The sequence below is a fragment of the Mesoplodon mirus genome (genome assembly GCF_964341445.2).
Source record: "Mesoplodon mirus genome assembly, chromosome: 11".
Classification (NCBI taxonomy): domain Eukaryota; kingdom Metazoa; phylum Chordata; class Mammalia; order Artiodactyla; family Ziphiidae; genus Mesoplodon; species Mesoplodon mirus.
The window spans coordinates 13,248,090-13,392,268 of NC_138987.1; positions in this window are offsets into that span (position 1 = coordinate 13,248,090).

The window sequence follows — 144,179 nt, forward strand, 5'->3', positions numbered from 1 at the left end:
TTTGAAGCTCTGCTATAGGGTACATGCAGAATCAATTTATTAAATCAATTTATCTTCCTTATGGTTTGATCCCTTCATCTTTCTGAAATGTTCCTCCCTAGGTCTAGTGATGCTTTTTGTCTAAAAGTTTGGAGGTGAGCAATAACATTTGGGTTGGATTTTTAATGATGTAAAGGCAATTAAAAATGTGCTCTCAAGAAGGGATTGGGTTGCAAAACTAGGATCACTGTATGAAGCCAGAGACTGGTTTAGGATTCTACCATTTTGGATGGAGGCCTGAAGCTATGGCCTATAAACAAATGTGAGCTTGGACAAGTAAGAAGTAACAGACAGAGTCTCAGGACCAAGAAATGTGCCAAGCCATCTCCCATGCTCTGATTTGATTTGCTTAAAAACTGTGACTCTTGAACTAACAACTGTCACTATAACCTGGTTCTTGAATAGGAAGCTAGTCCAGTTATGTCAACTGCAAAACTGTTTAATAGAAAAACTGCACAGAAGGAGAAAGAGAAAGAGAGAGGAGAGAGAGAGAGAGAGAGAGAGAGAGAAAGAGAGAGAGAGAGAGAGAGAGAGGGAGAGAGTGAGAAACAGAGAAAGAGAATGAGAGAGAGAGAGAAGAATCAGTTAAAAGAAGTATGAAATATAGAATTCAATAGCACATGAAGAGATACAATACCTCAAAAAACAGCTAACGACAAGGACTTCCCTGGTGGTCCAGTGGCTAAGACTCCACCCTCCCAATGCAGGGGGCCCATGTTCAATCCCTGGTCAGGGAATTAGATCCTACATGCCACAACTAAAGACCCCACATACTGCAACTAAAGATCCTGCATGCCACAACTAAAGATCCCACATGCTGCAAGGAAGATCCCGTGTGCTACAACTAAAATAAATAAATAAATAAATACTAAAAAAATATAGCTAACAACAACAAAATCAGAAACAAATTCTCTCCAGATCCACTTAATTTATAAAGCATTTGAACAAATACTAATTTTAAATTAGCATGTTTTTTCTATGTTCAAAAATTTAAATGAAGGTATAACTTACATTTAACAATATGAACTAAAAATAGAAGTAAAACGGGCTTCCCTGGTGGCGCAGTGTTTGAGATTCTGCCTGCCGATGCAGGGGACACAGGTTCATGCCCCAGTACGGGAAGATCCCACAGGCTGCTGAGAGGCTGGGCCTGTGAGCCATGGCCGCTGAGCCTGCACGTCTGGAGCCTGTGCTCCACAGCGGGAGAGGCCACAACAGTGAGAGGCCCGCATACAGCAAAAAGAAAAAAAAAAAAAAAAGAAGAAGTAAAACAAGCAAAAATTTGAGTGTGGTAAAGCCAATTAAAATGTTAAATATAGAGAATAATTTTTTTTAAGATGCAATATATGATATACACCCATAAGTAGACCTAGGCAGGGAGAGAATTCATGAATTGGAAGTTAATATTGAGATAGCATTAAAATGTTGCATAGAGGTGCAAAAACAACAACAAATAAACAATACTAAACATGAAAGGTAGATAAGGCATGTGGAGGTTGAGAGGATATTTTATGATAAAATTACTTTTTATATGTTTTTCCCTATTCCCTATTTTTTTGTGTGTGCTTCTTGTCACTTAGCTACCTTAGCTTCTAGGAAACTAAGATATCACATGGATGAAAAGTCATCTTTCTGTGTTTCTGTTAGAATCAAATATCACCCAAATTCATGTTATTTGTGCTACAGAAACATCTCTGAAAAAAACTACAAATGTGGCCAAAATTGTTGAAAAGTAAGTAAAGCTTACTTACATGCATTGATCACACCATTTTAGACTCTATCTTTCCACTACTAAACTATCTCAATCCTTAGGAACTTTAGTCAGACCTCCTGTGTTCCACCAATGTGGAACCACAACAAAGCCATCATTTTCTTGGCAAAACTGTGAACATTTCCAAGCTGTATTCCTTCCCCATATGAAACGTACTCCATAACCTCAGTAGTGTGATTTGTATTAGATCATGATTAGTTTGACAACCTAGACTATTTTAAGGAGTTAGCAAAGAATAGTTGATAAGGTTTTACCTTTCCCTGTAGTTATTAGGTATCACATATTTTTACTGGCTCCTAAGTGGTTACATTTTTGTTTGTCTACATGCCATATAAGTAAGTCTTTTGAAAGTATGGTTCCTTCTTCATCTAGCATACTGCTTTTTTCTTTTAAATTATGTATATACACACACACAGATAAAATCAAGCACTTACCTTGCTCTGCTTCTTCCAAGGTCTTAATAAGTAAAGAATCTTGTCATACATTTCAAAACTTAGTTCTATAATCACTTAGTAGCATTAAGGGTCTCAGTTTAAAGCAATATTCCTGAGATAAGGGACTTAGTGAAATCTTACTACTTATTGAGAGAGTGAAGAAGGCAATTTCAGGCAAAGTCAAACATCTGATAGTAAACCTCATTAGCCCCGTATCAACTCATCTCTGAAAACCGAAGTGCCATGCTGTTAGCAATAAACTGAGATTCTAATGTCTTTGCAGACTCCAAGTTATGATACGTAAATCTAAGTATAGATAATTAAATGTACATATACTTAACCTGAATTACTGCACAGACATGCTGTTCTACCTCCTGCCTCCCACCAAACCTTGTCAGTTGTTGGTAAAATACTAACATGGCCCTAGAGAAGAAGGAGAAACAAAGGCAGTTAGAACATTACGGCCCCTGCAGTGCTTAATCCATAAAGCAGGAAACACAAACTGGTGAATTGAATCGATGACATGGTTACACTAAACTACAGAAAAAGGCCCCTCAGGGGACCAGCAGGAAGTAAACTGGGTTCTGTTTTGAGATGATGGTTCATTTACATTATTGTAATTATTTAAATAATTAATTTTACAATGAAAGAAGCTTATAAAAGCCAAAGCCCCACTGAGCTGCAAATCCAAAATTCTCTCATGGTAAATCAAAGCTGTTTATTCCCCTCACCAGTATATCAGTAAATCTATTTAAGAAAAAAAAAATTTATGGGACAAGACTTAAATCACATATGACTTAGTTGGTACTTTATTATTAAAATGTTTTAGTCTTACAGTATTGTAGGGGCTGCGTTTGTAGAATTTTCTTCTAACCCAAAGCAAGTAGATGAATTTCTTTTAGCCAGAAAAACATGGAATGTTCATTCACATCATGCTTAGGCAACCAAGGGCCCTATGGGAAATGTCAGGAAGATATGCAACATCAGGACGTCGAAGACTAAAGAAGCAAGAAGTGGCCAGAATGCAGTGAATCGGGTCAGTAAGGCAGCTGCTAGTCTACAATGACAGAGTAAAGATTAGGCTGAGTCAGAGCATATTAAATAAAGCCTGTGGGTTAAACACCTCAAGGTCAGTTTAGACAGATAACTCTAGAGTCTCATAAGGTTCTCAAAAGCAGAAGGTCAACAAAGGCTGAGAATGTTGGAGAAGAAAACTATATAATCAAACGCACAGAAGGAGGATCAATGTGACTTCTTTGGCAGTGCTCCATTTATTTTTTCTTGCACTGTCAGAATTAAAAAATTAGTAATACTGGGCTTGAGCAGTTAAATGAGAGTTATAAGGAAAAAGTCTGAAAATTAAATAAACACATCACACAATTATTTTCCTCATCTCTGTTATATCTACACTTCACGGATACATCCTTCCCTCCAATTCTTTGAAGACGTTAATACTGATACCAATATCTCTCTCCAAGAAACTCAGCATCTGCCCTGCCCTCAGTTCTGTGCATGTGGTCTTTGTAACATAGACTCACAGTTCTTTTTCATTGTCTAGTCTATGGATCTTCACGTCTGTTCCACTTCAGCCACTCACCCCCAATACCACACCCTGAATTTTCTCATTTCCTTAACAGCTCTATCTCTTAAGTCTTAAACATAAGGTATTATGCTTTCAAGCTAGAACTGCCTATCCTTCACCTAACTTCAAAGCCCCACCACTATTCTTTAATCTCTTTAAGATTTGCAGATACTTATTTCTGTTTGCTCTAAATCTTTTCAGGTCCTGCTCTTCCTCACTCCCATCTGCGGTTAGTCTTTGGAAGCAGGATACCTAGTGGTTAACAAGACAGCACATAGGTCAAGAATTCTTGAATTTAAACTCTAACTTCTTTACTTTTTAGATATGTGAAATTTGGGGAAGAGTCTTAATATTATTAAGACTCTACTTCCTTTCTAACAGATGGTTATAAAACATTACTGCATAAAGCTGAAATAAATATTAAAGGTTTTACATATTAAGGACTCAGCATATGCCTTTAACACTGTAAACACATAGTATATTTCACCTGGTATTAGTATTTGTCTTTACCCATGTTTTATCACTTCAGTTATTCTAATATATTATACAAGTTGGATGTTTAATTTTTATTAACACTTTGTCTTTTCATCTCTATTCACTAACCATGGACAAGTTTCTTCAAATATATAATTTCATTATCACATGCTAATGACACCCTTGTCTATCTTTAGTCCAAATTGTCCTCTTTTGGATCCAGAACATGTATCACACATTGTACTGGTATGATATGCATGTTACACCAAATTCCAGCCTCAACATATCTAAATATGAATGCATTATCACCTCCTCTTCATCCTGGTGTTCTCCAGTGGTTTCCCCAACCACAGTGAATGTGAAAAACAATGATCCAACCACCAAGAAGAAAAGTGGGACCAAGTTTGAATATTCATTCTTCTTAAATATCTACCTATAATTACTTATTTAGTTCTATGTATCTTCATTGTATATAACCTTTAAAATATTTCTTCTCTCAGTCATCATTGTCTTAGTGTAATCTCTTCTTTTTCTCATGTGGATTGCTGCAATAGCCTTTTAATGGTTCTCCTTGACTTTAGAATTTCTTCCCTCTAAATAAAACAAAAAACATCTTTACTGCTTCCAGAATACTCTTCATAAAAGTGAAATCTGGAAACAGAACTCCTTTTCTAAAATTCTTTCAGTGGTTCACTGTAGTCTTCAAGAAAAGAAAATGTTCCCTAGCATATATATGCAGGTTTTCTTCTCTGTTTAGCATCGTGGAGTCAAACTGCCAGCACTTAAATTCATGCTCAAATCCACTTCTTAACTCTGTGGTCTCAGATGAGCTACTTTACCTATCTAATATGTAATAATCTAGTAATGTAACTCTCACTTTTCTATATAACTCTATCTTTAATTGGGCTTTAAATTCTTGAATTCTAACACATATTTTCATATACATTTAATGCAGTATCTAGTACTTTGGTGGCACACAAATGTTGAATGGGATGACTAATATGTGCTAATTGCTTTACAATTATCACTCATTAGATTCTCTCCCCAAGTCTTTTTGGTAGACACTGCAATTTCCTCTTAAACATGAGGGATACTCAAGATAGAAAGGTTAACATCTTTCTCAATGTCACATGTCCAGTGAGTAGAATAATCATGATTCAAATTCAGATCTATCAGTCTCCATTTTTCTACTGTTTTTTCTACTTCTACTTTGGTATCTATTAGAGGAAAAGTAGCTGGCACCGTTATGGATGCCTCCATTCCTATTATTAATTAAAATCCTTACCTGTCATGTTGGATAAAAGAGTATACAGCTGAATTTAATTTTCAACTGGGTAAGCACATGAGAATTTCATGCCACTAGATCAGTGCTCTTCTAAGTACCACTTATGAACAACTTTGATTTGACCCCCCCCCAAGGGTGATTTAAAATACAAATCCCCAAACCACAACCTAGATCTCCACGTTAAAGATTACTAGGAATATTACTCAAGAGGATGCTAATGATCACAAAGAGAGCCACTGGCCAAAAATGATGACTAACTATGCAAGATGCAATCACTAATTGTCCAGTTGCTAAATGTGATGGTCATAAGAGTAGAGAATATGGTCTTGCTGGATACTTTTCCTCAAACTTATGCCTAGAAAAAAGATCAAGAAAATAACTTCAATAGTCACTCTGTGGAATCCACCTAAACTGGGAAAGAGAAAGAAAGGAATCAAATTTCTATTTATTATTGCTGGGACTATGTAACATATATTGCCAAAACTCACTGGTATCACATTTCTCTCTACTTCCAGGCAAATGAGAGAATTGTACCTTCCCACATGTGAAGAAAGACATGGCTACATGACTTGCTCTGAGCAATTAAATATGAGTAGAATTTATGTTTGACACGTTTGTGTGGAATAATTTGTTCAATTTCCATTTCCTCTTCCCTGACTCCATGTGTAGATGTAGATGTATACAATGAGCCATCACATGGATAACCACCCTTCTGGAGAGATGGATAGGCTTACACTGAATATCAGAGAAGTAAGAATCAACCTCTGAGATTTGTTTTATGTTTTTGTTTTGTTGTTGTTCTTATAATATAAACTGTGTCAGTATGCTACTGATATAGGATGTTTGTATTATGTTTATTAAGGGAATTTCCTAAAATAATAATAACTCTAACAATTAAAAATATTCAAATTAATTACAACTAAAGGAGACATAGTTGGTCAGCTGATTCACTTCAAGGAGGAGGTCCAGTTGCCTTGAGGGGAAAGTCATTCCTCTCTGCAGCACTTCTTACCACCATAAACATGTTAATTATTTTCCTATTATCTATCTTCCCTGATTACACTTAAAGCTACAGGAGAGCAGTCATTGTTTGGTTCATTGCTATGTCTGTACCTAGAATAGGACCTAAGAAGGAGTGGGTATTCATTATATGCTTGTTGACTAAATGGACATAGTCCCTCCTACACTGAAAATAAAATGAAAATAGAAAAACTTCAGAGAACATTTTTATATAATTTATCATTGATCATTACATTCAGACTTGATAAAGAGGCAGGTAAAATATGTAGAGTGAGAGATTAGAGGTGAGTTGAGGAACCATATGTCACAAAATAGATGAAGAAAGAAAAGAATAGTAGATTTAAGAATAGAAGACTGTGGTTAAAAAAGAGATGTTCAGGGGCTTCCCAGGTGGCACAGTGGTTGAGAGTCCACCTGCCGATGCAGGGGGACATGGGTTCATGCCCCGGTCCAGGAAGATCCCACGTGCCGCGGAGCGGCTGGGCCTGTGAGCCATGGCTGCTGAGCCTGAGCGTCCAGAGCCTGTGCTCCACAATGGGAGAGGCCACAACAGTGAGAGGCCCGCGTACCACAAAAAAAAAAAAGAGAGAGATGTTCAGAGATCTGAACATCTTAGCTCTTAGCAGTAGATAAGCTTTTTGTATGGAAATGTTATTTAAAAGTCTATAGGTTTGTAAAATACAGTGAAAGAAGAGACAATTCAAGTATATGAAGTAAAGGAACTAAGAAATGTAATTGTCATCAGTGTAGAGGTAGAAGATGAAAGACTGGGAAGCAGTTATTCATTTCATTGAAGTCTGGATAAATGTTTCTGCATCTTCACAAATAATGGAAAAGTGGATTGACAGTGTAAGCAAATTTTTAAAAGGCAAGGTTTTTAAATGATGGTGGCAGAAAAATGATAGACAAATGACTATAGGAAATAAGATAAATTCTAATCCTCTTCTTTTAGAATGGAAGATGGAATACTTTCTCTTGCTGATTTCAAGGGAAGTTTTATGTTTAGAGTGAAGTAAAATTTCAGTAGGGATATAAGAAAATAAGAATGATTTTAAAAGAAGTGATCAGACCCTGGAGATATTTCAACTATGACTTAGTGATTGACTAGTTGGAAGTAGGATTGATATTAAACTAGAGGAAGGAGGCCATTAGTTTACTTAGGATTTAGCTTAGGTAGCTGCACTGGTGGTGGAGACATTTACTAAGATCCAGAAAAGAGGAAGCATTAGTAGATTAGGGGAAGTATGGGTGTTTGCATCATACTGCATTTCACACTCTGTGCTTCATATTTCATTTCAAGAAATAACAATAAGCAGTTGCATAAATAAGACAGGATCTTGGGAGAGAAAATCAGAGTAGAAATATATATTTGAATATCATTAATATAGAACTGGTAACTGAAGCCACTGGAATTGGTATTCTCTGCCAAAGAAAATGGATAAAGAGAAAAGAGATCAGAAGACAATATTTATGAGAACATAGGCACCCAGGGGATGGGGAATGAATAAGAAGTCCACAAAAGAGACTGAGGAAAAAAGACTAGAAATCAAATAAGAGAGAATTTAAAGAAAGAAAGAGTGGTCAGCAAATCAGCAGTGTCAAAAGATGCAGAAAGTGAAAGGAAGATAGGTATGAAAATGTTTTCATTCTTTTTAGTCACAAGGAGGCCACTGTGGTGAGTGAATAGAAGCAGAACACAGATTTCATGAAGTATAGCAATGTGAGGGGAAAAAGGTGAAAACCACATATTTAGGTAAGTTAGTCATAAAGAGGAAGAGAAAGATAGGAAGTGATGTCAGGTGGAAGGAGGATATTTTGTGATGGGATATGTTCATGACTGTTAAAGACTGCAAGAAAACAACAGACAAGAAAATATAGCTAATACATGAAAGTAAGGATATATTTAATAGACATAGGAACAGGGGTAACATCCAAGGCACAGGTGGAGCTGTTGGCCTTGCACTTGAGAAAAGAAATCTACTCGTGGTGACAAAATGTTAGGAAAAAAGAATGGAGGGGCTGTAACTTGAGGAAATGTTTACTGAGGGCACTCATTCCACTAAGTAGGTGAAATCTTTGCTGAGTATGAAGGGAAAGATAAGCTGTTACCAGACTGGATAGAAAAAGTTTACAACAGTTTCTGGTGAAAAAGAACTCACTAAAAAATTAAAATAATCTCACAGTAGACACTTAAGAAAACCACCGAGGGTAGAGACAGGTAGAAACATGTAGAGACATAGCATCAGTCTGGGTGAATACATAAATTCCTTCAAGACAACATGTAGATGTAGGAGCAGAGAAAATAGCTGATAGTTGTTAAGCACCTTCACCACAAGTAGAAAACAAGGCAAAGAAATGGGGCCAAGAAAACGTAAGGTATCAGCAACAGTGCAATTAAACATTGGGCTCTAAGCTGCAAAGCAAAGGACTTAAGTACAAGAAGGGGGTGATGAATGTGAAGAATGAAAGCTATCAAGGGAGTCAAAGTTTAATCAAGTTGACTGGACAGAAACTGAGAAATTATATAGTAAGACAGCAAATTTTTTTCAGCCTAAAATTTAATCAGCATTCTTGAACAAGATATAGTTGTGGGGTTGAGGATACGGGTAATAATTTGATGGGGTACTTGTCCCAGCCCCATAGACTTGACCCCTGTTGATAGTGGGACTTTTCTTTATCTCAACTTGATGTCAGAAGTATTGATTTTGTGGCAAACCTATTATATACCTGACACTAATAGGTAGCTGAAAATTACTGTAATTCTATTTAGCATTATACAGGCTCTCCTTATCAAGCTGCTTCCTGGGATCCAAAGTACTGATGACAACCTAAAATTCTTTAGGCATTGTCAAACTCATAGAAAAATATTTTGTATTCTTACAGTATTTCCACTTTGGCAGTATTCCCGATCCCTACATCTGCTTTTATTCTAGCAAAGTCTATTTCCAACTGGGAGTGTCAGAGATCTGACACATGATGCTCTTGCTATGTCAGGAAAATAGAAAGGAATTGTCTTATTTATAAAAGAAATATGTTGCCATAGCTATAGGTATAAGAAAAGCACACGCCACTTATACTATGAATCACAGATTAGAATTAGTTGATGATCCTTAGTTCTTGTACTGCACTCAGCCTAAATGAAACTTGGAAAGAAATGGGGAAAGAAGTAAAATACTTTATCTTAAAAAAAGATACATGAACTCTCTTTAAAAAACTAGTGACCATTAGGAGGTGGCCAAGAAGGCAGAATAGGAAGACTCTGAGGTCACCTCCTCCCACAGGGACAACAAAATCACAACTATTTACAGAGCAACTATTAATGAGAAAGACCTGAAGACTAGCAGAAAAGATCTTCTACAAACTAAAGATATAGAGAAGAAATCACAATGAGATGTTTAGGAAGGGTGGAGACACAATATAGTTAAGACTTATAACCCCAGGTGGGAGTATGTGAGTGGGACCCACAAATGGGAAGATAATTACAATTGCAGAGGTTCTCCCCAAGGAGTGAAGGGTCCAAGCCCACATAAGTCTCCCCAGCCCAGGGGTCCTGAACTGGGAAGAGGAGCCCCCAGAACATTTGGCTTTGAAGGTCAGTGGGGCTTACATTCGGGAGAGCCAAAAGGCTGTAGGAAATAGAGATTCCACTCTTAAAGGGTGCACACAAAATCTCACATGCTTTGAGACCAGAACAGAAGGAGTAATTTGCAAGGAGGCTGGGTTAGACCCACCTGCTGACTTTGGAAAGCCTCCAGAAGAGGTAACTGGAACTAACCCTGGGGATACGGATGCTGGTGGCAGGCATTTTTAGGAGCTTGTTCTAACACAGGACATCAATGCTGGCAAGTACCATTTTGGAATCCTCCCTGCACCTTATTAGCACTGGGACTGGCCCTGATCACCAGTCTCTAGGCACCAGTACTGGGATGCCTCAGGCCAACCCACCTAGCTAGTTGGGGGGAAACAGCCCTACCCACCAGTAGGCCAGCTGCCTTAGGACCCCTTGAGTCCCCAGCTGCCCAGGGACACAGTATCACTCACCAGAAGTTTAAGGCCTGTCCCCACTAACTAGCAGGCCAACACCAACTCCAGAATCCTCAGGGCCCTACAGCCAGAGACCCTCAGACCTGGCTCCACTAATCAGTGGGAAAGCACTAGTCCCAGGATGAGCCTCACTCACCAATGGGTGGGAACAAGCCCCTGGAACCCCTGGATACTGGCCCCACCCACCAGCAGGCTGACAGCAACACCAGGACTCCCAGGGCCGAGCAGCCAGAGAACCCAGGACCCAGCTCTACCCACCAGTTAGTCAGCACTAGCCCCAGAACCCCCTGGGCTCTGGCTTCATTCACTAGAGGACCATTTCCAGATCTGGGACACCCAAAATCTCACAGCTAGTCATGTTAGGAACCAGCCCTGCCCACCAACAGGCTAACACTAGATCCAGGAACCCAGCCCCACAACGAGCCACTCTGGGACCCAGATGCACCTACAGTAGCCAGCAGCCTCTGCACAAGGCAGGGTCTGGCAACAAATCAGACTGGGGATGAGCCTACCAGACTGCCTACAAACCACAGCTGCCACAACAGAAGGGCTCACATAGCCCACACAGGGGGCACCCCAAGAAAATATAGCCTTGGTGACAAGAGGGGAGTGTACTCCTGGGATGCAAAGGATGTCTCCTACATAAGGCAACTTCTTCAAGATCAAGAAACATAACTAACCTACCAAATACATACAGATAAAAACAGTGAATTAGGCAAAATGAGGTTACAGAGGAATATGTTCCAAATGAAGGAACAACAAGAAAAAAAAAAAACCAGAAGAAAAACTAAGTGAAGTGGATATAAGCAATCTATCCAATAGATGGTTCATGGTAATGACCAGAAAGATGTTCAAAGAACTCAGGAGAAGAATGGAAAAACACAGGGAGAAGTTTAACAAAGAGTTAGAAAATATAAAGAAGAACTGAAGCTGAAGAATACAGTAACTGAAATAAAAACTACACTAGAAGGAATCAACAGTAGATTAGATGACACAGAGGAAGGGATCAGAGAACTGAAAGACAGAGTAGCAGAAATCACTCAAGGTGAACAGAAAAAAGAATAAAAATAAATGAGTACAATTGAAGGGACCTCTGGAACAACATCATACATACTAATACTTGCATTACAGAGCTCCCAAAAAGAGAAGAGAGAGAAAGGGGCATATAACTTATCTGAAGACATAATAGCTAAAAACTTCTCTAATCTGGAAAAGGAAACAGATATCCAGGTCCAGGAAGCACAGAGAGTTTCAACAGGATCAACCCAAAGAGAATCATACAAAGACACATGTTATATATAAACTTTATGGTAACCACAAACTAAAAATCTACAATATATATAATAGATATGCAAACAAGAAAGAAAGTAATCCAAACATAACACTAAAGATAGTCCTCAAATTACATGGAAAGAGAGCAAAAGAAGAAGAAAGGATCAAAAAAGAACTATAAAAACAGCCCCCAAATTTTAAAAATGACAATAAGTACATACACATCATAATTACTTTAAATGTAAATGGACTAAATATTCCAATCAAAGGACATAAAATGGCTGAATGGATTAAAAAAAACAAGATCCATATATATGCTGGCTATAAGAGTCTCATTTCAGATGTGAAGACACACACAGACTGAAAGTAAGGGGATGGAAAAAGGTATTCCATGCAAATCGAATTTAAAAGAAAGCCATGGTAGCAGTACTTACATCAGCCAATATAGACTTTAAAACAAAGACTATAACAAGAGACAAAGAAGGACATTAAATAATGATCAAGGGACCAAGAAAAAAATGTGATAATTATAAATATATATGCACCTAATATAGGAGCACCTAAATACAAGCAAATAATAACAGGCATAAAGGGAGAAACTGACAGTAACACAATAATAGTAGGGGACTTTAACACCTCACTGACAATAGACAGGTCATCCAGACAGAAAATCAATAAGGAAACATTGGCCTTAAATTACTTAGATCAGATGAACTTAGTATATAGAGAATATTCCATCCCAAAGCAGCAGAATACACACTTTTCAAGTGCACATGGAACATTGCCCAGGATAGATTACGTGCTAGGCTACAAAACAAATCTCAGTAAATTTAAGAGGACTGAAATAATATCAAGCATCCTTTCCTACCACAACACTATGATTAGAAATCAACTCTGAGGAAAAAACTGCAAAAAATACAAAAACATGGAGGCTAAACAATGTGCTACAAAACAACCAATGGATCACAGAAAAAATCAAAGAAAAAGAATTTTTTAAATACCGGGAGACATTAAAAACAAAGACACAATGATCTAAAATTTATGAGATGCAGCAAAATCACTTCTAAGAGGGAAGCTTATAGCAATACAAGCCTACCTCAGAAAATAACAAAAATCTCAAACTAACAACCTATTCTCACACCAAAATGAACTAGAAAAAGAGCAAATAAATCCAAGATTTACTAGAAGGAAGTAAAAACTAAAGATCAAAGAAGAAATAAATGAAATAGAGACTAAAAAAATAGACAATATCAATGAAACTAAGACTGGGTTCTTTGAGAAGATAAACAAAGTTAATAAACAATTAGCCAGATCCAACAAGTAAAACAGGAGAGGGCCCAAATCAATAAAATCAGAAATGCAAAAGGAGAAGTTACAAATGACACCACAGAAATAAAAAGAATCATAAAATATTACTACAAATAATTATATGCCAATAAAACAGATAAATTAGAAGAAATGGACAAATTCCTAGAAATGTACAATCTCTCCTAAAATTGAAACAGGAAGAAATAGAAAATATAACAGACCAATTACCACTAATAAAACTGTATCAGTAATTAAAAAAACCGAACAAAACAAAAAACCTCCCAACAAACACAAGTCCATGACCAGATGGCTTTACAAGTGAATCCTACCAACATTTAGAGAAGAGTTAACACCTATCCTTCTCAAACTAGTCCAAAAAATTACAGAGGAGGAAATGTTTCCAAACTTATTCTACAAGGCCAGAATCACCCTGATACTACAACCAGAAAAAATATCACAAAAAAAGAAAATTGCAGGCCAATATCACTGATGAATATAGATGCAAAAATCTTCAATAAAATATTAGCAAACTGAATTCAACAATACATTAAAAGGATCATACACCATGATCAAGTGATATTTATCCCAGGGATGCAAGAATGTTTCAGTATTCTCAAATCACTAAATGTGATACAACAACTTGAAGAATAAAAATCACATGATCATCTCAACAGATGCAGAAAATCTTTTGATAAAATTCAACATCTATTTATGATAAAAGCTCTCAAAAAAGTAGGTATAGAGGAAACATATTTTCAGATCATAATGGCCATATATGACAAGCCCACAGCTAACATCATACTCAGTGATGAAAAGCTGAAAGCATTTCTTCTAAGATGAGGAACAATTCTGTAAGTCCAAAAATAATTCTACTTTTCTAAATGTTTTACAGATTTTAACTATCTGTGGTCCTAAAAATAGCCTAATAATAAAAAAAGTAATAATTTTCTGTTACTCTCTATAGTCAAACTTCAATCATTTTCCATGAGACGGAAATGTAGAGTGGACTTTACTTATACGCCTGACTTTGTTGCTTATACATTGTCCATCTTATATGTTTTATAAATTTATTTGCTTGAAAGTTTTTCTTACATGTAAACTGTAATTTATATATGCCTGCCAAGTTTTCCACAGAGGTATTACATGTATCAAATGAGAAAGTGTACATTAAGAAATTTTCTAATAAAGTGTACTAATATTATTTTTATAGATTTGTATATATATATTGCATATATTTAGGCATAAGATGACATTTGACTTTGTGCACATTTTTTCCCAGATCTCAGTGAAATTCCTGGTGTAAAAGGCTATAATTCCAGTGTCAGAACTGTTGAGAAATTTTTGCTGGGTCTACTGCAGATGGGAAGGCCCTGATGGGTTATCTGCAACCATACAACCTGAGAAAGTACAGAACCTATGATAGTACAACCCACTAATTCCTATAATTTTGGAGGAAAAAAAAGACTGCAGGCAACATGAAGGTGTTGGGCAGAGAGGGAACAACTAATCGACCAGTTTTATGGCTAAAGGATTAGTAGAATTGGAAACAGTGGTAAAAGAGGGTTTAGGGACGATCTTGTGATTATATCCAGAACATCCATAGTGTAGAAGGGGCTTAATTCAGGAAGAGTGTAGGGCAGTGTCAACTCATGGTAAGACTGAGCAAAAAGGAAATGGTATCCAGAAAGCTGGCCATTAATTAAAAGGCTTTATCAAACCTATAGAAAACATGATGCAGAAATTAAATTACTTGAGGGACTTCCTGGGCAGTCCAGTGGTTAAGACTTCGCCTTCCAATGCAGGGGTGCGGTTCAATCCCTTGTTGGGGAGCTAAGATCCCACAGGCCTCACGGCCAAAAAAACAAACCAAAACATAAAACAGAAGCAATATTTTAACAAATTCAATAAAGACTTAAAAAAAAAAGAAATTAAGTTACTTGATAAGGTGTAACTCAACTTCATGGATCTAGTTCCAATCACTTTTTTCCCAAAGTTTTTTATTACTTAAATAATAAAGTGATTTTTTACACTAGCTTGCCATTTAATTAAAATCTGAGAAGAAGATAGTGAAGGAAATAATTTGAACAATAAATGAAACCATAGGAAGTCCGCCTTTCTTGTTTATTTGCTAAAAGAGGTCACAGAGGAACTCTCTTCATTCAAGGCTGAATGAAATGTATTAAACTTGCTAGCCAAAATCCAAAACCAAGCAATAACGGTGACAACAACTACCATCACAACAAAAGCATGAGACATAAAATTAGGGCTAGTTTAGTTCTTAAGATTCAGTAATAGCATAGTTTTTCAAAGTATAAAAAAATCTATAAATAAAAATTTAAATAATAGATATTAAATCAATAAGGATTTTTGTTTCTAGCCAAGACAAAATTATGTGTATTGGAATTATCTTCCCACTAGACAAAACGAAATAATAGAAAAATATATATGAAGATGTGATTTTTACACTGTTGGACATCAGGCAATAAAGGACAATAAAACCTGAGAAATGGGAAACAATAAGGTGAGTGCTATAATTGGCCTAGCTTACTGCCTTGAGTAAGTTTCCAGGCCCAGATGGCTTCATTAATAAATTCCACCAAAATTTTAAGGAAGAAATAATACTGATTTTCATAAAGTCTTCCAGAAAACTGAAGAGGAATGAATACTCCCCAGTTAATTCTGAGACCACCATTCCTCTGATTCCAACACCAAAGACAATGAAAGGGGGGAAAATACAGAAAATTGTCCCTCAAGAACATGGATATAAAATTCTAAATAAAATTTTAGCAAATAGAACTCAACAGTATATAAAAAGGATAAAACATCATGATTAATTGGGGCATGTCCCATGAATGCAAGATTGTTTTCACATTTGAAAATTAATCTAATTCACCATATTAATAAGTCAAGAAAGGAAAACTATATTATCATACTAATGCAGAAACATTTGGCAAAATCCAACATCCTCTCCTGAAAAAAAAAAAAACTATCTGGAAATTAAGAAAGAAGGAAATTTTCTCAACTTTATAAAAAGGTGTCAACAAAAAATCTACAGCTAGCATCACAGTTAATGGTGAAACACTGATTTTTTTTCCTGTAATATCAGGGACAAGACAGGATACCTGCCTTAACCACTTCTGCTTAACAGTGTACTTGCAGTTCTACATAATTAAATAAGGCAAGAAAAAGAAATTAAAAGCATCCAGATTGAAAAGAAGAAAGTAAAACTATTTGTTTGTTTTGCAGATGTGATCAGGTCATCTATGTAGAAATTCAGAGGCAGTCTACAATAGAGCTACCAGGACCAATCAGTGAGTTTAGTAAGGTCACAGGATACAAGTTAATATACAAAATCAATTGTATTCACTAAATTACATAAACTGAAAACAATAAAAAATCAAAATTAAAAATTATTATTTAAATAGTATCAATAAATATGAAATGCTTAAGCATATATCTGACAGAAGGTTTAAAGATCTATATGCTAAAATCAGAAAAAATGGTAATAGAAATTAAAGATAAGCTAAATAAGTGAGATGTTCCATGTTCATGTGTAGAAAGACACAATACTGCTAAGATGTCAATCCTCTCCAAATTGATTTGTAAATTCAACACATTCTTTTTTTTATTCAACACATTCTTGATTAAAATCCTAGCAGAATTTTAGTAGAAATTGATAAGATGACTTTAAAATGTATATGCAATGCAAAGGATCTAGACTAGGTAAGCCAACTTTGAAAAAGAACTAAGTTGGTGATTTAACACTACCTGACTTCAACTTATTATAATGCTAGTTATTAAGATGATATAGGATTAGCATAAAGATAGAGAAATAGAACAATGGATCAAATTAGAGAATCCAGAAGCAGACCCACATATACATGAGCAACTGATTTTTTTATAGACGTACTGGGGTAATTCAGTGTTTTTTTTGCCAACAAATGATAAAAGAAAAAGTGGATATACATATTTCTCCCCCAAAATGCAAAATTTAAAAAGGCTAACATAAAACTGAACTTATACTTAAAAGTAAAAACTATAACTATGAAACTGTTAAAAGAAAACAAAAGAGAAAAATCTTTGTAACTTGGGTTTGGCAAAAATTTCTTAGATAAGACAATACAAAAGAAAAAAACTGATATGTTGTAGTCTGTCAAAATTAAAAATGTCTGTTTAAAAGAATAGAGACTAGCCACAAGCTGGGTGAAAAATATTTGTAAAATGTACCTGACAAAGCACTTGGACCCATATATAAAGAACTCTCAAAAATTAAAAAAGGAAAGACAAAAAACTTAATAAAAATGGACAAAATATTTCTTTTATAATTTTTTAAAAATTTATTTTCCTTATTTTTTTGGCTGCATCGGGTCTTAGTTGCAGCACATGGGATCTTTGTTGAGGTATGTGGGATCTTTAGTTATGGTGCACAGTCTCTTTCTTGTGGTGCTGGGGCTTCTCTCTAGTTGTGGCGTGTGGGTTTTCTCTCTCTAACTGTGGTGCACAGGCTCCAGGGTACCTGGGCTCTGTAGTTGTGGTGCACGGGCTCCAGAGTGCACAGGCTCTGTAGTTTGCGGCATGTGGGCTCTCTCGTTGAGGTGGATGAGCTCAATAGTTGTGGCACACGGGCTTAGTTGCCCGGCAGCATGTGGCATCTTTCTTAGTTCCCCAACCAGGGGTCAAACCTGCGTCCCCTGCATTAGAAGGTGGATTCTCTACCACTGGAACACCAGGGAAGTCCCTGGACAAAAGATTTGATAAGACACTTCATCAAAGAAGATAGATGGATGGCAAATTAGCATATGAAAATATACTTTACATCATTCATAGTCATTATTAATCTTACATCACTGTGTGAAATAATACGGTTAGATTATCCAGAACATCATTAAGTAGAACAAATTCAGTGGAAAGAGAGGCTTAGAACCATAGGTGATTGGGAATTCCCAGAAATCATGAGGAGGATTTTGGATTTTCAGAAAGTAAAGAAAGTCGGGATTTGAAACAATCTTATCCAATTTTTTCTACATCTTAAAGTCAGGGAAATCTACCTTTGAACTAGATTACACATATATAGGCATAGGAAAAAATGTGTAAGAATGATTAGCTGTAATAAAGTCTATGAGATAGGATTATGATTGATTTGTATTACCTTTTTGTACTCCGCTGTATATTCTATATTTATCACCATAAAATCACACCATTTTTATAATTTAAAATGCTTTTAAAATATGCCTAAAGATAGAAATATACTCCAAATGGAAAAAAAAAGGCATATCAAATTATCTGCTAATTATCATTAGCATTTTGGAGACTAAAGCTGGTGATTCTATACTCTTAAAATATGTATGAACACACATTAAAACCTGAGGGCAATTTTATTTTCTACCTTGTCGGGAGACATAAAGTAACATTATCCAAACAATTCCACAAATTACTTTTCATTTTATTAACAATAAGAGCCTTTGAGATTGGTAGAATGACAAAGCAAAGGTGAAGGGCACAGTCAATCTCAGCAGACACTCATAAAGAGTACATTGCAAGCAGTTAAGAGTACTGTTTAAATCAGTATAGTTCATCTCCTTGGAATCAAAGGACACATTGAGAATACAAGGGTAGGTGTTCTGTTTTGTTTTTTTTTTAAAGGCACATTCTGGATCATTTTAATTTATTTATTTATTTTTGCTGTGTTGGGTCTTCGGTTCTGTGCGAGGGCTTTCTCTAGTTGTGGCAAGCGGGGGCCACTCTTCATCGCGGTGCGCAGGCCTCTCACTATCGCGGCCTCTCTTGTTGTGGAGCACAGGCTCCAGATGCGCAGGCTCAGTAACTGTGGCTCACGGGCCTAGTTGCTCCATGGCATGTGGGATGCTCCCAGACCAGGGCTCGAACCTGTGTCCCCTGCATTGGCAGGCAGATTCTCAACCACTGCGCCACCAGGGAAGCCCAAGGGTAGGTGTTCTTAAAGCAAGTCAGCGGTAGTACACATGGAAGGAATGAAGAGTGAATGGGCAATCAGCTAGTAGGCAATAGTTGATGATGAAAGTCTGAGTAGAAAATAGTATTAGGTCTATTTTTAAAAAATCAAATTTTGCATGAATTTTTTAAATGTGGTCTTTACAACACAAAGAACAAGTTCATTAAAAAACTTAATATGAGTTTTTCTTTGATTTGGTTACTCTGGTATCTTTAAAAGAGTTCACCAAGATAAATAATGTATAAATCTTGGTTATCAATCCACAATAAAGGTCATCAACACAAGCCTGCAGACTTCTTTTATACAGAGGATCATCCAAGACTTCTTTGATGAAACATTACAGCTCAGTCACAAAAGATGAGTAGGCAGGTCCAGCTTCATGGGTATGTGACCTGTACACATTACACTGAATTCAGCAGGGCTCACATCTGCACGCCTGGTTTAATTCTCTGCTGTAGCTCTCTTGAAATTCTTGATATTTTTTTGCACAGGAAGATATTTTTATACCTGAAAATTATCTAGCCCATCCTGAGAGTCACAGTAACTAAATAAAGCTGAGAAGGTAAAGAGGAATGGAATTCCAGATAGAAAACAAAATATGCAAAGATCATAAAGTGCTATATCATGTGGCTTCATTAAAAAAATTAAAATAGGGCTTCCCTGGTGGCGCAGTGGTTGAGAGTCCGCCTGCTGATGCAGGGGACACGGGTTCGTGCCCCGGTCCAGGAAGATCCCACATGCCGCGGAGCAGCTGGGCCCGTGAGCCATGGCCGCTGAGCCTGCGCGTCCGGATAGGCCACAACAGTGAGAGGCCCGCGTACCGCAAAAAAAAAAAAAAAAAAAAAAAAAAAAATTAAAATAACCTTGTATTCTTAGAGAGCAAAAGGTAAAATTGTACTTGACAAGGCTAGTGTAATGAAGGAAAAGTCCGATTTATTAAGCGCCTTTTAGGTCAAGTCAGATTTTGTTTCAGTTCAAGTCTTCTAGAAAGAAGATGCCAAGACAGAATTAGAGGTGCAAGAGAGGTACTACAGAAAATGCCTGTAAAACTTTAGAGTAGTCAGGAAGAGCCTTCAGACCCTAATGCAGAACTGACTGTTGGGGAAAAGGAGTACTTTGTAGGAAGAGTGAAAGATTGCAGTGCAGCTCTAATATCGTCTTATCTAGGCTGAAGGAGCCCCAGGGCAGGGATTGCCCATTAGAGAAGTCCTGTATTGGGTAAGAATGGTCCAACTCTAGTACCCTCATTATGCTTAGTCATCAGTCAGCAGCAGCTTGAGGAGACAGTCACCTTGGTAGGATCCCTGGGGCAAATTCTGGCAGATGAATGCAGTCAGCTAATGCCAATCATCACAGCAGGTTCTCTTTTGAAAAGAGATATCAATACAGTTTCAGAGGTTTTGATAATTTCTATCCCATATGGGGGTTGTTCTATAATCAAGTAAGTCTTTCCAGTTAAATACTCAGGTACTGGCAAATTGACCAATTGGTGGATCCAGTCTAAGCTGAATTTTAGCTAGAAATCCATTTATTTCCTGGCCACCATACGTTCTCAGTCTAGCAGGAGGCTACGATGATGCTCTATATCTCTATGTATCAACGTCAGCTAAGACCCTGGACCTAATTGTTTCTAAATGTTGGAATATTCCTCTTTCCCAGTGTTCAGTTAACTAAGTAAATTGCCATAGGTTCTAATGAGGGAATCTCTGTAGTATGTCCTTGCTGTGGTGCTATGGGGTGCTTATTATAAACCAAGGCATCTCTTTTGTCAGTGGTATATGGACCTTAAAATTGCATCAGGTATGGAGACTGATGAGGGAATTGTGACTTTAGGTTGGGGCAACTGTCCTCAACCTATTGCTTCCACATTCTTGACTTTTTCTGATTGTAGATGTTAAACAGAATCCTGGGCGACTGCCCTTTTATTTGTCCCTAGAGATGCCATGTTCCATTGACCTTTCCATAATCACCTGTGGGTCAAGATCTCTTGGCAAGTCATTGCAAAAACTGTGTATCCCTACCTCCTGGTGGTTAAGCACTGCCACTTGACATCTACTGCTGTCAGGTCTCATTATCCCTGTTCTGCCATTTAATAAGTCAAGTTCTAGTTTTGAGACTGCTTCTCCTACTGACATACTTAGCCTGCATATGAGAACAACCACTGAACTTAGTGATGCTAGTAACACTCTCACCAACATATTTTTGGTGGCCTTGAGGTAAAGGCTGTGTCCTCTGGGTCTTCTTGTAGAACATAATCCCATGGTGTCTCTAGTAGCCTCATGTAATATAACTATTTCAACTTGCTCATATTCTTAAACCATTTTATGCTTTCCTCTACTGTCTGACCTTGAAACCCAGGCATCTTACCTTTACTCAGTGTTAGTCTCCACTTTCTCTATTCTTCTATGAGCTAGCCTAGCCCCAAATTTTCTCTATCCTGTGGGGTACTTGCCAGGATATTATAGCCTACGTCCCAAATAAATGCCCCCCAAGTCAGTTAATTCTTGCTCATACAATCTTATAATATTCCAGTTTACCTAAAAATTCAGTGATATCTTTAATACCTTAGCTCTCTTTACTGATACCTGTTTTCTCCTCTGTTGGTTGTACTGGATAGAGTCTAAGTCTTTATCTCTCCTTTGCTCTCTTTTCTCTTATCACTGTTTGGGAGGAAGAAATTTTCCTCTACCCATCTAGCTTTTTCTGGATGGCCTAAGAATTAAATTGACATGAGACAGATTAACAGGAGAAAATCGAACAAAAGATTAACAACATACATACACGAGAGAGACCCAGAAAAACTAAGTAACTTGCCAAAATGGCTGAAGCCCTCACCTTAAATTCCATCCTCAGCTAAAAACAGAAGAGGTTGTTGAGGGTGGGGAGTGACAGTTATGGAGATTATCAGGAAAATATAGCAAACAAGGTCATTATACAGATTTAAGTCATTGCCTTCTCCATCGAAACAAGTTTCTTGAGGTCTGATAATTCTCTTTCTGGTACAGAAGGAAGACACACATACAAATGGAAATTTCCCTTATAAATGTAAATGTTTTTTACAAAAGGGTAATTCCTACTTGGTTTTCAGAGTTTTTTCCCCATGTCTGCTGTTTCTTAAAAAAAAAAAAAAAAAAAAAAAAAAAATCAGCCTTAAAAAAGAAGTATGCCAAAGAGACATATTTTGGGGTGGCAAATTCTGCTCCCCTACATTGCTCTTATTTATTCTGTCATTGATTTATTAAAAACAATAAATCACAATCTTTAAGAGTACAGAAATTGCTGGCCTGATCTATCAGCTAAAAGCCATCCTCTGCCCCTTTAGATTTACTAGGTAGAAATCAGACCCATTCCAACCACTATGTGAAACTAAGCAGGAACATTTGGGGCCCTCCCAGGTACAAACCCTTCTTGTGTTCCCATTTCTTGTTTTTAGAAAAAGGCTTCAGCCTCCTAGACCTTCCCTGAGTACCAAAGGGCAGATTCTAACAGTTATTAATCAGGGAAGTAAGGGAATGCAGAAACAAAGGAGGAGCAATCAAGAAACAATAGTGCAGCTATTAAAGCAGGATCCTGGTTCCTCCTCAAGGGATATATATATAAATAACAATATCTTTGAGTTCTTCTGCAGGAACTAAGGAGGAACTAAGGCCCTATCAGGTGGGAGACAGTAACTTCAGGCTGAGCACAAGGTTCCTGGAACAGGGCCCTGCTACCTTACCACCAACCAATCAGAAGAAAGTCACCCACCCTGCAGCCTTCACCCCAAATTTTGCCTATTAAAAACTTCTCCCTGAAAACCACTGGGGAGTTTGGGGGTTTTGGGCATGAGCCACCCATTCTCCTTGTTTCGCCCTGCAATAAAACTTTCTCTGCTCCAAACTCCAACATTTTAGTTTGTTTGGCCTCACTGTGCATTGGGCACAGGGACACATATTAGTAGCCTTTTTCTGTTCTTATATATTGCTTCGAGATAAGGAAGCAAGGAATTTACCTTTCTCTTTTGGATGGGGACAGGGAGTAGAAATCACAGCAATGTGGCAACTCTCTTTAAATAAATCTTCCTCTTCAAATCCTCTCTAATCTTCAACTCCAGACCTTTTCATAATATCTATGTGTTTGAGGGCTTTTAAGAGTCATCTAAGCTCTTCACTAACACTTGATTTTCAAATGTTACTACTTGGTTAGAACCTCACTTCAGGTTATCATATGGATGATATCTTTGTGTTTTGAGATACTTCAAATTTAACATCCAGTTACAATTACATAGAGTGATTTTAGCACTTTGAGTTAAGTGACAGACTGCAGTGAACGTGAGGTGAAAAATGGAGAAAGTAAGAGTAACATATTTTGTCAAGAGTTCTATTTCTCAAAGGGGGTGGATAGAAGAGTATCTGGAGGTGTGGTGGAGTTATTCCAGGGAGATTGATTTATTTTGCTTTATTTTAAAAAGGTAAATAATTCAAGCATGTTAAAAGGTTTTGAAAAGGAGCAAATAAAAAAGGAAGAGATTGATGTTAAAAAGAGAGAAGATAATGGATAGTCCATAGTCCTTGCAAATGTAGAGGAACACTAATTGAAGGATGAACTTTAGAAATAAAAATATAAGGAGAAAAAAAGGAAGAAGACAGATCTTGTATAGGTAAAGCAAGTAGGCAGGATAGGTGATTGTTCCTCTTTGATTTCTTCACCCTTCTCTCTGTAAAGTAGAAGTTGAGAGCATCTCAAGTGAGTGAGAAATAATTTTGAGGAGAGGTTGAAATATGCCTACCCCCTAGAGTTTGGGAATACATATGAACTACTTGATGCATTCTTCTCTTGGCGGGGGGTGGGGTGGGCAATGAATACTGGGGAAGGGCACAGTCTTTAAAAGAATGACATAGCCCAAGGACACGACATAAACTGATTAGAACCAACTAGGTCCAAGATGGCAGACCAGTCGACTTCCACTAGACCTTGAGCCTCAGTATATGCTCATTGTAACACATCAGCATGGTAAATGACACACTCACAGACACCATGACAGTTCCAAGGCCAACCATAAAAGGTCAAAAAGTGGGTGGTGGCCCAATTCCTGGAAATCCCCACCCCTTCCCCAAAATAGTTGGAATAATCCTCTCACTCATTAGCCTATGAAATTAACCACCCCTATAAAAGATGACAACCCCATACCCTGGCACCTCTCTCGCCTTCCAAGATGGTCTACACTCTGTGGAGTGTTTCTCTCTAAATAAATCCACTTCTTACCTATCACTGTTTCTCTCACTGAATTCTTCCTGTGACGAGACATCAAGAACCTGAGCTTCGTTAAGTCCTGAGACCAGGTGTGTGATCTCAATTAAAAGATTGTGGGTTCAAGTCCCAATCTGAGGTGCATAGTTTCAATACAAGCAAATGTGAATCCCTGAAAATGTGTCAGGAGTCAAGGAAAGATTTTAGGGAAGGAAAGGAATACAGTGTATTGAATGAACTTAGCAGAAACGGCAGCCTATAATTTTCTGAACTGGGCAAATTCAGTGCCAAATTTAGGGCCTATGGGAGCCCAATCCACTGTTTTCTGACCCTTCCTGCATCAGCTGGGACATGGGCCAGCCCGAGAACCTGGAAAATTCCACAGCTGCATGACCCAATGTCTACCAGAATCTTGCCCTGTAAATGAGCCAAGGAGGGAGAGGATAGGAGAACAATTTACCCCAGAGAGCATCTGCTGGATCAGAGGGAAAAACTGACTTTGAAAATCTGAGATAAAAGATTAGCTGATATATTTGCACATAAATAGTTTTGAACATGTGCTGCCACCAGACCCTCACACCAAGGATTTTAAGGAGGTATTTATAATTATTAAACCAGATCCTAAAGAGCAGGTTCAAGTATGGATACTTTTCCCATGAATACATTTAAACTCTTTGTATATGTTGTGGAATAAATTGTGTCCCTTCAAAAAAATATGTTGAAGTCCTAACCCCTGGTACCTATGAATATAACCTTATTTGGAAATAGGGCCTTGTAGATGTGATCAAGTTAAAATGAGGTCATACTGAATTAGAGTGGGCTTCTAATACAATGACCAATGGGTATCCTTATGAAAATTAGGTTCCAACCCTCTCATAGGAACTGGGAGATAGAGGGCATGGTCTTCCTTGATCAGTACAGGGGTGGTCCTTGAGAAAAATACTCCTGGGTTGTAAAACTGACAGGAAGCTTTTTAAAAGATTTGCATATCAAAGAAGCAGAGAAAGAAATTACAGTTACAAGTTCCCAAAAGTGAATGCTCTAAGAAAAAGGAAGTTATGGGCCTAAAGGCAGGTCAGCTTCCGGAAACAACTTCCCTTCCACACCTTGTTTTTAGACCTCTAGCCTCCCAAACTGCAAGCCAATACATTTCTGTTGTTTTAAGCCACCTATTTTGTGGAAACTTGTTACAGCAGCCTTAGTAATTTAATGGAGTAAATAATGCTCTGCAAATGAAGACACCTCTGGGATGGTGGTGATGGTGTATTGTCACTCTAAGTTCCAAGAAGAAACACAAAATCTGAGCAATATTAACATCCTCCCAAGAAAAAGCAGAGTTATGAAGGGGTAAAATGAGACACTATTTCAGGGATTAAAATCATCTCTAAATTTAAATATGCTGAATAGTTACATATGAATTCTGTTAAAACTTTAAGCATCCCTCTTCCTTAGAATGCTCGTGTGTCAATCCTTCCCTACAAGGCATGAGGAAATTAAGTCTTATGTAGCTCTTTCCCAAGATATTACTTAACAAATATTTGCTGAATGAACGAAGCATTAAGACAGCCAATCACCAAAATCCAAGGCTACCCTTTCTTCATCTTCCAAAACTCAAACATCTAATCAGTAGCTAAGGTTTGCTGCTTTTACTTTCTATGTATCAATAAATTCCAATCTGCCTTCTCCATCTGCTTGCCCATAGTTTTAATTCAGAGACCATTCATCTTGCTTCCACACTATTTGTACAATGTTCTTGGCTCTAGTTTTTATTCCTCCAATTCATTCATTACAGTGCTTCCAGTTATTCATCCAAAGTAAAAGTAAGATTACTTTATTCGCTTGATTAATACATATCACCCTTCCTCCCTATCAGCTATAGTGTGAATCCAGAAGCTCATCTCTTATACAGGGAAGTCTCAGCGCCTTTTCAATTCTATCCCCCTTACCTGGATTGCCCACCTTCACTTTCTCTACCCAATGAACACATATTTATTACCCAAAAGTCAAAGTTTAAACATCATTTTCTCTTTGAAGCTTGCCTGACATCACCTCATTAATATGTCTTTTGCATGTATCTATCATATCCTTATCTTGCCATATTTTAATTATTTTGTCAAAAGATTGTCTCCCCTACTTAGGTGACGTCTTACTTAACTTTGTATAACTCCCACCTCCTCAGGCCCTAGCCTGAAGCAGCTGTTTAAATGGATGCTGGTATAATAATTAGCAAATTAACTTATTTAATTCATTAAAAATGCAAACAGATCTACTGAGATTAATAATAGATAATACAATATTTAAAATGAAGAACTAGAGGTCTATGACAAAGTGATTCCAGATCATGGAGTGGTATGAAATATTTTAAGTAAACCTGATGTGTATTTACCAGGCTATAAAAGATCTTAGCATTGTATTTATAAATAAGGATATAGCATAATTTTAAACAATAAGTTATCCAGGGAGATATCATATAGTACTCAAAAACCAATTCTCATCAACTGTATTTTATTTTTATTTTTTGGCCACACCACACAGCATGTGGGATCTTCGTTCCCCACCCAGGGATTGAGCTCACAACCCCTGCACTGGAAGCGCAGAGTCCTACACACCAGGCTGCTAGGGAAGTCCCCTCTCATTAACTTCAGACTCTAGCATCTCTCTCTCTCTGTTATTTTCAGCTACCTAGAAGTCAATGTATTCTTTGCATTCTTAAATACACAGCTACCTTTTATACTGTTTAAGAAGCCCCAAATGTTTCTAATGATAACTATGTTAATTTTCCATCAAAATTTTCCTGTTTAAGTTAAATATATAAAGAAAAAATAAAATAAAGATAAAATTTAATAAAATAAAGTTGGATATATTAAGATTTTTTAACATGTTGACAATACAAAATCCCTGGAGAATAAAATTTAGCAAGAATTATTATTATTTTTTTTTAATCACTATGCAGGGATTTATATACTGCCTAGAAGACAATGGCCACTTTGGGCTTCTCCAACAATGCAAGTCTTTTTAGCCACACATGTAAAATACCACAAAATTCACTATGATGTAAGACTAAAGCTAATCTCACTTGAAAAAACTCAAAGTGTAAAATAATTGCACTAGTATGATTTGACAGGTATAACATAAACTACTTAGGACAATAATTTAAGTACCTGTGATAGTTATCATTCACTAACTACAATTAATTAGCTTGACAATTATAAATTATTTCCATCCTTACATTAAAATTAGTCTTCTGAATAAGAATCACATACATTCATCATTCTTTGGATTAGACTGAATTATCTTATCTTTCTTGTAGCATAATAGAGAGAGTGTTGACTACAACATCAGACAAACTTGGATGACTCCTGCCTGCATCATGTAAAAGCAGTGTACCTTGAGGTCACGTTGCTTACATTTTTTGAGGTTCAGAGATTTTCTGATATGTACTATCAAAAGAAATTTTGTATCTGATTTTAAAAAATGCCATTATTTAACATGTAAACTCCATCCCCTCCAAAATAATGCTAAATGTTGATTGCTTAAAGAACCACCATTGTGCACTAAAATATGTGGATAAATTACATAAAATTAAATATGTAATTCTAGTACACAAATATTGTGTACCATTATATATATATGGGATATGTGGGACCATGCTTGTGTGAATGTGGATGTATATGAATATGCATGCATGTGTATATGTGTACCAAAATCCAGAGTGAGAAAATATACTTAGCATCAAAAATAATAACATTCCTCTAGTTGGGAAAAATATTTTAGTGTTGCTTAAATTTACTGTCAGCTGAATGATGTTCTCCTAATGGATGATGTTTTTCTTTTATTTTTTTATTCTTTAATTTACTTCAACTAAACAACTGGTCTTATCCCATGGTAGCAGAAGACTACTCTGATACATTTTCCTGTCCCTGTTCCACAGAGAAGGCCATTCTTCCAGACATTCTAAGATGTAAGGAGACAATACATAAAACAAAGGCCTGCATGGCTTCTCTTTGCATTTGACTAACTGAGATGCAATGGAAGGCAATTAAAATTATTGGTTGTGCAGAACGTTAACCTGTCTTTCACCACTGAGAACGATGTTGGCTGTGGGTTTGTTACATATGGCCTTTATCATGTTGAGGTAAGTTCCCTCTATGCCTACTTTCGGGAGGATTTTTATCATAAATGGGTGTTGAATTTTGTCAAAAGATTTTTCTGCATCTATTGAGATGATCATATGGTTTTTCTCCTTCAATTTTTTAATATTGTGTATCACGTTGATTGATTTGTGTATATTGAAGAATCCTTGCATTCCTGGGATAAACCATACTTGATCATGGTGTATGACCCTTTTAATGTGCTGTTGGATTCGGTTTGCTAGTATTTTGTTGAGGATTTTTGCATGTATATTCATCAGTGATATTGGCTTGTAGTTTTCTTTTTTTGTGACAGCTTTGTCTGGTTTTGGTATCAGGGTGATGGTGGCCTCATAGAAGGAGTTTGGGAGTGTTCCTCCCTCTGGTATATTTTGGAAGAGCTTGAGGAGGATAGGCATCAGCTCTTCTCTCAATATTTGATAGAATTCGCCTGCGAAGACATCTGGTCCTGGGCTTTTGTTTGTTGGAAGATTTTTCATCACACTCTCAATTGCAGTGCTTGTGATTGGTCTGCTCATATCTTCTATTTTTTCCTGGTTCAGCCTCGGAAGGTTGTGCTTTTCTAATAATTGGTCCATTTCTTCCAGGTTGTCCAATTTGTTGGCATATAGTTGCTTGCAGTAATCTTTCATGATCCTTTGCATTTCTGCAGGGTCAGTAGTTACTTCTTCTTTTTCATTTCTAATTCTGTTGATTTGAGTCATCTTCCTCTTTTTCTTGATGAGTCTGGCTAGTGGTTTATCAATTTTGTTTATCTTCTCAAAGTTCCAGCTTTTACTTTTATTGATCTTTGTTATTGTTTCCTTCATTTCTTTTTCATTTATTGCTGATCTGATCTCTATGATTTCTTTCCTTCTGCTAACTTTGGGTTTTTGTTCTTTCTCTAATTGCTTTGGGTGTAAGGTTAGGTTGTTTATATGAGATTTTTCTTGTTTCTTGAGGTAGGATTGTATTGCTATAAACTTTCCTCTCAATGGTGAAAGCTGAAACTATATCCACTAAAATCAGGAACAAGACAAGGTTGCCCACTCACACCACTATTATTCAACATAGTTTTGGAAGTTTTAGGCACAGCAATCACAGAAGAAAAGAAATAAAAGGTATCCAAATCAGAAAAGAAGAAGTAAAAATGTCACTGTTTGCAGATGACATGATACTATATGTAGAGAATACTAAAGATGCTACCAGAAAACTACTAGAGCTAATCAGTGAATTTGGTAAAGTAGCAGGATTCAAAATTAATGCACAGAAATCTCTTGTATTCTTATACACTAGTGATGAAGAATCTGAAAGAGAAATTAAGGAAAGATTCCCATTTGCCATTGCAAAAAAAAAGAAGAAAATACCTTGGAATAAACCCACTTAAGGAGACAAAAGACCTGTATGCAGAAAACTATAAGACATTGATGAAAGAAATTAAAGATGATACAACAGATGGAGAGATATACCATGTTCTTGGATTGGAAGAATCAACATTGGGAAAATGAATATACTACCCAAAGCTATCTACAGATTCAATGCAATCCCTATCAAACTGCCAATGGCATTTTTCACAGAACTAAAACAATAAATTTCACAATTTGTATGGAAACACAAAAGACCCCGAATAGCCAAAGCAACCTTGAGAAAGAAAAACAGAGCTGGAGGAATCAGGCTCCCTGACTTCAAACTATACCACAAAACAACAGTAATCAAGACAGCATGGTACTGTCACAAAAACAGAAATATAGATCAATGGAACAGGACAGACAGCCCAGAGATAAACCCACACACATATGGTCACCTTATATTTGATAAAGCAGGCAAGCATATACAATGGAGAAAAGACAGCCTCTTTCAATAAGTGGTGCTGGAAAACTGGACAGCTACATGTAAAAGAATGAATTTAGAACACTCCCTAACACCATACACAAAAATAAACTCAAAATGGATTAAAGACCTAAATATAAGGCCAGATACTATAAAACTCTTAGAGGAAAACACAGGCAGGACTCTATGACATAAATCACAGCAAGATCCTTTTTGACCCACCTCCTAGAGAAATGGAAATAAAAACAAAAGTAAACAAATGGGACCTAATGAAACTTAAAAGCTTTTGCACAGCAAAGGAAACCATAAACAAGACAAAAAGAGAATGCTCAGAATGGGAGAAAATATTTGCAAATGAAGCAACTGACAAAGGATTAATCTCCAAATTATGCAATCAGCTCATGAAGCTCAATATCAAAAAAACAAACAACCCAATCCAAAAATGGGCAGAAGACTTAAATAGACATTTCTCCAAGGAAGGTATATACAGATTGCCAACAAACACATGAAAGGATGCTCAATATCAGTAATCATTAGAGAAATGCAAATTAAAACTATAATGAGCTATCACTTCACACTGGTCAGAATGGCCATCATCAAAAAATCTACAAACAATAAATGCTGGAGAGGGTGTGGAAAAAGGGAACCCTCTGGCACTGTTGTTGGGAATGTAAATTTATGCAGCCAGTATGCAGAACAGTATGGAAGTTCCTTAAAAAACTAAAAATAGAATTACCATATGACCAGCAATCCCACTACTGGGGATATACCCTGAGCAAACCATAATTCAAAAAGAGTCATGAACCACAATATTCACTGCAGCACTATTTACAATAGGCAGGACATGGAAGCAACCTAAGTGTCCATCAACAGATGAATGGAGAAAGAATATGTGGCACATATATACAGTGGAATATTACTCAGCCATAAAAGAAATGATATTGAGTTATTTATAGTGAGGTGGATGGACCTACACTCTGTCATACAGAGTGAAGTAAGTCAGAAAGAGAAAAACAAATACCGCATGCTAACACATATATATGGAATCTAAAAAAAAAAGAAAGGTTCTGAAGAACCTAGGGGGAGGACAGGAATAAGACACAGACGTGGAGAATGGACTTAAGGACACGGGAATGGGGAAGGGTAGGCTGGGACGAAGTAAGAGAGTGGCACTGACATATATACACTACCAAATGTAAAATAGATAGCTAGCGGGAAGCAGGCACATAGCACAGGGAGATGAGCTCAGTGCTTGTGACCACCTAGAGGGGTGGAATAGGTAGGGTGGGAGGGACACACAAGAGGGAGGGGATATGGGGATATATGTATATGTATAGTTGATTCAGTTTGTTATACAGCAGAAACACAATATTGTAAAGCAATTGTATTCCAATAAAGATGTTAAATTAAAAAAAAAGAACGTTAACCTGCTTTCTCTATGAGTTTTGAAATTAAATTTGTTCTGAACTATTTCTGAGGTTAAAGAGGAAAAATACTGTCTGCAGGATGTATAGTGTCCTTGTGAATAGCTTTATGGATGACTGTGATATATTGAGGTCATATACTGTGTCTAATGTTGGCCATTATGCTTTTGGGAAATTTTTTGTAAGTATAATCTAATTATCCTGTAATAGAGATACAGAGAAGTGAAAATAGAAGGATAATTATTCAATAAACATGGCTGACATGAGCTAGCATTGCTGAATGCTTATTAAAATATATTCAACTTTAATAAAAACACAGTAGAGGAACACTGTTTTACTCTTTCATGATTGCCACACTTTTTTAAAAAAAGAGTTCAGATGTTAATTTCTCTTGGAGACTTTCTCTCAAGCCAAGTTAGTCTCTGTTTTCTTTCTGTGTTCCCATGCCATTTTGCATAGTACTTTCCTCCATTCTAGTCCAACCTTCTCCCTGCATGCCTCCAAACTCCAGTCTTCAAAGTCAGGGATTCAATATAATTTTTCTTAGTATATTTAGCACCTCATAAAGGACCAGACATTTAATTCTCAGCTGGAGCTCAAAAATGTTAAATGAATAAATGAATGAAGGACTACATAAGCCCATAAAGTATGTGCGGTCCAAGAATGAAAAAGGGTCATAGCTAAAAGTGACAGAAACCTATCTCACGTTAGCCTAAGAAGAAAGAAATATATTGGTTCATATAACTGGGATGTTCAAGGACAAAGCAGAATTTACTTAAAGCATAGCAAGTAAATGAGAAATTACTTTCTTAAAACTCTGGATGAAAAATCCTGGTCAGAACTCCAATAATCAGCTTAGTCTTCCTCTGATTAACATATTCTGGATGATTTACCTATTTCTATAGCCACCCAGGGTTGGGGAAGGCTAAACCTCATTTAAAATGTATGTAATGGGTTTCTCACAGGAGAAAAAGTGTCTCTAAAAAAAAGAAGGAAGCAGTTGCTAAGCAGTCCAAAACATCAGATATCCACTTCGTGAAAATCATCTAGAAGAGTACATTATTGGAAGCACTTGGATAAGCAAAGAAATACCCAAACAAGAAATCACCTAAACCAGCTCTTCTTTGTCTCCAAAACATGAATCTCCCTAAGCTATCAAGGACATTCTTTTATCCATTCATGCTTTCATTTGTTCATTCATTTAGCAACAATTTATTGAGAACGTATTATGTATCATACACTGTGCCGAAGTGCTAGCGTAGTTGGGGTGGGGGGTGGGGGAGAGGGAGACAAATAAATAATGATTACCAGGAGATCATAAGTACCATTGACTTTTATGGAATATCCTATTAGACAATTAGCCTAAATTAGTTTCATGACAAAGTAATGACTAATTCATTTAACTGATACATGATTATGTTATATCAATACTGATTTTTTTATGACTATACTTTAATGTCTAATCATACTAAGACACAGAGTAAACTGAGCACAAACCAATACGTTTGCTTGATTTACTCTATGAACATTCTGGAAAATATTTTATTAACATTTTGAGGATGTCTGTGATATTTCTGTTTCTGCTTTAGTTCATTATAATGGTAGAAGGTAACTTTTTAAATTATTTGGAGTTTTATCTAGCTTAAAATGGGCACCCAATGTAGATTTCTTATCATCAGTTATTCTGTTCTTCCTTTATTCTCTAAATTAGAATTCAGTGTTAGATAACTGCATAGTGACTCATTATTGGTATTCAATTGAAATCACATCGTGAATGATTTAAGAAAATGAAACTGAATAATTTACATATATTTAAAGAAGTAGAAGATTTCTACACTGTATAAGGCAATACAACAAACAAAATTGAAAAGAAAAAATAGTTGCATACAAAAGAATCTAAATTTTCAAAGGGTACAAGAAATACAGCTTTACTTTTCTATACAAAGGATTATTTTTAAATAATTTAAGAGTATGTATTTATTTTATTAAATAATTAATTTTAGAGCTTTTCCTCTCACTCTTATTATTATCTAGTCAAAGTTAATTGCTCTCATAAGATATGCCAGTGAAGCTGGTGATTGGCTCTATCTGTATTTTCATTTTCCTCTTTTTTATTGTCTCTGGACCAGCTCTGATATATGGTTCTAATTTGTTTCTCACAATTGAAGGACCACAGGGCCTTTGCATACCTCAAATATATGTAGCTTTTCTCTTCTTCAACATTATTTTTACTTTCCTGTGTGTTATCATTAGAGCTATTATGAAAGCTTGTTTGTTTATATAAATTATTTTTTCCCATTTAAGAAAAAACATTTATGAAAAATATATAAACAAATTAAATTTGGAATGAGAAAGATAATGCTAAAATTTTATAAGAATGCATCTGTTATTTAAAATTTGGCACTCCACAGATACTCAAAGAGCAATGACCAGAGTAGACCTACAGTGAAAATAATTACAGATAATCATAATTTAAAATTTCAGGGTTGTCCAAAGATCTAAGATTATCAGGTTCACAAAAGCACTTTAAATTTGTTGAAGAAAAAATTGCTGACTCCCTGAATTGATTATTAAACCAATAAAAACTGGTCATTGTCTGGAACATTGCTGTCCTATAGAAATATGACATGAACCCGTATTTAATTTTAAGTTTTCTAGTACCACATCAGAAAAGTAAAAGATATAGATAAAATTAAATGTAGTAACACATTTTATTTTATCCAAGATATCCCAAATAGTATTTGATCACTTAACTGATATTAAAAATATTTATAATATATTTTACTTTTTAAAAAAACTGTCATTAAAATATAATATACATATATATTTACTCGTACAGCACATCTTGATTTAGAACAATCACATTTCAAGTGCCCAATAGCTATACGTGGTTAATACCTACAGTAATGGACAGCTCAGTTGTAGAACATTACGTAACATGAGAGAAACTCAAGGTCTCAAATGAAGATACAACTAAAGATGAAAAATCAAGAAATTATCATTCTCTAGCGATAGATCTAGTTCAAATGCATTTTGCAAGCCATCAGGCATATGCTCACTGACTTAGATGTTTACAAAGTAAATGGTAAGCTGTAGGAACACAATTAGTTGGCTGAATAAAAAAGTATATTTTAGACATATTCTATATGTGCTAATCAAGTTGTATTTGAGGATCACCTGCATCAGAATCACTAGGATATTTCCTTATAAATGCTGAATTCTTTTTTTTATTTATTTTTTTGTCACATTATGCAACTTATGGGATCTTAGTTCTCTGACTAGGGATCGAATCTGTGCCCCCTGCATTGGAAGCATGGAGCCCTAACCACTGGAAAACCAGGGAATTCCCATAAATGCTGAATTCTTGGCTAACACCTGAGAATTTTTTTTATTTTCAGAATCTCTGGAATTGGAGCCTAAAAACCTACATATATAACTTGTTTTTAATATAATCTTTATGTATGTTAATATCTGAAATATATGACTATATGTTATATGCGATAGAACTTAGTAATATCCTAAAAACCAATAAGCAAGATTGCTTCATTTATCCAAACAAATCATAAATCATATGGGACACAATTATGTACATAAAGCATTGCCATGTCTCAAATATCCTATGAAATTCTAAGGGAGGAAGACCCAGATTCATTTATTCGGCAGACTTCAGTTAGTTATTCATTCTGGAACAAATCTAAGAAAGATTAATGAATTATTAATCTAAGAAATAAAAATAAGAATTAAAAAATAGAAAATAAGCATTACAGAATAAGAATAAATAAAAAGCAGAAATAAAGAATATTAATAAATCTAAGAAAAATTTAATATGCAAGTTCAATGCGTTATGATCTTCAGGTTTGGGGGATATATAGGGTTTTTTTTCTTCCTTTTTTTAGTAAAATAAAATAGATATTAAATAAGTAATTACATAAATATTTACTACAATGCAAAAATAATGCAGGCTAACCAGAGAGAGAAAAATGAGGGAGGCAAAGTGCATTGTAGATAAGGTGATCAAAGAAGTTCTTCCTGAAAAGAAAGATCTGAATGAGATGAATGAGAAAAATCAAATAAAATCTGGAGTATGAGCATGCCAGGCAGAGGAAATAGGATTTTCAAAGGCTCTGGGCTGGGAAGAAGCTTGTCATATTCAAGGAAAGGAATAATGTCCGTGGGCCTCTAGTAGATGGAGTAAGTAGGAGCTAATATAGAAGAAATAGCCAAGAGCCAGATCATTTTGAGTGTCGCAGTCATGTAAGAATTTGGGATTTTATTCTCTATGTGATAAAAAGCACATATAAAATTTAGCATAGGAATGAGACATAATATAATTTATGTTGTTAAAAACTACTCAGACTACTCTGAGGATAACAATAAGAGGGCAAAGTAGAAGCAAAGAGTTTGGTTAGAAGAATATTACAGGTGTTCAGGCAACATATTGTAAGACTTGGACTAGGTCATAGGGAGATCATAGGCAAGGGAGGTTATAAAAAGTGGCCTAAGTTTGATTACATTTTGAGAACTCATAAGACTAGCTGATAAAATCCTATGTCAACTGTGAGAGAAAAAAGAAGAAAGTTTGACTCCAAGCTGTCTGCCTAGGTTTTGGAGAAGTGGATGTTTGATTTTTATACTAAGTAATTGTTATTAGCAGCTTAAAACAAGACCCATTTATTATCTTACAGATTCTGTGGATAAGAGTCTGAGTACTGGTTAGCCTGATCCTTTGCTCAGAGCCTCACGAGGCTGATATTAAGATGTCACCCAGGGGAGCAGTACCATCTGAGGTTTGGAGTCCCATTCTAAGCTCATTAGTTCTTGGCTGAATTCAGTTTCTTGTGGTTGTCAGAGTAAGATTCCAGTTTTTTGCTGGTGGCTGGCCAGGTACTGCTTTCAGCTTATAGGCCACCCTTGGGTCTTTGCCATGTGGCCCTCTCTGCAACATAGTATTTTGTCCCTTCAAGGCCAGCAGGAAGATCCTGGATGCTGTTTCTTGTCTCTTTTAATAGTTGACCTGATTGGATGAGGCCTGCTTAGGATAATATTCCTTCTGATTAGCTCAAACTCAACTGATTAAGAGACTTTCATTACATCTGTAAAATCTTGTTTGCGACAAATTGAAACATAATCACAAGAGTGGTATCCCATAATATTCACAGATCCTCAAGTGGAACAGATTTTTCAAGGAGATACACACAGACACACACTAGGAGGTGAGAATCTTGACAGTCATCTTAGAATTCTGCGTACTACAGTAGATAACTTTGGGCAAAGCATTTTTATAAGAATAAGTTTGAGCTCTTTTTAGGTTTCATTGAATTTCATATACATATTAGATATCTAAGTGTAAAATAAGCAGTTGAATAAAGCATATGTATTTGGAGCTCAGGGAGAGATTGTAGGTAGAGATGCAGTATCAGTAATCCTATGGATATAAACAGACTGGGTGAGATCATCTAGAGAGTGCATGTTGATAGTGAACAAAAGACTGAGGGCTGAGCCCTGAGTTAATCAAATGTTTAGAAGTTGGACTGAAAGGAGGGACCAATAAATAAGACTAAAAGATAATAGGCAATGGAAAAAAAAGGAAAACAAGGAGAGTCCGGTGTCTGGAAGGAAACTTAGAAAATAGTTCTAATAAATTGTTCATTATATGCAATGTAGCTAAGAAATTAAGACGTGGACCGATAATTGATTATTACATTTAGCAATGTAAATATCAGTGTTGCACCTGACATGAAAAGATTCAGTGGTGTGATGAGGATGAAAGTACAAAAGATACAAGTTTGGGGAGAATGAGAATTGAGGAATACCAATGAAGATTGGGATTACAGTCAACTTTTTAAAAAGGGTTTTACCATAAGGGGTAAAAGGAAATGTGATCATAGCTAGAGAGAAATATGGGGGTAAAAAAGGTTTTATTTTTAAGATGGGAATTGATTGATGCTAATAAAATGATACAGAAGAGAAGGGAAATTGCATGATACTGTAGAGAGGAAAACAATTCTAGAAGCAAAGTTCTTGTGCTGACAAGGAAAACAACAACAATTACCACCACCACAACAAAACAAAATGATAGATTCCAGTGCAGAAGTAAAAGGCTTGCCCTTAGAAGTCCACATAGCTTATCTGTAGTGAGGAAAAAATCAAAGGCTATGGATAGAGATGCAGGTAGATTAGTAGATTTGATGATGGGAATAGGAATTAGCTCCCTTGATTGTTTCTATTTCTCAGGGAAATAAGAACATGAGGATGGTTAGGAGAAGGCATATAAAAGGTTCAAGTAAAGAAAATGTAAACTATTTCTTTGTGAGTGGGAGAGTGAATTGATCAGCTAAACCACAAAGAACCCAATTGAGACTTGGGACACCGATAAGAATGTTTGTATTTTCCTTTTCCTAACCAAGTCCAACTATTCATGTAATATCTTATTAGACTCTTTGTGAAAAAATAAAATTCTATTTTGTTAACACAAGGAAATGTTATAAGAATTAGTGTTACTTTATCTAAGACAGAGTGGATACAGATAAGGGAAGATGTTAAAGTGAAGTTTTTGGGGGGGAGGGTGCGCATACCAATATAAATTTCAGGATTTTCAGAATGCAGGATATGCAAGTGAAATTTTTAATAATTTGAAAATTTAAAAATTCTTTGAACTCTCATCCAAATAAAGAATAGAAAAAGGAGTCAGTATAGGGAAGGAAGAAAGATTTTAGAAATGAGATTTTTTTTCAGAAGAATGCCTTTGGGTAAAGTTGTTAGTCTCACCACTTCCATCACCTCCATGGTAAAAATATGGAGTACCTGCCTTTTCACCTCAGGCATAGTAGGATTGGGCTTCAAGTGGTCTATTCTGGTCTTAATCTGTTCTCCTTTCAACTCAGGAAAAACAGTAGATTGGAATTTCAGCTCTGGCTAAAGACTCTGGAAGGCAGCAGAGATGGGATTGCAAGTTACTTTGGAAATACACTAAAGGTAAGCTACTGTTACTTTGGAGTCAGCATTCACTTCCAGAGATTCTTGGGGCAAGGAATGCATGACTATTCTCATGGACAAGATGGGAGACGGCAAGATGGTCATCTTAGACCATGCTCAATAGGACCAAACTAGCAAAAAAGGAATCTGGAGGTTTACCTCTGCTCTGGTAGTTCTTGTAGAGGGAAATGAAATGGATTGACAATGTTGAGGGTTTATGAGAAGCCAATAAAAGTGCTCCTAAAGAGATAGTGTCAATTTTAAACATTTGCCAGACCCAGGGAGGGTAAGCACAATTTATGAAAGTGCTAATTCAATTAAGAAAATTCTCAGATCTCTTACTCCTGGTCCCTTCCTAAGTCCCAACCAAGGAGAGAACAAAAGAATGAATTAACCAGTTTGTTAAGTAAATAATAGGAAATGAGAGAAGGACCAAGCCCATATCCTCCTGTCTGAATTGACCTATCAGTACTGTAGAAGTAACACATTGTTAAACTGAGCTTGGAAATTTTATTATTATTGGGGATGGTTTATTGTGATTCCTGAATTGAGCTGATACTGTGAACTAAAGCAAACACAGTTCTGTATAGACATTCTAACTCCTTAAACTGAACTGAAAATTCATGGAGCCAGCCCACATCTGTATTCAAGATCTAAGAAGAACCCTGAAGGGACAGTGCAAGACAAAACCAAAGTTGTCTTTTGATTATATCCCATAAATTGATCTAACACTTAAAAAGGAAGTAATTTTAATAAAAGCAATTTTGGTAAAATTAATCTACTTATGGGTAGAAGTAAAAACTGAAGGAGAATGAAGATGAGTGAGAAACTGACAGAGCCAGTATAGTTTAAAAAAAAAAAAAAAGAGTAGCGATAGTAGCAGAAGTGAGATGAAAAGATAGGAAGTGAAGTAATGATCATAGAGTGGGTTAACTTGAAATCAAGATTTTGGAGATGGTACATTACTGGCAGTGATAAAGTCTAGGACATGACACTGGTGGGACAGCTAAGATGGAGCAGAAGAAATGATCATGGGAGTGAGCATGCTGAGAAACCAGGAGACCAGGCTGCTGAACTGATCATCTATATAAGTTAACAAAGACTGATGATGTGAGTAGTGTTGCAGAGAGAGAACTTGATCCAGGTGTCAAAATCCTCAATGAATGAGGGACAGTGAGCAGAGTTAGAAGGATGACAGTAACAAAGAAAGGTAGATGGTAATATCATATGATCAGCTGTTTTTGAAAAGTTATTCTAAATTGAATTCTTTAATTTTAATTTTATTTTAGAATCAATACAATAAATCCTGTATTCATTTCATAGGACTGCCATAACAAAGTACCACAAACTGCGTCACTTAAAACAACAGAAATTTATTTTCCCACAGCTCTGGAGGCTAGAAATCTAAAATCAAGATGTTTTGGCAAGACCATCCTCCTTCTGAAGCCTCCAGGGGAGGATCCTTCCTTACTTCTCCCACCTTTTGGTAGATCTAGGAATTCCTTCCCTTTTGGCAGCATAACTCCAGTCTCTGCCTCCATATTCACATGGCCATCTTTTCTGTGTGGCTCTGCTCAAATTTTCATCTTTTTGTAAGAACATCAGTCATATTGGATTAAGGGCCCATCTACTGACCTCATCTTAACTTGATTACCTCTGCAAAGACCCTATTTCCAAATAAGGTCACATTCACAGGTACAGAGATTAGGGCTTGAAAATATCTTTGGATGGAATACGATCCAACCCATAACAAATACCAAACCCTCATACACATTTTTTAAAAAAAAATCAGCACCCAAGGTAAACCATATGCATGGTGGGTTATACCTTCAAGTATGCTGAATGTAATGGCAGAGAATGTGTCTGTTTTGTTTCCCAGATCATTTCATTAGAAAACAGTAATAAGAGTTTATTTGTTCAGTTTTGTTTTCTTTGATTTGTGAGAAATCTCTACATCCTCAAGTCAGAATACTATGAAAGCCCATTGTTATTTATGAGAAAATATGAATTACTTTCCAATATATAGGAGAGAGTGTTTCAGAAAAAATGCCTAGTTTCATTTTTCCTCCTCTTTTTGTATAAATAAATTTAGTAAAATAGTATTAAAAAAAAGAAAAAATACAATAAAAGGAAGCCAGTGTTTGTCACTTCGAAAGAAAATTACAAACACAAGACCTTGGTAATGTTTTAGAAAATATTTGGAAGTTACAATTTAATAAAAGAGCTATAAATATGTCAAACTATAAGTATCCCATATGATAATATTTCATAAGACAATGAAAGCAAACCTGTCTTCATTTCATCATACTAAATATGCAATTAAATTCTGCTTAAGTAGTAGGTGTAAAACCTGCTTAGTTTTTGTATGTGGCATATTATACCTTTGCAGTAGCAATTATTGGATTTTAAATGGAGAATCAAAGTTATTAGCATATAAATAGAGATAAGCATGCTGTCATAAAGTCTAAACTTACACCAGTAGTAGATAAGCAGGGCTAAAACTATGCATTCTATTTACAAATATAATTTGAACTTAGAAACCTGAAAATAACCCTATCTTCTGGCTTTTGGTGATATGATCCAAGATTTGATACTCTGTCATTCTGTACTGACATTTAGACCACTGGATTCCAATACCTGCAATGACAAAGCTATTTTGCCTTGTTCTTTCAATTTGAGATATGATCATTCTGCTGAACTTTACATTTGTGATTCAAGTTAAAACCTTTCATCTACTCTTATTATATAAAAAAAGCTTGATGGCTTAATGGATAGAAGTTCTGACCTTTTCAAGTCCATATTCTAAGCACTAACCTCTAGTGAAGAATAATCCACACCTCAAATACACAGTTCTGTTCAGTCAGCTTGGTAGTTAGAGAAATTCCAGGGAATAGACTGGACCTAAGTTTTCCAGATCTCCTCCTGTGCACTTTTATTCCTCAGACTGAAAGGGGATCAACTAAAATATTAAAACCATACAAACTTTCGTTAAGTAGAAAAACTCCACTGTTGGAAAAGAATTGTTCCTCATAGCAATGCAGTCTTTATTTATAGCTATTCAAAATAATAACTCCCATTGCAATTTTAATAATAAGATAAAATAAATTTTAAGTAACTTACTACATAAACTAGCATTTTTAGTTGTAATGATATATCAATATTACAGTTAAGAGTTATACCATTTAAACCAAAACTATTAAGAATTCCCTTTTCCTCACCCACTTTGGCCTCTTCCTATGGCCAATTCTTCTATATTAAACTATCCAAAACTCTAAAATATCCAAAACTCTAAGATCAAAATCTGTATATTTGAGATAATCTTAAACCAAAGCTACTCAAATATCTCACTTCTTAGTTGTAGAAATAGCACCTGGATGGCGCATAGACTGCTGAACTCATTACATCTAAACAAAACCCACTATTTCTCTGACTCTCCTATTCCCTCTATTTCATATGCCAATTTGTTCAGAAACAAAGCCAGGAATTTGATATTTATTTTCATCTCATCCCTTTATATGTTCATCTGACAGGGGAGCAAACCCTTTCTATTTTTCTTTAATTAAAACTTAATTTTACAGAGCAGTTTTAGGCTCACAGCAAAACTGAGGGTAAGATAAAGATTCCCCATGTATTCTCTGCCCCTAAACTATGTTATCTTGTAGGAGTTTTATAGTTTTGCATTTTACATTTAGATCTGTGATCCATTTTGAATTATTTTTTGTGCACGGTGTTTAAGGTCTGTATCTAGATTTTTTTGTTTTTTGTAGATGTGTATTTGTTCTAGCACTATTTATTAAGAAGACTACCTTTGCACCATTGTATTGTCTTTGCTCCTTTGTCAAAGATCAGTTGACTATCTTTATGGGGATCTATTTCTGCCCTCTCTATTCTGTTCCATCGATCTGTTTGTCTCTTATTTTACCAATACCATACTGTCTTGATATATGGTAGTTTATAGTAAATCTTGAAGTTGGGTAGTGTCAGCCTTGCAACTTTGTCTCCTTCAACATTTTGTTGGCTATTCTGGGTCTTTTGCTTCTTTATATAAACTTTAGAATCAGCTTGTCGATATCTACAAACTAACTCGCCGGGAATTTGATGGCTCTTCTCTGTGTGTCATTAGTTCATCTTCTGGCTGGGAAGGGAGGATATCAGCATCACTCTCAGGACACTGCCACATCTCACACCACCCTTACTGCCTTCTTCTTTGGACAAATGACCCTCGTATCTACTGTAGTGCAAGAACGAGGATAGGAATAGGATAAGACCTAGTCTCACCACTTCCAGTGCAATTTCTCAACCAATCACCCACATGCTGGCACCTATCTGCTTCAAGTTTCCATCCCTGATTCTGGGTCACCACAAAATCACTCCAGTCTTTGGTGGCAATTCCTCTTCTATGATCTTCTCTTCCTTATGTTAATCTTTCTTTCATGGAAGGGTTCCCCCAGACATTTTGCCCCTGATGTCACTTTTTGGAGGCTAAGTTTCAGTGTATTATTCTTTTCTCCTTGTTTTCTTCCTTCTTTCTCCTTCTTTATTTTTATTGTCTTTTCTATCATTTCTAGTTATTTAGGAAGTTAAGAGAAATCCGTTCATGTGCATGGTTTGCCAATTTGAGTCAAACTTTCCAACACTTTCTTTTGTTATTAAACAAAAACGAAAGAAAACTTTTCTTGTGGCTAAATTCCAGACGCACAAATTTGCGTTGAAAGGAAAATTAGACTACAAATTGTGTAACAAACTGTTCCCAGGACCTTCAAGTTTCACTCTCTAATAACCTAATGTGGTAACTCATGCACAGAGAGTTGGAAATACAATTTTTCGTTCCCAAACTATTGATATTCTCACTATTCAGTTTTTCATCTAACGTTCTACTGCTGGCAATTCTCAGTCGCATTCAAACCTCCTTTCCTTTCTGTTGCTGGTCTTGTTTCTGTGCCTCTCATTACCCAGTTAAGGAAAACAGCTTCATTTCACTCCCCTTCATTATTTCCCAAACAACACAATCACAAGACAATTTTGTGTAAAAGATCATTACTGAAAATGTGGAAATAATAGAGGGTATTATGCCATATCTAGCAGAGCTAAAAACCAAATACTAAATGTTATAACTCACTATATTTACAAATCATCTCTTTCTGCATAGAGTACTGCTTACTGGTTCGATTGCTTCTGTGTGCCTTTCTCACTCCATGACCCCACCCTCCCAACTTGCCTGACAGCCTATTACTAAGGTCCCTTTCTTAAATTAACTACTCACTTTTAACATTTAAAAGCAAATCCCTACTGTAAGTCATTTGTGGACAAAGGCAGTAAGCTTTCATTACTGGAGATAATTTAAATATTTAAATGGCTAATAATTTCTGGTTTTTCATGGTGCTGGCTCAGCTGCATTTTTTACCTTGTTCCTTAAGATTTATTAATTATAAAAGGGTACCTCTATGAAAAAACTCTTGTTTCTTCTTGACTTCTGGCTCTGACCCTGTTTTTTGTTTTTAGTTTAGTTTTTTTTTTTTTTAAGTCCTGATGAATTTGTTACAATATTGCTTCTGTTTTTATGTTTTGATTTTTAGGCCCCAGACATGTGGGATCTTAGTTCCCTGACCAGGGATTGAACCTTCACTCCCTGCATGGAAGAGGAAGTCTTAACCACTGGACCACCAGGGAAGTCCCTGACCGTGCTTTTTTGGAAGAGTGCTGTTGACTTGATATAAGGCATAGAGGTCAGACATGGGGAAAATAGCTGTGAATGAGTAATCTTGAGGTAAAGGCAAAATCTAAGAGAGAAACTGAGCCTCCTAAAAGTAAACACCTTACTCTGAAAGAGGATACAAAAACAAAATCTCAAGAAATAGCAAGAGGTATTGTAGAAGAGCAAAAATACATCGACAAGGTGGAAAGTTATCTCTGTAAGAAAGAAAAGTTTGAAAACAAAAGGTCAAAGATGCACAGAAGCTGGAGGCAGGTCTATTTTCAGAGGTTTGTTTCATGTCAAAGGCTAAAGGAAAAAAATAAATTCTCATACACATGAATACACTTAAATTTATATGTCCATATACAACTATATACAAAGTGTATATATTCAAGAAGTCAGGGGAGACCCTCAAGATGGTGGAGGAGTGAGACATGGAGATGGCCTCGCTCCCCACAAGTACATCAGAAATACGTCTACATGTGGAACAACTCCTACAGAACATATGCTGAACGCTGGCAGAAGACCTCAGACTTCCCCAAAGGCAAGAAACTCCCCACGCACCTAGGTACGGCAAAAGAAAAAAGAAAAAACAGAGACAAAAGAATAGGGGTGGAACCTGCACCTCTGGGAGGGAGCTGTGAAGGAGGAAAGGTTTCCACACACTAGGAAGCCCCTTCACTGGCAGAGACGGGGGGTGGTGGGGAGGAAGCTTTGGAGCCACGGGAAGAGTACAGTAACAGGGGTGCAGAGGGCAAAGCAGAGAGAATCCCACACAGAGGATCGGTGACAACCAGCACTCACCAGCCAGAGAGGCTTGTCTGCTCCCCCACTGGCCAGGAGGGGTGGGAGCTGGGAGCTGAGGCTCTGGCTTCGTAGGAGGTCAGATCCCAGGGAGAAGACTGGGGTTGGCTGAGTGAACACAGCCTGAAGGGGGCTAGTGCGCCACAGCAGCCAGGAGGGAGTCCAGGAAAAAGTGTGGACCTGCCTAAGAGGCAAGAGAACATTGTTTCCTGGTGCGCGAGGGGAGGGGAATAAGAATGCCACTTAAAGGAGCTCCAGAGACGGGCGCGAGCTGCGACTATCTGCGCGGACCCCAGAGACGGGCATGAAACACTAAGGCTGCTACTGCAGCACCAAGAAACCTGTGTGCAAGCACAGGTCACTATCCACACCTCCTCTCCCAGAAGCCTGTGCAGCCTGCCACTGCCAGGGTCCCATGATCCAGGGACAACTTCCCCCGGAGAACACACGGCATGCCTCAGGCTGTTGCAAGGTCATGCTGGGCTCTGCTGCGCAGTCTCACCCCGCAGTCCATACCCCTCCCTCCCCCCCGGGCTGAGTGAGCCAGAGCCCCCGAATCAGCTGCTCCTTTAACCCCACCTTCTCTGAGTGAAGAACAGATGCCCTCAGGCGACCTACACGCAGGGGCGGGGTAGCAAATCCAAAGCTGAAGCCCAGGAGTTGTGCGAAAAAAGAAGGGAAAGGAAAATTTCTCCCAGCAGCCTCAGGAGCAGCGGATTAAATCTCCATAATCAACTTGATGTACCCTGCACCTGTGGAATACCTGAATAGAAAATGAATCAGCCAAAAATTGAGGCAGTGGACTTTGGGATCAATGATATATATATTTTTTTCCTTTTTCGCTTTTTGTGAGTGTGTATGGGTATGCTTCTTTGTGTGATTTTATCTGTATAGATTTGCTTTTATCATTTGTCCTAGGGTTCTGTCTGTCCGTTTTTTTCTTTTTCTTTTTTTCTTTTTGTATAGTTTTTAGAGCTTGTTATCATTGATGGATTTGTTTTTTTGGTTTCGTTGCTCTCTTCTTTTTTTATTTTTAATAATTATTTTTTATTTAATAACTTTATTTTATTTTATTTTATTTTTCTCTTTCTTTCTCACTTTTCTACTGAGCCGTGTGGCTGACAGGATCTTGATGCTTGGGCCTGATGTCAGGCCTGTGCCTCTGAGGTGGGAGAGCCAAGATCAGTACACTGGTCCACCAGAGACCTCCCAGATCCTTGCAATATTAAACGGCAAAAGCTCTCCCACAGACCTCTGTCTCAATGCTAAGACCCAGCTCCACTCAACAACCAGAAAGCTACAGTCCAGGACACCCCATGTCAAACAACTGGCAAGACATGAACACAACCCCACCCATTAGCAGAAAGCCTGCCTAAAATCATAATAAGGTCACAGACACCCCCAAACACACCACCGAACGCAGTCCTGCCCACCAGAAAGACAAGATCCAGCCTCACCCTCTGGAACACAGGCACCAGTCCCCTCCACCAGGAAGCCAACATAACTCACTGAACCAACATTAGCCACTGGGGGCAGACACCAAAAACAATGGGAACTGTGAACCTGCAGCCTATGAAAAGGAGACAACAAACACAGTAAGTTAAGCAAACTGAGAAGACAGAGAAACACACAGCAGCTGAAGGAGCAAGGTAAAAAATCACCAGACCAAACAAATGAAGAGGAAATAGGCAGTCTACTTGAAAAAGAATTCAGAGTAATGATAGTAAAGATGATCCAAAATCATGGAAATAGAATGGAGAAAACAGAAGAAATGTTTAACAAGGACCTAGAAGAACTAAACAGAAAATAAACAGTGATAAACAACACAATAAGTGAAATTAAAAATTCTCTAGAAGGATCAATAGCAGAATAACTGAGGCAGAAAAAAGGATAAGCGAGCTGGAAAATGAAATAGTGGATATAACTACCACAGAGCAGAATAAAGAAAAAGAATGAAAAGAATTGAGGATAGTCTCAGAGATCTCTGGGACAACATTAAACACACCAACATTTGAATTATAGGGTTCCCAGAAGAAGAAGAGAGAAAGAAAGGGACTGAGAAAATATTTGAAGAGATTATAGTTGAAAACATCCCTAATATGGGAAACGAAATAGTTAAGCAAGTCCAGGAAACGCACAGAGTCCGATACAGGATAAATACAAAGAGAAACAAGTCAGGACACATATTAATCAAACTATCAAAAATTAAATACAAGGAAAAAATATTAAAAGCAGTGAGGGAAAAACAACAAATAACAAACAAAGGAATCCACATAAGGCTAAGAGCGGATCTTTCAGCAGAAACTCTGCAAGCCAGAAGGGAGTGGCAGGACATATATAAAGGGATGAAAGGGAAAAACCAACAATCAAGATTACTCTACCCTGCAAGGACCTCATTCAGATTGGACAGAGAAATTAAAACCTTTACAAATAGGCAAAACCTAAGAGAATTCAGCACCACAAAACCAGCTTTACATCAAATGCTAAAGGAACTTCTCTAGGCGGGAAACACAAGAGAAGGAAATGAACTACAATAACAAACCCAAAACAATTAAAAAACTGGTAATAGGAACATACATATTGATAACTACCTTAAATGTAAATGGATTAAATGCTCCAACCAAAAGACATAGACTGGCTGAATGCATACAAAAACAAGACCCGTATATACGCTGTCTACAAGAAACCCACTTCAGGCCTACGGACACATACAGGCTGAAAGTGAGGCGATGGAAAAAGTTATTCCATGCAAATGGAAATCAAAAGAAAGCTGCAGTAGCAATTCGCATATCAGACAAAATGGACTTTAAACTAAAGACTATTACAAGAGACAAAGAAGGACACTACATAGTGATAAAGGGATCAATCCAAGAAGAAGATAAAACAATTGTAAGTATTTATGCACCCAACATAGGAGCACATTAATACATAAGGCAAATGCTAACAGCCATAAAAGGGGAAATCGACAGTAACAAAATAATACTAGGGGAATTTAACACCCAACTTCCACCAATGGACAGATCATCCAAAATGAAAATAAATAAGGAAACACAAGCTTTAAATGATGCATTCAACAAGATGAACTTAAATGATATTTAAAGCACATTCCATTCAAAACCAACAGAATACACTTTCTTCTCTAGAGCGCATGGAACATTCTCAGGATAGATCATATCTTGGGTCACAAATCAAGCCTTGGTAAATTTGAGAAAATTGAAGTGGTATCAAGTATCTTTTCCAACTACAATGCTACGAGACGAGATATCAATTACAGGGAAAAAACTGAACAAAATAAAAATACATGGATGCTAAACAATACACTACTTAGTAACCAAGATCACTGAAGAAATCAAAGAGGAAATCAAAAAATACCTAGAAACAAATGACAATGAAAACACAATAACCAAAACCTATGGAATGCAGCAAAAGCAGTTATAAGAGGGAAGTTTATAGCAATACAATCCTACGTCCATAAACAAGAAACATCTCAAATACAACCTAACCTTACACCTAAAGTGAGTAGAGAGAGAACAAAAAAACCCCAAAGTTAGCAGAAGGAAAGAAATCATAAAGATCAGATCAGAAATAAATGAAGACATGAAGGAAACAATAGCAGAGATCAATAAAACTTAAAGCTGGTTCTTTGAGAAGATAAACAAAATTGATAAACCATTAGCCAGATTCATCAAGAAAAAAAGGGAGAAGACTCAAATCAATAGAATTAGAAATGAAAAAGGAGAAGTAACAACTGACACTGCAGAAATACAAAGGATCATGAGAGATTACTACAAGCAACTCTATGCCAATAAAATGGACAACCTGGAAGAAATGGACAAAGTCTTCAAAAAGCACAACATTCCAAGATTGGACAAGGAAGAAATAGAAAATATAAACAGACCAATCACAAGCATGGAAAATGAGACTGTGATTAAAAATGTTCCAACAAACAAAAGCCCAGGACCAGATGGCTTCACAGGCGAATTCTAACAAACATTTAGAGAAGAGCTAACACCCATCCTTCTCAAACTCTTCCGAAATACTGCACAGGGAAGAACACTCCCAAACTCATTCTATGAGGCCACTATCACCCTGATACCAAAACCAGACAAAGATGTTACAAAAAAAGAAGATTAAAGATCAGTATCACTGATGAACATAAATGCAAAAATTCTCAACAAAATACTAGCAAACAGAATCCAACAGCACATTAAAAGGATCATACACCATGATCAAGTGGGGTTTATCCCAGGAATGCAAGGATTCTTCAATATATGCAAATCAATCAATGTGATAAACCATTTTACCAAATTGAAGGATAAAAAACATATTATAATCTCAACAGATGCAGAAAAAGTTTTTGACAAAATTCCATACCCATTTATGATAAAACCCCACAGATAGTAGGCATAGAGGGAACTTACCTCAACATAATAAAGGTCAAGTATGGCAAACCTATAGCCAACATCATTCTCAATGGTGAAAAACTGAAACCATTTCCTCTAAGATCAGGAACAAGACAAGTATGCCCACTCACACCACTACTATTCAACATAGTTTAGAAGTTTCAGCCACAGCAATCAGAGAAGAAATAAAAGGAATCCAAATCAGAAAAGAAAAAGTAAAGCTGTCACTGTTTCCAGATGACATGATACTATACATAGAAAATCCTAAAGATGCTACCAGAAAATTACTAGAACTAATCAGTGAATCTGGTAAAGTAGCAGGATACAAAATTAATGCATAGAAATCTCTTGCATTCCTATACACTAATGATGAAAAATCTGAAACAGAAGTTAAGGAAACACTCCCATTGACCATTGCAACAAACAGAAGAAATACCTAGGAATAAACCTACCTTAGGAGACAAAAACCCTGCAAGCAGAAACTATAAGACTCTGATGAAAGAAATTAAAGATGATACAAACAGATGAGAGATATACCATGTTCTTGGATTGGAAGAATCAAAAATATGAAAATCACCATACTACCCAAATCAATCTACAAATTCAGTGCAATCCTTATCTAACTTCCACTCGCATTTTTCACAGAACTAGAAGAAAAAAATTCACAATTTGTATGGAAATACAAAAGACCCCTAATAGCCAAAGCAATCTTGAAAAAGAAAATGGATCTGGAAGAATCAGGCTCCCTGACTTCAGACTATACTACAAAGCTACAGTAATCAAGACAGTATGGTAATGGCACAGAGAAAGAAATATAAATCAATGCAACAGGATAGAAAGCCGAGAGATAAACCCACACACATATGGTCACCTTATTTTTGATAAAGGAGGCAAGAATATATAATGGAGAAAAGACAGCCTCTTCAATAAGTGGTGTTGGGAAAACAGGACAGCAGCATGTAAAAGAATGAAATTAGAACACTTCCTAATGCACAAAAATAGACCTAGGAATAAACCTACCTAAGGAGACAAAAGACCTGTATGCAGAAAACTATAAGACACTTATGAAAGCAATTAAAGGTGATACAAACTGATGGAGAGATATACCATGTTCTTGGATTGGAAGAATCAACATTGTGAAAATGACTATACTACCCAAAGCAATCTACAGATTCAATGCAATCCCTATCAAATTACCAATGGTATTTTTCACAGAACTAGAGCAAAAAATTTCACAATTTGTATGGAAACACAAAAGACCCCAAATAGCCAAAGCAATATTGAGAAAGAAAAATGGAGCTGGAGGAATCAGGGTCCCTGACTTCAGACTATATTACAAAACTATAGTAATCAAGACAGTATAGTACTGGCACAAAAACAGAAATATAGATTAATGGAACAGGATAGAAAGCCCAGAGATAAACTCACACACATATGTTCACCTTATTTTTGATAAAGAAGGCAAGAATATACAATGGAGAAAAGACAGTCTCTTCACTAAGTGGTGCTGGGAAAACTGGACAGCTACATGTAAAAGAATGAAATTAGAATACTCCCCCTAACACCATACACAAAAGTAATCTCAAAATCGATTAAAGGCCTAAATGTAAGCCCAGACACTATCAAACTCTTAGAGGAAAACACAGGCAGAAAGCTCTATTATATAAATCACAGCAAGATCCTTTTTGACCCACCTCCTAGAGAAATGGAAATAAAAACAAAAATAAACAAATGGGACTTAATGAAACTTAAAACTTTTGCACAGCAAAGGAAACCATATACAAGATGAAAAGACAACTCTCAGAATGGGAGAAAATATTTGCAAATGAAACAACTGACAAAGGATTAATCTCCAAAATTTACAACCAGTTCATGCAGCTCAATATCAAAAAAACCAAACAACCCAATCCAAAAATGGGCAGAAGACCTAAATAGACATTTCTCCAAGGAAGATATACAGATTGCCAACAAACACATGAAAGAATGCTCAACATCATTAATCATTAGAGAAATGCAAATCAAAACTACAATGAGATAGCATCTCACACCGGTCAGAAGGGCCATCATCAAAAAATCTAGAAACAATAAATGCTGGAGAGGGTGTGGAGAAAAGGGAACCCTCTTGCACTGCTGGTGGGAATGTAAACTGATACAGCCACTATGGAGGTTCTTTAAAAACGTAAAAATAGAACTAGCATACTACCCAGCAACCCCACTAATGGGCATATACCCTGAGAAAACCATAATTCAAAAAGTAGCATGTACCACAATGTTCACTGCATCTCTGTTTACAATAGCCAAGACATGGAAGCCACCTAAGTGTCCATCAACAGATGAATGTATAAAGAAGATTTGGCACATATATACAATGGAATATTACTCAGCCATAAAAAGAAATGAAATGGAGTTATTTGTACTGAGCTGGTGGACCTAGAGTCTGTGTACAGAGTGAAGTAACTCAGAAAGAGAAAATCAAATACTGTATGCTAACACATATACATGGAATCTAAAAAATGGTTATGAAGAACCTAAGGGCAGGACATGAATAATGATGCAGATGTAGAGAATGGACTTGAGGTCACAGGGTGGGGGAAGGGTAAGCTGGGACAAAGTGAGAGAGTGGCATGGACTAATATATACTACCAAATAGAAAACAGCTAGTGGGAAGCAGCCACATAGCACAGGGAGATCAGCTCGGTGCTTTTTGACCAACTAGAGGGCTGGGATAGGGAGGATGGGAGGGAGCTGCAAGAGGGAGGAGATCTGGGGATATATGTATATGTATAGCTGATTCACTTTGTTATAAAGCAAAAATTAACACATCACTGTAAAGCAATTATACACCAATAAAGATGTTTAAAAAAAACCCAATAAAATAACATAATTTTTTAATATAGGGAATATATGTATGGAATTGCCAGCTTCCCCTTAGAAAGGTCATTAAGAGTAAATCCTAACAAAGAAATAAATAAATAAGTAGAATGCATGTACAAAAAAAAAAAGATGTCAGAAAGGGGTAAAAATGACAAACTATAATCTTCCAGTTTCCTAGATTTCTTTCTGCTGAGAGATTCTCTTCAGGTATCTGTGTATTAATAATGCCCTCATTTCTCATATTTGTCTAATATTAAAAACTGATTATTAATGATACTAATGCTTATAAAATCTAGTGTTTTTGAAACTATGTTAATATTAATGTATAACTGCTATTTTCAAAAAGGCACAGAATAAATTCATGTCTTTAGGTTACATACTGCACTCTGTTCTGAGAGGAAGTGGTTATTTTCACTTTTAATACATAGTTTTCTAAGATGTTATTGGTCACTCCTTTTCCTAGCCGTAAAAAATTCCCTAAATTTTCATCTCATGTTACCACTTTAAAATTAATATTTCCACTTAAGTTAGAGTGTATTTACCAAGAAATTTGTGTCCAAACACTTCACAACTCTATTGTTTAGAGCTTTAACATGTTTTTAAAATTGTATGTATTTAAGGTGTACAACATGATGATTTGATATACATATACATAGTGAAATGATTGCTATATTAAAGCTAATTACCACATCTCTTCACACAGTTACCCTTTTTTTGTGATGAAACCACCTGAAATCTACTCTTTTAGCAAAGTTCCAGTACTCAATACATAGTAATATTAACTATTGTCATCATGCTGTACATCAGCTCTCTAGACTTATTCCTCCAACATAATGGCAACTTTCTACCTTTTGATCAAAATCTCCCCATACATTGTTTAGAACTTTTAAGAAAAGTTTTACATTCAGAGGGTCAATTCTGTGCTTTGGTTTCCCACTTAGATTTGTATATTAATACCAAAGAACTAATATATTTGAAGATTTAGAAAGGCAGAACAAAATCAGAAATGTGTTCTTATTCTATTTACCCCAGAAATGAAGAGGAAGTAGGGAATTAGTTGAGATATGTTTCTCAAGAAAGCGGTAGGAATGGCTTATTTCAGGAGAGAGAGTATTTTTGCTCTGCCTGGCGGATAGAAACTAGTATCTAGTCAAATCTCCTAAAAGTAAAATATCAGCAACCTAAAAATAATTTTGAAGTACAGCTCTGTGACAGAAATCATGCCATTAAATTATACAGAATTATTTCTAAAGATGAATTGCAGGAAGTGAGACTTTCCATTAGGTTACCATTTCAACATAAGACCCAGTGCCTCCCATTTGGGAGAGGCAGATTAGAAAGCCCAGTACTGTGCATGGCTCGTGGTCTATGGAATACAGGGTTGGGGGCCGGGGGCTTGGAAGGGTCTCCATTTGCCAGACAATCAGTGGCCAAACAGCCTCTGCCTGTTGAGAATTCTGACTTATTCACACCATAGTCCTGGATCTGTTTCTATTCATCAACTTGGTCCTTGAGATAGAAAGCTCTTTTGTCATCACACCTGGATGGCTTTGGCCAGTCCCTCCATTTCCACATCTATTGTTCAAATCAGTCTTCTTCCTCTTACCTTTGTTGTTATTGTCATTTGGATATCAGTGGGATATTGGGATTTTTTTTTTTTCTTTTCGGTACATGGGCCTCTCCCTGTTGTGGCCTCTCCCATTGTGGAGCACAGGCTCCAGACGCGCAGGCTCAGCGGCCATGGCTCACGGACCTAGATGCTCCGCGGCATGTGGAATCTTCCCGGACCGGGGCACAAACCCGTGTCCCCTGCATCGGCAGGCGGACTCTTAACCACTGTGCCACCAGGGAAGCCCGGATATTGGGATTTTTATGAACCATTGACTAAATATAGTTACTTTAAACTCATTCAAATATATAGGTAAATAAAAACTAATACAAGGTGTTTTCCAAATTTACAGAAATCATTAAAAATTGAAAAAATATAAGGTTGCAGAACTTGAGCAATTCTTCAGCTTTACTTTTCTACTCTAAGATTATTGGTTCTGAGTAGACCGACTATGGAAGTATCCATTTCATCACTGCATATGTGATATATCTGTGTAATTCCTCATTCACCTCTATTCTCTCTGCTTTTGAATAACAAAGCAAGTCTAAGAAAACCCCTGGTTCCACTATAGGCAGCCATTTCAGTTATAACAGACAAGGTATAAGGTTTTACAACTCAGAATGAGCTCCTTACACATTTGAAATGTCCTTTGTGTCTCTCTCTTATATGTGCAGCCATAGCATTTTTTTCTCTCACTCTCTCTGGTGTACTATGACTCAGTCTATACTGCTCAGAGTGGGTCTTACATTAACTTTGGGTGGGGAAGAGTTGTGGGGAAGAGTTTAGTTCTTGTTTAGTTTCACTGAAATTGGCACTGGATTTCTGTTTCTCCCTTCCCTGTGGATTATTTATAATCACCAAGCGGGGAGTCTGATTTCATTATTTAAAAAATACCCCTTTTATTTAAGTTTGAAGTGAAAGTGACTTCACTCTTGGGATGAAGAACTTTATCTCACTTTATAGTACAACTGTATTTTCTACTTTTCTGAGTGTCTATTATTGAGATATGGAAGAAACTAATTCTTTCTTGTTTTGTGTGAGCCCCAAAGCCCATCCAGGATCTCTACTAAGCTGATTATTCACCCTTTTAAAAAAGATCTTATGACTTTATGGACAAAATATTACTTTTGATGACACTTGATATAAGCAGAGTAATGGGAGGTTTCAACTAACCCCAAACTCCCGAAGTATTCATTCTTCATTCATAAAAAGAACTTATTGGTTTGGGTCAGGTTCTATATCAGAGGATTAGGATATAGCAGTAAATATAAAAATAAAATTAAGTGTAACAATCTCTGCCTTCAGAAATTGTAAATTCTAGTGAGAAGACACAGAACTAAATAAGACAAATAAATACCTAGTATGTCTAATGGTGGTAAATATTAAGGAAATAAATAGGGCAAGGGGACAGGGAGAGTTGGGGGAGTGTTGAAGTTATAAAGTAGTTAAGAAAGGCCTTACAGAGAAGGAAACCTTTAAGGAAATACTTGAAGGAAGTGAGGGAAGAAACCATGTGGCTGCCTGAGGGGAAAGCATCCCAGACAGGGAAAGAACTTTCATGGCACAGGCTTAAACGGGGAGCGTTATGGGGTGTTTCAGGTAACAGTAAGGAGGCTGTGTGGATGCAGTGGAGTGACTCAGGGGGAAAGTAGTAGGAAATATGGTTAGAGGGGGAGTGGAAGGTAAGATCATTACGGCCTGGTCGGCCACTGGGAGGATGTTGGTTTCACTCTGAGTCAGATACAAAGTGACTGGGAGATTTCGAGCAGACGAGGGACACAGTGTACAGACGTATCTCATTCTATTGCACTTTGCAGATATTGCAATTTTTACAAGTTGAAGGTTTGTGGCAACCCTGCATCGAGCAAGTCTATCAGTGCCATTTTTCCAACAGCATTTGCATACTTGGTGTCTCTGTGTCGCATTTTTGGTAATTCTCACAATATTGCAAACTTTTTCACTATTATTATCTTTGTTATGGTGATCTGTGGTCGGTGCTCTTTGATGTTACTACTATGACTCTATGAAGGCTCAGATAATGGTTAGCATTTTTTAGCAATGAATTATTTTTAAATTAATGTTTGTACATTTTTTAGACATAATGCTCTTCCACACTAATAGATTATAGTGTAAACATAACTTTTATATGCACTGGGAAATCAAAAAAATTGTGTGATTTGATTTATTACAGTATTGGTTTTATTGTGGTGGTCTGGAACCAAACCTGCAATATCTGTGAGGTATGTCTGTGTACTAACTGATTGTAACTTGGACATAATTGGCAGCTAGAGCTGCAGGTTCTACTGAGAGATCAGGTATGTAGTAAGTGATGACTCCAGATTATCAAGGTTCTAATAGCCCCGAAGATCGCACAATGGTCCCTTCCTGTAGTTGATGATTCTGAGTTCAGAGTTCCTTTAGGACCTCACTAAGGAAAGCCACTACCCTCCTCTGCAATAGCTTTCTCGTGAATGTTTGGGGGTTTCCATTTCACTTGTCCAATTTCGCAGTCAGTTATATTTATTCTACTTGCTTTCTTCCTGAAATTCCATACAAATGTCTGCTGCACTCATAACTCTCTTTCTTGTTTTCAGTATATATATATATATATATATATATATATATATATATATATATATATATCTTTTTCCTTAATTTTAACTTAATTTTCTGTAATTTCAATAAGAATTAAGGGGAGAGGAGATAAACAGATGTGCTCAGTAAGCCATGTTTCCTTTTTCCCTTTGTTAAAAAAAAATCAATGTTGAAAACAAAGGGTAAAAAGTCATCTATGTGTAGTATCTGTATCAGGACTTGGATTCATCTGCCAGTAGCAGAGCCTGACAATAGCAATAGTTTAAATAAGAAGGTGGTTTATTTTTCTCTCATGTAAACAAAGTGTAGGGTTTTTTTGTTTTGTTTTGTTTTTGCGGTACGTGGGCCTCTCATTGTTGTGGCCTCTCCTGTTGCGGAGCACAGGCTCCGGGCGCGCAGGCCCAGTGGCCATGGCTCACCGGCCCAGCCGCTCCGCGGCATGTGGGATCCTCCCGGACCGGGGCATGAACCCGTGTCCCCTGCATCGGCAGGCGGACTCAACCACTGTGCCACCAGGGAAGTCCAGTGTAAGGGTTTTAATCCAGAGTTGGTATAGCTAACCCATGATCAACAGGGTCCAGGCTTTTTTTGAACTTTGTCATTTTTAGTAAGTGATGTTCATTGTAATTGTTACCTCATTGTCCAGACATAAAGCTGACATTCCAGGCAGAAGACAGGAGCAAGGGGTACAGGTACTAAGAGGCTTATGCTAGCTGACTGCCCCTCTTTTAAGAGCCACTGACATTAAATTCATATTCTTCTGTTAAATAATAATGGGATGGTAGGTATTAGTTAGGCAGCTATCTCTGCAAGCATCAGTCCATAGGCTCTAGTCTTCATTGATAGGGAATTCCTACCACATACTTTACAAGAAGCACTGAGATCTCCTGAAGTTTCACATAAAAAAAAATGGGGGGTAATTCCCTGGTGGTCCCGTGGTTAGGACTCAGCTGCACTAGCCCAGGTTCAATCCCTGGTCAGGGAACTAAGATCTTGCAAGATGTGGGGCGTGGCCAAAAAAAATATTGCCTATAAATCAGACAAAATTTGGCACAGAAAATATATCATGGTGATTAGGAATAAGAGCTCTGGGACCAGATACCTGAATTGGAATTCAAGTTCTAACTTCTACCATAGTTCAATGAGACTGCGGTGGAGTTATTTAACTTCAATGTGCCTCTGTTTTCTCATATATCCAATAGGTATAATACTAATGTTATCTATCTCATATATGAGAATTACAAAATAAATCATGTAAAGCTCTCAGAATGGTTCCTGGAACTCACAATCACTTAACAAGTGCTACATAATTATTATTATTTAAATGTATATGTTTGCTTCTGATTTTTATAGTTTTGAGGAAAATTTAAGAGCTCTTTTGAAATGCATGCAATCACAGCTGATGTGAAACTTAACTTGAAAACATGTTTACTTCTCTTCAAAGAAATAAAATATTCAAAACCTAGATACAAACACTGCACAAAAATGAAAAATAGAACCCTCTTATCTCTGAACAGCAAAGAACCTTGATGGTTAAGGCATGACAATATTTCCTATATAAATTAGAGTTCAGAAGAACACACCATACCTCTGTGAAAATCCTCTCTATGAGGCAAAGTCTGACATGAAAAGTATCGTTTTAGAGTTTCACTATTCCTCCAGTAAAATCATTTAATAACATTTTTGCTCATAGCTATCCAGTGAAGAAAACACTATTTATCTAGATAAAGTATTCTTCATCCTCTATCAGAAAAATGAGTTTACGTGGAAATAGGTGAAGACATTTGTTTTCCCAAGGGAATTATTCATATACATATATAAAATTGTGTAGCATCTTGTTTGTTATGCATTTTCCACTTTTTCTATTTCTGACATTTATATTTGCATCTCCATGTTGTTTCACTCTGCTTTCCTTAGTTTTTATTCCCACTCTCTCTCTTCCTCATTATCTCTCATTCTCATTATCTCTCTCTGTGTGTAATTATTAAGATTTTAAATATTTAGTGTTTCTTGGCTGATGTACTATTGGCCTTCTGTTGCTGATAATTCTTTGGTGTGCAGGTTGTCTTGTGCATTTTAGGGTATTTAGGAACATCCTAAACAAAATCACTTAGTTACTACTGCATATAAAATTGAAGAGAAAAAAAGTCAACATATAATATATAAATAGTAAAAGAGCTTTACAGTTTGAATAGAGAAATGTTTAACCTTTTGGATAATCTTTTGGATAATCTACTTGAGTTTAAAATTAAGCAGAAACTCTGAAGTGAGACACATGTATCTATATTAAGATAGAGTGTTTTGGCAAATATACACAGCGCCTAAATTATTTTCTTCTGAAACACGTGTACATCCAATCCATTTTGTCTTTCCTAGGCATAATAGGTAAGGTACATTCTAAGTTAAAAGAAGAAAGGGGAGGAAGAAGGGAAGCATGAGGAAGAGGGTGAGGAAGAAAAGAGGAAAATCCAGATTATAAGATTTTCATAATTTAGTTTCCTTAGTTTCTTTCCTTAGGCAAGATGACTGTGTATATAATGGCCTGAATAAATATGTCACTTTTTTTTCTTTTTTCTGTCATTTTTTTCCTTAAGTACCATTATTTTATTTTGCTTAGTGTCTGATTTACAGAGAAATCAGTCAACTCTGGCCTGCTATGTTACATAAAGAATTTGGGAGAGTCTTATATGGTGTTATTTGACAAAAGATATGCTACAATTTCTCCACAAGTGATTATGCTTTTTGATTCTCAAACTCTTTCAAAATACTGCGGAGGCAGGAACACTCCCAAATTCATTTTACAAGGCCAGCATCAATCTGATACCAAAACCAGACAAAGATATCACACAAAAAGAAAATTACAGACCAATATCACAGATGAACATAGATGCAAAAATCCTCAACAAAGTACTAGCAAACAGAATCCAACAGCACATTAAAAGGATCATACACCATGATCAAGTCAGGTTTATTCCAGGAATACAAGGATACTTCAATATACACAAATCAATCAAGGTGATACACCATATTTACAAGCTGAAGGAGAAAAACCATATGATCATCTCAATAGATGAAGAAAAAGCTTTCAAAAAAATTCAACACCCTTTTATGATAAAAACTCTCCAGAAAGTAGGCATAGAGGGACTTACCTCAACATAATAAAGGCCATATATGACAAACCCAAAGCCAACATCATTCTGAATGGTGAAAAACAGAAGCCATTTCCTCTAAAATCAGGAACAAGACAAGGATGCTCACTCTCACCACTATTATTCAACATAGTTTTGGAAGTTTCAGCCACAGCAATCAGAGAAGAAAAAGAAATAAAAGGAATCCAAATCAGAAAAGAAGAATTAAAACTGTCACTGTTTGCAGATGGCATGATACTATACATAGACAATCCTAAAGATGCTACCAGAAAACTACTAGAGCTAATCAATGACTTTAGTAAAGAAGCAGGATACAAAATTAATGCATAGAAATCTCTTGCATTCCTACACACTAATGATGAAGAATTTGAAAGAGAAATTAAGGAAACACTCCCATTTACCATTGCAACAAAAAGAAGAAATACCTAGGAATAAACCAACCTAAGGAGACAAAAGACCTGTATGCAGAAAACTATAAGACACTGATTAAAGAAATTAAAGATGATACAAACAGGGCCTCCCTGGTGGCGCAGTGGTTGAGAGTCCGCCTGCCGATGCAGGGGATACGGGTTCGTGCCCCGGTCTGGGAGGATCCCATGTGCCGCGGAGCGGCTGGGCCCGTGAGCCACGGCCGCTGAGCCTGCGCATCCGGAGCCTGTGCTCCGCAACGGGAGAGGCCACAACAGTGAGAGGCCCGCATACCGCAAAAGGAAAAAAAAAAAAAAAAAAAAAAAAGATGATACAAACAGATGAAGAGATATACTATGTTCATGGATTGGAAGAATCAACATTGTGAAAATGACCACACTACCCAAAGCAATCTACATATTCAATGCAATCCCTATTTAACTACCAATGGCATTTTTCACAAAACTAGAACAAAAAATTTCACAATTTTTTATGGAAACACAAAAGACCCCAAATAGCAAAAAAAAATCTTGAGAAAGAAAAACAGAGCTGGAGGAATCAGACTCCGTGACTTCAGATTATATTACAAAGCTACAGTAATCAACACAGTATGGTACTGACACAAAAACAGAAATATAGATCAATGGAACAGGATAGAAAGTCTAGAGATAAACCCATGCACATATGGTCACCATATTTTTGATAAAGGAGGCAAGAATATACAATGGAGAAAAGACAGCCTCTTCAATAAGTGGTGCTGAGAAAACCGGACGGCTACATGTAAAAGAATGAAATTAGAACACTTCCTAACACCATACACAAAAATAAACTCAAAATGGATTAAAGACCTAAGTATAAGGCCAGACACTAAAAAATTCTTAGAGGAAAACACAGGAAAAACACTCTAAGACATAAATCATAGCAAGATCCTTTTTGACCCCCCTCTAGAGAAATGGAAATAAAAATAAAAATAAACAAATGGGACCTAATGAAATTTAAAAGCTTTGGCACAGCAAAGGAAACCATAAACAAGATGAAAAGACAGAGAAGATATTTGCACACAAAGCAACTGACAAAGGATTAATCTCCAGAATTTACAAGCAGCTCATGCAGCCCAATATCAAAAAAACAAACAACCCAATCCAAAAAATGGGCAGAAGACCTAAATAGACATTTCTCCAAAGAAGATATACAGTTTGCCAATAAACACATGAAAGGATGCTCAACATCACTAATCATTAGAGAAATGCAAATCAAAGCTACATTGAGGTATCACCTTACACCAGTCAGAATGGCCATCATCAAAAAATCTACAAACAATAAATGCTGGAGAGGGTATGGAGAAAAGGGAACCCTCTGGCACTGTTGGTGGGAATGTAAATCGATACAGTCACTATGGAGAACAGTACGGAGGTTCCTTAAAAATCTAAAACTAGAACTACCATATGACCCAGCAACCCCACTACTGGGCATATACCCTGAGTAAACCATAATTCAAAAAGAGTCATGTACCACCATGTTCAGTGCAGTTCTATTTACAATGGCCAGGATATGGAAGCAACCTAAGTGCCCATCGACAGATGAATGGATAAAGAAGATGTGGCACATATGTACAATGGGCTATTACTCAACCATAAAAGGAAACGAAATTGAGTTATTTGTAGTTAAGTGGATGGACAAAGAGTCTGTCATACAGAGTGAAGTAAGTCAGAAAGACCAAAACAAATTCCATACGCTAACAAATATATATGGAATCTAAAAAAAAAAAAAAAAAAGGTTTCTCCATAAACATCTAAAAAAAAAAACAACCTTTGGGCAGGACAGGAATAAAGACTCAGATGTAGAGAATGGACTTGAGGACACGGGGAGGGGGAAGGGTAAGCTGGGATAAAGTGAGAGAGTGGCATGGACATATATACACTACCAAATGTAAAATCGATAGCTAGTGGGAAGCAGCTGCATTGCCCAGGGAGATCAGCTTGGTGCTCTGTGACCACCTAGAGGGGTGGGATAGGGAGGGTGGGAGTGAGATGCAAGAGGGAAGGGATATGGGGATATATGTATACGTATAGCTGATTCACTTTGTTAGAAGAAACTAACACAACATTGTAAAGCAATTATACTCCAGTAAAGACGTTGAAAGAAAAAACTGTAAAGAGCAGAGGTTCTCACGAAGTAGATTTAAATTCACTGTGAAAAAATGTGGAAATAATTGCTTGTAACTTTTAATATGTATTACCATGAAATATGAAAAAGAAATAGTTCACATTTAATTATTCTTAGATCTAAAGAGACATGAAAGAATTTAGTCTGATTGCCACAAAAGGTGACTATTGCATTTGGATAATAAGGCTGTAGATTTCAGACAATAATACTAGAGGTTTACAAATCTCAAAGAGGACATGTAATTAATTCAACACTATATCAGTCACAAAAGTCACAAGAGTTCTCCATGATGCCTATAAGGTTATTTTTTCAATCATTCAATGTTTTTGGTAGAGCAAATTATAACAATGTCTCTGAGGGACAGCTACTTTTTCTCAAACATACACAAAGGTTAAATTCTTATCCTAAACTTTTCTTCTGAATAAAATGGGACAATGAGAATATTAATATACTCTAAATGACAATATTTTAGGATAGATTTTCATATATTTTTATTTTAAATGCTGGGATATAATCATAGGATTTAGATGTAATTTATAAAATATAGGCATATATGCTCTGGTACACTGAGACAAATTGTAGTTTCAGATTGACACTATTTGTATGATTTTTATTAAGTCCTATACTGAAAAATGAGAAGGCAGGTAGTTAAATTAATTGATTTGGTAGATCCCTACTGGTTCTAAAATTGTATTATTTTAAGTAATTTTTTTATACAAAGCTTAAAGAGTATTGAAGGTCAATAAATCATTCACTTCTGAGGACTGATAAATGTATATTTTCTGAATATCTTCCTTCATTTATTTTCCTAAAATTAGTCTAAACCTCAGTGAATGATTCATTAATTCCATGCAGCACAGTTTTTCAGAAATTTCCATCAAAATGAAAACAGATACACTCTCTCCTGATTCCAGCAGAAAATTACAGCTCTCTTCCTCCATAAACATCTACCAATCCCAGTAGGTCTGAGACAACCCATTTTGTAAAGTAAAAATAGAAAATAAGTGACCTGCAAGGATCGATATTTTTAGAGCAAACATAATATTTTCCTAGGCCATTATTATACTTTATAATATTGTGAAAACTATCATTATTACATGTAAATTATCATGAATTGAGCTTTATCATGTGCAGTGGCCAAAAGTACATCATTACATTTAATATTATCAAGTGCCCTATGTGAGTAGGTACCATTATTACCCAAATATTAGAGATGAAAATCACACAGTAGTTAGGTTGCAAAGCTGGGATTTAAATTTACTTGTCTGATTCCAAAGCCAGAACTCTAAGCCATTACATATTTTTAAAACTATTTATTTTTAAATAATTTTAGATTCTTACAAGAGTTTCACAGGGTACCGAGTATTCCTGTACACCCTTCACCCAGATTCTTCTAATGTTAACACTTATATAATCATGATACAATTATTAAGATAAGAAATTAACATTGATATAGTACTATTAACTAAACCAGAGGTAAGTAAACATTTTCTGTAAATAGATACTTAGTCATTATTTTAGGCTTGTGGACCCTATGGTCTTTTCCCCAAGTCATCAACTCTGCAGTTATATTGTGAAAGCAGCCTTTATGGAAACATTACATAAAGAAATGGGTATGGCTGTACTCCACTAAAACTTGAAAAGCAAGCAACTCGACTGATCTGGCCCATGGGCTGTAGATATCAGATTCCTAAACTATAGATTTTACTCAGATTTCACCAGCCTTGCTACCAGTGTCCTTTTTCTGTTCCAGGATCCAATCCAGGATGGCACATTGCATTTAGAGGTCATATGTCTTTAGTCTTTTTCCATTTGTAACATTTTTGCACTCCCCTTTTCTTTCATAACCTTGACACTTCTGAAAATTAATGGCCAGGATTTTGAAAATGTCCCTCAATTTTGTTGTCTGATGTTTTCTCATGATTAGATTGGGGCTGTGGATTTGGGGGAAGAATATCACAAGTGTGATTTTGCCCTTCTCCTTGCATCATATTATATCTTTTTTAAAGAAAATTTAAGCCATTAGTTTTTAGAATTCCCTAAATCCTGGCATTTCTGATTTCCAATTACTCTAATTCAACTTCTAGCATTATGGAGATCATGAAAAACCCTGGGGATTGTGATACAAATATTACTATTTATGCTTTATTGTCAACTGTAAAATAATATTCAAGAGCTACCAATATTATTAGCACTTAGACTGGGAACATAGTGAATTATTAGAGCTGTAGTATACTACTAATATAATTTAATATACTATTGATACATTTGTCATTTGTCAAAATTTAACAATAGCCACCAAAAATATACTGATGGAAAAATAACAGTTCTCAGTAACTTGTTAATTATAAGTCAATTAGTTTAAATATGTTAGAAAAAGAACCAAGATATCTAAACTTATAGATAGAACAAGATATCTAAACCATATGATTTACCAAAATTTTCTTCTCATTAGTCTAAAGACTTTGATATCTCCAGTGAGTTAATCCAAAATTTTTGTTTATCTAGCAAGATCATCTCCATCTTAATTAGACATGTGAAAGTAGAAATGTATGTTCTTAGTGAATCCCAAAACTAACTTTAAAAATGCATTTCTTCAATAATATTTTATGTAACGATGTTAGCTTATTTTTTCATTCTGGGTACCTACTGAATGACAAGACATTCAAAACTTTTATAATTTATGTCTAAAATCTTCTCATCTGAAAATTACAAATATTTATTGTTTTTTATGAGTGTCTTCTCATATTTTATAATCAGATATGGTAGTTTTTGCATTAGTGTCATCAAAAATATAAGTAAAATCTTATGGCCTAAAGTTTTCACTCATTATTTCAGATACACGTTAACATATGTTAATTTGCTGATCATATTTTTGTTGACCCATATGTTTTTATTCTTTCTGGACAAAGTTATCTGAAGTCCAACAAGTCTAAAACTAATCACATTATATTGAACCTTATATGAGTGTGGTCTTTTGTGTTCCATAAGTAAATGGGGTCCATTTGCCCATCCTCATAAACTAAAAATTTTCTGAATAAACTTGACTATTTCATTTAACATAATAACCATTTTCCTTCCAAGTCCAGTCAATTCTGCATCAGAAATTTCTCATAAATATGACTTCAACTCTTAGTCCTCATAGCCATATCTGAGTCCTATACTTTATTATTTTCTTTTTGACCTTAACCCATTATCCTGACAACACTTTCTTCTACCTAGAGTCTATTCTCCACAATGTTAGCATACTTCTCTTTCTGACAGATATATCTGATCATGTCACTCTGCAGATTAAAAAACTCTTGTACTCTTTACCTAAGATGAAGGATAAATCCCAAACTTCTAGGCATGGCATATAAACCCAATGTGCTTGCAATCTCACTCCTTATATTCAGAACCCATCACGAACCACCCTCACCTCCTGAACTTGCTCCAGAGTAAATCTGAATTTAATATATTCTCGTTGTTGCTCTTCTCTCTTCTATGTCTAGTTCATTCTTTAGATATATTGTCCTAGTATACATTTCCTAATATTGTGCTTAAGATGTTTTCTAATATTTCAATGCAATTTTTCTATTTTAAATAGTAGTGTATACTATTTAAACTTTAGTTCATATGGAAAACATATACATGTATGATAGTATCTTTAAGAATGGAAATATATAATATGTGTGATTGATTTTAAGAGAGTTTTGTTGCCTCTTTCATATATGTCTCAGGAAATGTATTGAGAAGAATACTATTTTTCTTTATAGATGGTCAATATCTCAAAGATGGAAAGTTTTTACAAGATTTAAAACTTAATCTAAAATCAGTTCATTCAATACTTGGTAAGAATAGCACTTTGGCAACATGTTCAATTTCTTCTACAGCTACTGGTCTAGTCTGATCATGTTTTCCATATGATATTGTTTTACATATTTTTGAAGAAAATCTTTCAACTTCATTAAAATTCCAAATTATTATTATGTAACAGCATAGCATTTTCTAATATTGTGCAAGTTTTGTTTTACACATTTTCTTTTATCATTTTTGTATTAACTTGTATATGTACTGTAGTCATCTTGTATTTATTTTCTATTGCTATGCATCAAAATGCCACAAATTTTGCAGCATAAAGCCATATTGATTTGTTAAGTCAGTTTCTGTAGGTCAGAAGTTTAGCATGGTATGACTAGGTTCTCTGCTAAGAATATCACAAGGCTGTTTTCAAGATGTTGGATAGGCTGAGTTCTCTGAAGTCTCTGGGGAAAAATTCATTTCCAAGCTCATTTCTTGTCGTTAGGAAGTTTCAGTTCCTTGCACCTATAGTGACTGAATCCCCCTTTCCCTTGCTGGTTATAACCTAGGGGTCACTCTCAGCTTCTAAAGTCTGCCTAGACCCTTGTCACATGGCCTCTCCATTTTCAAGCCAACAGTGGCTCATTGAATCCTTCTCACGCATTGAATCTCTGACTTTCTCCGTTGTGACCAGCCAGAAAAAGCTCTCTGCTTTTAAAGGACTCATGTAATTAGGTCAAACCCACCTGGATAATTTCCCTGTGTCGACGTCAACTGTGACATATATTATAACCTAGTTACAGGAATAAACTTTGTCGTATTCACTGTGCCTTGGACTATGCATGGTGTGTGCAACAGGGGTGGGAAACCTTAGAAGCCATCTTAGAATTCTGCCTACCACAATATCCATAATTGCTTTTAAACTAAACATATTCTTATGTATTCCAGGTAAATGGAGTTCCAATTCATCCATATATCCACACTGGATACTTTAGATTTGTCCAATCCCTACACCACACCTATCCTTACATACAAGAAGAATGTTTTAGCAAATAACTGAAATGAAATTCTTTCTCACAAGCATCTCTGGAGAATAATCTTTACTGTTTATCCCCACTGACAGAGTGCTGGTTCAGACCTTATCAACTCTGATCAGATTGCACCTACTTCTCCCTATTTATACCACCAGCCTCTTCTTATTTTAAACCATTTTCAGTCTGTAATTAAATTCAGCTTGTTAAAAACCGAATCTGATACCTTTATTTCTGTAATTAAGAATATATTTCGATTCTCTTCCTGCTTTATAATAAATTTCAAACTCCTTGACATATCAGTATAAATCTGTGAGGGCAAAAGGCAGTGTGAAAGAACTGTCTGGTTTATAACATGTATTTGATAAATATTTGTTTGCTGAATTATGGGGAAAATGTTAAGCTTAAAAATCATCTTATTTCATTTCCTCAGCTTCAACTTCTGCCACTTTACCTCACTCTGTGTTCCAATGACATTAAATATCTCACCTTTCACAGAACAAACAGCCGTTTCACACTTTTTTTTTTTTTTGGCTTGACACATGCTCTTAGTTATCACAGTAAAACCTTTTCTCACATTCTCTGCCTCCTCATTTTGCAAGATCCATCCCAAATGTTTCCTCCAGTATGAACTCTTCTATAATACCCCAATATTTTAGTTTCCTTCCCTTTCTATTACATCAATGATGTTGTGAAGTTATAAGTGATATAATCACGTTAAAGAAAGTCCTGTAATGTGACCATGTGCTTGGTGTGTGGTAGGACTATGATCCATTTTTGAAAAAGATGGTGGGCTGCAAATACTCCCTTTCCTATAGCAAATCAGGAAAATTTCACATTAAAAAATAAATGCAATTGCAGTCTTGACTCATAACGAATTTAACTTTTGGACTCACTGAACAGTAACAAGTAGGTGATATCTACTTAAAGGAATAAATTGAAATTGCAGCCCAGTATATGCATAGAGGAGTACTACTGCAGAAGAGTAGGAGCAGCACCAACAGTGGTCTACACGAGGGAGGAGTGGGGGCTGGAAATGAGAAAGGGCCGGGAAGAGTAAGTGGGCTCTGCAGTAGCTGGTGTGTTTTAACTTCCAAATCAAGGTCAGTTAGCAGTAACAGCAGAATCAACTTTCCAGCAAGAATAGTGAAGTTAGGATATACTAGGAATTGCTGACATCTGGGAATATCAAGGGGCACAAATTCAAGAAAAAAAGAACAAAAAACACTTAATCAAATTCCAACACAAAGAATTCATTTCTTATGAGTGTCAGATTTATCAGTATGAATTGTTATTCACAGTCCCAGATTTTCTCATGTAAATGAAATAACACTCTTCGAAAATCCACTCATCTTTCAAAATTTTCTTTCATTTATTTGAGATATTAAAATTATAGAAAAATATTTTAAATGAACAAAAACAAACAAAATACAGGTATGGGACAAAAAATAGATACATATATATTGACATACTAGACACAGTCTGGTCTTAATGGTCATATCTTAATGGCTGGAACCTGTGGATATTACCTTATATGTCAAAAAAAAGAAAAAAAAAAAGGACCTTGCAGATGTAATTAAAGATTTTTGAGAAGAGATTACTCTAGACTTTCTGGTTGGGCCCTAAATGCAGTTACATATATACTTATGAGACACAGAGGAATATTTAATACATGCACAGAAGAAGGTTATATGAAGAAGCAGAGAGAGACTTGAAGATGCTGTCTTTGATGATTGGAGTAATGTGGCCAGAATTCAAGGAAAACTGGCAGCCACTAGAATTTGGAAGAGGTGAGGCTGGATTCTTCCCTAGAGCCTTTGGAGAGAATGTGTCCCTGCTGACATATTGGCCCCAGCCCAGTGATAAAAATTTTGGACGTCTGGCCTTCGGAACTTTGAGTGAATTAATTTCTGTTGTTTTAAGATACCAAGTCTGTAATCATTAGTTACAGCAGCTACAGAACACTGATACACACAGAATGATGAAACAGACAAATTCGGTAAGTCAGGAAAAAAAATAGCTTTATATGTTTTAAAATAGCTAAATGAGATTGGTAGTGGTGCTGAAGAAATTTCAGTTTTCTAACAATCTAGTCTAAACACAATCAAGGCTTTCCAATTATGATTACTTCATTTTTCACTTTAGCTAATTCTCAAATAACCAGAATAACTGAGTCAGGGGGAATAAACAGATGCACAGGCGAAGGCAGAGAGTTTTGAAAGATGAAAACAAGCAATTCAAAAATTAGAATGAAAAACAAAACTGTATGAAGTAAATTATTGAAGTGTAATGTAAAATTGCATCCAGTATTTACGAATATATTTCCATTCTAAAGGCATCATCCAAAAGTATTAATATGTATGGAATAATAATTTTATTACTCAAAAATTACTTAAATAAATCTGGCTAAAATATGAGAATCCCCACATAGTAGCTCAGGAAACATTTTTAAAAACACATCATGCCACTCACCTGTTTAAAATCTTCAAATAGACCTTGACATAAAGCAAACCTTCTTCCTATGCTTCCTAAGGAAGCAAGGCCTTAGATAGGCCGCATCTTGCTTATCTATTCAATCTCCTCTCCGTACTCTCTTCTCACTTTTACTCCTCCAGCATCCCGTGATCCAACTCTGTCAGTCTGCACTTTGTTCTTGTACAAACCAAGGTCTTTCTGCTCTCAGTGCCTTTGCATATCTTGTTCCCGCTGCCTGGCAATCATTCCCCCAGATCTTTTCATGGTTGTTTATTTCTAGCATTCAGGAATCTATCCAATCTATCCCATCAAAGTCTAGTTAATAACTTTTATTTTCTTCATATCACCATCTAAAATGATTTTTTTCATTTATTAAATAGTTTATTTTTCTGTTTCAACTAGAACTTTGAGCATGAATTTTGGCTTATTCAAAACTGCATAACACTTAGAGTTGTGCCTGACAGGAGACAAGCTTTGAAATATTATTTGAGTGAATAAACATCTGAAGAGAGGATAGTATGCTTTCCCCTTTGACTTTTTAATTAATCCCGTTTATTGTCTTTAAGTCTTCTTGATCGTGCACTGAAGCCAGTCCTTTTTTCTCAAAACAATATTCTTAATTCTTTTTTCTTTCAATATACCATGAAATACAATCACTGTTCATTTTCCAAACCCAGGTTATTACTAATCTAGGCTAAATTATTGTCAGTTAAGAATTTAAAGACACAAATTCTTAATATCAATTTACTCAAATTCATTTCTCTTTCTACTGAGAGTAACTTGCCTGGCTCAGCAAGGTAAGGTATTGAAAAAAAAATTCAAAATTGAAATATTTTAGGGAAATGTCTTTGAGTATAGATCCTTAGATCTTAGTCACAGAGTTCAAGACCTTGATATCCAGTACCTCTTCTGGAGAGGAGACTTTCCATCATTCAAACTAGTCATTTCTTCAGTTATTTATTGGTGTCAACTACATGCTTGGATCTTAGAACACAGAAGTGGATAAAAACAAAGTGCTTGCCTTCTAGAGCTTACATTCTATGGGTGAAGACAGCCAATTACCAAATAAATGAGTAACTATGTATTGATTAGATGGCGATGAGTGTAGTAGAGGGAAAAAAATCTAAGTGGCAAGGGGAGTAATAAGCTCAGTGGCTGTGAGTATGCTATTCAGTATCAGATATTGAGAGAAATACCCGCCCTCATGGTGAGCAGGGTCCTGGAAGAACTAAGGATGTAATCCATCCTTATATGTGAAGAAAGAACATTCTAGACAGAAGGAATAGACAGTGAAAAATCCCTGAGTGAAGTGAGAGGGTGTCTGGTATGTTCAAGAAATAGTAAGAAGGTGAACATGGAAGAGCAATGTGAGTAAAAGAGAGAGTGGTAGCAGATAAGTCTGAAAGGCCAAAGAGTGCAGGGGGTAGGTCCTGAAGGGCCTTCTAGACCATTTAAAAAATTTAAACTTTAAACCTGAATCAAATGGCCAGCTAAGGGAGGGTTTGAACAGAGCAGTAATATGATCTGAAATAGTTCAAATGAGTCATCCTGGCTGTCATGTTGAGAATGTATTTCTCCCACATTTCAACTAAGAAAAATTCTAAAGATTAAGAATTTTCTAATTGCAGCCAAAAAACCATAAGTGGCTAGATAAATATTTGATTGCTAAAGAGGAGAACATCTCCTGATAAAATAAACTGTGGTACCTAATTCTTAAGTTGAACCACTGGAAATGTCCAATATTCAAGAGTTCTTGATTTGCAAAAAGAAGCAATTTCATATGTTTAATCTAGTAATTATTCCATAATACTGAAAAAAAAGATGTTTTTAGGTATGTATTTTTTTGGTAATTTTATGTTTTTCCCAAATATTCTGCCAATTATTCTTCTTCACCATGGTTAACCTCCAAACCCAGGTATCTGTGCCTATATAAGTATGTTGAGTTACATAGTTAACTCCGTTAATAACTTTTCTGAATTTAAGTGATTGTTCTTATTTTGCTTACTCTTTGGGCCTATGATGGTTACATTACTAAATTTTGTTGAGAAATATAAGAATTTAAGTGTAGAATGCAATTTACAATTGGGTACGGCTTTACCCAATTTTGTGGGGTAATATTCTCCCTACATAAAGAGATGAAACGAACAGAAATAATTCCATGAAAACTTCTATTTCTAGGATCTGGTTAGTTTACTCTGAACTTTTAGATGTATGCCTTCATTAGCACTTGTAAAATGTGGTAAATACACCTTTCTCTCATACTTCAATGGTTAGTCAGAAAAAAAATAAATGATTGGGTAAAAATTACTAAAATAACTTGGGGGATATCAAAATCATGGTCATGCAGCTTGACCCTTTCAAAAGAAAATGGCATGTGAGGAAACTTTTCATAAACATTCAAAAGTGTATTCATATGTCTTTTCTCTAATTTTTATTTTCCCATGATTAAAATCTACTGTGAAATAACTTATGAAGAACAGTGACACATTAGCACATAATAAGTAATATGGACAGAATTATAGAAAAGAATTATAACCTAGCTTCAACTTAGTAGGAGAAATACACTCCAAAATTATATGTTCCCTCAAGAGAGCTTGGTTAAAGTGTAGCTTATGCTCTTAAATTATCAACTGTACTTGAAAGAACAATTTCCAAAGGAGAATTTTACTCTCCTTTGTGTTAAAATTGCATAGCATGTACTAAGATAGCTGCACACAAGAAAGACAAAGAGATCCTGCAATATTAACTATGGGCTAGCAATATATAATCCTAAAATATAATATCCTGGGTCACACATATCAACAAAATGACTATTAATGGCAAAATGCCACTGGGATTTTTTTGCCTCTGATCTAAGCTTTATTTATTTATTTATTTTTAATCAGATTAATTTAGTTCCCTGACAAGTTGTTTCACGAGGTGTGCACCCAAACTAATTAAGCCTGTTTTCTTAGGAACTTATGACTTATGGTTGATTGACTTTGCAACTGAATTACATACTAATGCTCTTGCTTTATAACCCCTGATATTTTTGTCTTTACAATGTTCCTTTTACCAGATAATATCTTTAGGAATGTGTTCACAGAAACTATTGTTACTCTAGAATACAGATTTAAAATAGCCTCAGTGTTGCAACGGTGCTCATATTATAGCAATGGACATGCTCCACATGTAAGAGAAGCCCTATCAGAGCAATGGTACGATACATACCAGCCACAGCCATCATTAGACGTTCAGTTATACAAAAGCAGGTACTATAGGTGCATATAACCGAGTCACAGAGTAATAAGTACAGTGAAATGAATGCGTAAGTGGTAATACAAACATTTCTGGACCCAATACTGTGGTTTGAAAGTAGTTGTGATAATTGAGAGGGGCAAAATACCTTGTGTTTCCAGCTATGGAAAATACTGTAAATGTTTTATGCAATATCATTTTGAACCTCCATATGCAAAAGCTATCGAAAGCTGTTATCCTATGCCAAGAATTTAATAATGAAAATGACCTGATTTTAAAAGCATATGATTAGGCTTTTCCTTTCCATTTACATTGTAAAAGGGAACTAAATCTAAGATCTTCTGAAACATTACATTTTAAATTATATCATGCATATCAGTTCACTCTAGAAGCCTTTTGCTTATTAAAATTTGGTTGTGTCCTCTCCTGTGGAATTTGCACCACCAATTATAAACTCTACAGAGCAGCAGTCCCCAACCTTTCTGGCACCAGGGACTGGTTTCATGGAAGACAGTTTTTCCACGGATCGGGGAGGGGGATGCTTCAGGCAGTAATGTGAGCAATGGGGAGCGATGGGGGGCAGCAGATGAAGCTTCACTTGCTCTCCCGCCACTCACCTCCTGCTGTGTGGCCCGGTTCCTAACAGTCCGGTCCGCGGCCCGGGGGTTGGGGACCCCAGCTATGGAGAGTAGGTGGGTTGTAGCTATGTAGTTCTTCTATGTACACTATTTATTTGGTCTAGCTAATTGAATAAGTGTTTGTTTCAAGACTAGCTCTCTATGGCCTAGGCCCGCTCTCTCCTTTATTTTCAGCACTGAAGAGTTCTTATTTCCACATTTCACCATCACTCCTGTACCCAGTATCCATCTAAAATATCACTATCATTCTCACCTAAGTGAAAGAAAAATAAGGTCTGTTATCTGTCTACACACATTAGTCCAAGGAAAAGTTCCCTGCTCTCAGTTACAAAAACCCTAACCTGGTAATCAAGTTTCTGAGTTCAGCTCAAAGATGTGTAGCCTAACACGTGTTTTTGAATCTTTAAACTTTGTGGGACAGAGAAAAAGAATAATTTAGCCGTCTGGAAAGTATATGTCCAAGGTCTTTCAGATAAGCAGGAAACAAACTCTTGACTGAAAAAAAATTTTGCAAAATGCAAAATTGCTTTCATTTTTTCTTATTGCAATTTAAAGATTTGATAGATATTTGTGTACCTGTTAAGAAACAGAATAGCAGAGTGTGTGAGCTTACTTTCAGTGAAGGGTAAACAGATTGAAGGCTCTTGTTTGTTTAGCTTCTAGATAAAAAAAACAAGACAGTATCCATCAGGAAGCCTAGCCTTACTACCATCAACAGTCCTGTAGTATAAACACACATCCGTTCAGTAAGAGGCCACATGAGTGCACACACAACACACTCAGCTAATCAGAACTATCAGCTATTCCATTAACTGTTTGCTTTTTCTTAAAAATTGTGGTAAAATATTCATAACATACCATTTACCATTTTAACCAGTTTTAAGTGTAACCATTTACTTTTATAGGCTTTTTTCCTATATGAACCAGATCACTGGGGGCTTATAATTTTCAAACTATATGTCTCACAAATAGCAAAGTAATCATATAAGTTCTCTGAACTGAATGACAGGCTTGTTCTCCTCTCTGACTTATGCCAGAAAGTTGCATGCAGAAATGCACTGAATGGTCAAAGCAAAGTCACACAATCATGATCTTAACCAGCACAAAAATTCATTAATGAGTAGAAGAGGATACAAGAAAACAGGAGGCACAGATGAAGCATCAAAGCATTGGTTGCTTGAAGGGATCTAAACCATCAAACACAGCCTAAAACACAAAAGTCCCCTTTTCTGCCTTGAGACATGTCTGTCTTCTCAAAGTAACAGATGAGATCTAATGATGTGTCCAGTATGACTTAAGAGACAAGAAAGCTTCTCAGATTTGGGCTTCTTGTTTACACTTTATTATTCATTCAGATTAAGAGCCTACAGGACTAACTTTTATTCTTCAACCAACTGCATTCCACAGGTCCATAACTCCACATGTGTTTATAATAAGCAATCAAGACAGACCAGATATATCCTGTTAAAAACATTCTCAGATAGTGACTTCCTTGGTTAACTCTATGTTAGAAAATGGCAACACAGTGTTGATGAGGTCTATCAAAAAGTTGCCTCTCACATCCCTGAGAAGTAGAGAGCAGGTCACAGAGATAAAAGGTATTTTCATATGTTTAAGAATTGATCTGATACCACTCACCCCCTAAATTGGAGATTACTGTAAAATATAAAAGTGCTAGCGTAACTAAGAAAGCTACAAAGCATTTCTTAAAACTACCATTTAGCTATTTGCTTCACATAGCTCTATGTAGATAAGACGAAAAAATCCTATTGATTGAAAATGTCACAATTATTCAAAAGTTGAAATGAGAAATGAAAAAGAGATCCAAGTAATTATGATTCACATGAAAAACTGAAATAAACTCATCCCAATTTCAGTGAATCCTAAGTGTGAAAATCACCTGGGTTGCTGGTAAAAATTTCAGTCTCTGATACATACTGGAAATTATATTTTACCAGCCGTCTTAGATAACTCCAATGCAGGTAGTATCCAAGCACATTTTGAGAAACACATTAAATGATCCAGATGCATCAGTTCATGGATATTGATGGCCACATATGAGCATGGCTCTTCGCTATAGAAATTACGAAGTGTAGTTTCCTAGTACTTAAATTACTACATTAAAAGTACTTGGGAAAATCTTAAAGATGAACATGATGGTTGCAGCAAATATTACGTTTATGTTTAATGTATTCTGTATGAATTATACAAAGGCCCATTTTTTTAAAACTGGCAATCCAGCTGTAGATGCTCTTTTTAACCATCATACTCAATTAAGCCTAACACTTAATGCTCAAACACTTTGAAACAATAGAAGATAATTACTGTGAAAAAATAATGACTGTGAGGAAAATCAGGCAGATGTTTTAACTACTTGAAGAGTGTTTGTGTGTGTGTGTGCAGTAATTATCTTTGCTTTATTAAAACTGTTCAAATTATGTCAGTTGCTACTATTAAGCAGTAAATTTGTATACTTATGCTTGCAATGTGTAGAGATCAAATATGGGAATCACTTTTAAGTCCTAAGGAAGAAAGAATGATGCTATATCATGATCCAGCTTTTTCTCTTTATTTTGAAGACATGGCATCTATGTCAGTTAGGCAAATAAATAATAATTCTACTCTAGGCTATTGTTTTCTGTGTGGGCCAGAATCACGTATCATACCCTTAATATGTATCATACCTTTTATATATATATATATATGTAATTTTATATCATAATGTATCATATATAAAAAATATATGTGTGTGTATATATATGTGTGTGTGTATATATATATATACACACACATATGTATACACACACACACACACACACACACACAGATCCCTGACTTATTATGGTTTAAGATTTTCTGACTTTAAGATGGTGCAAAAGCAGTATGCATTTAGTAGGAACAATACCTTGAATTTTGATCTTTTCTCACATTACCAATACACAGAACAATACTCTCTCCTGATTCTGGGCAGCAGCAGCAAGCTACATCTCCCAGTCAGCCATGTGATCATGAGGGTAAATAACCAATATACTTATTATCATCCTGTACCCATACAAACATTCTGTTTTTCACTTTCAGTAAGATATTCAATGAATTAAATGTGATATTTAACACTTTATTATAAAATAGGCTTTCTGTTAGATGACTTTGTCCAACTATAGGCTAAGTGTTCTAAGCATCTTTAGAGTGAGCTGTTGTTCAGTAGATTAGGTGTATTAAATGCGTTTTCGACTTATAATATTTTCAATTTATGATGGGTTTATTGGGACATAACCCTATCATAAGGTGATGAAGAACTATCTATCTATCTATTTATCTATCTATCTATCTATTGAGAGAGAATATAGATCCCAATAGGCAGCAGTGTCACAGTAGATGGGAGGTGATTTATTTCTTATATTTTGATTTGTAGTTACCTTCCTTTAATCACTTTATTAGAGGATGGAGGACATAAGAATCCTGGGAACAATGTGTTTGCAGGAGTGTATTTTTTTCTTGAGCAGCTCTTGGTCAAAGATGTTTTATATTATTGACACATAAAATTATCTACAGAGAAACTATGTAGCACAGGAGAAGATCCATTTAATTCCTTCAGAGCTATGCTAGCTGATGACTTGCTGGATATAAGGAAAAAAAGGAGCTAGTTCTCAGTTATCTCCTCTCCAGTTTTAGACTGAGAGCAAGACTCTACATCCACCAAGGGAACGGGGAAGAGGGAAATGTTTTCCAGACATCCCATATGCTGGTCATATAAAGAGGAATACAATAACTTTTCATTTAAAATCATGTCTAACTAATGATCTATAAATCAACCTCTTTTAATTTCCCACTAAAATATAGATGAAGATTTCAAAAGAAAACACACACACACACACACACACCCCAAATATAAGACTGAGAGACACCCAGACAATTGTCACATCCCAAGAGAAAATTCCGCTAATTGCAACATCCATGAAACTGAAATCAGAGTATCAGTTACATCACATTCCTTGTAACATAAAAGAGAAACTGAGAGCTCCTAGTAGATGTCTTTCCCCTTTACAATATTTTGTTCCTGGATAGAGTTCTAGGGTCTGTGCCAAAGAAAAAACTGGGCAGCTAACCTTCTGTGGTACAGATACAGCTTTTCAGGGGGCCAAAATATGCATATAAGAGTACAAGTCATTCTGTCTTTTATTCTGAGAATTTAATCCATGAAAAACAGCATATTAGAAGGCAAATGGAATTGGAGGTATCACATTGCAATATTAGTTGTACTGTTTCAACAAGTAAATGCCTTTATTGTAAAAAGCCACACTATCTTCACTCTCATCTCCTCCTTCCCAGAAAAATGTGTTCATGTGAATACAGAGAGGAGGAATGTGAGGCCTGAAAAAGAAAATGATGTAGTATCCCCCAAAGCAGAAAATATGAAGTAAATATTGATAAAATTGACTAAATAAAAATAAAAACACCAGTATATCAAAATTCTACCACTGTAAGAAAGTTTGAAGACAAACAGCAAACTTGGGAAAGCATATGCTACATTAATGGAAGGCAAATGTCAGTGTCCTCACTGCCTACAGAGTCATTACAGCGGAAACAAACAAAGGATGAACATTGCAGAAGTTAAACAAAGAACCTGAACCTAAAAGTTACGACAGAAATAAATGTGGCTGATAGACCTAGAGAATATCATACTAAGTGAAGTCAGACAGAGGAAGACAAATATTATATCATATCACTTGGAACCTAAAAAATAATACAAATGAATTTGTTGACAAACCAGAAACAGACTTACAGACACAGAAAAAAACCTTATGAATGGGGAGGGGGAAGGGTAAGCTGTGACAAAGTGAAAGAGCGGCATGGACATATATACACTACCAAACGTAAGGTAGATAGCTAGTGGGAAGCAGCCGCATAGCACAGGGAGATCAGCTTGGTGCCTTGTGACCGCCTGGAGGGGTGGGATATGGAGGGTGGGAGGGAGACGCAAATGGGAGGGGATATGGAAACATATGTATATGTATAACTGATTAAATTTGTTATAAAGCAAAAAAAAAAAAAAAAAAAAAAAAAAACTGGATAAAAAAAAAAAACCTTATGGTTACCAAAGGGGAAAGGGGGAGGGGTAGAAAAATTTGGAGTATGGGATTAACATACATAGCACTATATATAAAATAGATAAACAACAAGGATTTGTGTATAGCCCAGGGAACTATATTCAATATCTTGTAATAACCTATAATGGAAAAGAAGCTGAAGAAAGTATATATATATATATATATATATAAAACTGAATCATTTTGCTGTACAACTGAAACTAACACAATATTGTAAATCAAGTATACTTTAATTTAAAAAAAGAAGAAATAAAGGTAGTTAAAAGCTAACAATAATGCAATTTCATCAGTTTAAACAAATTAAATACCTTCAAGTAAAAACAAGATTCCACAGTTTATCTAATAAATTAGTTTTTAAAAAAGGAAGGAAGAGGAAGAGAGATAAAGAGAGAGAAATATTTTGTAAATGTAATGCTAAACCTCATCAAGAATTCTGTATAATCAATTCTTTATATGCTGCACATAAAGGTGTAAATTTATATAACCTAGCTGGTTAACAATTTAGAAATCAAGAGTTCTATAAATATTTATACTTTTTGACTAAGTAATCCTACTTATTAGAATCTGTACTAGAAAGTAATATCAAATAAGGAAAAAAACAGGTATATACTAACTTATTGAAACATTATTTATAAAAAGATAACTTAAAAACTACTTTAATATTGAAGGATGGAAGGGTCATTCAGTAAATTATAATACATTAATATAATGCATTATTATGCATCTGGTTTTTAAATAAAATAATAAAACACAGGTTATAGGACAATGTATAACAATATGTTACTAACTATGCAGAAAGAAATCCCAGAGGAAACAAAATGAGAATGAAATAAGAATGAAATACACAAAAAGGCCAACAGTGGTCATCTCTGCATCTCCATAACTACCACAGAAGTTCTGAACTATAGTTCTGTGGTGAACACTAGACATTTGCTTCCCAAGGGATTCTGACGCAGGCAGTCCATATTTTGGAACCCTGGCCTAAAGAATAAAATCCATATCCCAATAAAATCTAAACTTGTGTTATATAAAAGGCACTTCATGACTTAGTTTCTTCCCACTTCCAGTTTCATCCACCCCTTTCCACCTACTCCCAAATCATGGAAAGTGTCATTCTTTAAATAATTATTTATTTAAGGGTGGACAAAGGTGAATACGGGAACAGAATCTCTGCGGGAGGGACCTAAAACTACATTTTTAAACATGCCTCGTGATTTTGATGAATCAAGATGGCCTTAATGTTCCCCTTAACTTGACTGCACATTAGACAGATTTATTCTTTACTATAGGTCAATGACCTCCCTTTACTTAGAAAATTTACTTTAGAAAGCTTGCAATTAAAAATTCTTTCTCTGCCCCTTTGAAATGTATGTAAATCTTCCAGCCTCTTGCCAGTATTACAACCCAGGACATACTTTTCTCAAAAATTCAGAAACCACCTCTGAAATGGAAACATCAAAAGGGAAAGCAACCCTACCTCCCAGTCTCTGAGGGAAGGAAGGAAGCTTCACTGGGTGACAATTGGCAAACCCAGATGGCCGTATCACAGAGACAAATATTTGTAAACTCAGGACTAACTCCATGTGCTAGAGTTTCATTTATCAACCTTACCCTTAATGTTTTCCAGTACTTTTTCACTAGCTCACTTCAGCACTTAAGTATCTTTCCGCTTTTTGTTTCAGCGCAGTTGCAGTTCAATCGCTCCCCTATTGCAATAATCTGAATAAAGACTTTCTTGCCTGCTTAACTTTGCCCAGTGCAATTTTTGCTTTAACAGTACTAAAACTGGAGGCTTCCATGATGGTCCTTATACTCTGCCCTCTGCCTAGAGGGTTTTCTTCTCCAGCCATACTGCTCACCTTGATAAGCTGGCCAATACCTAATGATTTAGCTTCACTCTCAACTCCACAGAAAGTTTTCTTTAACCATCCCTAATCCCTTCCATTCTTCTCTCTCCAATCCCTGACAAATGATATTGTCTATAATTTACTGTGTTATAACAAAAAGAACATAAGTTTTGGAATCCTAAGTGATCATACCAATTTTACTGCATGCCAGCTTTGTGATCTCAAGCACTGAACTTAACATTGCAGAACATGGGTTTTCTCAGGCTTAACATAGAAATGACAATATCTTTTTCTCAGGGTATATTCATTGGATTAAAAAATATATTTTTTAAGTGCCTGTAGCATAAACCCATGTTTTGTTTTGGAGTTGTTGTGTTTTTATTAAGACTTTATGGTTTTAAAGCTGTTCTTGGTCCACAATAAAATTAAGGGGAAGGTGCAGAGATTTCCCATATACTCCTGCCCCTACACATGCAGAGCTTCCTCACCATCAATAGCCAGGACCAGAGTGGTACATTTGTTACAACTGATGAACCTACATGGACACATCATAATCACCCAAAGTTCATAGTTTACCTTGGGTTTTACTCTTGGTGTTGTACATTCTATGGGTTTGCACAAACATATAATGACATGTATCTACTATCATATTATCATACTGGTATTGTCACCACCCTAAAAATCCTGTGTTCCACATATTCATCGGCCCCCACCCCACCCACTCCCCACCCAACCCATGACAACCAGTGATTTTTTACCATAGCTCTGCCTTTTCCAGAATGTTCTATAATTGAAATCATATGGTATTTAGCTTTTTCAGATTGGCTTCTTTTACTTAGTAATAAACATTTCAGTTTCCTCCACCTCTTTTCATGGCTATTTGACAGCATTTTTGTTTGTTGGATATATGCATAGTTTATTTGAGAGGTGGTGTCTGTTCTGAATAGCTTTTCTCTTCTTCTGATGCAGTATCTCCCTTTCCTTTTTGGAGCTGCTTTTTCTCCCCCAATTAGGACTGTCAATCACTAGATCCTGCCTATCTTAATAGTAGGCATGTGACATACACGAAGAGACAAGAGCTTGCTCCAGAATGTAAATCAACAGATTAAATACATTCTTGCTTTGAAAAAGAAAATGACAGCTGATCTAAAGAATATGCTCAGTGACATAGGTGATGTTCTTCCTGGCAGAAGCCGTGTAACTACTTGTAGGCTAGTAACAACAGTTGATGGACCTCAGCTGGTTCATGGACAGACTAACACTAACTTTCCCCAGTTTAGGGATTGGCGAGTACATGACCCAAGTTGTCCCCAAAGTACTCATTTCACAGCAGATATCACCACATAAAATAGGAGAGAGAGTTTACAGGGGATTTCTTTCTCCATTTGAGACTGTGTAGTGTATAAATAATAAATCAGAAGCTGCAAAGGTAACATTAAAATGAGGAAAGGTCCCTGACTGTAAGAGAAAGTCAGGAATATAGGTTTCTTAAATAATGGTGTATCAGGCAGTGTTTTCTTCAGAAACAGAATCAATAGGATGTGTGTATATAGATTTATAAGAAGAGATTTATTATAATTGGCTCATGTGATTATGGAGGCTGAGAAGTCCCAAGACCTGTATTTGGCAAGCTGGAGACCCGGGAGAGTTGGAGACAGTTCCAGTCAGAGGCTGAAGGCCTGAGAACCAGGAGAGCCAGAGGTGTAAGTTCTACTCTAAAAATCAACAAACTTGAGAACCGAGAAGAGATGATGTTTCAGGTAGAGTTGGAAGTCAGGAAGAGATATTCAGGTAGGAGTGAGTCCCCCCTCACTCAGTCTTTTTGCTCTTGTCAGGCCTTCTACTGATGGGATGAGGACCACTTTTATTAGGGAGGGTGATCTGCTTTACTCAGTCTACTGATTCAAATGTGAATCTCGTCCAGAAACACCCTCATGGACACACCCTGAATAATGTTTGACCAAATGGAGGGGGAAGAGTAAACTGGGATGGAGTGAGAGAGTAGCACTGACATATACACGCTACCAAATGTAAAACAGATCGCTAGTGGGAAGCAGCTGTATAGCACAGGGAAATCAGCTTGCTGGTTTGTGGCCACCTGGATGGGTGGGATAGGGAGGGTGGAGGGACATGCAAGAGGGACGGGATATGGGTATATATGTACACATATAGCTGATTGACTCTGTTATACAGCAGAAACTAACACTATATTGTAAAGCAATTATACTCCAATAACGATGGCAAAAAACAAAAGAATGAATAGGAAATATAAAATACAGAAAATGTGTTTATTCCCACTGGAATAAAAACCAGATAAAAGAAAGTAATAAAAGTCATCCAGGTAAGCATGGAATAAAAAATATTTTCCCCTAATCACATCTGCTTAATTCCAATGGAAGGGCAATAAATCCATCTCATTAAGTCCCAACATGAAACTGGCCTGATGAGAGAATATTTAGTCAGTTCATTACCCTGACTTTGCACATTTTCTCTATAAAAGCAGATTTCAAGATTCCAAATGACTTTCAGATTACTGAGTCTACCACCAGCTGTTGCAATACAACACAAGTTTTTGGCTATGAAACATATTTTTGTGTGCTTCGATATTTATACTTTGGCACATCTTTTTAACAGGTGCTAGGCTGCAAAGATAGGCTAAGCATTAGGAGCCTAGAGAAAAGATTTCTGAGAAAAACTAACTTCTTTCTTCGAAATGTACTTGCCTCTTGGCACCTATGACTTTTTAGCTATAGCTTGATAAATCTACACTCGAATCTTCGGTTGCTACAGCAGTTGGTCCTGAGAGGCTGCCTGGTTTCAGTTTTCCTACAGTGGAATGGAGCATGAAGACTATCCTCAAGTTATTTATGCAAAACAGCATTGGTTCTACCAACTCTAATCCTAAAGCTAACTGAAAGCTTTATTTAAAAAATCACATAAAATAATTTATGGGCTATTTGTTCTAAATAAAATAGTTTCAAAAGAATTTATGATAGAATATTGAAAATAATAATTTGGGTGAATTAAGTATTTTTTGTGAAATGAGAAAAATTTTGAAAGAACGTGTTGAGGTAGAAACTTCCTGCATAGATTTTTCTACTGCCTCTCATGCAAATGCTGGCTTTGTAGACTTTATTTTTTGAACTTTTGAGTTTTCATAGCTCAAGGTCACCCTCCATTTAAAAACTCCAGAAAGAGCTAAAGGAAGCCTCACAAAGACACCTGGCTTATTCAGAGACCTGAGTTATTTCAAAGTGTATTTCTAAATGGAATCACTGTATTCATATATAAGGGACAGTCATATTTGGCCATAAAAGCTAGATTTTATACTATAAAAATTTTTCTTCTTAAAATAATATTTATAACATGTTTTGAAGCACAGTTGAATCAAGAACAATATATATTTCATTTATAGTTTTCTCTTAAAATGATTCATTAAATGCTAATAAAGGTAAATATTTTATTGAGAAAAAAACGACTACTGAATCGTTACCTTGCTTCAAGATTATCAATACTTATTTATTTATTTATTTATTTATTTATTTTTATTTTTTAATTTTTTTTGCGGTACGCGGGCCTCTCACTGTTGTGGCCTCTCCCGTTGTGGAGCACAGGCTCCGGACGCGCAGGCTCAGCGGCCATGGCTCACGGGCCCACCCGCTCCACGGCATGTGGGATCCTCCCGGACCGGGGCACGAACCCGTGTCCCCTGCATCGGCAGGCGGACTCTCAACCACTGCGCCACCAGGGAAGCCCTATCAATACATTTTTATTAACTTTACTATAAATAAAATTCCTGCAAATAGAAAACACAATTTTCCTGACAGCCCCTTACCTAGCCCCTCACCCCCTTCTCTGGCCAAGCCTTCCTTTATATCCTACGTTCAAGCATTTTCTCCACAAATTTGCTCATTCTGCTTTCTGTGCCTGAAATCGTCTAAACACCATTCCTCCACCTTAATGATTTCAGCCCATTCGTTATGTATCACTTGGATATACTTTTTTTCTGGGTGGTCTCCCTGAAGATACGCTCTGCCCACTCTACCCTCACCTCACTATGTTAGCTGTAATTACCTCGTTACTCTTTGTTTTCTCATAATAATTCCTGAATTCCTTGGAGACAGAAGCTACATCTAGTTCTACTTTGAATTCCTAGCACCTGTCTTTGTGACTGAACAAGGATCAATTCATTCATTGTTTGCTGAATAAATGTATAAATGAAGTGTATACACTGCTCCCGACCCCTGTTATATCAGGGTTGACTGTGTGAGGGGCAATAAATCCTTATGTTGCCTATGTTCTGCTCATACAAACTGCTGTCTCAGGTGCTCTTGAAAAAAGATAATTTGGAAGCTTCTGACATAATAATAAGGTTATCAATAAATGCATGGATGCCTTCTGCATTTAGGTCTATGTTTAAAGAAGTGAATTCATCTGCATAAAGTGCATATTTTTTATGGCGTGAAAAATAACTAAGAACTTAGGAGTTGGGGGCAAGTGGGGAATACAGATAAAAGAGAAGATGGGAGGGTTGAGAGAAGGGAAAGACCAGGCCGACTTGCATCAGGTTAGAGCTTATGGGTAAAAGTGTCTCAAAATTCATGTTGATGGATTAACCAAATGTTGTTTAAGGATGGCAATGTCTGCTTTTAATTCTAACATGTTAGCATTGCTGTGAAGTAAACTTCTTCATTAATCTGAAATCTTAGGTTAAGACCATCATGAAATACAAATGTCTTCTGAAGGTTTTTGTTTTATGTTGCTTTTGTGTACACAAGGGAAATAGGGCTGAGTTTCAAGTTAAGGCAGAGAAAAGAGACAGAAACAGCCTCAGGAGATGAGACACAAGGGATTTTCAGCAGCATCAGAAACTTGGAAGCCAAATGTGCCATGAAATTTTAAGCCCCAGAGAATTCACTAAAACCTGGGTAAGGTCATTGGACAGGGATGTGGTTTAGGATGCTACAATTTAATTGTGTGCATGTGCATGTGCGGGTGTGTGTGTGCCTGTGTGTCTGTGTCTGTGTGAAAGAAAAGGGCAACTTTAGCTGACTTTCAAGATTCACATAACTTAGCTTCATGCAATTATATTAAATCATTAAATTAATGTCAAGAACTATATATAATTTACCCTGTCGTATTATATTCTCAAAGATATCAAAATATTAGTAATATTAGTACCAAAGATACTTAGCTATAAAATAGTAATTAGAAAAATACCCCAAACTTTTGTTAAATATTATAAATATGAAGTTTTGGCTTAAGAAATAATTGGAAAATCTAAGAGCAGACTGATTTTTTTCTTTTCTTTTTAAAAAGAAAAAAATTTATTCTAGTACCTGAAGTTTAAAAGAGTAATAAAGAATATTCTTACTTGTACCATCATTTTTATAGTAAATTGCACCAATATTATTGCTTCTCCAACATTATCTAACAACCTTTAAAATGTGTTAATGGGGCTTCCCTGGTGGCGCAGCGGTTGAGAGTCCGCCTGCCGATGCAGGGGACACAGGTTCGTGCCCTGGTCCGGGAAGATCCCACATGCCGCGGAGTGGCTGGGCCCGTGCGCCATGGCCGCTGAGCCTGCGCGTCTGGAGCCTGTGCTCCGCAACGGGAGAGGCCACAACAGTGAGGGGCCCGCGTACCGCAAAAAAAAAAAAAAAAAGTATTAATGGAGTTTTAATATATGATATACTATATTTTATTTATAAATACTTTAAAATAAACAGCTATGCCTTGTGGCAGATGAAGTTTTTAAAAACACATTATACCTTAAGTTAATCTATGAAATAAGTGTGGTGTACTTTTCATATGGTTTTATAACAGATCAGTGAACTCATATAAAAAGAACAATATTTTGAAATCAATTTAATAAAGTAGAGAATTCACAGGTAAAATAGCCACAGTGGTTCTTATGTAGTACAAAAGATCCTCTTCATATTAAATGATGGGATAAATGCCCACTACAATATGGACTATGTTGTTCATTGCTTTTCTTGTAACTGTTTCTGTTTGGTACTTTTAATCTGACCAGTTCATGATGTATCAGATAAATTATGTTATAGTATTACTCTTGTGAGAATGCATAAATTCTAGGGTGTTTATGTCATTTAAAATCAGTTCAAAGCTTAAGAATTTTCATATTATATTTTATGGGACCTGGACCTTCTCCAGATCTCTTGAATGCCCTCATTGTAATGAGATCCCATTTTGCCAAGTAACCTTAATTCATATAAAACCATAGGCCATTAGCAAGCTGCCATATATATGTATACATACACACATGTATCTACATATGAATATGTGTATATATATGTAAAACACCAAGTGCTACCTCAAACAATTTATACACCAGCTTCTTCAGTAGGAGCCTATCCCATTTCTTCCCTTTAATCAATGGCACAGCAGTGCAGTTAGCAGTTCACTGACATTCTAATCACTGTGAGGTCTTGCAGCTATTGTTGATATACATAATTATGTAATTAGTTTTAAGGATCTTTGTATCACTCTCAACAAGAATTGAGTTTTAACTTACGTTCAGAGAAAACAGACTTACAGTAATTCTCTATCTCTGATATCATGAAAATTCCCATTAAATACACATATACTAAGATAGTTCAATTAAGCATTTAATTAATAAGGAATTTAATGATTTTCCTTATCTCCCCCCCAACATCTTCTAGTCCAGTTGTTAGAGCTATATAACAACCACATTAAACCTACAGTCATAAAACAACCCTTTTATAGACAGATAATCTAGGTTGATTGTATACCACCTGATTAACATATTCAAGATTCTTACAGTGAGAGTGGGCAGAGAATTTGGCAGAAAATTGTGTACATCAAATAATGTGCTACTACACACAGTGCCCACGGTGGGCTGGACTCTGTGCTAAGAGCTGCTGGAAGCTCTAGGTAGGAATCAACATGGATGCTGGTTTGGGAGCTGGCTGGTGATGGAGAGATGAGATGATCCGTAATGCCAACTATTACAAGACAAATCTGAGAGCAGGCTGGGGAGAACCAGTGCAGTTCAGAGAAGATAGGAGACGGCATCAACCTGGCAGGACCTGATAAGGAGAGGATGAATAACTCTAATCTATCAAATGTTGTCTCACATGGAAGGATTTTAAAGTTTCAAAGATGAAAATCATTACCACTTCCTTCTTACAATTACAGTCATTTGGGTAGTTCCAAGTTTTAAGGTGTACTAACAAAGGTCGGGCTTTGCTATAATACATATATATTATTTTTTATCATTTATGTATTTTGTTTCAAAAATCCTATTTGCTTGATGTTTTCTAAAAATTCAGAGCTAAAAAAACTTTTTAAAGTTTCTGAAAAACATGATTTTATAAAACTTCATGACTATTTGGGCATTTTCATCATTTTGACATGCTCTGGTATACCAGGAAATGTGCCAGTTTGTGCTGTCCCTGGTTTTGTACTTTGTACACCATTTTGGTAAGTAAACTGCTATCATTTCTGCCAGACACCTGTGAGCAGTTCACCAAGCTGCATATTTTAATTCTGATATGCTTATAAAGGTAAAAATATTATAGCCACCTGGACCTTCTTTTTTATAAAAAACAAGTTAAGCTAGAATATAATTTTTTTTTTTTTTTTAGAATATAATTTTTTTTATTGTGCAAATTGGTAAAACTGTTTCAGCATCACTAAACTGCTTGAACATAAAGTACTAAAAATCTGAAACAATAGCCCAGTAATTAGATACAAGGAAATTGTGTCAAATGTAAAAGGAAGTTTTTGTAAACTGTGTTTTGTTTTAGGTTTGGATTGTAATCATACAAATTGAGTCTCTAGATAACTTCTAACATATCTACAGGGCCCTAGATTGTAACATTTTTTTAACTAGAACGTAATATTATGTCTTAAAAATTTTTGTTTTGTTTTTGAGCTTGTTTTGAAGAAATCAGTCTTACTCCAAAAAGCACAAGTAATGGGGAGGGTTATTATAAAGATTTAAGTAAGATAATAAGGAGATAGCACTGTCCTGGACATGCAATAATAGAACTGGAGGTCATAGAGAGTTGAGCTGGAGGTTAATTTTGGTTTCAAGATGTCTTAGCTCGGGCTGCCAAAACAAAATACATATGGTACACTGAGTGGCTTAAACAACAAAAATTTATTTCTCACAGTTCTGGAGCCTGGAAGTCCAAGATAAAGGTGCCAGTAGAAAAGGTTCAGGGTGAGAAACCTCCGCCTGGCCTGCAAACTACCAACTTCTCACTGTGCTCTCCTATGGAGGAAAGAAAATGGGCTCTGGTGTCTCCCTCTTCTTATAGGGACACTAATGCCATCATTAGAGCCTGACCCACATGACTTTATCTAAATCTAATGATCTCTCAAAGCCCTTACCTCTAAATACCACCACATTAGAGGTTAGAACTTCAACACATCAATTCTGGAGGAATACAAACATTCAGTCTCTAAACACAAGGCATATCCTGGGACATGAGGAACAGGGCCTTGAAAACACTGATTACAGAGTTTGGCCATTACTGTGACTAAACAACATTTCCCATTAGCCTCTTTTTAGCCCAGTACCAAATGCCTAATACCCAATAATCAATGCATTGGTTTTCCTCTAGTTTTTCAGAAACTCTACTCAAGAATGGATCTGATAATCCTCTATTAGTGTTATTTGGAGCAAATATACAGTTAGTTTTATTCTCTCTACACGACTGTATCTTGTCTCTCTGAAAGTTTTAAAATCTGTATTAGGAAATCTTATTCATGTCTCAGAATTTTTTTTAAAAAGACTAAGTGAAAAACTTCAAAATAACATATACAGATGATTGCAAATGAAGGTGGAAATATGGCATGGGGAAAGCGTGTTCATCTCTAATTTCATGAAGAAAAAATAAAATTGAAAGAGTCTGCATTTACTATGAATCTATAACCTATAGGCCTACTTGTTTAAGGCTAAAGTTGCATGTTGAAAGGTATTTTAAAAGTTTTTCATCAAAATCAGAAGTAAACACCTACCACCATATCCCAGAAATCTATATTCTCCTGCACTACATATTGCATCTTTGAAAGAAAATGTTTATCACATTACATGTTTGAAAGCAAAATTTATGTGTGGGTGAAGGAATGTATATATAAAATCACTTGTGTTTCTTTCACTGTTAATCTTCTTCTAAAGGGCTTCAACGTTTCCAAACTCAAGTATACAAATTCCATATGAATATACAGTACTTTTTAATATATTAAATAAACAAACTTTCCCTTTGTAATATTTAGGACACATGCTCCATCAATAAAAGCTCAAGAGGGGACCTCCCTGGTGGTCCAGTGGTTAAGATTTCACCTTCCAATGCAGGGGGTGCAGGTTCGATTCCTGGTTGGGGAGCCAAGATCCCACACACCTCATGGCCAATAAAAACACCAAAACAAATAACAGAAGCAATATTGTAACAAATTCAATAAAGACTTTAAAAATGATCCACATCAAAAAAATCTTTAAAAAAAAAGGTTCAAGAAAGTCTTCTTAAAATATTTATTATTTCTCATTTTATAATGAAAAAGATGCACACCCATTATAAAAACTTGGAAAACAAAGAAAAGCATAAAGAAGAAACAGAAATAACTCACAATTTCACTACCACCAAATATATAGTTACTGAAGCTAAACAGTCCTTAACCAGTTTTTAGTTTTTCTTTGAAAACTTGGGACATTTTCTCACTATAGTACTTCTTTGAATGTCACATATTAGATTCCAAGATAACTCTATGTACACACTCTCAGAGATTCTTTATTAGAGGAAACTAAACTTAAGTTCCTTCCTATATCGGCTTCCTTTCCAGATTTCCATTTTTCATTAATGTTCCACTGATTCCATTTCCTTAGGCTCAGTGTCAGAATCATGTTTGGTTCATTTCTATCTTCAAAAGTCTTGTTGATTTTTCTCTATATCTGTCCTGAGACAGACAGATGTTCTTTAACATCATGTGTTATGTTCTTTAACATGGGACTGTAGCCAACCTGGGAGTTAAAATCAACTATCTCTCAAGAACACAAAATATAGCATATAAAATCTTCCTCTGAGAGTTAAAAGCAACAAGTCAAATGTTAAAGAAAGTATATCTATTCAACTAAAAGTGACCAAATTGCCTGCTTAACTCCCAGGCAATTAAGGGTTAACCATGACCATTGATTGCAAGTATTAACATACCCTATAAAGGAATGAGTCCATCAGAAGGGAAGATAGCAAGACTGGAATGCAATGGAAAAGGAAAGTTACAGAACAAACATGTTGGGATGAAAAAGTATTCATACATTTTTGAATTCAGACATTTTGATAGTGTGAATTTTTAATAATGTCATGCTGGATCATTGCCTAACAAGCCTGCTTCAGAATGATCTGATACTAGATAACAGCACTTTGATTTACTGGTTATACCTCCAACCCTTTGCCATGATTAAGAAAATGGATAAGATTAAATGAATTTTATCTGTCCATAGAAGATAACCCTAAAGGTTATGGTTTTATTGTCTTATGTTAATTATTTTCTAATTCAGCATTTAAAAAAAATAACTACATTAAATCCCAGTTATTATATCTTCCTTTAAACTAGACTTTTAATCTTGCAAATTCTATCACTAGTGAGTTAACTAAACTTTGGCAATAATATCTATAGTATGGAAATGGATACATCAGATTATCAGTAACTGACACCAGTAAACATATAAATCATCCAATTTCTCTTACTCTGATTCTAGTTGTTCCGATTATCATTTGACTTCCCAGTGGCATGCTTCCTGGAACAGAATGTGCTGGCCAGATACATCAAGCATCTGGCCTCCTGATTTAGTGTAAGTCCATCTTTAAGAGACAGATGTATTTTTTGGTGTGTATACAAAATCTGGTCTCTAAGAGAGATGAGGGACAGGCTCTAGATCATGACCAAGTTGTTAAATTTATGTTAGGCAACCAGTCAGCCTTCCTCTGTCTAAACATGTCTTAGTGAGCACCTGGCTGTCCTTTACTTCTGTCAAGGAAAAGTTGCCCCTGACCTGATCTGGGAAAGAGTCGTTGTGTGTCACAGGATTCATAACCTCCTTCTGGGAAGAAATCTGTTTTCCTAACAAAATGTGTTAGGAAGGTTTTGATAAATGCATTTAAGATTACAAATTTCTGGGGAGTTTGCCCACAACTGAATTTCAGTTTAGAGTATTAATCTTTAACTGGATATTCTTTCCTTTTAATATCCGCTCTACTCTCATAATGGTTATTTAACCTCTTTTTCCAGAACATGGCTCTACAAAGAGAGCAATCTTAGAATTGATTTGCTTGAGGCCTTTCTCTTGCAGCAAGATTATAATGCAGTTTTGATTGTCTGTTTACTTCTTTCAGTTTCTTTAAGGCCAACAGTCCTTCCTGTCCTTTAGTCCTCTAGTTTTATCCCATTGTACTTACAGCAACCAGATTATTTTGTTAAACGTCCCTTGTATGTCACTACTTTGACTGAAATATCAATGGTTCATTATTGACTACCAAACAGTACAAACCAGTAGCACATAATGCATACCTCAAGTCATTTTCTTAATCTGAGGCTTCACTGAAGGCACTCTATGCCAGACAAAAGGAATCATTTACTCAAGAAACTCTGTTCTTTTTTCCCTGTTGGTCTTTCTTTATGCTTTTATCTAAACTTTCCTCTCCTACCCCACTTTCATCTGTTAATATTTATTTGTAAATTAGAACTCAAATGCCACCTATAATGTATACCTTATCTGTTTAACCAGAATTAATCTCTCTGCTTCTAAAAATATATTAATTCACCAAGATATTTTTCTTCCAGTTTTAGTGAGATATAATTGACATACAGCACTGTACAAGTTTAAGGTTTACAGCATAATGATTTGACTTACATACATCACGAAATTATCATACTAAGTCTTGTAAACATTCATCATCTCATATAGATACAAAATAAGAACACTTACGATGTACTCTCTTAACTTTCACATACAACATACAGCAGTGTTAATTATATTTTTTATGTTGTACTTTATATCCTTATTTATTTTATAGCTGGAAGTTTGTACCTTTTGACTGCCTTCATCTACTTCCTCCTCCCCCCAGTCCCTGCCTATGGTAACCACAAATCTGATCCCCTTTTCTATGAGTTTGTCTGTTTGTTTGTTTGTTTCTGAAGTATAATTGACCTACAACACTATGTTAGCTCCTGTTAAACAACATAGTGATTTAATATTTCTATACATTCAAAATGGTCATTATGATAAGTCTAGTTACTACCTGTCACCGTACAAAGGTATTACATAATTATTGATTACATTCCCTACCCTGTACATTTCATACCTGTGACTCATTTCTTGTGCAACTAGAAGGTTGTACCTCTTAATCTCCTTCACCTATTTCTCTCCTCGCACCACCTCTCTCCCCTCTGGCAACCACCTATTTGTTCTCTGTATCTATAACTCTTTCTGTTTTGTTCTGTTTATTTGTTTTGTCTTTTTACATTCCCCATATAAGTGAAATCATACAGTATGCGTCTTTCTCTGACTTACTTCACCTTGCATGATACCCTCTAGGTCCATCCATGTTGTCACAAAGGGCAAGATTTCATTCTTTTGTATGGCTGAATAATGTTATACTGTGTATATATACCATATTTTCTTTATCCATTCATCTACTGATGAGCACTTAAGTTGCTTCCAAGTGTTAGCTGTTGTAAATTATGTGCAATGAACATAGGGGAGCATATGTCTTTACTAGCTAGTGTTTTCATGTTCTTCAGATAAATACCCAGGAGTGAAATTGCTGAATCATATGGCAATTCTATTTTTTTTTTTTGAGGAATCTCCATACTCTTTTCCATAGTGGCTGCACCAATTTACATTCACACCAACAGTGCATGAGGGTGTCCTTTTCTCCACATCCCCACCAACTCTTGTTATTTGTTGTCTTTTTGATAATAGACATTCTGAGAAGTGTGAGATGATATCTCACTGTGGTCCTGATGTGCATTTACTTGATGATTAGTGATGTTGAGCAACTTTTCATGTGCCTGTTGGCCACCTGTATGTCTTTTTTGGAAAAATGTCTATTCAGATCCTCTGCTTATTTTTTAATATGGTTATTTGTTTCTTTTTGTTTGTTTGACGTTGAGGAGTTGTATGAGTTCTTTTGGATATTAACCCCTATTGGATATACCATTTGCAATTATCTTCTCCCATTCAGTAGGCAGGATTTTTATTTTGTTGATAGTTTCCTTCATTGTGCAAAAGCTTTCTTAGTTTGATATAGTCCCATTTGTTTGTTTTTACTTTTGTTTCCCTTACCTGAGGAGGTGTAGCCAAAAAACATTAATAAGACTGATTATCAAAGAGCATCCTGCCTATGTTTTCTTCTAGAAGTATTAAGGTTTCGGGTCTTACATTTAAGTCTTTAATCCATTTTGAATTTGTTTTTGTGCATGGTGTGAAAGAGTAGTCCAGTTTCATTTTTTTGCATGTATTCAGTTGGCCAAAAAGTTTGTTTGAGCTTTTCCATAACATCTTACAGAAAAACTCAAATGAATTTTTGGGCAACCCAAAAATTTTGGCTGTACAGTTTTCCCAACACCATTTCTTAAAGAGAAATGTCTTCCCCATTGTGTATTCTTGCCTCTTTTTCATAGATTAATTGCTCATATAAGTGTAGATTCACTTCTGGGCTTTCTATTCTGCTCCATTGACCTATCAGTCTGCTTTTGTGTCAGTACCATACTGTTTTGATTACTGTAGCTTTGTAGCATAGTTTGAGATCAGGAAGTGTGATATTTCTAGCTTTGTCATCTTTTTCAAGATTGTTTTGTCTATCCAGGGTCTTTTGTGTTTCCACACAAATTTTAGAATTATTTGTTCTAGTTCTGTGAAAAATGCCATGGGTATTTTGATAGGGATTGTGTTGAATCTACAGATTGCCTTGGGTAGTATGGTCATTTTAATAATATTAGTTTTGTCAATTCATGAACACAGTATATCCTTTCACTTGTTTGTACTGCCTTCAATTTCTTTCATCAGTGTCTTATAGCTTTCTGAGTACAAGTCTTTTACCTCCTTAACTAGATGTATTCTTAGGTATTTTATTCTTTTTATTCATTCTATTTATTTAATTCACTAAGATATTTAATTAATATTTATTGAAGACCTAATATATGTCATTTGATATTCTATGTACTAAAGATACAGTTCATGCCTTTATAGAGTTAGTACAGACAACAGATAACTAAAAGGTAAATAAAATAGTAAATAATATAATTTTGGAATCTAAGAAATTCTAAGATAAAAATGAAACAAAGTAGAGAAAATAGAGTTGAGATGGGAGGTAGATGGGAATGTTTTCAGTAGTACTTCATGAACAGCTTCTTCTTTAAGCAGAGAGTTGAAGGAAGTAAGGAATTCTGCAACTGGACTTTTGAAAGAAATATCCCAGGCACAGGTTACTGCAAGAATATAGGACTTCTGGTGGAAATGAGCTTGGCAGGTTCCAGGTAATTCAGCTTTCCCTACTTACTATACACTACCCTTGATAAAGAAACCAGCCACTATAACAACAAAAGGTCACAAATCCTTCAGTAGAAAAAAATATATTTATATATTCAAGAAACTAATAAATACTTAATGCTTTACTGGACAGATACTGTGACAGCTTTGAAATATATATAAATAGTACTCTTTAGGGAAAACATTTTGAAGCTTACATTTTTATCTTATGTCTGGAATATCAGCCTTTTCTGAATCTAACCAGTCTTCCCCCCAGCCATCCCCAAATATCACAAGACAATTTTTAAACAGAGTCCTGAGGTGTGTATTTTTACAAGTTTTCTATTTTTAAACTTGTAATTAAAACATAATTAAAAGATAGGTGTGTGAGTGCTCCCTTCATTTCCTTCTTAAATGCAGATTTTAATAAATTATAAAATATATACTATTTAAAATTTTAAGTCTATAACCTTATTTTCCATACCACCTTGTATCATAGTAATGGGAATAGATCTTTCTCAAAGTCATAAACTTCCTGAGAGCAGGAAACATGCTTCATTTATCTTAGCACCTGCTTACTGATTACACATTTTCTTGCATAATATTTATTCTTAATACCTATTTGTTGAATAAAGGAAATACATATATATGTAACTTCCATAAGGAAAGGCTTTGCAACATTACAGGTTCTAAATTTATCTCATTTTTAAAAAATAAGATAACTAATAGTAAGTAGTGTTATGACGACTGTATTGTTTATTACCATTGACTCAGAATCTAGCAGTCTTGGTCTGTAGTAGGGTAGCAAGTACATTTTGAATACTGAACTAAAACTTCTCTGACTGTATTCAACCAAATGAATATTGGTCTTCAAAGCAATCAACTCAGAAGTCCATTTGCTCTCTCCAAAGATTCAACCCTTGCTCAAATGTTACTGAAAAAGAAAAAAGCTAATTGACTTCTGAATAAGATTTCAGGCTTCACAACAAAGTCAGATTGGCTTCCTTACACATCTGGTCATTGACCAGTCACAGCCACTAACTCTAAATTCCCAAAAATATTTTCTGTTTCAGCAGACTTTCTATAATAAAGTAATAGTTGAGGGAGTGCTCAGACTTAAATAAAAAATGTGTTCATTTGATGTAAAAATTCAGGTTTTAGAAAAAAAAATTACCAATACGTTAATGAGGAAATCAGCTCCTCTGTAATACATGGATTCTGTCAGTAGAAAGAAAAAGTCCCAACATAATAATTGAGCTTAAACATTTGATTAAACAATGTAACTGTTTTCCAGTGTGTATTATTAGCTTAAGTTCCTAATAGTCTTTCTGAGCTTTACTAACTCAAGACTCATTTCTCTTTATCTGAGGAGTATCACAAGCTGTCTCCTCTCCCTAGGAATCACAAAGCCTTGTCTGGTGATTACCGGGTAGTGCTTGGGAAAGCCCTCAGGTTGTACTCATGTATAAGTTTTAAAAGCTTATAATCTTGATGAATCACATAACTAGGATGTGGTAGTGGCTACTGCATATGTATCTCCTTCCTGAAATGCAGTTATTAATCATGGCAAAGTGTTGGGAGTCTTTGCATTCTGCACCTATGGCCTTTATTTCCACCATAAAAATCTAAGCTCTAATAGTCATGGTATCAACATGTAGTATATTCTAAAGTATATGTGAGATCCCACTGTCTATAGTGTCTTAAGGGTCATTATCAATTCTCAATCATCAAATTTATGTGCAACAACCAAGCATGCCCATAAATGTTGCCTTTTCCCTCTACCAGACATTTTTTAATCAGATAACAAATCAGGGTGAGTTTAGTCAAGGGACTCATTTTCCTCTGGCAGTGATTGCGTTAGCTGTCACAACTGGAGCTAAAGTCATGTACTTTGGGTCACATTTTCCTTGATCCAGTTCTGTTCCTGCCTTTGGCAGTATCAACAGCTGTGATTATTATAACTACCCCCAGGTGACAGAACTCAGCATTTCATTTTGTGGGGGAAAAAGGCAGTGAAAACAGATGGAAGGTGTAGTATCTATATAATGTTTATGACATTCTCAGGTACCATATAGCTAAAAGAACAAACACCATTTAATCATGCCTGCCTGGGCTAGAGCAGAGGGCACCACATATGGGCAATCGCTCAGGCAATAATGCATTAACAATTTCTGCCCCAGTAATTTGAGTCACATTGAAAAAAAATGTTGCAGTTATTTCAAATCTCTTTCTAACCTCAGTCCTACTGGATGCTATGTTGGTGTTCTTTCCTGATTCTCTTTGTTCCTTATTCCTTTCCAGATCAAGGAGAAATCAATGTTTAAAAACAGTCTTTCTAAAGATTGATATTTGTTCTGTAATCCAAAATAAAATTACTTTAAAAATCTGATAAATCGGGCTTCCCTGGTGGCGCAGTGGTTGAGAGTCTGCCTGCCGATGCAGGGGACACGGGTTTGTGCCCCGGTCCGGGAAGATCCCACATGCCACGGAGCGGCTGGGCCCGTGAGCCATGGCCGTTGAGCCTGCGTGTCTGGAGCCTGTGCTCCGCAACGGGAGAGGCCACAACAGTGAGAGGCCCGCGTACCGCAAAAAAAACCAAACAAACAAACAAAAAAAAACTGATAAATCAGATTTATCAGAAGAGAAATGCTATTTTCTCTGAAAACTAAATTGGTTAGTGGGCAACCCAACGTAAGTTCATATACATGCACCACAACAGTTTTCAAATAATATAAATGAAGAGTTTCCCAGTTTAAAGTCAAGCAAATGGTCTCACATGTGAAATATGCTGCACCTTCAGCATACAAACATTTCTGCCATTACATTTTGTGCCGAGTTTTAACAGTGAAAAGAAACTCTACTGGGGACCAGGGCTCAATTTTGAAAGTTTGCTTTTCATTTTCTTATTATTTTAGTTGCATCCTTCCCTCCTTACGCAAAATCTACCAAGGTCTATTTCCTGGCTGGTATTTTTGGAAGCAGTTGACCTCCTTTAAAAGCTTTATATGATTGAAGTATTCTATTAGATCTGTCAGGAAGAAGAGTTTTTGTGAAGCAGGTAAATAAACACCTATACAGAGGTGTGCCCCAGCCCTTAAGTCCTAAAGACACATGAAAAACTCTAACTTAGTTCATAATTCTAAACCAGTTTAATGTGGAAGATCTTGATTTGCAATGACAGAAATGATTTTAGAAAATGTTTTTATTTGTTTGAAATTCACCCACCCATCTCACAATCCCTGCAGATGCTATGCCCCTTTCCATTTACATGTGTGTGCATGAATTCTCAATTTGACTCTCTGAAAATAAGCTATTAAGTGTCCCGAGCTCTGACTGATACACTGGAGATGGCTTAGCGAAAATAAGAACTTGATATCTTAATCACAGTTCATCTTGAGAGCAAGAGCCAAGGGGTGAAAGCGTTAAGTCCTACTTTCATCTTTTGATACTTCTTTTTGGTTCTATGCTGAGTACCCTTGAGGTCAAAGGTAAGCTAGGATGCAGCAGCCCTGTCACCACCATGGTGACGTTTAGGAATGCAATATGAATCCAAGGGACGGTGGGGAAAATTCCTCTTGCCACTAAACCATTCGGGGGCTTTACACAAATCAAGAATCCAAAAATATGCCACTTTTCCTCAGCATCCTTTAATTCTGCAGTACATGCCACTCTTTCCAGCCAGAGTTATAGTTGATATAAACACATTAATGGCTTCTTACATGAAAGTTGTGTGTTTTTAAAGCCTAGATCATATTCACAAGCTGAGTTGTCTTTACCTTGTGAGTATAAGCAACATTGGTGTCTAGCATAAACTAATGAGTTAAACTGTCTTAGATACTCAATTGTTCCATTTTGTAAGAGAATTAAATTGGAAATATTTGGAAGCTAAAAGACCTTTAATTCCTGAAAAAAAAAATGCTGGTGTGCTCTTTGACTATAGTACGTGTATATAACCAGTTTACAGAATAGGTTGAATTATAGAAAGGAGGGAGTGAGGGGGTACAAACACAAAACATTTTATATGTTTCCCAATCACAGCTTTCAACCATGCTATGATAATGTCATTATTCTGCTCAAAACCCTGTAATAGATTAAATGCCAGTACTCCCCTCCTTGCCCTGGTTCCTTGTCTGCTCTCTTCTCCCACTGCTGTCTTGCTGACCTCCTTGTTCTCCCATAAACATGACAGTCATGCTCCTTTTTTTTTTTGCGGTACACGGGCCTCTCCCTGTTGTGGCCTCTCCCGTTGCGGAGCACAGGCTCTGGATGCGCAGGCTCAGCAGCCATGGCTCACGGGCCCAGACACTCCGTGGCATGTGGGATCTTCCCGGACCGGGGCATGAACCCGTGTCCCCTGCATCGGCAGGCAGACTCGCAACCACTGAGCCACCAGGGAAGCCCAGTCATGCTCCTTTCATAGGACTTTGCATGGCTGTTTCCTCTTCCTGGAATGTTGCTTGACTAACTCCCTTCAAGTCTTCATTTAAACCCCATCCTCTCATTGAGATCCACCTTGAATAGTCGATTTAAAAATGAAACTGTTCTCCCTATCAAATACCTGATTTCCCTCACTTTGCAATATATATTTTTTTGCCATAGCACTTTTCACCTTCTAACATAGAATGCAACTTTACTTATTTTTCTGTTTATTATTTATTATCTGCCTTCTCCCATCACTATGTAATATCCATGATTACAAGGACCTTTGTTTTGTTCTGTGATCCATCTAAATCACTGAGAACAGTTCATCCTATAGTGTGCGCTCAATAAATCTTTAAATGATGTTGCTTGTCATTTAAGGCTATGTTTGGCGGACGCCTTAATATCCAAATCACTTTTAGGTAAAAGAAAAGATCAAGCCAATTTAATACAGTTTAACTTTTTTTTTTTTTTTTTTTTGCGGTATGCGGGCCTCTCACTGCCGTGGCCTCCCCCGTTGCGGAGCACAGGCTCCGGACGCACAGGCTCAGCGGCCACGGCCCACGGGCCCAGCCGCTCCGCGGCATATGGGATCCTCCCAGACCGGGGCACGAACCCGTATCCCCTGCATCGGCAGGCGGACTCTCAACCACTGCGCCACCAGGGAGGCCCCCAGTTTAACATTTTAATGTTATATTCTCCTTTATGTCCAACACTTACTATGCTTCAGTCTGAGGGACTTTGAGAGCATGATAATTTACTTTTCGCTCCTCCTGTGAAGGCCCGTTTTTTGTTTGTTTAGTTGTTGTTTTATTCCTAGGTATTTTATTCTTCTTGATGCAATCATAGCCAGTTTTATGTGTCAACTTGGTTGCGCTCTAGTCATCAGTTATTTAATTAAACACTAATCTAGGTGTTGTTGTGAAGGTATTTTACAGATGTGATTAAAGTCCATAATCAGTTTAAGTAAGCAAAATTAACCTCGATAATATGGACGGGCCTGATTCAATCAATTTAAAGGCCTTATAAGAAGAACTGGGGCTTCTTTTAAGAAGAAGTTTAACTTGTGGATAGCACCCTCAACTTGTGCCCAAGAGTTTCAGTCTACCCTTCCCAAAAGCCTGACCTCCAGATTTCAGACTGCCCAGCCAGACCTCACAATTACGTAGGTTAATTCCTTCCATTACGTTTCTTAATGCATACCTCCTACTGGTTCTGTTTCTCTCGTATAACCTGGACAGATACACCTCCTATATAGCCACCCCCCTTAAATGTGTGTTGAGGCCACTGTTGAATCAGGGAAAAGAAAAACTTTTTTTTTTTTAATTGACTAGGTGTTGTGGTTTTATTTTACTCACACTCACAGGTTATTGATGCCTTTTGTGAGACAGACTGGATAGTCAGTTGCTGCTTGGAGCACACAAGAGAGCTTTTAGGTATGTGGCAGAGATCTCCCTTCAGCATATTCCCCAGGAAGGAATATGTAATCTGATTTGTCATTTCTGGACCACTTCAACTACCCTCAACAAAAATCTGCCCCATAGCCTCTTGATTCTGTGTTTTCCTCACCTGGAAGCCTTCCCTCTTAGGTCAGGTCTTGCAAGACGTTTCAAACCTTGGTATTTTTGTGACACACACCTTAAGTTTATACATCCTTGACTCATATAATGGGAGGGACAATGCTCCGTACTTTATGCTCTCTCACCCTTTCATCTTTCTGCAGTCCTCTTCTGCTCAAATATACACAGAGCAAATCACAAGCTTGCTATCAAAATCCAACTTGAGAATACATTGTTCTATCCATCTCACAGCCATTATTGATATTCTCAAGGGGTTTTCTTGGCAACCTACTTACTTATCATCGAGTGGGGCTGCAGAGGGCAAGCACACAGAAGAGAGAGAAAAGCCACAACAATTCCCTTATAAAGCAATGATTCCTAACTCTCACTATTACTAAACATATAGAACTCTGAATTTGCAAATACAGATCAGGATGGAAAGTCATGGTAATGATGATATAATAATATCAGGGCCAATTTTGTAGTCTCTTAGTAAATCCTAAAGGCATGTGTCAGCTGGTGTGATTTTGGGGCTCTTTTTAGCATATGAGCTATTTTGTGCCGTTTGTGTTCAGGTATGAGCCTTTAGCTAAATTTCCAGGAAACAGAGAAAGTCTCATTCAGTATCTTGTTACAAGATTCATCAATAATTAAAGAGGAAGGAAATTCTGATAAATGCTATAACACAGATAAACCTTGAAAACATTATGCTATGTGAAGAAAGCAAGACACAAAAGGACAAATATTGTATAATTCCATTTATATAAAGTACTAGAATCATTAAATTCATAGAGATAGGAAGTAAAATGGTGATTTCCAGGGGCTGGAGGAAGAGGAAAATAGGGAGTTATTGTTTAACAGATACAGAGTTTCAGTTTGAGATGATGAAAAAGTTCTGGAAATGGACAATGATGATGATTACACAACAATATGAAAGCACTTAGTGTCACTAAACTGTACACTTAAAATTGTTAAGTGGTTAAAATTTTATGTAATGTATATCTTACCATGAGAGAGAGAGATTCATTACAAGGACTTAACTCCTCTGAAGTTTAAGACCTTGTTTGGTGTGTTAAGAACCGTAACATAATCTAAGCAAATTTCATAGGAATTTGTCTATTTTCTGTGCATTCAACAGAAATAATCATTACTAATTGGGGACATTTGAAGTGTTAAAGACATTATGTACTACATATATAAATATATAGCATTTCTTAGAATTAAAAAAATATTTACTCATTATGGACTGAATTTCAGATGCTCTATTACTTTTCTGTGGCTGCCATAATAAATTACCAAAAATTGGGTAGCTTGAAACAATAGAAGTTTATTCTTTTACGGTCCTTAAGTCCAGAAGTATGAAATCAAAGTACTGGCAGAGGCACCATTCCTACAGAGGCTCTAGGGGAGAATCTGTTTCCTGCCTCTTCCAGCTTCCACTAGTGACGGTCAGTATTCCTAGGCTTTTGGCTCCATCACCTTCTACTATATGTATTAATCCTCTCTGTGTGTCTCTCTTGTAAGGATACTTGCCACTGAACTTGGGGCCTGCCTGGATAATACAAGATTATCTTCTCATCTCAGGATCCTCAATTTATTTAACTCTACAAAGACCCTCTTTCCAAAGAAAGCAACAAGCACAAGTTCCAGGGATTAGGATGTGGATGTATCTTTTGGGGGCTACAACGCAGATAATGTAGCCCACTACAGATAACTATGTATGGATCATAATTGTTTTTCTTAATCCCAAATAATTTATTTATAAGTAACATATGGGAAAATGTTGTCATTGAAATTGCCTTAGAACTGGACTCTTGACTTCCTCCATAGCCCTCTTATCTCTTGTCAATACAGCAGAGAACATGATTCTTCTAAAACATAACTGAAAACACATCACTTCTTTGCTGAAAACCCTCCAGTGATGTCCATACTATCCAACTCTGATCTCACACAGCATAAAAGCTTAGGTGTTGGTGTGCCCACTAGGCCCTACAACATCTTCTGTTTCCTGCCCTTTATCTTTTCTGGCCTCAGTTTGTAATACTCTCACTCTCATGTAATCTGCTACAGTCACAGCATTCAGTATTTCATTAGTTGTTCTCTGAACTTGTCAGGAAGGTTCCCACCTTTGTATCTGCTCTCCTTTCTGCCTAAAATGCTTTTTCCTAAGGTATTTATGAGGCTTGCCAATTTCCTTCCTAAACCCTGGCCCAAACATCACGTTTTTAGTGAGGCTTGTAGTTGCCAGCTGTTCCTATCCACTAACTTAATTTTTCTCCAAAATGTTCATCATCTTTTAATATAGTATATAGTTTGCTTATTAAATTTTTCTATATTATATGTTTCATCCCATAAATTTGGAAGTCCAGGAAGATAGAGATTTCTAACAGTTTTGTTCACTACTATATCTCTGGAGACAAAACAACGCTTAACATATATGAGGTTCTCAATAAATATCAGTTGAATGAATGAAACTGTAAAGAACTCATCCATGTGTGGTACTTAATTCTATACAAATATTGAAGAAAAACATATAAACTAACCCAAATATCTCCATGTAATTGTACTTTTGACTAAGTTTAATATAAGCCAGCATTCTGGTTAACATTAAAATATGATCCATAGATTTCTAAATATGGCAATGAGAAGTATTTCTTGATATAATAAAGTATGCAATATTTGGAAGTGGAGGGGAACCTCTTAAAGAAAATTCAGGTAGAAGGCATAAAATAGGAATTAGAATCATGAAGATAATTTTGTTTTAATGCTTTGACATTAACTTATAGAAAGAAGTCATTTTCCATATATGTGTGTGTGTGTGTGTGTGTGTGTGTGTGTGTGTGTGTATAATTTCCTTAATTCTGAGCCAAAAGGGGCAGATGCACTTGGCAATAATGATGATCAATGCCTTTTGTACCCTGCCCAGCCGTGTCCTGGAACATCATGTTCAAATTACATATGGGATTAAAAGCTCTTGTCCGTGTGGAAATGAGACTTAGTCTATAGCAACTGCTTCTTTCTGGGATTGTGTGATTGTGTTTAGATAGCACAAATACCTTTGAGATTCAAAAATTAACTCATGCCACCAACATACAAAGAAATTAACTGGAACATTTATTTTTCTGTGGGCAAATAGCAATGGCATAAAAACTAGCTTTCTCTGCTTTTCGAAAGCTCCTTATCAGTGATACAGATCTTCAGTATCTGATTTAGGTAGGCAGTAACAGTGCACAGTGAGAAAGGATGCTGCGTTATACCTATCTTTGCAATTCAAATAAGGATGTGATGAAGGTGTCTTTCAAAGCCCCTTAACCACATAGTAATTGTTTTTTCTTGTTTGTGTGATTTTCCACTTAGTATAAAGAGTTCTGATATCTGTCACTTATTGTTTCTTTGTGGCCCTGTAAGTTCTGAAGTCCTGTAGACCTCTGAAAAACCTGAGGGGTTAGCAGAGGGTGAAGGTAAAAATTTGGAAATCAGCCTATTTTAAAAAAAAAAAAACTTTTTCTGTGGGAGAAATAACAAAACCGTCAGAAAACCAAATGTGTCCCAATCTCTACGCTGCCTCTTCAAGCACTGCAAGTTGATTTGAGGTCAATGAAATAGTTCTGAAATACTTGTTGGCAAAAGAAAAACATATACTGAGGAAAGAGACATCCATTCAACTTCCTCTGATACCTTTCCAAAAGAAAAATTAAATAATTTCCCAAAGCAAAAAATAAACCATTCATCCAGTTAATTCCCCAATCCTTCTAAATTCAACTACAAATAAAATCAATTTCAATATTAAATTACCAAAGCTCAGAATGAGTACTGTACTATTTTAAAGTCAAAATCATAATGCTGTCAAAATGAAACTGTTACACCTGACTTCTGTCTATTAGGCTATCACTAGCATAACACTCCTTCTTCATCTGTTAATCCCCTCTGAAGGTAGAACAAGTTATCTGCTCCAGGTGTTTGAGATTATGATCTTGGCACGCTATGGCTCAATGCTTCCTCTTCCTTAATTTTGGAACCCAAAAAACAGTCCACAGGAAATGTACATTGTCTTTTGCTCCTCCCTGCTGTAAATATTCCAGGGGCAGAGAACAAAACATAGAGAAGTGTAAAATGTGTAAATCTTTATAAATTTGAGATTAAGTATTAGGTATCTCATATACTCTCACATGCCTACATTCCCCTGTATCAGCATCTTCAGTAATAAAAAGAGATATTTTTTCTGGCTTCTTTATCTTATATTTCAAATGGTTCAGAACATGGGAGGGGAAGGAAAAGAAGATCATTGTTTTTTGATCTCTCTTCAAACTTCAGTGATCAAACTGCATTTTTATTTGCTAAAAGTTTAATTTATAAAGCATTGGAATTTCACATATAAACAATATGTGCAATGATCACTTTTTAATAGCTTTTATTATTTCTAACATTTAAATAAATATTGAGGGTTTTAATGGCCATATACTTCTTCCTATGAAGTATTTAACCATACTAATTTGTATATTTATTTAATTTATATTTATTAAATATCAAACAGGGAATCAAGAAACTTATGTTAAATTAATAACCTACCATAGGCAGGTATTTTGAAACACTTCAAAATCTCTTTTAGACTTATGAATAAATGAGATAAGGTATTCCATCCTCAAAATAAACCCTATTTGAATTTTCTTCCCACAGTTGCTGAGACTATTTGTACACACATTTTTTAAAATAACCAACTCTAAATGCAGTCAGTACCTCTAACTTTTTCCAAAGTAGGGAAATAAAGAACTTAGCACTTCAACTCTCCACTGTACAGGTCTCATCAATAAAAACCTTATTATTGTTTTCTAGAATTTCAGGCCTACCTCTTATTATAGCACCAAACAATTGGTATGATTTTTTCTGCTATCTACTTAAAGCACTTCTTCCTTCCAAATCCACAGTATTATCTTGTTTTTTCAAATTATAATTGTATCAGAGTTCATTCAAATACACAGAAGGTCTTAATACAGGTAATTAGAGGCCTGCACAAACCCTGCAAGGGCCGAGTGAGGAAAAGTCAAGGAACCCTCTATAAATAAATCAACCTGAAGCACCAAAGCAGGCGCTTCTTAGGAGCTTACTGAGTAGCTACTGAGATCTCAAGACTCTGGGGGGGGGGGGGTGGCGCAGGGGGAGTCAATTGGTGGTAGTGGCTGCTTAATGTTTGAATATCTCCAAATCCCCACATTAAACCAGGCAGATAAACAGCAAAGCCAAAAACTCATGGGCAATAATTATAACAAAACTAAGTAGCAGGATATACCAGAAACACCAAATTACATGTAGGTGAAAACAAACTACTGTTACCCATAAGACCTGTATAGTATTAGAGCAAGAGGAGGCAGAGGAAAGCAGCAGAGCCTCTGAAAGACCTGCAAACAGGAGAACATGAAAACAGTCAATATGAATTCATAGTGGCTTGAGCTGGGAGAGGGCCTGCCCAATTCAATAGTGGGTAGTCACAAAGTCCCTCAGAAATGTCTGAAGATGCTAAAGCAGACTATAACCTCTGAAATCTCAAAAATGACCAAACAGGGATCCCTTTCATGAAAGCCTCCTCACTAAGGGAAATCTCCTGGGAGTAGAATCAAAATTGAATAGAAAAGGGATAATAGAGATGGAGGAGAGAGAAGGCACCCATAAAAAAAGTGGGAAAAATAATAAGACTGGTGAATTTCAGAATATAATTTGCCATCTTTCTGAAGACACGTGTAAACAATAGAAAAGGAGACTCTCTGAAGTTAAAAAAGATTATTGTGTATCTAACTGCTTCTAAAATTTAGAGAATTTAATTTAGCATTGAAAATGAGCACAAGAAAATATTGTAGTAACAACCTAGACAAAGAAAAAAGAGAATATGGAGCAAAACAGCAAAATGGCAGTGCTCTGAATAATAACATTATAAGAAGAAGACGTAACCACAACGAAAGTTAAAATAAAACTGTAACTGATGCAACATTTGCCATCTTAAAAAAAAACTCTGGAAAAGAAACAGAAATTAAATAAAACAATCTTTTCAGAAATGAAGACTAAAATAGAAGAAATGCAAGAGCAAATAAAAACAACAATCAGGCAACCAGAGGATGAAAATAAGTATTTTCTTAAAAGTGAAAAGAAGAAAAAGATAAGAATGATTTGGCAGAAAATAATGTTTACATTAGGCAAAGAAATCCAACATATTTATAAATGCAGCCCATGAGAAAGAAAACCAAATATGAGAACAAATACTAAATATTATTCAAGAAACTTTCCTGAAATTAAAAAAAATTATATATTGAGAGAGCACCCTACATAAATGAGGATATCAACTTGGAATAACCAAAAGCAAGTCATATTCTTATAAAATCATTCAACTTTAACAATAAAAATTCCTTTGGAGATCTAGGGAAGAGAGCAAGTGACTTATAAAGGAAAGGGTAGTTTATTATCATCAGACTTCATAAAAGCAATGCAATATGCCATAAAATAAATGGAGTAACATATTTAAGATAACTAAGGGCAAAAAATATGAGCCACAGACACATAGCCAGAAAAACTGACTTTTAAGTATGAAGAGAAGGGCTAAACATTTATCAACAAAAATATATGGATTCTTATTTTCAAAGGCCTTTCCTGAAGAATTTACCAGAAAACAAGGTGCAGACAGCCAACATAACTGAATAGATATTAAGACCAGCAATGAGCATTAAATATGTATAGTTACTCATTGAACCAAGAACAAATGAAAATTAAAAGGGAGAAATAGTGAGTAATGGCTTTATGTTGTGATAAGATATAGTCAACTGTGAACCATGGGTGGAAAATGGGGAGAGCTTACACAAAAACTGTTAGCTGATTTCCAAGTAGTGGTACTATTAGTATTGTTAATTTGAGATGTTTGTAATTGTCTCAGCTAGGGCTGCCATAACAAAATACCACAGATTTGGTAGCTTAAAGGACAGAAAGTTATTTTCTCACAGTCTGGAGGCTACAGGTTCAAGATCAAGATGCCATCAGAAATGGTTTTTGGTGACTCTCTTTCTGGCTTTAAAATGAGCACCTTCTTGCTGTATCCCCCCATGACTTCTTTGTGTGTGCGACAGAAAGAGAACTCTCTGGTGTGTCTCCCTCTTCTTGTTTAGGACAACAGTCCTATCAAATTAAGACCCCATGCTTATAACCTCATTTAACACTTATAACCTCCTTATATGCCCTATCTCCAAATATAGGGAGGTAAGGGCTTCAACATGTGAATTCTGAGGGGATACAATTCAGTCCATAACAGTGACTGTGATGTGGTAAAAGTAAATGAATAATCGTGAAACTTTCTAATTGCATTCTCTCCTGTGCACAAGTGAATGAGTTTTCTCTGGGTGCAACAAAAGAGATACAGATATAATACAGAGGAGGTTAAGTGTAAACCCTGTAACCCTGAATTTAATTTGGTAAGGTCATTGTTTACTTATGCAGTATTTTATTACCATACATACACATACACACACCCACACACTACACGTTAGCTTTGTCTATTCAAAAGGCCTAGATGAAATTAGCGACTCAATAGCAAAGAGTATCTCTAACATACACATTGTAAATGTCATTCCCTTTGGAAAGAAATCAGGGTCCTTTAGAGAAATGGCTGCTTCCAGGAACTGTAAATGTACAGAATTATCATGAAATATCTTGTCATATTTCTTGATAGCAAGGAAGCAACCAAAGATTGTCACAGTCATATCAAAAAAATTTCAGGGGTAACATTAAAAGATACACGCTGGTCGAAGAAGAGAAAATTTGAGCATCAATAAGGCAAATCATTGCAATGGATTGAAACTCATCAAAAACTTTTAAATTAATGAGTTTTTACTTTGGAGAATAATAAGGGAGCTCATTTATTATCTTGAAAATTGGAAATAAAAGAGAGAAAAACAAGCATGAATGTCCTACCTTTTTAAAAAGTAATTAGTTTATTTATTTATTTATTTATTTATTTATTGGCCACATGACACAGCATGTGGGATCTTAGTTCTCAGATGAGGAATCAAACCTGTGCCCTGGCATTGGAAGTGTGGAGTCTTAACCACTGGACTGCCAGGAAAGTCCCTGTCCTAATTTTTTTATATAAGTTGTACCACTGGAAAACCAAATAATACTTTAAAGAAAGTACCACTCTACAGAAGTATTTCTAGTTGATAATTTTTTAATTACTAAAGTACAATACCATCACTTTGAAGTCCCAATGAATGAATGGATCTAAGCATTGACCATCTACAGCTGCAGTTGCTACAAGAATAGAGAGAAGCAGACACTGCATCCTTCCTGAAGAAAGAACCACTAACTTAAGTTTTGTCAAAGGAATGGAATCTGAGTCTGAACAAGCCTCTGAACCCACCTGCCAATATATAGAAAAAAAAACAATCGACAGAAGTACCTCTTTAACTGCACAATGAGTTTAAAATCAGCAACATTTAGACTGCGGGGAAATCTACAGGTTAAACAGTTCAGGTTCTTTAACATCTTGAACTGCACCCTTAGGATGAAATCAGCAACATGCAAACAGTAGATCGAAGAACAAGATGAAGGGTGAGCCTGTTGACTATTACATACTTAAAAGATAACATATGTTTTAAGGGGAGGGGCAAGACAATATTATAGTGTCTACTGTAAAGTAATCAAAATTAGCTCCTTAGAGAGCAGTAGTATACCCTTGTCAGTTTATACCTCCAGGGATTAACATCATGCTCGGCATATGATAAGTTTGAAATGGGTTTTGTTTCTTTATTTTTTGTGGGCAAATGTGTGTATATTATTTTATTATTGGTAATGATTGGTGGCTGTTTTTCCCTGAATAAATGTTGATCACATTTGCAAAAATACAATGCAGAGGAAAATATGTATCTTGTCTTAGTATGAAGAATTCACTGTTGCTAGATGTAAATTTCTCCCTAGATATTTCCCATGTATATTACAACACTAAGGCACTCGGACCCTGAAGGGAAATTAGGTTCCTATTGGTTATCTGAAGATGTAGAGCTATGCCACAGTGCAGGTGCAAGGCTATGCCATGATAAGAAACATTATATTAATACAATAAGAATGCAGTGCTCCTACTCAGAGTGAATTATCAATAGGAAAATCCCCAGAGAGGCTTTCAGTTATATTGCCTATTCATCCTCTGCTTGAGACTTTAGGAAGGGGGAAATTTATTGAGATATTAGAAAGTGGCTAATTTATTTCTTGGAAGACAGGAAAACAGTTCTACATGGAACTAGTTACACTGAAATTTCTGGTTCTCTTCAATTTACTTGCATCATTTTCTACCAAATAAACCACATTTCACAGAGATCTTAGAAAAAATTTTAATGACTTTGGGATTACTCCTGGGCCCTAACTCATTAAATAGTCCTGTCAACTTCCACCAAATAACTATCTCTAGTCCCTGCCCAATGAATGTTGGAAAGTTCTAGAATTACTATCTTTTTGTGAGAATACAAATGAAATACGCCTGTCTTCATCCCTAGAGTCTCACCAACTGGGAATTTCCAACATTATGCCAAACCTAGTGGCATAAAAACAAAAAACAAACCAAAACAAAAAAAAAACCTCAAGCAAATTTTCCTAAACAACACTGGTCAACCATTACCCATCATATTTTGAAACATCCTAAAAGCATCTATGTGAGCATAGATGCAGATTGTAATGTTAGCCATGATAATATTTTTAAAAGATATAATTCACATTTATAAAACACAGTTTTACTTTAACAAATATATATTTTATTTCTTCTATATATTTATTTTTATGCTATTAAATATTAATATTTCTGCATTAAATAGCACAAAGAAGTGTTTTAGTTCTTTGATAGTCTATAAAGCTTAAGGACCTATCTCAAATCAGAAAAATCATGTAAATAAATAAAATATATAAAATTATAAAAAATAATTATATTCAAATAGCTATTAAAATATTTTAATTGTAATATAGTAAAATAATGTCTGCACCTCTTGATTAATGCATTAAATATTAATATCTTGCAGTGAGTCTAATAACTACCATAATTTTAAAGTAGTGATATTTCAAGATTATCTGTAATGACTGCAATGAGATATGAAGATATCTGATTGATACTGCTAATACTACTATGGGGTCATCAAAATTTATGATTGAAGAAAAGCTAAATTTCAGTGAGAGGTTCATGAAAATAAAGATGTAATTTTTTTCCATCCAGCTATCAGATTATTTAAATTCTGCCCGACTCTAGGGATATTCAGCATTTAAATTAAAGACCTCTGAATTAAGCCAATATAATGAGGACTCTATTTCAAAAGGAAAGAAGTTGCCTTAAGTTGATTCTTAATCAGTTTATGTATCACATTGCATATATTTATAATATTTCATATAACATTAGAAGTATTATATTTAAATATTTTAGGTATGCTCAATGGCCTAGATAGCAAGTGCAATTAAGAATATTAATAATTAACATATATACATTATAATCTTAATATTTCTTCTACATATGACAGGAAAAACTTTACCTTTATGGTATAATTCTAATATCCGTAACAAAAGAAAGACTCAACTGACTTCGCATTATATTGAAGAACTTAAAAAAGCTATTTTCCAATTTAGGCTTTATTACATTTCTAAGTATATATATTTTTTCCAAAGCTGAAATTAGCCTTTTGGGTCTAACAAGTCATGGAGGCTCAAAGGACTTTCCACAATCACATGACCAATTAATTTACAACCCTTTGCTGCCCCTCTCCTCTAACAGCCTAAAGAAGAACAGAACACGATTTTCAGGGACAAGCAAAGGGCCAGAGGATAAAGTTAGAAACCTACTAGATTCACATTCACAAGAAAATTATTTTTCCCTTAAATCTAAAAAAATTAGTACTAATTTGATATATATCAGAAGAATACCAGAACAATATATTTAACTCAATTCAAGATCATTTTCTGTGAAAGTGATACTGTCAGACACTATGCTGTTAGGCACACTTAGATGAATCACAAATATTAAGAGCAAGAAAATAATATAATGAACTATAATATTATGAATTTTAAAACTTAAGCAATGAATATATGAAGGTATGAGATAAAGAAAAGAAGTATAAATGCCTACGTGATTCAAGAATGACAAAAAGTAAAGGTAAATTTTAACAAAGACTTTAAAAAAGCACATTAAATTATAAAAATAATATTACAAATATCAATATTCCCAAGACCTAGCATTAGTAATGATTAATATTTTGCTATATTTGTTATATATTTATGTTTAATTTGGACCTCAGGTACTATTCATTACACACTATCTCCATCACTCTGTGCAAAGCCTCTCCCTTATATTAGTTAAATAAAAAATATTTAAAATATATTTTGCTATAAATACAATTTCTTACTTTTAATGTAAAAGTGTATTTTAAGAACTATCCTGTTTGCAGTTTAAAAACCTAAATCATTATGAATTCTTATTATATTGTATTCAAACCTAGGTATATCCCACAATTTATTCATTGTATTAAGTCAGGTTATTCTGCAATAATGCTGCAGAATAAATTCTCAGTGGTTTACAACATTTATTTCCTGCCCACGGATATGTAGAGTAATTACGTCTCAGCTGAGATCAAGCAAAGTCAGGGGTGCATGAAGTCTATTCCGCCCCCAGGTGGCCACTTTGAGGTTGGGGAGGGAGGGAAAAGAAACAGATAGCTATCACACCTGTTGCTAATTCCCAGCCACGAGAATGATGAGTTTTCTAAAAAAAAAAATGCCTTCCGATGCACCTGCCTAAATTACTATCAGGTGTTAAACAGGAGTGTCTTTTCTGGACCTTAAAATACTGTCACTGATTACTGGCATTAGGTTCCCCAGCCTGCTTTCAGAATGATTTGGCCAGTAAACTCTCCACCAATAAGATATGAGAGTTCTTATTCTCCCATAGTCACACCAGCATTTGGTGTCATTTTCCATTTTATTTTTTCCCCCAAGTCTGATAGGAGTAAAGATGTTTCTCAATTTTTAGGTTGTTGTTGTTTTTTTTTTGTTTAACTTATCAGAGAGGTTGAGCACTTCTTTATAATTCTTTATTCACACTTCCCATTCTGTGACTTTCTTACCAACAATATATGTCCATTATTTTCTTACTGATTTCCAGACATTCCTTTAAAAATCTAGATGTTGATTCATCATCTAATATATGTTCACCCCATCTGCCACCTTATAATAATAACATCTCTATCACTTTATTGGTCAGAAATCCTTAGGCTTTTTATTATTATTTATTCGAATCTTTTATTAATGGATATGGTCTTGGAGTATTATTTAAAGGAGTTTTGGCATCTACAAAATAACAGAAGAATTCTGTATTTTTTCCCTTAATTTTTATTATTCTTAATTTTGGACTTTTACCCATTTGGATTTTATTTTTGAATACCATGTTAATGAAACCTCCAGTTTAATTTCTGCTTTTATAAAAACAATATTTACTTAATAATCTTTTTCTAACTGATTTATGTTAGACAATAATTTATGTTATGGCATGTATATCTTATATCAAATTCTCACCTGTGCATGGATTTGCTCCCGAATTCTGTATTTTATTTCATTAGTTTATTTATCTATTTTTATTTTTATATTTTCAGTCTTTCAACGTCTCATAAGAATAATCTTCATCTTTCATATTTTCCAAATTTTTATTTGCATAGTTTTTCTGTTTATATTGGAAATAGTTATTAAAATGTCAAAAAATCTTGCTGGAATCTTTACAGGAATTTTACTGAATTTAAAAATTCAGTTTTGGAGAATGACCATATTCACAGTTTTCAGTGATCCAATTAATAAACGTGGTATATATTCCCATTAATTCCATATATTTTTATGTTTTCTGGTAGAGTTTAACAATTCTCTATAGATTTCTGTGCACTACTTTGTTCAAGTATTGTCTGAATATTTTCTATTTTGTGTTATTTTCTTAGATATTGTGAATTGTTCCTTTATTTTTGTTATTGCTGATATTGAAAAATGACTTTAAACTTTGTATTTTTATCTTTTTCTGAAAACACTGTTGAAGTATAAAATTATTTCTAATAGTTTTGCAATTAATTGGGGTGCTTCTCCATGTTGATAATCATATTATCTACAAAAATTGAAATTATTTTCCCTTACCTTCCTATAATGATAGCTCATATTTTTCAACTCTTACTGCATTGGGTAGCTCTCCCAAGATTATGTCTAAAAATAATGGGGATAGAAGATATTATTTTTGTAAGAAGTTACCTAACAACTGTGTTTTTGTTTGTTTTTTTATTGGGGTATAGTTGTTTTACAGTGCTGTGTTAGTTTCTGCTATACAATGAAGTGAATCAGCTGTATGTATACATATATCCCCTCCCTCTTGGACCTTCCTCCCACCACCCCCATCGCACCCATCTAGGTCCCCACAGAGCACCGAGCTGAGCTCTCTGCTCTATACAGCAGGTTCCCACTAGCTATCTATTTTACACATGGCAGTGCATATATGTCAATCCCAATCTCCCAATTCATCCCACCCCCCCACCCCATCCACACATCCGTTCTCTACATCTGCATCTCTATTCCTGCCCTGCAAATAGGTTCATCTGTACCATTTTTCTAAATTCCACATATATGCGTTAATACAAAATATTTTTCTCTTTTTGACTTACTTCACTCTGTATGACACTCTCTTGGTTCATCCAAGTCTCTACAAATGACTCAGTTTTGTTCCTTTTAATGGCTGAGTAATAGTCCATTGTATTTATGTACCACATCTTCTTTATCCATTCATCTGTCGATGGACATTTAGGTTGCTTCCATGTCCTGGCTATTGTAAATGGTGCTGCAATGAACATTGGGGTGCATATGTCTTTTTGAATTATGGTTTTCTCAGGGTATATGCCCAGTAGTGGGATTGGTGGGTCATATAGTAGTTCTATTTTTAGTTCTTTAAGGAACCTCCATACTGTTCTCCATAGTGGCTGTATCAATTTACATTCCCACCAACAGTGTAGGAGGGTTCCCTTTTCTCCACACCCTCACCAGCATTTATTGTTTGAAGATTTTATGATGATGGCCATTCTGACTGGTGTGAGGTGATACCTCATTGTAGTTTTGATCTGCATTTCTCCAATAATTAGTGATGTTCAGCATCTTTTCATGTGCCTCTTGGCCATCTGCATGTCTTCTTTGGAGAAATGTCTATTTAGGTCTTCTGCCTATTTTTTGATTGGGCTGTTTATTTTTTGTTGTTGTTGTTGTTGAGTTGTATGAGCTGTTTATATATTTTGGAGTTTAACCCTTTGTCAGTTGCTTTGTTTGCAAATATTTTCTCCCATTCTGAGAGTGTGTTTTGAGAATGCTGTTTTCTGTATTTCTTTTGGTGTGCTGACTCGTACTTAAAGAAGTTACATTCTTGTCCAATATTTTTAATAATAAATGAGCCCTGAACTTAATCAAATGTTTTATCTGAAAATACTGAGATGAAAGTAGTTTAATTTTCTCCTTTAGTCCATTAAATCTGTGCACTACATTGATAATTTTTTATTTTGAACTATCTTCGTATCATCTCTGGAATAAAACCAACCTGATCATGGAATATGTGTGAGTGTGTGGGTATATTTAAATACACAGTTAATTTGATTACCTATTTGCTCACTAGCAATTAGCAATTTATTGCATTTTAACTGTATTATAAAATTCACTTCCTGCACTGCTTTGGTATCAGTAATATTATAGATTCATAAAAAATGTTGAATAGCACTCTGTCTTTTGTTAATCTGTTTTCAAGTGATTAGATAGACTGATAGATTGATAGATGAAACCTCATGAATATAACATCTAGACTGGGAACAAGTACATATATTATTATTGATACTATTAATATTTAATTTAAATCTCAGGAACATTTGGTTCATTAAAATATTATTTTTAATACTTGTTCCAGTTTTGACTCTTTATATATTTCTAGAATTCATCCACTTCATTGAAATTTTCAAATATATTGGCTTATAAGTTTGGAAAATATATTTTATCAATCAAAATTATATTTTATCTATATAGTTGGTTCTAATCTTTATTCCATATTTTAATCATTTTTGGTATAACGTACTATAAAATGCACACATTTAAAGTATGTAGTATATTCCTACACTGATATAATTTAACTTGTTTCTAATTTATAAACATTATTCTATAATTATCTTTGTTGATGTCTCTTTTCTAATGCCCATGAGTGAGAGATTCTTTGTTGTAGTGTTTTTAAATCGTGAGTTGTGAGTCAGTAGTAGGTTCTAAAATTACTTTGGTTCACACCCATCATTAAAAAATTAGAAGAAAATAAAATGAAGGATATAAGACTATAACACATAACAGGTGTAAATCATGTTTCATGAATCATAAGTCAATTTAAGGTTTAGGTGTTTTTGCTACTGGATCCTAATGTAAAAAAAAAATGTAATGTTTACTGTGGGTTGTAGTCTAAGAAATTGAAAAAGAGCACTCTAAAATATATTTCCTGAAACAGAGTCCTGTACTCTTAAGATGAAGACTTTATAGTTTAACTTTTCTTTCTTTTAACAAATGTCCCTCTTATAGCACAGTTTGGCTTCATTTCCTCAAGTTGCTATAGTTCCCAGGAGAATCTACCTTCTCCTTTTTCTCCTGTGTTGCTAGACTATAGTCTTTGAGGATCTAAAAGACAAAGTATATATCTCTGAATTTTGTTTTTGAACCTGGACTCTGAATTTTGTCCTTCTAGCCTAAGAAGTTGCTAAACGTACCCTTCAGTTTCTTAGCTTTTGGCTGCTTATTCCTGGAATCAGCAAATGCTTCCACAAAAGAAATACAGGACTCAACACTCTGGATTTCTGTCTTCCTTTTCCAGTGATTCTTTACTATACTGCTAATTTTCTCATGCTGTCAAAGAGTCTTTTAATTTTTTGTTGTTGTTTTAACCTTTTTTTTCTTAATTGTACTCATTGCTAGGATAATGAGTTATTTGCCATTACTGGAAAAGTTTATTAATTTTTTTAACAGCAATATTTAATTCAAATTTGAAAAGTCTAAAAATGTCTATTTTCCCTCTCAATAAAACAAGGAAAATAGTACACTTTAATTTCTCTTCAGTCTCCTTCAACTTATAACTTTCTTATGGTTATCTATTACCTATGTTTAGCATTTTAAAATACACATATCCACAGTGACAGACATGTTTTTTCATTATTCTGTTTCTGGGACTATTATTTTTGACCCATTATTTATTTTGTATCACCATTATCTACCAATATTTTGGTTCATTATTGCTTTATTAGTGCAGCTTCTTTTCTCTAGGTTAATACTGAGGATATAGAAGATCTTTTTGTAATTCTTCAAGGAAAATTTTGAGTAGGAAATATTTACATCTTTGTATGCCTGAAAAAATATTTATTTTGGCCTTATTTTTAAAGAATGGCTCGGCTAGTTTGGAATTCTAGGTTTATGATTATTTTCCTTTTGTACTTTGTCTTCTGGCATCTATTTTTATCTGTGAGTGGTATCCTGCCTAGCTGATTGCCATTTCTTTAAAATTTGTTTTTTTACCCAGCATGTTTCAGGAATTTCTGAATAATATTTGATGTTCTACAATTTGGATTAACTGTATAACTCAATTTTTTTATAAATTTGAAATAATTATCTAACTCATCACTCAGCAGGACCAACCTAGGATTTTATATCTTCTTTTTTCAGTAGTATCATTGAGGTATAATTCACATACCATACAACTCACCCATTTAAAATTGGTTTTAGTATATTCAGAGTTCTGTAACCATCACGACAATCTAATTGTAGGACATTTTCATCAATCCTCAAAAGAAACTCCATATCCATTAGCAGCCACTTTCCCCAACCCCACCCAAATCACCCATTTTAAGGCAACCACTAATTTAATTCTGGTCTCTATAGGCTAGCCTAATATGGACATTTCATACAAATGGAATCATACAATATGTGAATATTTGTGACTGGCTTTCTTCAGCTAATATTTCAAGGTCCATCCATGTTGTACCTTGTATCAGTAGTTTATTACTTTTATTGCTTAATAATATTCCATTTATGGGCATATTATATTTTGTTTATGCATTCATTATTTGATGAATATTTGAGTGGTTTCTACTTCTTGGACACTATAAATAAAATGCTATATCTACTAATATAGTCACGTGATCTTCCTTTTTCAGCCAGTTGATATGATGGATCACAGTAATTGATTCCATATGCCAAAATGGCCTTGCATACCTAGAATAAATCCTACTTGCTCATGGAATATAAATCTTTTTATACAATGTTGAATTTGATTTGCTAAAATTTTGTTGCAGATTTTTACATCTATATTCATTAGAGATCTTGGTCTGTAGATTTATCTTCTTGTAATGTCTTTGGTTTTTGTATTAGGGTAATACTGGCCTCAAAGAATGAGTTAGGGCATATTCCCTCTATTTCTATACTCTGAAAGAGATTGTAGAGAATTGATATAATTTCTTCCTTAAATGTTTGATAGAATTCACCAGGGAACCCATATGGGCCTTGTACTTTCTGTCTTGGAAGGTTATTAATTATGGATTCAATTTATTTTCCAGACATAGGCCTATTTGGATTGTCTATTTCTTCTTGTGTGAGTTTTGACAAACTATATCTTTCAAGGAATTGATCCATTTCATTCAGGTTATCAAATTTGTCGGAGTAAAATTGTTCATACTATTCATTTACTATCTTTTTAATGTCCATGGGATCTATAATGATGTCCCCTCTTTCATTTCTCATGTTAGCAATTTGTCTCTCTTTTTTTTTTTTTTAGTTAGCATTTATCTTTTCAAAGAGACCCCTTTTGAATCAGTGATTTTTTTTTTTAACATCTTTATTGGAGTATAATTGCTTTACAATGGTGTGTTAGCTTCTGCTTTATAACAAAGTGAATCAGTTATACATATACATATGTTCCCATATCTCTTCCCTCTTGTGTCTCCCTCCCTCCCACCCTCCCTATCCCACCCCCCCATCCCACCCCTCTAGGTGGTCACAAACCACCCAGTGATTTTTTTTTTTTTTTTTTTTTTTGCGGTACATGGGCCTCTCACTGTTGTGGCCTCTCCCGTTGCGGAGCACAGGCTCCGGACGCGCAGGCTCAGCGGCCATGGCTCACGGGCCCAGCCTCTCCACGGCATGTGGGATCTTCCCGGACCGGGGCACGAACCCGTGTCCCCTGCATCAGCAGGCAGACTCTCAACCACTGCGTCACCAGGAAAGCCCCCACCCAGTGATTTTTTTATACTGATTTCCTGTTTTCATCTTCATTGACTTATGTTCTAATTCTTATTATTTATTTCTTCTGTTTATTTTATATTAAATTTATCCTTCTTATTCTAGTTTTGTAAGGAGGAAACTTAGATTATTGACTTTGTATCTTTCTTTTTTTTGATATATGCATTCAATGCTATAAACTTCCTTTTAAGCACTGATTTCACTGCATCCCACATATTTTGATAAAGTGTGTTTTCATTTTCATTTAGCTCATAATATTTTGATATTTCTCTTGAGATTTCTTCTTTGGTCCATGTGTTATTTCAAAGTTTATTGTTTAATCTCGATGTGGAGGCATACCTTATTTTATTGCACTTCACTTTATTGTGCTTCACAGATATTATAGTTTTATCAAATTAAAGGTTTTTGGCAATCTTGAGTCCCCAAGTCTATTGGCACCATTTTCCCAACAGCGTCTGCTCACTTCCTGTCTCTGTGTCACATTTTGGTAATTCTTGCAATATTTCAAACTTTTTTCATTATTATTATTATTTTTTTGGTGATCTGTGATCAGTGATTTTTGATGTTATTACTGTCATTGTTTTGAAGTGCCACAATCCGTACCCATATAAAACAACAAACAATCTATAAATGTGTGTGTTCTCACTGTTCCACTGACCAGCCATTTCCCCATTTCTCTCCCTTGCCCCGAGCCTATTTCTTAAAACACAAAAATACTGAAATTATGCCAACTAATAACCCTACAATGACCTCAAAGTGTTCAAGTGAGGGCTTCCCTGGTGGCGCAGTGGTTGAGAGTCCGCCTGCCGATGCAGGGGACATGGGTTCGTGCCCCGGTCCACGAGGATCCCACGTGCTGCGGAGCAGCTGGGCTCGTGAGCCATGGCCGCTGAGCCTGCGAGTCCGGAGCCTGTGCTCCGCAGTGGGAGAGGCCACAGCAGTGAGAGGCCCGCGTACCGCAAAAAAAAAAAAAAAAGTGTTCAAGTGAGAGGAAGAGTCACACATCTCTCAGTTTTAATCAAAAGCTGGAAATTATTAAGCTTAGTGAGGAAGGTATGGCTGAAGCTAAGATAGGCTGAAAACTAGGCCTCTTGTGCCAAACAGCCAAGTTATGAATGCAAAGGAAAAGTTCTTGAAAGTAATTAAAAGTGCTACTTCAGTAAACACATGAATGATAAGAAAGTAAAGCAATCTTATTGTATACAAAGAGAAAGTTTAAGTGCTCTGGATAGAAGACAAAACCAGCCTCAACGTTTCCTTAAGCCAAAACCTAATCCAGAGCAAGGATCTAGCTCTCTTCAGCTCTGTGAAGACTAAGCACAATGAGGAAGGTTCAGAAGAAAAGTCTGAAACTAGCAGAGGTTGGTTCATGAAGTTTAAGGAAAGAAGCCCTCTTCATAACATAAAAGTTCAAGGTGAAGCAGCAAGTGCTGATATAGAAGCTGCAGCAAATTATCCAGAAGATCTAGCTAAGATAAGTAATGCAGGTGGCTACCCTGAATAACAGGTTTTCAATGTAGATGAAACAGCCTTATACTGGAAGAAGATGCCATCTAGGAGTTTCATAGCTAGAAAGGAAAAGTCAGTGCCTGCTTCAAAGCTTCAAAGGACAGGTTGACCCTCTTTTTTAGCGCCAATATAGATGATAACTTTAAGTGGAAACTAATGCTCATTTACCAATCTAAAAATCCTAGGGCTTTTCAAAATTATGCTAAATTGACTCTGCCTTGCTCTATAAATGGAACAGCAAAGCCTGGAAAACAGTATACATGTTTAAAAAATGGTTTACTGTATATTTTAGGCCCTCTGTTGAGAGCTACTGCTAAGAAGAAAAGGTTTCTTTCAAAATATTAGTTCTCATTTACAATGCACCTGGTCACTCAAGAGCTCTGATGGACATGTACAATAAGATTCGTGTTGTTTTCACGCCTGCTAACACCATATCCATTCTACAGCCCATTGACTTTCAAGTCTCATCACTTAAGAAATACATTTTTAAGGCTATAATTGTCATAGATAGTGATTCATCTGATGAATCTGGGCAAAGTAAATTGAAAACCTTCTGGAAATGATTCACTATTCTAAATGTCATTAAGAACATTTGTAATTCATGGGAAGAAGTCCAAATATCAACATTAACAGGAGTTTGGAAGAAGTTGATTTCAACCCCTATGAATGATTTTGAGGGGCTCAAGACTTCAGTGAGGAAGTAACTGCAGAGGTTGTGGAAATAGCAAGAAAACTAGAATTAGAAGTAGAACCTAAAGATTCTAGAAAACTAGAATTAGAAGTAGAACCTAAAGATTCTAGAAAACTAGAATTAGAAGTAGAACCTGAAGATTGAATTGCTACAATCTGGTGATAAAAGTTGAAGGGATCAGGAGTTGCTTCTTATGGATGAGCAAAGAAAATGGTGTCTTGAAGTAGAATCTACTCCTGGTGGAGATGCTGTGAATATTGTTAAAATGACAACAGGGATTTAGAATATTACACAAACTTAGGTGATGAAGCAGCAGCAGGGTTTAAGAAGAGTGGTACCGATTCTGTAAGAAGCTCTACTGTGTATATAATGTTATCAAACAGCATTGCATGCTACTACAGAGAAATCGTTCATTAAAAGAGGAGTCAATAGAGCAAACGTCATTGTTGTTTTATTTTAAAATCGCCACAGCCACCCTCAGCACCCACCACCCTGATCAGTCAGCAGCCATCAACATCAAGGCAAGAACCTCTGCCAGCAAAAACATCACAACTCGCAGAAGACTCAGATGATGGTTAGCATTTTTTAGCAATAGAGTATTTTTTAATTAAGGTACATTTTTTTAGACATAATGCTGTTGCACACTTACTAGACTATAGCATAGTGTAAACATAACTTTTCTATGCACTGGGAAACAAAAAGTTTTGTGTGACTCACTTAATTGCAGTATTTTGCTTAATTACAGGTGTCTGGAACTGAACCCAAAATATATCCGAGTTATGCTTGTATTGGGGGATTTTCTATTTGTATTTACATTATAGACTTCTAATTCAATTCCATTGTGGTCTGAGAGCAGATATTATATGATTTCTATTTTTTTAATTTGTTAAGGTTTGTTTTATGGTTCATAATGTAGCCTAGCTTGGTGAATGTCCCATGTGAGCTTGAGAAGAATGTGTATTCTGCTATTGTTGGATGATGTAATTTATAGATGTCAGATATATCCAGTTGATTGATGATGTTCTTGCGTTCAACTATTTCCACTCAGATTCTCTGCCTGCTGGATATGTCCATTTCTGATAGAGGGGTGTTAAATTCTCCAACTATCATAATGGATTCATATATTTCCCCTTGCAATTCTATCAGTTTTTGCCTCACATGGTTTGATGTTCTTTTTTGGGGGCACATGTCTGCTTGGAGAATTGACTCCTTTACCATTATGTAATACCCTTCTTTTTTTTTTTTGCGGTATGTGGGCCTCTCATTGTTGTGGCCTCTCCCGTTGCAAAGCACAGGCTCCGGATGCGCAGGCTCAGCGGCCATGGCTCATGGGCCCAGCCGCTCCGCGGCATGTGGGATCTTCCCAGACCGGGGCACGAACCCGTGTCCCCTGCATCGGCTGGCAGACTCTCAACCACTGCGCCACTAGGGAAGCCCTGTAATACCCTTCTTAATCCCTAATAAATTTTGTTTTGAAGTTTGCTCTGTCTTAAATTAAGATAGTTATCTCTACTTTTTTCATTAGCATTAGTATATTTTTCTCTTTCCATTTATTTTTAATCTATATGTCTTTATACTTAAAGTGGGTTTTTAATAGAGAACATATAGCTGCTTCCTGTGGGGGCCTCTTGATGACTAGGTCCTCTAGGAGTTTTTAACTCTCTGAGCTCTCCACACTGAGCCTCCAGCAATTTGCCAATTACAGCTCAGATTTTTCTACCCAGACATTGCTTCCCGTTCTGCTTGCAATTATCTGCTCCAGTAAGCGATGCCTCCCTGTATAAACTTGTTTGAATGTCTGATTTTGGGGGTAGTAGTTTGCCCTGTGTCCTTTCCTCTCTTATGAATCCAAGAAGAGTTATTGATTCTTCAGTCTGTTGAGCTTTTTACTTGTTGTTAGGACAGAGTGGCGACTTCCAAACTCCTTATTTGCAGAACCAGAAGCCAGGACTTAGCAATATTACTATTATACAATATAAAGTTAGTAATTCAATAAGTCCATTTATGCTACTATTCTTTATTCTGTAGTATTTAATAGGTTGGGTCTAATGTTATTGTGATTAATATAACAGTATTTTTCCTCAGAGTTTACTACAATCTAGGAATTATGACGTGTATAAGGTTACCATGAGCTCTCTAGTGTTTCACTTTTCTACAGTTCAAATTAATATCAATTTACTATTTGCTCATTAATTTTATCACCTGCTAGTATTCATTAGTAGAGAAGAGGTTTCTGGTTCTAAAGGACTAAGAAAAATTTTATGAGAGAAAGCTTTACAATAAGAAAAATATCCCAATTTAACCCTTACCACTCACTCCCTGTAAACTGGAAAAAGAATTCTACCATTTGATTTTAGGAACAGAAAATTTGTTCATGTCACAGGCCAACAGTTCCATAGAGGAGTAGAGTGTGAATATCAGTGTACTAATTCTCTTTAACCTCCAACCTCCATCCCACACTTTATGGACAAGGAAGCAAGAAAAAGCAAGGCCAAGAAAGGAAAATGAATTAAGAGCAAAGTATGTGTTAAGAATGCAGATCTCTTAAATCTGATCCTTATTTTAATTGTCTAGCCAGAATGGACAACAAGAAGTAAAATTTTCCTCTCTGTGAAACTCATCAATATTGACTATTCTTTGACATGAGTTTTAAGCAACTACACTAATACATGAAGTATTTAATTGTTATTATTCTTTTTATAGGAAAAAAATTCATGAAGCTATCTCCACTATAGGTAAGGAACAATAGTGCACATAGCTCTGCATAAATAACACTTTGACAAAGGAATAATACAATTATTCATATTCAATATTCGGTATTCAAACTGACTTATCACTAAGTTTGCAATCTATATAGCCTGCAGTCATCTGCCGTTTTCCCAAAGACGTGCATCAGATATCAGCAGATGGAAACAACATATATCTTTTTGTAGTGACATTCTAAGACCTCAAAAAATCTTGACAGAATTAATTTGCCCAAGTTTCAAGAAATAACTAAATTGTAAAATTTTATACTCTTAAAAATTGTCTGAGTTTTTAAGACTCAATAATAGAAATATATATATGCATATTGTGATCAAATTATATCTTATCTGTGAAATGAGTATTTGGTTCAATTATTCGCAAATACCAAGGAAGAATCTTCTCTGGGAAGATAAAAATATAAATGCAGTTGTTTACTGTGTAGACTTGAGCAAGTTATTTAAGTTCTCTGGACACAGATATCATCATATCTGCCTTGCAGTGAGGTAAGGAAAGGGAATAACCATAATCGGTGTCCTCAAGTGAAATAATGTAAGTAGAGAGTAAGTCAACAATGAAAAAGGGAAGCTTATTAGATGATGAGTATCAAGGGCAATTGTATTTGTTGACCTTTAACTAAGGCTCTAAAGTAGAGTCTGTAAGATCTTATTTACATTTGTTAGAGTGACCGACATTTACATAAACACATAGAATAGTCACAGTTCTGTTCCTTTCATTTTCAATTCCTCCTTGTTCAGTAGGGCATTTCAAGACAGAGACAATGGAAGTGAAACAATTTTATCTGTCACACAGAATCAATGAGGCAGAAGTTAGGTTTAAAATAAGATCAGGCTGGGAGTCCCTTATGCATTCTCTTCCAACTTCCACAAATATACACATAAAAGGCAGAAATTTTTGAAAATTCCCAATGCAGAAAATTATGACTGACAGTCAGCCAATGGCCAGATATGGGAAGGATTTCCTCCAGGTAAAGCCTGAGAGAACTGCATTGAAATATAGCAGAAAGCCTTCCTGTGCTAGGCTACAGTCTCATTTCTGGAAAGTAGGTAAGGAGAGATTTATTTTCTTCTCCATGGTCTGTCATTATCATTAAAAATAAAACAAAACAAAACAAACGGAAGACTGCAGAATATTGGGAAGCTACCTCTTTTTAGTATGTGTGCTGTTTTTTAGATACCCATAAGGCTGACTGATCCTTAATTCTCCTTCCAGTGGAACCCTTTCTCCATCCAAAGGACCAGGGCAACTCCCAGAAAGTTTGGCAGAGCTGGAGCACTGGTCATTAAAAGTAAACCATTTCAATCTGGGAGACAGATTCCTACCAGTTCCCGGCAAAATTGCCTGGGAAACCTGATTCCTCAGCAGGATTATCTGTGGAAACCCTGGAAATACAGATTCCTTTTTTCCATTTGCAGAGATTCTGATTTCAGTCAATCTGAAGAGGAGCCTGAGGACCTATCTTTCAACATATCTTCCAAGTGATTAGAGAATCAGTCTTGCAGTCAGTGATTTAAGGCTCATGACTGATACGTGCAGTACACTTTTCTTCGGTTATGGACTCTGAAATCACAGTATCACTTTCTATCATGTTTTTCCATCTATCACAAATCAGTTTTCTCTTGACGATGAAAAGTAGGTCCAGTGTAGCAATTCCCCTGAGTGCTTTGTCCACCTTATCATGAAATATTCAGCATGGCAAATGAGAAGTTATCAATAATGTTTAAACCAGGAAGGGATTTCTGATTTTTCTGGGTTGTCAAAAGTTCACCGCCATGGCATCATTTAATACCTTAACTTTGTGATGTCTCTTTGTCGTTTCATTTCCATCCTCTGTATAATGTTAGCCCAACCTTCACCTTCAAATTTGTTATTTTCCATAGCATAGTATACTCTGCAGACATCTATTGTTACTTCCCTTTATTCTATTAAATATATTTTTGATAGTAAGAACTAAAATATGGCTTGCCATAACAGTAAATAAAGGATGTTGCATCACAGCTGCAGCCCGGATGGTGAGCACTTAGGGAACTCAGGATGGAGACAAATGGGCTACCCATTGCCAAGCTCATCTAGTAAACTGCTGCTGCCACATGCCCCCACCAGTGAGCCCTGAGGGAACTCAGGAAGGAAAAAAAAAGAATGTCAGTTATCTAGCAGTCATCAGACTGCAGCTATGCCTGAAGGTGCAGCATGAGGAAACTCAGGATGAGAAAACACAGGATAGTGGCCCAAGATAGCTGAGGTGCATATCAAAGGAAGGATTTCAGTGAGCCCAGACTATTGTATCTTTGCATACATAGAAAAGCACTGAATTCCTTAACTAGAGATGTCTGGTTTCTTTAATTAACAATAATCTTTTGATGTCCCAAGTACCTGCCCTTTGTTGCAAAGCTCCTATATATCCTAGCTCCCCCCTCGTCTCCTGGGAGCAGTCTATCAGGGTTATCTGAGATGCTGTGTCCTGGGCTTGAAGTCCTAAGAATGTCTGCCAAATAAAACGTAACTCTCAACTTTTAGGTTGTGCATTTTTTTCAGTCAGTAATAAGATAGGTCCTTTCGTTGTATAATCCAATTATGTGTCACACTTTAGCAAATATTAATGACACGTATGAGATTTTCTTTACATTCTTGTGATAAAATTTCCTCTTGACTTTGTTTATTATCATACTCTCCATCTGATTAGACACAGCTATGGCTTTTCTAAGATTCTTTTGATATGCTTGCTTTGAGAGAAGAATATCAAAGATGTATATTCTTTTCAATAACAGAAGTGAGTGAATTCTGAAACTTAATATTTATTTACCAAGAAACAATTGAAATGATCATAAGTCAACCTGTCATAGGAAGACTGTATCTTTTGGCTTTTATCAATGGAAATGATCTTCACAATACAATCAAATTAACCTCGTAGTAGAACTGTAAGTTATTTGATATTTTATATTACCTCAGAACTGTAATTCTATCATTGTAGCAATGTGAAGAAACTGACATTATAACAACTGACTTGCCAAGCATAACTTAATTACTGAAAATAATTATCACTAATATGGAAGCTACTATCATGGTCCCAGAGAGACTAAATAGTTTGACTGAACACCACTGAGTAATATGCTGATTGTCAGCTGTAAGGACTTCAAAATCTAGAATGAATAGGTCTGTTATACTCTTAAATTTAATATTTTATTAACTAGTAAGCATTATAAAAATTAAGCAAAAATTTTAACACATTATGACTTAGCTTTTTATAGTAAAGCAACCTCATAACAGATATTTATTTTCAATTTAGGCAAAATGTCTGAAAGAAATGTTACTGAATAGAAATGTCTCCTGATTACATACAGAGTATGACTCCAAAGAAATGTGATTTATTTTAATAAGCATGTCAGTATTTGGACATTTATATGAGTAATGTTTTTGAAGTATTAATTTAAGGAGGCTACTTATTTATTCTAACATAGATGTTATTACTCAAAATATATAGGTAACTTCTCCTTGGGAATTGCTATCTGTGCTGATAGCACATGTATTTAAACATCCATAATGGTGAAAAAATATCTGTCCCTTGAGAACTGATTTAATTACGAAAACATCTCAGAATCATCTTGAAGCAAGCGGTAGGAATAAATTTGATGATCAGGTTGAATATAGAGTGTGGGTCAGGGATAAATCTAAAGTAATGAAAACTAACTTGTTTGCACAGCTTATAACCTGCTTTTATGGTAATTCTCCGTCCCCCAAAAAACCAAAATATTTGGAAATGGCAACATTTTTTAGTAAGTATATAGATTACCAAAGATAAACCTCATTAGATAGGTAAGTTTGAATATAATAATTAAAATCAATCTCTGCAGAGGGCAAAGAGGAGAAGTTCCTGCACAGAGGATCAGTGCCAACCAGCACTCACCAGCCCAAGAGGCTTGTCTGCTCACCCCCCCACCCCAGGGTGGGAGGGGGCTGGGAGCTGAGGCTCCGGCTTTGGAGGTCAGATCCCAGGGAGACGACTGGGGTTGGCTGCGTGAACACAGCCTGAAGGGGGCTACCTACCCGGGAGGGAATCCGGGAAAAAGACTGGAATTGCCTAAGAGGCAAGAGACCATTGTTTTGGGATGTGTGAGGAGAGGGGATTCAGAGCACTGCCTAAACAAGCTCCAGAGACAGCTGCGAGCCGCAGCTTTCAATGTGGACCCCAGAGATGGGCATGAAACACTGAGGCTGCTGCTGCAGCCACCAAGAAGCCTGTGAGCAAGCACAGGTCACTATCCACACCTTCCCTCCCGGGAGCCTGTGCAGCCCGCCACTGCCAGGGTCCTGTGATCCAGGGACAACTTCCCTGGGAGAACACACAGCCTCAGGCTGTTGCAACGTCACTCTGGCCTCTAACAGGCTAACCCCGCATTCCGTACCCCTCCCTCCCCCCGGCCTGAGTGAGCCAGAGCCCCTTAACCAGCTGCTACTTTAACCTCGTCCTGTCTGAGCAAAGAAAGATACCCTCAGGCGACCTAAACACAGAGACGAGGCCAAATCCAAAGCTGAACCCCAGGAGCTGTGTGAATAAAGAAGAGAAAGGGAAATTTCTCCCAGCAGCCTCAGGAGCAGTGGATTAAATCTCCACAATCAACTGGATGTACCCGGCATCTGTGGAATACCTGAATAGACAACGAATCATCCCAAAATTGAGGCGGTGGACTTTGGGAGCAACTGTAAAATTAGGGTTTGCTTTCTGCATCTAATTTGTTTCTGGTTTTATGTTTATCTTACTTTAGCATTTAGAGTTTCTTATTATTGGTAGATTTGTTTATTGATTTGGTTCTTATCTTCCATTTTTTAAAAATATATAGATATATAATTACTTTTCCTTTTTCTCTTTTCGTGAGTGTGTACATCTATGCTTCTTTGTGTGATTTTATCTCTATAGCTTTGCTTTTACATTTGTCCTATGGTTCTGTCTGTACATTTTTTTTTCTTTAGTATAGTTTTTAGTGCTTGTTATCATTGGTTTACTTGTTTATTGGTTTGGTTGCTCTCTTCTTTGTTTCTTTTTTATGACTTTTTAACATTTTTATTTTTAATACTATATATATTTTTTTATTTTAATAACTTTATTTTATTTTATTTTTTCTTTCTCTTTTTACTTCCTTTTCTTCTGAGCCGTGTGGCTCACAGGGTCTTGGTGCTCTGGCCAGGGGTCAGGCCTGTGCCTCTGAGGTGGGAGAGCCGAGTTCAGGACATTGGTCCACCAGAGACCTCCCAGTTCCTCATAATATCAAACAGTGAAAGCTCTCTCAGAGATCTCCATTCCAACGCTAAGACCCAGCTCCACTCAATGACCAGCAAGCTACAGTGCTGGACACCCTATGTCAAACAACTAGCAAGACAGGAACACAACCCCACGCATTATCAGAGAGGCTGCATAAAATCATAATAACGTCACCGACACCCCAGAACACACCACCGCTGCAGTCCTGACCACCAGAAAGGCAAGATACAGACTCACTCACCAGAACACAGGCACCAGTCCCTTCCACCAGGAAGCCTACACAACCCACTGAACTAACCTTAGCCACTGGGGGCAAACACAAAAAACAATGGGAACATAGAACCTGCAGGCTGCGAAAAGGAGACCCCAAACACAGAAAGTTAAGAAAAATGAGAAGACAGAGAAACACATAGCACGTGAAGGAGCAAGGTAACACCCACCAGACCAAACAAATGAAGAGGAAAGAGGCAGTCTACCTGAAAAAGAATTCAGAATAATGATAGTAAAGATGATCCAAATACATGGAAACAGAATGGAGAAAATACAAGAAACGTTTAACAAGGACCTAGAAGAACTAAAGAGCAAACAAACAATGATGAACAACACAATAGATGAAATTTAAAATTCTCTAGAAGGAATCAATAGCAGAATAACTGAGGGAGAAGAACGGATAAGTGACCTGGAAGATAAAATAGTGGAAATAACGACCAAAGGGCGGAATAAGGGGAAAAGAATGAAAAGAATTGAGGACAGTGTCAGAGACCTCTGGGACAATATTGAATGCAACAACATTCGAATTATAAGGGTCCCAGAAGAAGAAGAGAAAAAGAAAGGGACTCAGAAAATATTTGAAGAGATTTTGGTCGAAAACTTCCCGAATATGGAAAAGGAAATAGTCAATCAAGTCCAAGAAGGGCAGAGAGTCCCATACAGTATAAAACCAAGGAGAAACAAGCCAAGACAAACATTAATCAAACTATCAAAAATTAACTACAAAGAAAAAATATTAAAGGCAGCAATGGAAAAACAACAAATAACATACAAGCAAATCCCCATAAGGTTAACAGCTGATCTTATAGCAGAAACACTGTAAACCAGAGGGAGTGGCAGGACTTATTTAAAATGATGAAAGGGAATAACCTACAACCAAGATTATTCTACCCAGCAAGGATCCCATTCATATTCAATGGAGAAATTAAAACCTTTACAGATAAGCCAAACCTAAGAGAATTCAACCAACAAACCAGCATAACAACAAATGCTAAAGGAACTTCTCTAGGCAGGAAACACAAGAGAAGAAGACCTACCATAACAAACCCAAAACAATTAAGAAAATGGTAATAGGAACATACATATTGATAACTACCATAAATGTAAATGGATTAAATGCTCCAACCAAAGACACAGACTGGCAGAATGGATACAAAAACAAGACCCATATATATGCTGTCCAGAAGAGACCCACTTCACACCTAGGGACACATACAGACTGAAAGTGAGGGGATGGAGAAAGATATTCCATGCAAATGGAAATCAAAAGAAAGCTGGAGTAGCAATTCTCATATCAGACAAAATAAGACTTTAAAATAAAGACTATTACAAGAGACAAAGAAGGACACTACATAATGATCAAGGGATCAATCCAAGAAGAAGATATAACAATTGTAAATATTTATGCACCCAATATAGAAGCACCTCAATACATAAGGCAAGTGTTAATAGCCATAAAAGGGGAAATTGACAGTAACAGAGTCATAGTAAGGGACTTTTAACACCTCACTTTCACCAATGGACAGATCATCCAAAATGAAAATAAATAAGGAAAAACAAGCTTTAAATGTCACATTAACGAGATGGACTTAACTGATAAATATAGGACATTCAATCCAAAAAGCACAGAATACACTTTCTCATCAAGTGCTTATGGACCATCTCCAGGATTGATCATATCTTGGGTAACAAATCAAGCCTTGTTAAATTTAAGAAAACTGAAATCGTATCAAGTATCTTTTCCGACCACAACGCTATGAGACTAGATATCAATTACAGGAAAAATATCTGTAAAAAATACAAACACATGGAAGATAAACAATACACTACTAAATAACCAAGAGATCACGGAAGAAATCAAAGAGGAAATCAAAAAATACCTAGAAACAAATGACAATAAAAACATGATGACCCAAAACCTATGGTATGCAGCAAAAGCAGTTCTAAGAGGGAAGTTTATAGCAATACAATCCTACCTCGAGAAACAAGAAACATGTCAAATAATCAACCAAACCTTACACCTAAAGCAATTACAGAAAGAATAACAAAAAAAAACCCAAAATTAGCAGAAGGAAAGAAATCATAAAGATAAGATCAGAAGTAAATGAAAAAGAAATGAAGGAAATAATACCAAAGATCAATAAAAGTAAAAGCTGGCTCTTTGAGAAGATAAACAAAATTGATAAACTATTAGCCAGATTCATCAAAAAAAAAAAAGGGAGAAGACTCAAATCAAAAGAATTAGAAATGAAAAAGGAGAAGTAACAAGTGACACTGCAGAAATACATAAAATCATGAGGGACTACTGCAAGCAACTATATGCCAATAAAATGGACAAACTGGAAGAAATGGACAAATTCTTAGAAAAGTACAATCTGCCGAGACTGAACCATGAAGAAATATTAAATATAAACAGACCAATCACAAGCACTGAAATTGAAACTGTGATTAAAAATCCTTCAACAAACAAAAGCCCAGGACCAGATGGCTTCACAGGACACTTCTATCAAACATTTAGAGAAGAGCTAACACCTATCCTTCTCACACTCTTCCAAAATATAGCAGAGGGAGGAACATTCCCAAACTCATTCTATGAGGCCACCATCACCCTTATACCAAAACCAGACAAAGATGTCACAAAGAGGGCCTCCCTGGTGGCGCAGTGGTTGAGAGTCCGCCTGCCGATGCAGGGGATACGGGTTCGTGCCCCGGTCTGGGAGGATCCCATATGCCGCGGAGCGGCTGGGCCCGTGAGCCATGGCCGCTGGGCCTGCGCATCCGGAGCCTGTGCTCCGCAACGGGGGAGGCCACAACAGTGAGAGGCCCGCATACCGCAAAAAAAAAAAAAAAAAAATGTCACAAAGAAAGAAAACTACAGGCCAATATCACTGATGAAAATAGATGCAAAAATCCTCAACAAACTACAAGCAAACAGAATCCAACAGCACATTAAAAGGATCATACACCATGATCAAATGGGGTTTATCCCAGGAATGCAAGGATTCTTCCATATACGTAAATCAATCAATGTGATAAACCATATTAACAACTTCAAGGAGAAAAACCATATGATCATCTCAATAGATGCCGAAAAGCTTTTGACAAAATTCAACACCCATTTATGATAAAAACTCTCCAGAAGTAGGCAAAGAGGGAACCTACCTCAACACAATAAAGGTCATAAATGACAAATCCACAGCGAACATCACTCTCAATGGTAAAAAACTGCAACCATTTCCTCTAAGATCAGGAATTAGACAAGGTTGCCCACTCTCACCACTATTATTCAATATAGTTTTGGAAGTTTTAGCAACAACAATCGGCGAAGAAAAAGAAATAACAGGAATCCAAATCAGAAAAGAAGTAAAACTGTCACTGTTTGCAGATGAGATAATACTATACATAGAGAATTCTAAATATGCTACCAGAAAACTACTATAGCTAATCAATGAATTTGCTAAAGTAGCAGGATACAAAATTAATGCACAGAAATCTCTTGCATTCCTATACACTAATGACAAAAAATCTGAAAGAGAAATTAAGGAAACACTCCCATTTACCACTGCAACAAAAAGAATAAAATACATACGGTTAAACCTACCTAAGGAGACAAAAGACCTGTATGCAGAAACCTATAAGATGCTGATGAAAGAAATTAATGATGATACAAACAGAAGGAGAGAAATACCATGTTCTTGGATTGGAAGCATCAACACTGTGAAAATAACTATACTACCCATAGCAATCTACAAACTCAGTGCAATCCCTATCAAACCACCAATGGAATTTTTCACAGAACTCGAACAAAATACTTCACAATTTGTATGGAAACACAAAAGACCCTGAATAGCCCAAGCAATTTTGAGAAAGAAATCAAAACTGGAAGAATAAGGCTCCTGGACTTCAGACTATATTACAAAGCTACAGTAATCAAGACAGTATGGTACTGGCACAATAACAGAAATATAGATCAATGGAACAGGATAGAAGGCCCAGAGATAAACCCACACTCATATGGTCACCTTATTTTTGATAAATGAGGCAAGAATATACAATAGAGAAAAGACAGGCTCTTTAATATGTGGTGCTGGGAAAACTGGACAGCTACATGTAAAAGAATGAAATTAGAACACTCCCTATCACCATATACAAAAATAAACCCAGGGGCTTCCCTGGTGGCGCAGTGGTTGAGAGTCCGCCTGCTGCTGCAGGGGACATGGGTTCGTGCCCCGGTCCGGGAAGATCCCACATGCCACGGAGCGGCTAGGCCCATGAGCCATGGCTGCTGAGCCTGCGTGTCCGGACCCTGTGCTCTGCAACAGGACAGGCCACAACGGTGAGAGGCCCATGTACCGCAAAAAAAAAAAAAAAAAAAACCCACAAAAAACTCAAAATGGATTAGAGATGTAACATCAAATGTAGACATCAGACACTATAAAACTCTTAGAAGAAAAGATAGGCAGAACACTCTATGACATAAATCACACCAAGATCCTTTTTGACCCACCTCCTAGAGAAATGGAAATAAAGACAAAAATAAACCAATGGGACCTAATGAAACGTAAATGCTTTTGCACAGCAATTGAAACCATAAACAAGACAAAAAGACAACCCTCAGAATTGGAGAAAATATTTGGCAATGAAGCAACTGACAAAGGATTAATCTCCAAAATTTACCAGCAGCTCATGCAGCTCAAAATCCAAAAAACAACCCATTCCAAAAATGGGCAGAAGACCTAAACAGACATTTCTCCAAAGAAGATATACAGATGGCCAAGAAGCACATGAAAAGATGCTCAACATCACTAATCATTAGAGAAATGCAAACCAAAACTACAATGAGGTATCCCCTCCCAGTAGTCAGAATGGCCATCATCAAAATATCTACAAACAATAAATGCTGGAGAGGGTGTGGAGAAAAGGGAACCCTCTTGCACTGTTGGTGGCAATGTAAATTGATACAGCCACTATGGAGAACAGTATAGAGAGGTTCCTTAAAAAACTAAAAATAGAACTACCATACGACCCAGCAATCCCTTTACTGGGTATATATCGTGAGAAAACCATAATTAGAAAAGAGTCATGTACCACACTGTTCACTGCAGCTCTATTTACAATGGCCAGAACATGGAAGTAACCTAAGTGTCCATCAACAGATGAATGGATAAAGAAGATGTGGCACATGTATTCAATGGAATATTACTCAGCCATAAAAAGAAATGAAATTAAGTTATTTGTAGTGAGGAGGATGGACCTAAGAGTCTGTCATACAGTGTGAAGTAAGTCAGAAAGAGAAAAACAAATACCGTATGGTAACACATATATATGGAATCTTAAAAAAAAAAAAAAAAAGGGTTCCGATGAAACTAGGAGCAGGACAGGAATAAAGACACAGAAGTAGAGAATGCACTTGAGGACACAGGAAGGGGGAAGGGTAACCTGGGATGAAGTAAGAAAGTAGCATTGGCATATACACACTACCAAATGTATTATAGATAGCTAGTGGGAAGCAGCCACATAGCACACAGAGATCAGCTCAGTGCTTTGTGACCACCTAGAGGGGTGGGATAGGGAGGGTGGGTGGGAGATGCAAGAGGGAGGAGATATGGGGATATATGTATATGTATACTGATTCACTTTGTTATAAAGCAGAAACTAACACACCACTGTAAAGCAATTATATTGCAATGAAGAGGTTAAAAATAAATAAATAAATAAATAATAAAATAAAATCAATCTTATTACTACAGAGTGAATTCATATCTTCTGATATGCCTGGCATGTAGCAAAGAAAATGCTAGTAGAATTAAGGAAAGGACACATACATTAATCAAAGAATACTTATTATAAGAAAAACACTTAGAAAAACCCACAGTGCTTTTAAGGGTATTTTCTAAAATAATCCATACTACATATACTTCATTTATAAAACTGATGTGTATTGTACCTATACTTACTTTTACTTTTATTCATAGTACCTATACTTATATTTTGATAGTACATATATTTTTCTACTTAAGACAGAATGTTGAAGAAAACAGAGGTAATTTAACAAACTGTTATAGATCATGTGAATACCTGCTCTTTAACAAATATATATCCCTGTCTAACTTATTAGATTCTTTAGCTACATAAGGAAAACCATCTTAAAATTATTTGATCACAATCTTTAATATTTAAATATTTTCTGTAATTCATGGCCCCCACCCACCTCTGCAATTTCACATCTCTCATTCAAGACATGACCATTTTGAATGACTCACCTTTTCTTGTCCTTAGAGTGTGATTTCACCTCGCCACTGGACAACTTCTACTTATCTTTCAAGCCTTGAACTCAATATTATTTCCTCTGTGCAATTATAACAAAATCAATCAAATAGACTCAGTATCCCCTTCTCTAAAACTATATAACTTCATGTGCATACTTCTATTATTGCACTTATCACTACAAACTGTTTACATGTGTGCCTGCTCTCTTCACCTGTGGTTCTTGCAAATTGAGTCCTTATCTTCCCAACACTGTATCCCAACTATCAACATAGTGTCTGGCACTTAGTAGGCATTTCATAAATAGCTGTAGAATAAATAGATGAAACACACTTTCTCTAACAACTCTCAATAATATTCTCAAACCTGAAATTCTTAAGAACCTTTCTTTTTTATCCTTCTATTTAGCATCATTATATGCTGTAAAAATCAAATTGAATAATTTTTCCGCAGTGAAATCTTTCTAAATATATATACATTTTAGACCATAATCTAGCTTATTATTATTATATACACAATTCTTAAAATAATTCACAATTTTTAAAATATATCACTGAACAACTTGTTCCTTAATAAATGAGGACAATTTCATTATTCACTGACTCATTAAATAAGTACTGATTCAGAACATGAATACCCAGAAACTCATTTAGCCTTTGAAATGGTTTTTTAAATCTCTTGTATCTCAAAGTACTTTACTTTCTTTGTCCATTTTATATTCTATAATACTCTAAACTTTAAAACATAAGGGAAAAAAGTGAATCTGTGCCATGTTTAATTTTAGGCAGGGACTTTCCTAAGGCAATTTGATCAGGAATATGAAAATGATCCTCCCAACTTTCAGTTGTATAAAAATATGACTTTTAATGCAGTCCCTAGGTTAGTGTTCCTTTAATTTCTATGTTTTCTTTTAGAATTTAGGGCCACCTTAGTTTTTTAAAATAGAAGTCAAAACATTCTCTGCTTTACTGAAACAGGTCTTTTCAGTTTCTAGTTGATGGTTTTGTCTGAGAAAACTTTCTATCCGTCATCTGCTTTGGTTGACAGCAATATTTTCAAAATCATTTCTTTCAAAACTGCCTCTTTGACAAAGCGAAAGAGAGGCATGGACATATATACACTACCAAACGTAAGGTAGATAGATAGTGGGAAGCAGCCGCAGAGCACAGGGAGATCAGCTCGGTGCTTTGTGACCGCCTGGAGGGGTGGGATGGGGAGGGTGGGAGGGAGGGAGATGCATGAGGGAAGGGATGTGGGAACAGATGTATATGTATGACTGATTCACTTTGTTATAAAGCAGAAACTAAAAAAAAAAAAAAACAAAAAAAACCGCCTCTTTGGACTTACATTCTATATCCAAAATTTTGGAGACACTAAATATTACATCTTTTTCCATATTGACTAATTGTCATTATACATATATATACATATTACATTATATATATATGTAGTGGCAAATAGCATATATACATATGCTTTATTTTAAGAAGCTAAATATATCACCATCTAAATTTATAAAACAGATACCTGAGGGAAATGATGTTTCACCTGAAAACATTTCTTAAGGAGAAATTTTCTTTGAATAGTACTGTTTAATATGATTTATTTTTCCAATTTGACTATAAATAACTAGTAAATTGAATCATCCAGATGAATACTAACATCTTTGCCATAGCTCAGTCTTCATGTATTTCGAATAGTCATCCCAGAAAAAGGAAGGCAATAAAAGGGGAAAAAAAATAGTCAACATTGTCATACAGGAGAAAAGAAAGAAGAGAGAATGCTACAGTAAAAGCAGAAAGGATAAACAGAAAGTACCAGGATGTGATAGGGAAAAGCAAACAGCAGATACTCCATGAACTGGAAAGAAATAGAATGGTCTAGATGAGATCAACAATGGAATTGTTCTGTACTCTATTTCAGTAACTCAAAATTTTTGGAACAGGACTGCACTATTGTGCATGTGGTGGGAAGAGAAAAGGAAGAGTAGTCAGTGGAGATTAATTTCAATATTTTATGTAGCTTTATGGGTGAGCTTGGGACACTGAAATTATTGAATACATATTAAGTGACAGAAATTGCATAAAATGCTTCTTATAGTTAGCCCTTCACAAAATTCACCTCTGAATTACTTTTAAAATGAGAAAAGGGTGAAATTTGCTCGAAGAGAGGAATTGAAACACAATTAAAATAGCTTTCTAGAGTATAAAACCTCCAGTACTTTAAAAAAAAAAAAGCTCAATTTTCATTTTTATTTTATAGTATATAAATGACTACTTTAGGATAAAAAATGATGCTTAGGAGAGGAACCAAGATGGCGGAGTAGAAGGACGTGCTCTCACTCCCTCTTGCGAGAACACCAGAACCACAACTAGCTGCTGGACAATCATCAACAGGAAGACACTGGAACTCACCAAAAAAGATACCCCACATCCAAAGACAAAGAAGAAGCCACAATGAGACGGTAGGGGGGGTGCAATCACAGTAAAATCAAATCCCATAACTGCTGGGTGGGTGACTCACAGACTGGAGAACACTTACACCACAGAAGTCTACCCACTGGAGTGAAGGATCTGAGCATCACGTCAGGCTTCCCAACCTGGGGGTCCGGCAAGGGGAGGAGGAATTCCTAGAGAATCAGACTTCGAAGCCTAGTGGGAATTGACTGCAGGACTTCAACAGGACAGGGGGAAACAGAGACTCCACTCTTAGAGGGCACACACAAAGTAGTGTGCTCATTAGGACCGAGGGGAAGGAGCAGTGACTCCAGGGAAGACTGAACCAGACCTACCTGCTACTGTTGGAGGGTCCCCTGCAGAGGTGGGGGGTGGCTGTGGCTCACTGTGGGGAAAAGGACACTGGCAGCAGAAGTTCTGGGAAGTATTCCTTGTCGTGAGTGCTCCCAGAGTCTGTAATTAGCCCCACCAAAGAGCCCAGGTAGGCTCCAGTGTTGGGTTGCCTCAGGGCAAACAACCAACAGGGAGGGAACACAGCCCCACCCAACCACAGTCAAGTGGATTAATGTTTTACTGAGCTCTGCCCACCAGATCAACAGTCAGCTCTATCCACCACGAGTCCCTCCCATCAAGTCTCTTAGATAGCCTCATCCACCAGAGGGCAGACAGCAGAAGCAAGAAGAAATACAATCCTGCAGCCTGTGGTACAAAAACCACACTCACAGAAATACAGACAAGATGAAAATGCAGAGGGCTATGTACCACATGAAGGAACAAGATAAAACCACAGAAAAACAACTAAATGAAATGGAGATAGGCAACCTTCCAGAAAAAGAATTCAGAATAATTATAGTGAAGATGATCCAGGACCTTGGAAAGAGAATGGAGGCAAAGATCGAGAAGATGCAAGAAATGTTTAACAAAGACCTAAAAGAATTAAAGAACAAACAAACAGAGATGAACAATACAATAACTGAAATGAAAACTACACTAGAAGGAATCAACAGCAGAATAACCGAATCAGAAGAACAGATAAGTGACCTGGAAGACAGAATGGTGGAATTCACTGCTGCAGAACAGAATAAAGAAAAAAGAATAAAAAGAAATGAAGACAGCCTAAGAGACCTCTAGGACAACATTAAATGCAACAACATTCGCATTATAGGGGTCCCAGAAGGAGAAGAGAGAAAGAGCCAGAGAAAATATTTGAAGACATTATAGTCGAAAACGTCCCTAACATGGGAAAGGAAATAGCCACCCAAGTCCAGGAAGCATGAGTCCCATACAGGATAAACCCAATGAGAAACACGCTGAGACACATAGTAATCAAATTGGCAAAAATTAAAGGCAAAGAAAAATTATTGAAAGCAGCAAGGGAAAAATGACAAATAGCATACAAGGGAACTCCCATAAGGTTAACAGCTGATTTCTCAGCAGAAACTCTACAAGCCAGAAGTGAGTGGCATGACATATTTAAAGTGATGAAAGGGAAGAACGTACGACCAAGATTACTCTACCAGGCAAGGATCTCATTCAGATTTGATGGAGAAATCAGAAGCTTTACAGACAAGCTAAAGCTAAGAGAATTCAGCACCACCAAAACAGCTCTAAAACAAATGCTAAAGGAACTTCTCTAAGTGGGAAACACAAGAGAAGAAAAGGACCTACAAAAACAAACCCAAAACAACTAAGAAAATGGTCATAGGAACATACATATTGATAATTACTTTAAACATGAATGGATTAAATGCTCCAACCAAAGGACACAGGCTTGCTGAATGGATACAAAAACAAGACCCATATATATGCTGTCTACAAGAGACCCACTTCAGACTTAGGGACACATACAAACTGAAAGTGAGGGGATGGAAAAAGATATTCCATGCAAATGGTAATCAAAAGAAACTTGGAGTACCTATACTCACATCAGATAAAATATACTTTAAAATGAAGAATGTTATAAGAGACAAGGAAGGATACTACATAATGATCAAGAGATCAATCCAAGAAGAAGATATAACAATTATAAATATATATGCACCCAACATAGGAGCATCTCAATACATAAGGCATCTGCTACCAGCTATAAAAGAGGAAACTGACATTAACACAATAATAGTGGGGGACTTTAACACCTCACTTACACCAATGGAAATATCATCCAAAATGTAAATAAACAAGGAAACACAAGCTTTAAATGACACAATAGACCAGATAAATTTAATTGAGATTTAAAGGACATTCCATGCCAAAACAGCAGATTACACTTTCTTCTCAAGTATGCACGGAACATTCTCCAGGAAAGATCACATCTTGGGTCACAAATTAAGCTTCAGTAAATTTAAAAAAATTGAAATCATATCAAGCATATTTTCTGACCAGAATGTTATGGGATTAGAAATGAATTACAGGAAAAAAATGTAAAAATCACAAACACAGGGCTTCCCTGGTGGCGAGGTGGTTGAGTGTCCACCTGCCGATGCAGGGGACATGGGTTCGTGCCCCAGTCCGGGAGGATCCCGCGTGCCACGGAGTGGCTGGGCCTGTGAGCCATGGCCACTGGGCCTGCGCGTCCGGAGCCTGTGCTCCGTGGCGGGAGAGGCCACAGCAGTGAGAGGCCCGCGTACCGCAAAAAAAAAAAAAAAAAAAATCACAAACACATGGAGGCTCAATAATACGTTACTAAATAACCAAGAGATCACTGAAGAAATCAAAGAGGAAATCAAAAAATACCTACGGACAAATGACAATGAAAACATGATGATCCAAAACCTATGGGATGCAACAAAAGCAGTTCTAAGAGGGAAGTTTATAGCTATACAAGCCTACCTCAAGAAACAAGAAAAATCTCAAGTAAACAATCTAACCTTACACCTAAAGGAACTAGAGAAAGAAGAACAAACAAAACGCAAAGTTAGCAGAAGGAAAGAAGCCATAAAGATCAGAGCAGAAATAACTGAAATAGAAACAAAGAAAACAATAGCAAAGATCAATAAAACCAAAAGCTGGTTCTTTGAGAAGATAAATGAAATTGATAAATCATTGGCCAGACTCATCAAGAAAAAGAGGGAGAGGTCTCAAATCAATAAAAAAAGAAATGAAAAAGGAGAAGTTACAACAGACACCACAGAAATACAAAGCATCCTGAGACTACTACAAGCAACTCTATGCCAATAAAATGGACAACCTGGAAGAAACAGACAAATTCTTAGAAATGTATAACCTTCCAAGACTGAACCAAGAAGAAACAGAATATATGAACAGACCAATCAGAAGTAATGAAATTGAAACTGTGATTAAAAATTTTCCAACAAACAAAAGTCCAGGACTAGAGGGCTTCACAGGTGAATTCTATCAAACATTTAGAGAAGAGCTAACACCCATCCTTCTCAAACTCTTCTAAAAAATTGCAGAGGAGGGAACACTCCCAAACTCATTCTATGAGGCCATCATCACCCTAATACCAAAACCAGTCAAAGATACAAAAAAAAAAAAAAGAAAATTACAGACCAATATCACTGATGAATATAGATGGAAAAATCCTCAACACAATACTAGCAAACAGAATGCAACAACACATTAAAAGGATCATACACCATGGTCAGGTGGGATTTATCCCAGGGATGCAAGGAACCTTCAAAATACACAAATCAATCAATGTGATACACCATATTAACAAATTGAAGAATAAAAACCATATGATCATCTCAATAGATGCAGAAAAAGCTTTTGACAAAATTCAACACCCACTTATGATAAAAACTCTCCAGAAAGTGGGCAAATAGGGAACCGACCTCAACGTAATAAAGGCCATATACGACAAACACACAGCAAACATCATTCTCAATGGTGAAAAACTGAAACCATTTCCTCTAAGATCAGGAACGAGACAAGGATGTCCACTTTCACCACTATTATTCAACATAATTTTGGAAGTCCTAGCCATGGCAATCAGAGAAAAAAAAAAGAAATAAAAGGAATCCAAATTGGAAAAGAAGAAGTAAAACTGTCACTGTTTGCTGATGACATGATACTATACATAGAGAATCCTAAAAAGGCCACCAGAAAACTACTAGAGCTAATCAATGAATTTGCTAAAGTTGCAGGATACAAAATTAATGCACAGTAATCTCTCACATTCCTGTCCACTAATGATGAAAAATCTGAAAGAGAAGTTAGGGAAACACTCCCATTTACCACTGCAAGAAAAAGAATAAAATACCTAGGAATAAACCTACCTAGGGAGACAAAAGATCTGTATGCAGAAAACTGTAAGACACTGATGAAAAAAATTAAAGATGATACCAACAGATGGAGAGATATACCATGTTCTTGGATTGGAAGAATCAATATTGTGAAAATGACTATACTACCCAAAGCAACCTACAGATTCAATGCAATCCCTATAAAATTACCAATGGCATTTTTACGGAACTAGAACAAATCTTAAAATTTGTATGGAGACACAAACGACCCCAAATAGTCAAAGCAGCCTTGAGGGAAAAAAACAGAGCTGGAGGTATCAGACTCCCTGACTTCTGACTATACTACAAAGCTACAGTAATCAAGACAATATGGTACTGGCACAAAAACAGAAACATAGATCAATGGAACAAGATAGAAAGCCCAGCGATAAACCCACGCACCTATGGTCAACTAATCTATGACAAAGGAGGCAAAGATAGACAATGGAGAAAAGACAGTCTCTTCAATAAGTGGTGCTGAGAAAACGGGACAGCTACATGGAAAAGAATGAAACTAGAACACTCCCTAACACCATACACAAATATAAACTCAAAATGGATTAGAGACCTAAATGTAAGACTGGACACTATAAAACCCTTAGAGGAAAACATAGGAAGAACACTCTTTGACATAAATCACAGCACAATCTTTTTTGATCCACCTCCTAGAGTAATGGAAATAAAAACAACAATAAACAAATGGGACCTAATGAAACTTCAAAGCTTTTGCACAGCCATGGAAACCATAAACAAGACAAAAAGTCAACCCTCAAAATGGGAGAAAATATTTGCAAACGAATCAACAGACAAAGGATTAATCTCCAAAATATATAAACAGCTCATACAGCTCAATATTAAAGAAACAAACAACCCAATCCAAAAATGGGCAGAAGACCTAAATAGACATTTCTCCAAAGAAGATATACATATGGCCAAGAAGCACATGAAAAGCTGCTCAACATCACTAATTATTACAGAAATGCAAATCAAAACTACAATGAGGTATCACCTCACACCAGCTAGAATGGGCATCATCAGAAAATGAACAAACAACAAATGCTGGAGAGGGTGTGGAGAAAAGGGAATCCTCTTGCTCTGTGGGTGGGAATGTAAATCGATACAGCCACTATAGAGAATAGTATGGAAGTTCCTTAAAAAACTAAAAATAGAATTACCTTATGATACAGCAATCCCATTACTGGGCATATACCCAGAGAAAACCATAATTCAAAAAGACACATGTACCCCAATGTTCACTGCAGCACTCTTTACAATAGCCAGGTCATGGAATCAACCTAAAT